This window comes from Hyperolius riggenbachi, chromosome 1 (genome assembly GCF_040937935.1).
Source record: "Hyperolius riggenbachi isolate aHypRig1 chromosome 1, aHypRig1.pri, whole genome shotgun sequence".
Classification (NCBI taxonomy): Eukaryota; Metazoa; Chordata; class Amphibia; order Anura; family Hyperoliidae; genus Hyperolius; species Hyperolius riggenbachi.
The window spans coordinates 130,946,617-131,090,795 of record NC_090646.1 but is presented as its reverse complement, the minus strand read 5'-3'; the positions used below and the strand labels follow the sequence as shown (position 1 = coordinate 131,090,795).

Here is a 144,179-nt window from a genome sequence, read left to right as displayed (position 1 = left end):
CTATCCTACAGTCAGCTTCAAGCATACATTTTCATTTAAACCCTTCCAAATAAAAATTCCAGAGTCAACCTATAATTCAGATCCTGACAACATTTCAGCTGATGACGACTCTAATGACCCAGAGCATGAAGTTTTGAATAAAGAGGTGATGAATACTTCATCTGATGAAAGTTTAAATGACTCAGATTCAGAATATGAAGATACTATAAAGAGATCTAATTTACCTGAGCCAATAGCAACAAGATTGGAAACTCATGAGGACCTTTGTCCTTCCCTGGACCTCAGACATATCATATCTTCATGGAAGCCAATTAAGATCAACATCCCAGATACAACCCATCATTTATATCTACCTGTTGGTCACAATACAAATGTAGAGGCTATGCAGAAGCTGGAGGACAGTAGTTCTTCTGATGAAGATACAAGTGACTCAGATCATTTAGAACGTGACGTTTTGCAGGAAGAAGTGATAAGGAACTCCAGTTTACCTCAACCAGTGTCAACAGAATTGGAAACGAGGGAGAGTATGTATGCCATTGTGAACCTCAAACATGTTATATCTTCAATAAAACCCATTCACATTAACATTCCAGAATATCATACCTCAGATACTGGTGTGTGCCAAAAGAAGACCAGCGAGGATACAGAGAAGCTGTATGATAGCACTTCATCTGATGAAAGTTCAAATGATCCTCCATATTTAAGGCATGAAAGACCAAATGAAAAACTAGTAAAAACTTCTGCTTTGCCCGATCCAGGAGCTGAAGATTCACCTACTTATTCAGATTCTATCACAAACTCAAAGACCACAGTGGTTACTGATAATCTCTATAATGGGAGTTCATCTAATATAAATCCAAATGATTTTTCTGAATCAGGACTGGAAATCCCATACAAAGATATGTTAATAAGTTGTACTTTCCCTCTCCAAATTCAACAAGATGGAGTCAGCAATGAGAATGTCTGCCCTACTATAAACCTCAGACAGCTCATATCCTCATTAAAGCCCATTCAAATACAAATTCCAGAATCCACGCATAATTTAAATGTGCCTGCAAGTCCAAAAATGCATTTAGAGGTTACAACCCAGCAGCCATATAACCAGAAGTCCTCTGATGAAAGTTCAGATGCTGATTCAGAGCGTGAGGATTTGATAAGTTTTGATTTACCTGAATCAATACCAACAAAATGGGAAAGTAATGAGCATCTTAGTCCTACAGTGAACTTCAAGTATGCGCTGATGACTTTAAAACCCATTCAAGTTACATTTTCAGATCCACTTCCTTACTCAGACACCACCGTGACTCCAAATGAGAATTCAGATGTTGCACAGAACATACATGACAACACTTTATCTGATCAAAGGTCAAATGGTTCTATGGATTTGCAGCAGGAATGTCCAGAAGATGTAATCATTTCTAGTGTACCTAAAGAAATACTAACAGATTGGAGAATCAATGGAAATATCCATCCTACTGTAAATCTAAGACATGCAATATCTTTATTAAAGCCTATTCATGTTAGCGTTCCAGATTCAATATATTATGCAGATCCTCTATTGGGTTTCATGGGGAATACAGAGGTCAAACAAAAGCTTTATCACAATAGTTCATCTGATGAAACTTCAGATGATTCCGCTGATTCAGGACATGAAGGGTCGTATGAAGTTGTAAACACAAAGTTGCATAAGAATGGGTCAGCTGACGAAGATTCAGTTTACTCTGCAGAACTAAAGCATAGAGGGCCAAATGAAGATGTAGAAAGGAGTCCCCTTTCACCTATGCCAGCACCAACTGAATGGACAAATAATGTAAATACCTATCCAACAGTTAACCTCAAATATGCAATGTCTTTACTAAAACCAATTAAAGTCAAATCTCCAGACTCAAACCATACCTCAAGTGCTCTTGTGAGTCCAAAGAACATTGGGGTTACTACCCAGAAACTTTCTTATAGTCCATCTGATGAAAGACCAGGTGCATTTGTGGATTCAGAGTACAATGGTGCAGACGAATGTGTAGTAATAGGATCCAGTTTGGCCATACAAGAGCCTATAAAGGCAATCAGCAGCAATGATTCTACTATAGTAAACCTCAGGAAATTAATTTACTTATTAAAACCTATTAATGTGATTGCTCCAGACTCTCCATTGCCCGGAGATGTGAATTATTCAAAGCAGGAGCCATTTTTTACTAACATCTCATCAGAAAACAGAACAGATACTTCTGATGATCACAATCAACACATCAGACATTCTGGTTATCAGCCAAAAAGTCATAAACATGGTAGAAAATATAAACTCCTTCCTTCACACATATTTAAAAAGCATGGCAAAAATGAAGATGTCACACTAATGTCATATAAAAAAATTCCTTCCAGTAATACATCTAATAATTTGGATGATTGGGATCATCGAGGAGTAGACAAGGATGAGACAGTAAATGATGATCCTCTTAAAACACAGGTAGATAATCCAGATATTAATTCTGAAGGTAATCTTAAACAAGCGATGTCATTAATAAAACCAATTAGCATCATCGTTCCAGAATACACTTGGAGAGAAATAGCTGAACACCCCACCAAAAAGCAGTTTCAACCAGGTAGCCCAAGTCAGAATAATAATAATAAAGATAATTTATTTCGAAATCCGGAAGAAAATCAGTTGCATGAACTTGCCTATTCAAATCCTTATACCAATACTAAGAGATTAAAAACTACTAGCACAGACAAGAGGCGGTCAAGTTCTAGTAGTGATGAAACTCTCCTTGGGGCCTTTTCAAGGAAAACCGTTACTCCGATACACACCATCCGAACCAGAAGCTACAACAAACGAGGTGTCAGCGAGCAGCACAATAAAGAAAGCATGCTTTCTATATCCACACCACATGCAGCAAAATACAACAACATCCCTGTAAAAGAACCGCAGAAGCATTCAAGCATCAGTTTTGGTGAAAACACACTTCCTCTACCACAATCCGCAGTTTCCCGAGAAGAATCGCACAGTGACCTGACCAAATTCGACAAAGAGGACAAAAAAACTCTTTTTGATAACAAACCTTATTGTTCACCTGTAACACATACAAATGTCACAGAGCAAAAATGTATTGAAAGTACTGTTGATATACTTAATACTAATGCAAATAGCAGAATAGAGACCTCTATTCCCAGTACTGATAACTCTGTTCATATCCTTACAATGCTGCCAGAAAGTACGTCTAGTCAGTTTGTTCTTCAGTGGCTAAACTCACCGTCAGCTGGAATTGATAATGAAGAACCATCACCCACTACATCCTATGACCATTATTCCCTTCATGATGGGGAAACCAGCGGTGAGACTACTTTGCTAGATCTCTATACGCAAAAAAACATGGCACAGCCAATCATAGACGTTGAATCTTTGACCATTCTACATCATTCGACACCAAACACTGAGTTGGCTGAGAATGGGACGTATGGAACGGAGAGTCTTGGTGGAAAAAACATTGGAGGGACTTTTATGGATTTAAATATAAACAGCAGTGAGTCTCCACATACACTGCAGGATGGAGCAGACAGGGAAACATTTAATACAAGGAACAGGATTACTTCCGATAACTCTAGAGGTGATATTGCAAAAAGAAAAACGGTTTTTGAAGCTTTTACTGAAACCTTGAAATTGGACCATAATTGATACAAAACACTGTATTCAGTTTCTGTGAACCATTGCCCTATATTTATATGTAAAGATAGATGTAATAGTGTTGTAGTATTTGTATATTATGTTTCAGTTGAAAAAGTACCTGTCCTCACCATATATTGCTTTTATATTGGCACTATCCATTACGATTAGCCCAATTAAAATGTATTATTTTAATCTTTGTGCAATGATCTGAAACAAAATCAAATCAAAATCATGGACAATATCAAGCTAGAGCCTTCCTGAACCTCTCTCTATGTCCCGTTGTTCAATCGTTGTCCTCTGGTGTAGTTATTCAACCTGTTTGAGACTCCTCAGGCAGGCTTTGGAAGTACTCACATTCTCAAGCCAATCCGTACTGGGCTTGGGCATGTGCAATACAGATGCACATCAGATGCTTCACTCCGGGACGCAAATACTTCCAAAGCCTGCTGAGGAGTACCGAAAACACAACCGAGTGTGTAAAATCAACAGAGGACTGCAGTGGAGTGATGGGACGAAGAAAGAGCCGGGAAGGCTTTATGGTATCCAGACCCTTCCCACTCCATAGGAAAGTATCTAACCTATAGGGACTTTCCTCACTTCAGGCTCACTTTAAAGGACAACTCTAGCAAGAGGTCTGTGGCAGCTGCCATATTGATTTCCTTTTAAACAATACCAGTTGCCTGGCAGCCCTGTTAATCTATTTGGCTGCAGTAGTGTCTGAATAACACCACAAACAAGTATACAGCTCGTCAGATCTAACAATAATATCAGAAACATCTGATCTGCTGCATGCTTGCTCTGGGTCAATGGTTACAAGTGTTATGCTACATACACACTTGAAAGATAAATTAAAGATCACAGACCAATTTTACCCCATTCCATGTAGTATGAGAGCCATACCTACACAGTCTATTCTATTGAGCTGAACTCCCCATCAGATAACAATCTTTGCAAGATGTTGCACACAAAGATGCTGTACAGACACAAAAGATCAGTATCTGCAAAAGATCAGTTCCTGAAAAAGATCCGTTCCTGCAAAATGCATTCATAGTCTGATATCTGCAGATCCTCATACACACCTTGTTTAACAGAAATTCATCTGCAGATCAGATCCACCAGGATGGATCTTCAGATCTGCAGATGATTGTCAGATATGCAGATGAAGTCTGTTAAACAAGGTGTGTATGAGGATTTGCAGATATCATAGACTATGGGCTCGATTCACAAAGCGGTGATAACTCAGTTATCACGCCTAAAAGACTTTAGGCATGATAACCTTTGCACCGCTGAGTTATCACCGATTTTTGCTGCTCTTCGCGCGAAGCTCCCGCGCGCAAAGTTTTGCGCAAAGTCCCATAGGGTTCAATGAGCGCTGCACGCGCAATCGCGCGGGCGCGCACGCAAAACTTTGCGCGCGGAAAAAAGTTTCTTCTTATCATGCCTAAAGTGAGTTTAAGCGTGATAAAGGGCTTTTCACTCGCGTGCAAACACTTTGCACCGCTTTGTGAATCAGGCCCTATGAATTCATTTTGCAGGAATGGATCTTTTGCAGGAACAGATCTTTTGCAGATAATGATCTTTTGAACGTGTACAGCATCTTGCAATGATTGTTATCTGATGGGGAGTTCAGCTCAACAGAAGAGACTGTGTAGGTGTGGCTCTCATACTACATGGAAGGGGTAAAATTGGTCTGATATCTTTCATTTATCTTTCAAGTGTGTACACACTATTAAGGTAGCCATACACTGGTCGACTTGCCATCAAATTCGACCAACAGATAGATCCCTCTCTGATCGAATCTAAACAGAGAGGGATCGTATGGCTACCTTTACTGCAAACAGATTGTGAACCGATTTCAGCCTGAAACCGTTCACAATCTGTTGTGGTGGAGGTGGTGCTGCCGCCGCTCCCCCCGCCCGCATACATCACCTGCTCCGCTGGTGCGACTGCCCCCGGTCACCGCTGCTCCGTCTCTGCTCTGGTCTCCAGGTCCGGCGTGCTTTACTTCTTCCTGCCCGGCAGGAAGTTTAAACAGTAGAGCGCCCTCTACTGTTTAAACGTCCTGCCGGGCAGGAGGAACTGAAGCATGCCGGAGACCAGCGCGGACACGGAGCAGCGGTGACCGGGGGTAGTCGAGCCGGCGGAGCAGGTAATGTATTGCCGCTCTATTGCGTCGGTCGTCGGGCACTCGAACGCCGCTAGCGACGAGCTCCCTACCCGCGGGCGATCGACGGTAATTTTACGCACGGAGCGATCGACGGGATCGGACGAAATGGATCGAAATTCGGCGTGTAGCGCGAACGATTGGCAGCAGATTCGATCCCAGTGATCGAATCTGCTGTCGAAACGGCAGCAAATCGGGCCAGTGTATGGCCAGCTTTAGAGGCAAAGAATCAGCAGGATTACCAGGCAACTAGTATTGTTTAAAAGGAAAAAATATGGCAGCCTTAATAGCCCTTTTTCTACAGTTGTCCTTTAAGCTCATGTAGCCTCATTTGATGTAAAAAGTTAGCAATTGTAAGTCAGATGGTAAATTTAGATCTTTTATGGAACTGGGTTTTAAAGTTTAGTTATAGCAATCATTATATCATTTCCTTTGGCTGTTTCCTCAGGAACATGTAGTAATTTAAAGCTGGGTATAAACGGGTCAACAATGGCCCAATATTGTAAGCCAATCGATTCCTTTCAGATTGTGATTGTTTACCGCACAAAATCTTGATTCAATTTTAGTAGAAATGTATTTAGTAGTAATTAAACCACAAGTGTTTTGCTGCTCCACATAGTGCCACACTTTGGGAGCACTGCATGCATAAAGTCTTACCGTACAAGGGGCTCAAGTCACAAAAGTGTGATAACTGCTGTGATAGCAGTTATCACACTTTCATGAATCGAGCCCAATGAGCACATACAGTAGAATGCAATACAGTGGTGCTTTGCATAACACATGCATTATGAGTGTGACCTGCAATGGAGACTGGTCATAAGACACAAGGGGCCATATGCAATTCATTTTCTCACCTGAGTTTTCTCCTAGGTGATATTTTTAAACTTGTCAATAAAATGCCTTTTAAGCCACCAGAAAGCAAGAAATACTCAAAATAATTTTGATAGTACTTTTTAATTTACGTTTTGTTACTTTTCTAGTTGAAAAGTGCTGGAAAGTTATTTTAAATAGAAGATGAAAAATTATCTCTTAGGAGAAAACTCAGGTGAAAAAGTGAATTGCATATGGCCCAAAGGCTCATATCCAATTCACTTTTTCTCCTGAGTTTTCTCCTAGGAGATATTTTTTCATCTTACAGTATACTGTATTTAAAAATTTTCAGCACTTTGCATTTGAAAAAGTACCAAAAAGTACATGAAAAGAGTATTTTCTTGCGTGATATTGGTTTAAAAGGTATTTTATGGACATGTGAAAATATCACCTAGGAGAAAAATACAATTTCTTATGGGCCAAAGCCTGCATGCAGCGAGTTAGAATAACAAGATCTGTTAGAATGCCGTACAGTGAACAGGACCATAGAATTGTATGGGCAGCGAGTTGACATGCAGAATTATTTGCAGCTGAGCACTGTGAACCCTAAATATGCTCTACTTATCGTGCATAAGACAACACGTGATTCTGCTTAACGCAGTTTAGTGCTTACACCTCTATGACTGGTCCCCATCAAGCCCCTAGTCTGTTAAATTACATTGATGTCATAAGTAAAAAATTGGAATTCTGACTTTCACACTGAAAAAAGGATGTGTTTTTAACTGATCAGTTTTCCATAGCAGTGCATTGTGGAAAGCTTTCAGTTAAACCGCATAACTGACCCACAGGGAAACATAGGCACTGGAATGCACGTTAGTTGTTCATTCAGTTATAACTGGCAGCAATGGATTCGTATGAATGGACCTTCTACTATCTTTCACAAAGCCTTAATATTTTGCATTGCACCCAAACATGCTATCATTCCAAAAGTTGTCATTGTACTCCACACTTTATTCTACAATAGATTTTTTTATTTTCTGAATGAATTTTTGAAACGTTTCAAAATTAAATTCAAAGGATATATTTATATAACAAGCGTCCAGGAGCTCCAAATTAGGCTCAAAGTGAAGGATTGGTGTGCCAAGGTCCTCACCCCGGTACCTAGGGGTCACAGTAATCAGTGTTTGTACAAAGGACCGGCACCACACGAAGTACTTATAGCTCTTTAAGGTTTAATCAATGCAGACATGATTACAACAACAGACTGCTGTTTCGGCCTCCTCCGGCCTTTGTCAAGTTGCTAAGTGGTCATATAAAAACACACAATGTCAGGCACATACATTTATAATACAAAACCCACCCCTCAGGTGAAACCCTTGACCAGTCACAAGCAGTATATGAAGGAGGACCTGATGGGAGACTGAAACATCCAAAGCGGACCAATCGATACTGCATAATTCAAAAACACACTCACCAATCAGGTAAGTAAGAGGGGTCCCCGCTGTAGGCAGTCATAGTGGAGAGGGACGGGCGCATCATAGCTCCGTAGCCGCTGCCTCCATCCACGGAGGCGTGCGGCATGGCGTCAGAGTCATGTGACAAAGTCACATGACTCAGTCAGCTGGTCAGCCTAAGCCAATCCTGTGCGTCCCGAACGTCACACTCGTAAACACAGCCCACGCGTCATCGCAGTAGGCGGTGCTATTGCGGCCAGCAGAGTTGCCATAGCAACATAAACACATTGCGTATATTCAAAGACCGCAGCACTCACCATACCGCTGCGTGGTTAAAGGGGAACACCTCTTCCTCCAAATATGCTTTGTGAAGGTCTGAAATTAAAAACAAAAATAAAGATATTAAAACCACAAAGTGCTAGCAGTACAAAATATATAACACAAAATATATACAGAGATGCACAAATGAGTCACCTATAATTTAAATGCAGAATCCCAAATCAAGCTCACGATTGAGCCCTGCCCTCCCCATAGCATCCATCCGCCTGATCCAGCCTGCCTCCTTACGTAAAAGTTCCTTAGTTCTATCTCCTCCCCTCCAGTTAGATGAAACCCCATCTATAGCCATCACTCTAAGCTGAGAAACACTATGCCCACAAGACTTGAAATGCTCAGCCACTGCCTGCCCTGCCGTGCCATTCCTAATAGCCGATTTATGTGCAGAAATCCTCACCTTCAGGCACTGTGTAGTCATACCTATGTAGATAAAGCTACATGGACATTTTAATAGATATACAACATGGTTAGAATCACATGTGTAATGTCCCCTGATATGGTACACAGTGCCCAGGGTAGGATGTAAAAAAGTATTCCCACGTATAACACTGTTACACATATGGCAGGACAGGCAGGGGAACATCCCAGTTCTAGCATGAGGCTGAATCGGAGGTGCTGATTTAATCCGCAACTTGTCGCGTATCGTAGGTGCGCGGCGAAACGACATCATAGGGGGAAACCTAAATTCAGGCACTGTAGGGAAACCATCCCTTAACAAATGCCAATGTCGACGTACCGTCCTTGTCACCACATCGCTGCAAACATTAAAGGTTGAAACAAAGGGTATTCGCGGTACACCCTTAAAACGACGACCGTGATCTAGTTTCTTATTACTCAAAACCTCCTTAGGATATCCCCTGGAGCAAAACTTCTCTCCAAGTTCGTTCTTACTGCTGATGTACTGTATCAATAAACTTATCCAAAGACTCCCGTGGCCCCCTCCATATGCAAAATACATCATGATGTATTTTGCATATGGAGGGGGCCACGGGAGTCTTTGGATAAGTTTATTGATACAGTACATCAGCAGTGTCCAGTTATCAAATTGACGGCAAATTGGGACACGGGACGATTGCCTTTTCTTGATGTTTTAGTGTGCCATGACAATGGGACTATATCCACCGATTTATACACTAAGCCGACTGACAGGAATTCCGTCCTCCACTATGGGAGCTTTCACCCTAGTGGTTTGAAGGATGGGATTCCTGGAGGTCAGTTTTCTAGGGTGGACAGGATAGTTAGTGAGCCTGAAAGACGTGCTGACCGTAAGAACGAACTTGGAGAGAAGTTTTGCTCCAGGGGATATCCTAAGGAGGTTTTGAGTAATAAGAAACGAGATCGCGGTCGTCGTTTTAAGGGTGTACCGCGAATACCCTTTGTTTCAACCTTTAATGTTTGCAGCGATGTGGTGACAAGGACGGTACGTCGACATTGGCATTTGTTAAGGGATGGTTTCCCTACAGTGCCTGAATTTAGGTTTCCCCCTATGATGTAGTTTCGCCGCGCACCTACGATACGCGACAAGTTGCGGATTAAATCAGCACCTCCGATTCAGCCTCATGCTAGAACTGGGATGTTCCCCTGCCTGTCCTGCCATATGTGTAACAGTGTTATACGTGGGAATACTTTTTTACATCCTACCCTGGGCACTGTGTACCATATCAGGGGACATTACACATGTGATTCTAACCATGTTGTATATCTATTAAAATGTCCATGTAGCTTTATCTACATAGGTATGACTACACAGTGCCTGAAGGTGAGGATTTCTGCACATAAATCGGCTATTAGGAATGGCACGGCAGGGCAGGCAGTGGCTGAGCATTTCAAGTCTTGTGGGCATAGTGTTTCTCAGCTTAGAGTGATGGCTATAGATGGGGTTTCATCTAACTGGAGGGGAGGAGATAGAACTAAGGAACTTTTACGTAAGGAGGCAGGCTGGATCAGGCGGATGGATGCTATGGGGAGGGCAGGGCTCAATCGTGAGCTTGATTTGGGATTCTGCATTTAAATTATAGGTGACTCATTTGTGCATCTCTGTATATATTTTGTGTTATATATTTTGTACTGCTAGCACTTTGTGGTTTTAATATCTTTATTTTTGTTTTTAATTTCAGACCTTCACAAAGCATATTTGGAGGAAGAGGTGTTCCCCTTTAACCACGCAGCGGTATGGTGAGTGCTGCGGTCTTTGAATATACGCAATGTGTTTATGTTGCTATGGCAACTCTGCTGGCCGCAATAGCACCGCCTACTGCGATGATGCGTGGGCTGTGTTTACTAGTGTGACGTTCGGGACGCACAGGATTGGCTTAGGCTGACCAGCTGACTGAGTCATGTGACTTTGTCACATGACTCTGACGCCATGCCGCACGCCTCCGTGGATGGAGGCAGCGGCTACGGAGCTATGATGCGCCCGTCCCTCTCCACTATGACTGCCTACAGCGGGGACCCCTCTTACTTACCTGATTGGTGAGTGTGTTTTTGAATTATGCAGTATCGATTGGTCCGCTTTGGATGTTTCAGTCTCCCATCAGGTCCTCCTTCATATACTGCTTGTGACTGGTCAAGGGTTTCACCTGAGGGGTGGGTTTTGTATTATAAATGTATGTGCCTGACATTGTGTGTTTTTATATGACCACTTAGCAACTTGACAAAGGCCGGAGGAGGCCGAAACAGCAGTCTGTTGTTGTAATCATGTCTGCATTGATTAAAGGATATATTTAAAAACATTAAAGTGTACCTGAGGTGTTAATTAGTGGTTTATTTATCTCCAACCCCATGAGGTGTAAGGGCTCTCTCACCATTCTGATGATGCTAAATTACATTTCAGGTACACTTTTAAAGTACACCTGAAGAGAGAGATATGGAGGCTGCCATATTTATATGGCAGTCTGTTTATGGAGAGAGAGAGAGCTGCCCAATGGTAGCTTTGGAAGGCCTGCAGGAATGCCCCTCCTGAGAGTTTAAGCAGGCAATACCTATCTCCTCTCTTACCCTCCGGAATAGCGACAATCATTTTCGCCAATTTCGGGGGGGCTATAGCATGGTGGTGGTGGGGGGACACAGAGACATGTCCTACAGCAGGGAACAATGCCTCTGTGTCCCATCTGCCCCCCTTGGGTACTCTTTAAAGGAGTCATCAGGGGGATATGAGGACAGGAAGTGCTACTTACCCGGGGCTTCGTCCAGCCCCAAGCTCCCAGCATGTCTCTCGCTGCAGCTCCGCGGTGAGCCATTCACCTGTGAAGCTTCCCGGTTCCCGGCGATGACGTCAGGCCGACCTGGCTACTATTTAGAGTTTTAGACGCTCCTCCACGTCCATTACATAGGATGCCATTGCTACTCTATTCAACTTTGCAAGCAGTTTGCAATGGAATCTGCATGGAATCTAAAGAAAGGAATCTGCAAGAAGGAATCAGTAAGGAAAATTCAATGCATTGGTCACTTCCTGGTAGCGCTGATCGCGCACTTCCGGTTTGGGGCAGGGGGGTACCACCTGTGTGGGCATGTACTCTTACATGCCCATTATACAAGGGGAGAGAGATCGGACTTTGCCCCCCGCAGATGTGCCTGCAAACCGCCGCTGAAATTATGTCCCGCACAGCTGGACATATGAGTGCAACGGGAAATTCGCTTTGAGTGGAAAGGGTTAAGGCAGTGGATTGGCAGGACAGCCAGGCAGTGTGCATTGTTTAAAAAGAAATAAAAGCCTTCATATCTCTCACCTTGGGTCTTATTTAAATTCCTATCCCAACCAAAAACCTTTGATCTTTTACCACATGGAAAGCGTAATAGTTTAAAGAAAACAAGGAAACATAGTCATCACAAATATAGTTTATTTGTGGGTACAGTTGGTCATTTATGGAAACAGAACTCAAGATGCTAAAATCATTTCAGATTGTAGAACAGTCTTTTGAGTTGAATGATTCACATACACCCCATGGTCACAATGAATGGGTGAACACCATCTGCTTTGTACAATGATGTAGCAGCTTCGGAAGAAATTTATGGTACAGAATTTAAAAAGAAAGCAAAAAATAATAATCAACCCAGAGTGTGGGTTAACTTTGCCAGCTTTGCTGGTGGACAACAAAAATATTTACATAAAAACCAAACTATTATAAGGCTAAAGTACTTCTAAGGCTTGTGGAGGTATTGTAGCAGCTACTGGGGTAACAGTGAACGTAGCTCTAAAAGGTACCTTTTCTGGAAAGAAATCTCTATCTGGTTATTTGCAAGGTATTTTTCTTATTTAGTGACCAAAAACAAATCAGTCTTTTGTGCTGCAGGAACATTGGCAGTTTTAAAGCACATATCAACATGACAGAACTTTGGTCCTTTGTAAGCTGGTGGTAATGGAAATGATACATATTTAAAACTTTGTTTACATATAGAAGTCATATACATACACAAATAAATACACTATGTTTATTATCTACAATACACAAGAACAAGTTTAGAAACCACATTACACATTATGCAATGATGTGCAGTATCCATGGCAACCAATAAACCTTTTGTCAACTAACCAAATTGATAAAACTTTACCTACCATTAAGGCTACATTAACAGTGGTGTGGTTTACCACCTATAAGACGTTCACAGTGTGGTGGGTGCATTGCGGTAGAATAGGGTGCATCTTGGTAATGCACTGACAATGCGCAGATAATGTGCAGCACCACTTTCCCTGATTCGTTGAGTTGCATTCCTGCTGCTACAGGGATTGCAACCACCACTGTAAACCTAGCCTAGTGGGTTAACAATTGGGGCCTGAGCCCACTGACGAAGTTGAGTCCGCTTTTCAGTTACACATCAATGTTACAAAACCTGAAAAGCGGACAGAAGTGGACACAACTGTGTTAGCAGGCTTAGGCCCTTAACTAATCCAGTGCAAAGGAAATTTGAGCAAAATGTAATGCAGCAGACATAGTGAGTGGGGAGAACAATGCTCTTAGCCGAAGTGATCCGCCAGGCTGATCACTGGCCGAGGCATCGGGGGCTGGTGTAAACGCTAGATTTTCAGCAGAGGCAGTCGTTATTGCCCGCCCCTAATGCATTTCATTTAGTGTGTGTATGAGGCTCTATGCTCATCCTCAGTCTACAACGGTTAGATTTTTTCAGAGGATTAGACTGACAAAATTTACCTTGAGTGTTTGGCCCATATGCAATTAACTTTTTCTCCTAAGTGATATTTTCAAACTTGTCAATAAAATGCCTTTTAAATCACCAGCAAGAAAATACTCAAAATAGTTTTGACAGTACCTTTTCCACCTACTTTTTGGTACTTTTTCAATTGCAAAGTGTTGAAAAGTGATTCTAAATAGATGATGAAAATGGTCTCCTAGGAGAAAACTTAGTAGAAAATCTGAATTGCATATGAACCTGTATGGTGTCCATTTGGAATCTGGAGGAGAAGTTTCATACAAAGGCTTCTATGAAACATGCATCAAAGTGCTTGGAGTTACCTTGCAGTTGGGAAATTTGCTCTACACAGATGCCAACGGCTCTAACAAAACTGTAGCAAAACGACATGCAAAATGATCCTATTAACATAAAATCAACATGTGCATTTTGCCATCTGTTGAGCCAAAAAAAAAAAAAAAAAAAAAAAAAAAAAAAAAGGATACTTTTCAGTGTGAACTGAGCCTTGAAAGATGGCTTCCACAAAATAGTGTAATTTAAAAAAAAAATGATACATTATTAATACAGTGAATTTGCTATATTTGGTTGCATTCTTCACTTGATTGGAGTTCTGCCTTGAACAGATAATTATATGAGGATATTAATTATGAAAACTGTAGCAAGAGTAGTAGTAGCCAGGGCAATCTACAGAAAAATAAAACAAGGAATCTGAATGCTCATTATTAGTAACAGCCCTTCTTTCTTTGATACAGTTTAGAAAAAGTAGTCACAATTTCTGTGAAATATCACATTGAAGTAAAAGGCTCATTGACATTGACCCTCTCAGTGGTACTGCATTCCAGAGCACTCCTCATATCCACAGATATAACACAGCAAGGCTTTCATCCAGGCAAGGTAATATTCATCCCACTCAGAGCAATACTACTAAAAGCGTGCCGAGTAACAAATCCGGCAAGAGCTAGAAGGCCAGCTCACAGCAAACTGTAATCAGAATTAGGCCTGGGACGCACTAGAGCAATTTTAGGCGTGTTTTTGAAGCTCTGACAATCGCCGGCGCTTTCAAAAACACTTTGCTAGTGTAAGTCAATAGTGTTGAGCCCACTAGAGCTTTTGAGATTTTGGAATTTACAAATGCAGGACATGCAGCATTTTGCGTGTGTTTGGGCTCCAATACATAGTATATAATTCCAATACTTGTAGAGTGTTTTTTTGTCCTATCGGACTCAAAGCGCTTGTGAGACAGCCACTAGAGCGCAATTCAGTAGGCAGTAGCAGTGTTACGGAGTCTTGCCCAAGAACGCCTACTGAAGAGGTGCAGACTGAACAGGGAGAGCCTAGATTTGAACCCAGGTCTCCTATGTCAGAGGCAGAGCCCTTAACCATTACACTATCCAGCCACTATTTATCACTATATGAGTTACCTTGAAGAGTATCTACAAAATTAGATACTTACCTAAAGAGAGTGAAGGCTCAGGATGCTATTGAGGCTTCCCTCTCTGATCTGATGTCCCGCATCACTGAGCGCAGACCCCCAGAAGATTAGCAATAATGCATTGTTGCTAATCATATTGAGGCTGCGCAGCTCCTCTTCCTCCAGCATGGCCACGCAATGGTTGACCCAGCCAACCCATGCGCAGTAAGCCCACCGCGCATGGGCAGGCTCGTGCGACTATTGCAAGGCCACGATTCTGGAGAAAGAGCTGCGGGGCCTCGATGTGCAGGGGGCCACGCTCAGTAAATGGTGGCTTGAGATCAGAGAGGGAAGCCTCAATAGGATCCTGAGGCTTGCCTCTCAAGGTAACTGATTTTGATCCCAAGTTTCGGCTCAGGACACAGAACAAATCACCCATAAAAAACTGACACAAGGCACTAGCGATAGCGTTTTACAATCTCTAGTGTGTCTCAGCCCTAAACATGCATCAATAACATAAGGCCAGAGAAGAAAAAAAAACACAGACAATGGTAATCCTGTCCTTGTGCTGCTCTACAGTTGTTCTGTAGGATTCAGATTAAAAGAAAACCTGAATTGAAAATAAAACAGATGAGAAACAATTGTGTCTATTCTACTACTCCTAAATAGGTCTAATTTTCAGTTGAGAAGCTAAAAAAGTAGGTTTAATGTTTGAATGACATTGTCTTAGGCTGTGTCCATTCGTGTTTGCTAATGGCTCAAGTAACAGATACCTGCACATTTCAGCTGATGTCTCCTGGTCTTTGATAGAGTACAACCATGCCTACAGATTTGCTTTAAATTGAAATGCCCCCTTTTGTTAATAACTTTGAAATCTGATATTTGTGAACTCTATTGTGATGTATAGGTCTGAATTGAGGGGACTGCTTCCACAAATGGAATATCCGTGCAAGTTCTGTGCAAACAGCACAATATGGTAATTTTGGTAACCAGGTCGAATGACTGGATTAGGCAATGACTCTATGGCTGTACAGGAGTGACCTGATTTTCAGGAGTGTAGCCACAGCAGACAGATAACAGTGTCAGGTTTGCAGTAAGGCCCGTTTGCTGTACACCTGGGTACCTTGTGTGTCAAAATTCCTAGTACAATACCTGGAAGACAAGAGGAGCTATCAGTTCTGTGCACTGTGCCAAGAAACATGAAGAATACGCCAGCTTTGTAAAAAGTAAAGAAACATAATAAAAGTTTGTCTGCAAACACAGTGCCAAAATAATAATAATAATAAGAGGTTTTCAGTTAGTAATTTAAAAAGTAGTTCAGTCCCCTCTGCATGATGCTGAAGTACTCTGTATATTTGGCAGTGCAGAGCTTGTTACTCAGTACAGCACAGATTTCAAACCAGGCCTGTGGGCAGAATTAGGCCCATCTCACCATTTCATGTAGCCTACGTCCCCTTTACATGTGCGCAACTGTAGGCAGTAAATGAATGGAGGAAACAGAAAGAACCAACCTGTACTTAATAAATGCACACAGCAAACTGGAAGTTACAATATAGTAGGACACCCTGGCGCTTTGTACTGATGGCATCTGCTATTTCCATGGTGACAGTGGACCGTAGCCAGTGTATGTACATGTATACAATGTTTTGCCTTGTGCACATTTACCCTCCTATCGCCAATTATGACTGGTCATATATGGGTAAGAGATGGGTCTACAGTCGGCACGCATGTGTGCCACATATTTAGAAGAATGGCATCTTTGCCTTTCCAGTCCATGCTCCCTAAACCTGCCAGCAAGCAGAAACAGCCATTAGTGGTTTGGAGCCGCAACCACTATTCCCAACCTGCCGGTCCATCCTCCAGTACAATTGTAACTTCCAGTTTGCTATGAACACACTCGTGTAATACAGTACACAGCACAGGTTAGTGGTCTTCATTTCCTTTCTTTTATTGCAGAGAACAGCCTGCTGCCTTCCCATCCTAAGGAGCACACCAGTGACAGAGAAACACTGTCAGTTTGAGACTGTTCAGTAAATGATAAACCTTAATAAACAATTTGGCCCCTTCTGCACTATAGCAAACCACATGTAGCTTCTTTCACTGTTGACTAGTTTGCCTGCCAGAGGTATGGAGGTGCTGATTTCCACTGGAGTTTATATGTGAAGATCATTTCTAAATCAGTAAGGGCCCATCCACACTTGTGCGTTGGCTAGCAACGCAGGCCGCCGCACATTTCACAGAAACACACAGCACCTGCATATTGCTGGCTGCTGCGGTGCTGAGCCTGTTCAATTACATAAAATGGATTGCACTGCTCTGTACACCAAAATGCATGCAGCTGTGCATTGCCAGAACGTACTACTGTGCAGCATAGAGTGAAGACATCAGATAGGGCTGCCTATGCACTGTCTGATGACCTTGTAGATCACACTAGCATTGTGTTGCTGAAATGACCAACATGTAAGGGCCTGTTCACAGTGTGGACAGGCCCTAAGTAAGGAAATGGGATACCGGAGAGCTCAGAGGCCCTAATAAAAATGTGAACAAGCATACTGGGGAGTATAGTCACATCCCATGTCATTAGAATATTAGTGTCCAGACATTAAACTTTCAAAATGGTATATAAAATAGTAGATGCCTTTAACTATTTGCGGACCGACGCAGTTGAAATCTACGTCCTGCATGTGGCAGTGCAGATCTGACCGGACATACATTTCAATCGTCCCGTTGTGCAGTCACACCGCTCCCGCCGATCGCGCCATTTCTCCCCGTCGCAATACGCTCGCCCTGCCGTCTCTATGATGGCAGAGCTCTGTGAGCCGATCAGGAGCCGTTTTCATTGGCTCTTAGCCCTGTCATCACTGTAAGCCAATCCCATTGGCTTACATTGATTGACAGGGTCAGGAGCCACTGAAAGCGGCTCCTGACCAGTGCACTGTGCTCTGATGTCATAGGAACGGCAGAGAAAGGGACCTGCGGCTGGGACAGGACGGCGTGACCGTCGGATTATTGCGGCGATTCGTCAGGAGGCGGCGTTTTACTATACCAGCAGTCTCTGGTCCTTAAGGGGGCAGAGACTGCTGGTACGGAAATCCTACCTAATAATAGGCAAGTGTCCCTGCGTCTGTCAGTGCTTTTTAGCACTGTGCATGTGCAGGGACAAGACGCAGAGACACTGCCGAGAGCTGGAGGAGGATGGGGCCAGAAGGGACGGTCGTGTGTGTGGGCACGCGGCGCACGACGGGGCGTGCAGCGTGCGTGCGCACGGCCGATTACTGACAGACCTAGCTCGTTTGTAAACGGGCTAAAGGTCACTAGTGGTTAATAAAACCCTATTTATTCCAGATTCTAGATCACAGTAAAGACAAAAAATTCCACATCCAGCATCAGTGACATTCCAATTTCCAATGTTGCAATCAATTTTTTTTTAATGTAATGTGGTTGAATTGAGTTTTCCTGCTTCAATTTGCAACCAGGTCTGTTTTTCCAAAACTCGAGTATGATGCTTGGACCTGGGCCACTTAAATGCAGCAGCGATTATTTTCATTGGTTCATTTCCAAGATACCTACATTTGCTTAACATTAACAAAATGAGCATAAACTGGAAGTTATTGCCATCTCTACAGCCATGCTCTGCTAAGAACCCTTTACATGGATATAATGATAAAAATAAAGTAATGAGGCTCAATGTCTGCCAAAATCCTGAAATGAAGGGACTTTTTTTTCCCTCCATAAAAGGTGGAATTTAACCTGGAGAACACTAGGCAGGTGGGGACACTGAGATTGCATTGTGTCATTAGCAGGTCATTCCAGGGACAGAGTGCAGGGCCCTTGCAATAAGCTTGTGAAGAATAAAGGTAGCTGGGTCTCCACCTGGATTTGAAATTGTAGCTTAATTTATTGCATGGTACATTGGCCACAAAACAGCATAACGTTTAGGCAGGCTGGCCTTTGTCGAATGCTTACATTTGACAAAGGCCTGCAAGCCGAAACGTTATGCTGTTTTGTGGCTATGTTACTATGCAACAAATTAAGCTAAAATTGCAAATACAGGTGGAGACCCAGCTAACTTTATTCTTCGCAAGTAAGTTTGCACCCTTTTGGGGATCGGAGTGCTGCTGGTGGACTCCCTGGTTTCTGGAATTGTTTTCTATGGTTTGAGTAGTGAACCTCTCTTTCTACCCTTGAAATACTCTGTCACCGTTTTTTTTTAAAAGAAACAGGAACCCGAAAGTCAGTATTTTTTTTAATCCACTGTGAGTACTGGGCAGACAAGGTACGAAAATATGGCAAGTGCTATAAAACAACCCCCACGCTTATTTCTACAAGTGGACCTGAACTCTTGCGCAGGACAGAAGGAAAACATAGAGAAATCCACCCTTTATGTATTTAGAGAGTTTAGCCTGTCTAATTCCCCCTCATCTGTGACTAATCACAAGTTCTAATTTGATCCCTCAGCTGTGTCAGCTGACTGCCATGGCAGAGACCTAATTGGTAAACACGGGATGTTAATTTGTCTGCTTCCATGAACCAGGAAGTAGAAACACTTCAGATTTATTGCAGGGTTTGTATCAGCTGTAATAAAAAAAAGTTTTTCTTTAAAGGTTATTATGCTGTTGCGTATCTTATAGAGCAGAGAGGAAGTTCTGAGTTCAAGTCCCCTTTAAGCAAAAGGTCATGCACCACTGTTCAGCACAGCAAAGCTGCATAGCTGTGTCTGACCACAATAGGTGCTTAATATGTATGCTGCAATAGCACATTCTACCAACAGATGGTGTCGGTGTACATTTGCAGTTTTCATTTCTGAAGCACACATTTTTTATCTGAAAAGCAATTCAATTCAATGTTAATCTATGTACACAAACGCTTGTGACATTAATGAAACCAGCCTGTATCCTTTACAAAAATAAAAGCAGTTACCAACATTTTGCTTATTCAATTTTCAGCTCATTAGTATCACTTCATGAAGTTTAGGTTGAAATATAAATACACCAAACAAGAGGGTTACTGGTTAGTTATCATATACTCTAAAGCAGGGGTAGGGAACCTTGGCTCTCCAGCTGTTAAGGAACTAAAAGTCCCACAATACAATGCAGGAGTCTGACAGCCACAGTCATGATTAATTAAGGCAAATGCATGCTGGGATTTGTAGTTTTCTCACGACTGGAGAGCCAAGACTACCCCTGCTCTAAAAGGATCCCCAACTTGAAAGAAAAACAAAACAAAAAACACATAAAAAGCTAACATGTCTGATCCCAGGTCCCTTTGAGAACATTAGTTAAAGCTGACCTAGTACTTACAATCCATGTCCACATATATAAATTATCTTTTGTGACAGAACAAAAAGTAATGATATTCTTTTTCTAGGAAACATTTCATAAGTACTGTTAAAGGCTATCCTAGACTTTCCTTGGAGGACTCGGGCAAGATAATTTTCAAGGTCAGCCTCACAGGAGCATTGTGGGATAGTGATAACATCTGTAACAGGTACACCATGCATGCATAGTCAGGAAAATAGCCCCACACACCGGTCGGATAACAAAATGGGTAATTGTTACTTTGTTTACCGAATCCACTTAGCCCAACTAAAGCAAAAAAAAAAAAAAATGAAACAAGGCGAATTCTTAGCAACCAGATTGATGAGTAATTATAAACAATATATAGATGCAAATTGTTAAAGAGACTCTGTAACAAAAATGTCATCCTTCTTTCTACTATCCCACAATTTCCTAAACCTATTCTAATGTGCTCTGGCTTACTGGAGCACTTTCTACGATCACCGTCTTTGTAATAAATCAACTTATCTTTCCCATCAGATTTGTCGCCCTGTGTCTGGAAGGCTGCCAACTCTTCAGTGTTGTTGATCTGTTATGCACCCCCCCCTCCAGGCCCCTCTATGCACACGTCTGTGTGTTATTTAGATTAGGCAGCCTCTCTGCTCTCTGATATCAGTGAGAGCTGCGTACTGAGACTGACCAGGGAGAGAGCTGCGTACAGAGTGACAGGCTGGTTGTTTCTTCTGAGCCTGCAGACTCGAGCAGGCTTTTTACAGGTGGTAAAAACAAGCTGTGACCAGGATAAATCGTCCTCTGTGAGGCTGTGAAATGTGCTGCCTGGACTGTCACATGCTGAGCAATCCCAGTAACAGGCAGAGTGCTCTAGTCTGCAGGCTCAGAAGAAACAAACAGCCTGTCACACTTCAGTGGATTAGAGCTGCAGGGGAAAAGAAGCTCTGCTGACGTACTTCCGGTTTTGGCGGATATTTTTTTGTTTATAAACAAAGTTTATAAAACTGTTTTGAATTATGCTTGATGCGGCGGGGAGCGGCAAAATTATGACAGAGGGTAATAGGAGATGTCCCCGAACACATAGGTATTTTTTTATGCTACATTTTTAAATACAGATTCTCTTTAAACAGAATTCCGGTTTCATGGGCCAAATTTTCTTCTCAAAGTCCTTCACAGCCATTTTAGTCTGCTCTCTCAATGTAGTTGCCAGGCAGTCAGCCAGGAGTGACCATGTGACACTCAAAGTTGAAAAAACAATAGATGCCAAACTACGTTTCTCAGCATTCCTGCATTATACTAGAAAACTCTTCAAGGTTTTCTACTTCAAGATGCAGACTTCTAGCCTCATACACACGTTTAACAAAAGTCTTTTAAATGCACGATTATCAAACAACTTGAAGAAGTTGGACAACTTTTGTCAAGTAAAAGACGTGCAAACAACAAGGCGTTATCACTGATAAGAGTCGACCAACGACTGATAAGATGCAGCTCAAGTCAATCCAACAGTTGGATTGACTTGAGCTGCATCTTATCAGTCGTTGGTCGCCTCTTATCGGTGATAACGCCTTGTATTTCGCACGTCTTTTACTTGACAAAAGTTGTCCATTAAAAACTTTTGTTGAGCGTGTGAATGAGCCTTAAGTGTTCCAAATAAACAAGGACTGACATTTTTTTTTTAAATGTCTGAATTAAGTGATTAAGATTTTAACCCTCACCGAGTCATATCAGATGATAATCATGGTAGTGAGAGGTGAGTGAATAGGTAACTGAGCAATTGGACAGCCTGGGATGGTTTTTGTACAGTTCTCACTGGGGATGCCTGCATGAGAATGCAATCACACATCTGCTCATTTGCTAATCGTTTACCACGCAATCACCTTTCTACTGGCTGAAAGAAATAAGTGAATAGAGGCTGCAAAAATTGTGTCCCAATAATTCAGTGGTACAGGTTGTGCTTTTTTAATGCAAGTTCTCTACTAGAAGAACTCCGCTGCATGCAATCGAATGGCGTTCTCTGAATCTTAATCATTTTTATAAAAGGATGACACAGCAGAAGGGTCTCTATTGCAGCATTAATTAATGCAAGAAAACACAAATTTGCCACAGCGATTCTGTAAAGCCCAAGTTCAGACACAATGTTTATAATGGATCATTAGTTTGCATTAAAAATTACAATGCTGTACTGCAAAGATTCCAATGGCATAAAACAGAACACGACACTGAAAGCTGTAAACACTCATTCCCCACTGTGTCTCCTGCACGATGGAGATCGATCATGACAGGCAACAATTATTAAGGGAGTCAACACACCAGCCTAAAGCCCTGTACACACATCCCATTTTGATTGGCCAATTTTACCACGTAGTATAAGAGCAATCTGTTCATAGTATTCAAAATCTGTAGTCTGTCCTACTACATGGAGGTGGTAAAAATTGGCCAATAAGTGTATGCAACCTAAGACCTGAGACCTTTAGTCACCTGGGTATGAAGGTGGAAAGGGAACAGGAGCTGGAAATTGTTGGAGGAACTGGGAACCTGTAAATGAATGCATCTGATTAATTCCCATTTTAGTTTTCAATGAATATAGAAAACCTGCGTCTGAACTTGGTCTTCAGGGAATAGTCAAAGGCTGTTTCCAAGGGGGCTGTGAAAGGGCACCTCCTCAGTGTTCACACGCAGAATCACAAGTACACAAGGAATATTTTATTGCAGTGTTCCAGTCCTCCATCCCCGGGGGGAGGCAGAGCTAATATCCGATACACAGTGCCGTACAAGGGAGAGAGCTCAAGGAGGCAGGGGTGTTATAATGTACCACTGTTATAGAGCATCTTAGACAAACTCCCATTTCAAAAAAACACTTGGATTTACAAGATGAGAAGAATAACAGAGGATGGTAATGAATGTAACTCTAAGATGTTAAAAATGTCCTGGTAACCAACTCAGGGAATGTAAAATCTGTTAACCAGAAAAAAGGGAGGGAGGTAGAAAGAGAAAAAGAGAAGAGAGAGAGAGGAGAAGAGAGAGAGAGAGGAGAAGAGAGGAAGGGAGAGAGAGAGGGAGAGAGGGAGGGAGGGGGGGAGAGAGAGAGAGAGAGAGAGAGAGAGAGAGAGAGAGAGAGAGAGAGAGAGAGAGAGAGAGAGAGAAAAGCCTTCTGTTCACATTATCTCCAAAGTTTTAATTTTTTTTGTCTAAATTTAACTCGGGATCAAGGAAAAGCTGTCATCTGCACAATTTGTGGGGGTTATAAGATTTGAATTTGATTTGAAATGCACCATGGACATTTTCAGTGTAAACTGTGAAGTTGGGATGCTTCTTTAAAGAGGAACTCCAGTGAACATTTTTACTGTTAGCAGGTGATGTAGCTGCTGCATGTTTTTTTTTTGGCAGTTAAACAGCTATTTATCACAATGCAGCAAGGTTCACAGACAGGAAACTGTCAAGAGTATGTACTTTCCTTGTTTCTTGTGGGAGGGGTTTCACCACAATATCGGTCATACAGCACCCCCTGATGCTCTGTTTGTGAAAAGGAATAGATTTCTCATGTAAAAGGGGGTATCAGCTACTGGTTGGGATAAAGTTAAATTCTTGGTCGGAGTTTCTCTTTAAACTATGACGGTCCTTTTGCACTTAGTCAGTTGCTCTCAGTTATAACTGAAAGAAAATTTTCAAATTAATACATGTTTTAACTGAAATCTTTTTCACAATGCACTGCTATGGAAAAAATGCGTACTAACGCATACCAAGGCATTAAGTGTAATAGGGCCCTTACTGGCACTTTCCAGTATGTGGAAGGCTTTAATTCCAGACAGTGACAGACAGACAGCAAGATGGAGCTGCAAATGGAGGACATTAATGGGAAGTATTTGGAGCGGCTAAGGAGGGACAGAAAAAGACATGGGGACAAAGAGGGACACCGGAGGGACAGAAGAGGCACAAGGGGACGGGGGAGGGGGGGCACCACAGGGTCAGAGAGTACAAAGGAGAAGCACGGGAGGGACAGAAGACAAAGGGGCAGAGGAAAACACAGGGGGACAGAGGAGGGCACAAAAAGGACAAGGGGGACACAAGAGGGACATAATAATTCAGGGGGAAACAGCCACAAGATGCCCCAGCATCATGGATGCACCAGGTTTATTATATAAAATCAAATACTGAATGCTCTTATTTAATTCAAGGTATATAGTTACTCTATAATTACTATGCCGGATTTTGGATAGCAACGCTTTAAAGGCAGGTTCCTTTACTGAGTTAGCGGTCGTGCAAAAAGGCAAGAACCGAACAAGTTTTTGACAAACACTCTGCAACTGGAAAAGTACAAAAAAGTAGGTGAAATAGTACTGTCAGATTTATTTTGAGAATTTTCTTGCTTGCTGATGGCTTAAAAAGCATTTTATTGATAAGGTGTAAAAATAACACCTAGGAGAATACTTTGGAGAAAAAGTAAATTGAATAAGGGTCAGAGAGAAAGAGAAATAGAGAGAGACTAGAAATGGCAGGTTATTATTTTTTTTTTTTTACAATACAATTAAACAAAAATTCTCTAAGGGTAGCATTTATGTACAAGCATTTACAAAAAATAATAATAAAATAAACAGCAATATACACAGAATCACAGTGAGGACATTGGCAAATTCACCAATCTGTAGTGTGAATAGAAAATGCAGAGCAGCTTGGAAAGAGAACAATGCTAGACGTAAAGCACGGCCAGCAGAACAGTGACCGCACCCAGAGGCCCGGTGGGAGGGATATACTGTGCAAAAAAGCAACATGCGGTTCCATACAGACAGCAATTTATGGCTAATGGTTCACGCAAGTGTGTTAACAATGACTCTTCAGCTGCTGTGCATAGTTACAGTGTTATGCCATCTGCTTTTCTTTATACCATTCAACAAATTCATCCAACAACACTGGCCCTGTGGGGAAAAAAAACAGAGCAGATTCATTGGTGGGTCAGGAAGTGCGGCGTAGGGCTAATGGAAACTGCGTAGGGTACTCACAGGCCCCGTCTTCGTCATAATTGCTGAGGTCAAGGTTTATTGTGCGGCTGAATTCTAGAACATTGCACCATTGGTCCTTATTTATAACTTTGTATTTTGATTGCTGCAAACAAACATTAGTTATTGATTATTATTGCAGTAGCAAAGGAAACCTTAGCAAAGTTCAGTAGCAATGTTGATCCCCAGACCACTGAGAGTGTTTTAAGCACAGAAAGCTTCCAAGCCCACCCAAATATGTTGTTACTATAATGTGAAGTATATAGAGCACCGCACAGTGCCCAGGATGCAGGAAATGACAGACACTGCATAGGGACATGGGGATGAAGTGCTGTATGTAATGCCTGGTACACACCATGCAGTTTCCCATAAGATAAATCGGGTCGAATTGATTATTTCCGACAGGTCTGATCTGATTTCCGATCGTTTTTTGTATAGATGATCAGAAAATCAATAAGAAAAATGATCAAAAATCAGATTGGACCTGTTGGAAATAATTGCTTTGACCTGTTTATCTGATGGTAAATTGCATGGTGTGTACTAGGCATAAGTATGCATGTATTTCTGTGCACTGCCCAGTTCAGTGTAATTAATGGTATTTAAAGGATACTTGAGCTGAAGAAATCAGTTAACCACTTGAGGACCACAGTCTTTTCACCCCTTAAGGACCAGAGCCTTTTTCTCCATTCAGACCACTGCAGCTTTCACGGTTTATTGCTCGGTCATACAACCTACCACCTAAATGAATTTTACCTCCTTTTCTTGTCACTAATACAGCTTTCTTTTGGTGCTATTTGATTGCTGCTGCGAGTTTTAGTTTTTATTACATTCATTAAAAAATACATGAATTTTGTCAAAAAAATGATTTTTTTTTTACTTTCTGTGCTGACATTTTTCAAATAAAGTAAAATTTCTGCATACATTTTTGTCCAAATTTATTCTGCTACATGTCTTTGATAAAAAAAAATCCATTCAGTGTATATTTATTGGTTTGGGTAAAAGTTATAGCGTTTACAAACTATGGTGCCAAAAGTGAATTTTACCATTTTGAAGCATCTCTGACTTTTCCGACCACCTGTCATGTTTCATGAGGTGCTAAAATTCCAGGATAGTATAAATACCCCCAAAATGACCCCATTTTGGAAAGAAGACATCCCAAAGTATTCACTGAGAGGCATGGTGAGTTCATAGAAGATGTTATTTTTTGTCACAAGTTAGCGGAAAATGACACTTTGTGAAAAAAAAAAAGTTTCCATTTCTTCTAACTTGCGACAAAAAAAAAAAAAAAATGAAATCTGCCACGGACTCACTATGCTCCTCTCTGAATACCTTGAAGTGTCTACTTTCCAAAATGGGGTCATTTGTGGGGTGTATCTACTGTCCTGGCATTTTGGGGGGTGCCTAATTGTAAGCACCCCTGTAAAGCCTAAAGATGCTCATTGGACTTTGGGCCCCTTAGCGCAGTTAGGCTGCAAAAAAGTGCCACACATGTGGTATTGCCGTACTCAGGAGAAGTAGTATAATGTGTTTTGTGGTGTATTTTTACACATACCCATGCTGGGTGGGAGAAATATCTCTGTAAATGACAATTTTTTTTTTTTTTTTTTTTTTACACACAATTGTCCATTTACAGAGAGATTTCTCCCACCCAGCATGGGTATGTGTAAAAATACACCCCAAAACACATTATACTACTTCTGAGTACGGCGATACCACATGTGACACTTTTTTGCAGCCTAGGTGCACTAAGGGGCCCAACGTCCTATTCACAGGTCATTTTAAGGCATTCGTTTTCTAGACTACTCCTCACGGTTTAGGGCCCCTAAAATGCCAGGGCAGTGTAGGAACCACACAAGTGACCCCATTTTAGAAAGAAGATACCCCAAGGTATTCCGTTAGGGGTATGGTGAGTTCATAGAAGATTTTATTTTTGTCACAAGTTAGTGAAAAATGACACTTTGTGAAAAAAACAATAAAAATCAATTTCCGCTAACTTTTGACAAAAAAATAAAATCTTTTATGAACTCGTCATACACCTAACAGAATACCTTGGTGTGTCTTTTTCTAAAATGGGGTCACTTGTGGGGTTCCTATACCGCCCTGGCATTTTACGGGCCCAAAACCGTGAGTAGTCTGGAAACCAAATGTCTCAAAATGACTGTTCAGGGGTATAAGCATCAGCAAATTTTGATAACAGGTGGTCTATGAGGGGGCGAATTTTGTGGAACCGGTCATAAGCAGGGTGGCCTTTTAGATGACAGGTTATATTGGGCCTGATCTGATGGATAGGAGTGCTGGGGAGGGGGAGGGGGGGGGGTGTTTAGAGGAGAGAACAGATGTAAACAATGCACTTGGGAGGTGATCTGACGTCGGGTCTGCATTCGATCTGATGGTGTGGGTGGATGATCAGATTGCCCGCAAGGGGCAGGTTAGGAGCTGATTGATGGGTGGCAGTGACAGGGGGTGATTGATTGGTGGTTGACAGGTGATCAGTGGGTTATTACAGGGGTTATTACAGGGGGATAGATGCATACAGTACACAGGGGGGGGGGGGGGGTCTAGGGAGAATCTGAAGGGTGGGGGGGTGATCAGGAGTCCCCAGGGGGCAGTTTAGGGAATAAAAAAAAAATAGTGTTGACAGATAATGACAGGGAGTGATTGATGGGTGATTAGGGGGGCGATTGGGTGCAAACAGGGGTCTGGGGGTTGGGCAGGGGGGGTCTGAGGGGTGCTGTGGGCGATCAGAGGGAAGGGGGGGGGGAGATCAGTGTGCTTGGGTGCAGACTAGGGTGGCTGCAGCCCGCCCTGGTGGTCCCTCGGACACTGGGACCACCAGGGCAGGAGGCAGCCTGTATAATAGGCTTTGTACACATTACAAAGCCTATTATACTTTTTGTCAGCAGCGATCTGCACGCTAGTAACCCACCGGCGCTTCTGAACGGCCGGCGGGTTACAGCGCGAGGGGGCCGATGGGCGTATTGTGGTCGTTTGGGCCCAGCCCTTGCCGCCGCCCATCGGCTATCGGCGGTCGGCAAGTGGTTAAAACTGAGGCTACTGCAATATCTGGAATGAGTTTTGATGCTTATCGCTCCTCTAAATAACTCCATTGCCGCTCCGTTCTGCCACAAAAGGCCCTGTTAGCCCTTTAACCTGAACATACTAGGCTGTGCAAGCGCAGTATGTTCAATCCTCCCCCCTTGTACTGCAGTCTGGGCAGGAGTGCACATACCAGAAACACAGGAGATAGTGGGCGCGGTCACAAGGGGGGCAGATCAGGCACACTGCACATGTGCAGACTAGTATGTCAGTGGCTTGGCCAAGTCACAGCTGCTAACAAGCCCTTTTTCAGGAGAACGGAGAGGTGTAGGAGTGGATTGGGAGGAGCAATTAGGGCCCATTGATACAATAAATCATGGGTGATTTTACCACAATTAGCACGGTAAAATCACTGCTCACACTTTAGCAATTCAGAGCGATCGCGAAAAGTGCTTTATTAAGCACTGTACCATGATCGATCCAGAATTGTGGCAAAATGTTGCATGTCACACACTTTGTGATTGGCGCTAATCGCAAATCGCCTGCGATCAGCGCCAATCGCGGCAGTGAGATCACTGCCATATCCTTTATATTGCGCTAGGACTTCAGCGATAAGTGGGAATCATGCGCTAATCACTCAAGTGCGAACGGGCCCTAAGCCTCAGAACTCATGCCCACATATTGCAGTAGCCTGCAATTTTACAGACTTCTTCAGCTCAGACATCCTTTAGGGCCCATTTCCACTATCGCGAATTCGCATAGCAATACAAGTGAATGGGACTGTTTCCACTTGTCTGAATTCCTTCGCGTTTTTCTGTGCAGAAAAAAATTGCACGGCAGAGCCATCAGAATTCGCATACCGCTATGCGAATCACATGCAATGTATTTAATAGGAAATTCGCATGCGGTTTGGGTATGCGAATTTTCATGCGAATTCGCATGGAAACAATGGAAAATCACACCAGCACTGCCATGGTTAAATTCGCATACATCGTCATCCATGCGAATTTGCATGCAAAGTCGCTTGAAAATACGCATAGACAAGCATGCGAAATTCGCATCTGCATGCGATTTTTTCTCACAACGATTCCCACCTCACAAGTGGAAATGCAGCCACAATGTTATGGTACAATTCAGAGCCACATAAATACCCTAGTTTAAAAAAGTCTGTCGATGATCTCTGTGCAGGTTTGTAAATGTAAAAAATGTAGAGTCAGCAGCAGTCCTCTCTGTTCAAAAAGGATCTTGATTGAGACCGGACCTGTCTATATCAAGTAGATATTTATTATGGACCCCCAAATCTGCTTGTCCAGCGAACAAGCCACTCAGCGATCCAATGAAGAGGTCCAGTCTAGATGTTTCCTCAGCCTAACGCTTCATACATACTTCTCTCAGCCAAAACTGCTCATCATTTCAAATGGAAATATGTGCAGGTAAAAGATCCTTTGGTGTACAGTATAATCACATCAAATATTTCTAACTGTTCTCCCTGGTAGAAACATGAGGCTCCACTTACGTATATTGTTTAAAGGAAAATTACCCTATACATTCAACTATTCATTTTTATTTGTTTTAAAGGCACTGCAGTGAAAATAGCATAATGAGTAAAATTGCTAATTTTTTTTTTTACAATATTCACTAAGGCTCGGTGCACACCAAAACCCGCTAGCAGATCCGCAAAATGCTAGCAGATTTTTAAACGCTTTTTTTATTTTTATGAGGCGTTTTGCTAGCATTTTGCGGATTGCTGCTGCGGATTTCAGTGTAGTACATTATATTGTTACAGTAAAGCTTCTGTAACAAAACCAGCTTTTTGCTACCTTCAATTCCCTCCTCAACCCCACTCCTCCCCCTCCCAGCTCCTCCCTCTCAGCCAACGACTTTGCCAACCATTTCACCACTAAAATTGCAACAATACGCAATGAAATTTCCCTCCTCCATCCCTCCCTTCCCAATGCCTCTCAGGTTGTCCCCTTGCCTTCCCTCCCAGCTGCTCCCCTGTCTCATCCACCCCTCGCCTCTTTTGCTCCTGCCACCATCGATGAAGTCAGCCTGCTGCTAGTGGCTCCCCCCCCCCCCCCCCGCGTCCTCTCCCTGTGATCTGGTACCTGCGAATACTCTTCGCCCCCACTTCCCTGACCTGGCCCCAGTCCTCACCTCCTTGTTCAATCTCTCCCTTTCCACAGGAATCTTCCCCAAAGCATTCAAACAGGCCACTGTACTTCCCCTGCTGAAAAAACCCTCACTCGACCCATCCCTACCCTCAAACTACCGCCCAATCTCCCTCCTTCCCTATGCTTCTAAACTCCTCGAACGCCTAGTCCACCAGCGCATTACCCAATACATGAACACCAATACCCTACTTGACCCCCTACAGTCTGGATTCCGACCTGCACACTCAACTGAAACAGCCCTCGCCAAGGTGGTCAACGACCTTACCCTTGCCAGGGCCAAAGGCAGTTATTCCATCCTGCTCCTCCTTGACCTCTCTGCAGCATTTGACACTGTTGACCACTCCCTCCTCCCCTCCTCCAATCACTACAGTCCATGGGCATCCATGGTCTTGCCTTGGCCTGGATCTCCTCCTACCTATCCAATCGCTCATTCATCACTTCCTTCATCTCAGTTGGGGTCCCCCAGGGCTCTGTTCTAGGCCCCCTTCTTTTCTCCATATACACTTCCTCAATTGGCAAGCGTATCTCCTCCCTGGGCTTCAATTACCACCTTTATGCAGATGACACTCAGATTTACCTCCATACCCCCGATCTCTCATCCACCACCATAAACAAGGTCTCCTCGTGTCTCTCAGCAATTTCCTCCTGGATGTCAGCTAGGTTCCTAAAGCTTAACCTAGACAAAACTGAGCTCCTGATCTTTCCACCCCATGCTGCTGCACCCATCCCAGATTTCCACCTCACAATCGACAACACAACCATTGTCCCTACCTCCCAGGCCCGCTGTCTGGGTGTCACCTTGGACTCTGACCTCTCCTTCATCCCACACATCCAAAACATCACCAGAGCCTGCAATTTCCACCTCCGTAATATCTCCAAGATCCGCCCCTTCTTAACCCCGGACACGACCAAACTGCTCATCCATGCCCTCATCATCTCCTGCCTTGATTACTGTAATTCCCTCCTTTCTGGCCTCCCCCTGAAACGCACTGCCCCCCCTTCAATCAGTGATGAACGCGGCTGCAAGACTCATCCATTCTTCGCACCGCTCTGCATCCACATCTCCCCTTTGTGAATCCCTGCACTGGCTTCCTATCCGTTTCAGGATAAGTTTCAAGATTCTATGCCTGGCGTATAAATCTGTGCACAAAACCTGCCCTACCTACATCTCGGAGCTTGTTCACAAGTATACACCAGGTCGCCCCCTCCGTTCCTCCAACGACCTTCCCCTCACCACCCCACGTATTTCACACTCCCATGCCCGCCTGCAGGATTTCTCAAGAGCTGCCCCCACCCTCTGGAATGCCCTTCCACCACCCATCAGACTTGCTCCCTCTTTCAACACATTCAAGCAAGCCCTCAAAACCCACCTCTTTATGATGGCCTACCCACCTCCTACCACACAGTAACTCTCTAAGGAATATTTAACAACCCCCCCCCCCCCCTAGTGTTTCCACCCCTCTCTTTAGATTGTAAGCCTCTGGCAGGGTCCTCCACTCCCTAGTGTAATCTACAGGATCATGTGCTCCTGTCCTATGACAGCCTGTACTTGTATTACTGGGCCTACCTAACCAGCCCATATTGCATGATCATGTATTTTGTACAATTTGTATGTATAACTTTGTTCTATGTGTATAACCCTATGTATGTCATCTTTGTATCATTGTATATATTTATTGTCCAGCGCTGCGTAATATGTTGGCGCTTTATAAATACAATAAATAATAATAATAATAATAATAATAATAATAATAACCGCCTGGCAAACCGCTCTGATCTGCCGTTTTTCAGAGCAGTTTGCGTTTTTCCTATACTTAACATTGAGGCAGAAACGCCTCCGCAATCCAAAAAATGCCTCACCCCGGGAGTATGCGTTTCAGCAAAACGCCTCCCGCTCTGGTGTGAACCACCCCAAATGACCAAGATGGCGCCGTAAGAGGTGCCTCGGTCACATGGCTCCCAAGCTTTTCCTAGTTTTTCATTATCTTTCATTAGTTTTCTTTCCTTTTAGCCGAGGTCAGTGCACACTGCCTAATGTTTAGATTAGTGTTAGTTTAGTTTTTTAGTTTTTAGTGTAGCCGAGCTCAGTTTAGTAGATAGATAGCTGGACTAGTAGAGCTGGGAGCAGAAGGAAGGAACCCTCCACCACAGCGGCGGCACCGGGAGCCACTAGAATCATTTAACACCACTGACCTTGCACTCTCTGGCTCCCAGACCGCAGCGACAGCCACCGGCTCCTCTCACCAGCAGGCTACCGCTTCTTGGGCTCCACGCTCCCCAGAGTAGCAGCGCCGTCCCCAGGCCTGCACGTCCCTCCCTCCTCCAGCCGCGGACTGCAGCGCACCGGCTCCAGGAACGCACAGCCGGCCTCCTCATCAGGGACGAGACCTCCAGCAAGGAAGCTCCAGATCACAGCCCGCTGAAGCCCCGAGTCCCCGCAGACGGATCCATCACCGCTGACACCCAGCTGAGCCACCACGTGGCAGCCTCAGCCCCTCAGCATCCACGTGGCTACGAGCACCGCTGACTGGATCAGTCTACACCTGCACGAGCGGCCGGCTGCCCCCACACAGCAGCACTACACAGACGCTCTCTGACACCGGGTCTGCTGCGGGTCCCCCCACCACCTTCTCCGCTGCGGGGCGACTGCCACGTGTTCCTGACGCTGCACGCTGGCATCCTGCCCTCTGCTGCCGATCCTCCCGGCCTCCGCCACGCTCCTCCGGGCCCCATAGCTGGCTGCACCACCGCTCCACCACGTGTTCCTTCAGACGCTGCACACTGGGATCCTGTCTTCTGCTGCCTCCTTCTCTGCTGCCGATCCTCCCGGCCTCCACCACGCTCCCCCGGGCCCCACAGCTGGCTCCATCCACAGGGCCCCGGGGCCTGCCGTTCGATCCGCGGCCTTCAACACCACAGGCCTCACCTCTGCATAGGATCCAGCCTCACCACCTACTGCTGACCCCTGACCGAAGGACGCTGCGACACAGGGTGAGAACCAACTACTGCTGATCTGCCCCATAGCATACATGTGCTGTACCGATCTGCTCACCATCTGTCCCTGTGCTGTACTGCAATACTGCTTTGCTCTCCTGTGCTGCTGGTCTGCTGTTCTGTTCTGGGCTCCTCTGTGCTAAACTGCCACCCCGTACTGTCTGGTCTGCTGTTCCCGTTCTGGGCTTCACTGTGCCAACTGCCACTCTGCACTGTGTCCCTGCATCACTGTGCCAAACTGCCACTCTGTACTGTGTTCCTGCATCACTGTGCCAACTGCCACTCTGCACTGTGTTCCTGCATCTCTGTGCCAAACTGCCACTCTGTACTGTGTTCCTGCATCACCGTGCCAAACTGCCACTCTGTACTGTGTTCCGCATCACTGTGCCAAACTGCCACTCTGTACTGTGTTCCTGCATCACTGTGCCAAACTGCCACTCTGCACTGTGTTCCTGCATCACTGTGCCAAACTGCCACTCTGTACTGTGTTCCTGCATCACTGTGTCACTGTTACTGCATCCCTGTGCAATCAGGGCTCCCCCGCCACAGGGCTGAACTTCCGTATTCCATGCAGTCTCACACAGAACTGCGTCTGACCGACCTGCACTGAACTGTCGTATACCGTGCAGTACTGCTGTGGATGTACCGATCTGTGCACTGATCTGTCCTCCCTGACCTGAGCATCCCCGGGCTACACTAACACAAGCCCCCCGCGTTCTGTACTGGTGCTGTACTACTGCATTGCTGTACTGCATCCCTGCGCTGTACTGCTGGGGACATGTTCTACCTGCCATCGCTCTCAAGCTAGGCTGGCACCTCCCTGGAAATGCTGCACACAGCCACCCTGTCTAGAGAGGTGCTCATACAATGGGACCCCCTCGCCAAGGATCCCCACCTCGCCAGGGACCCCCCTACAGACTCCTCCCTGTGGAAGGCAGTCTGCGCTCACATCACTCACCTAGTCAGCAACACTGAATACTGCCTAAGGAAACGCCGCCACAGAGGGAGAAGGGCAGGAGTCCGGGTGAGACTGAAGAGGAAAGGCCTGCGCTCTCCCATCCCTGCCATCCTGCTAGGGAACGTCTGCTCACTACCAAATAAAGTCGATGAACTGCTCCTACTACTTAGCAGTAAGCCCTCGATCGGCAGCAGCACCCCGGTTCTCTGCTTTACCGAGACCTGGCTGAATGACGGCATTCCTGACAACTCCATTGCGGTGCCAGGCTACGACCTACTCCGCGCAGACCGCAACCAAGCACTGTCTGGGAAGAAAAGAGGGGGCGGCATATGCTTCTACGTTAACACCACCTGGTGCTCCAGCACCACCACCCTCAGTAAAATCTGTTCCCCTGATGTCGAGCTCATAGCTATAAACTGTAGGCCACAGTACTCCCCCAGGGAGTTCACCTCCATCGTTCTCTATGGGGTCTACATCCCCCCTGACGCAAATACTAAGAATGCCCTGAGTGCACTCAGCGACAGCATCTCCAAGTGGGAATCTGCCTACCCGGAGGCCCTCTTCATTATCCTGGGCGACTTCAATAGCGCCAACCTGCGCCAGGAGATGCCCCGCTACAAACAACACATCTCCTGCCCCACTAGGAACCTCAACACCCTAGACCACTGTTACACGACTCTCAGGAATGCGTACAAGGCCACTCAAGGTGCTGCACTGGGAAACTCTGACCACAACCTAATCCACCTGATCCCCACCTACAGAAGGCACCTTGAAACTACAAAGCCCGCCATAAAGACGGCAAAAAGGTGGACAGCCGAGGCTAAGATGGAGCTACAGGCTTGCTTTGATTGCACCGACTGGTCGGCCCTAGAGGCACCCTCCCTGGAGGAATGGGCAGAGAACATCACCGCCTACATCAGCTTTTGCGAGGAGATGTGTGTCCCTTCAAAGACCTACAAGATCTTCCCGAATAACAAGCCATGGTTCAACAGCAAGCTGCGCCACCTCCGGAAAGCCAAGGAGGTGGCGCACAAGCACGGCACCCCAGTCGAGTTCAGGGATGCAAAGAACGCCCTGAATCGTGAACTGCGCGTTGCAAAGAGGGCCTACTCCGACAAGCTGGGACACTTCCTCCAGTCAAATAACCCACGCGAGGTGTGGAAAGGCCTCAGAGCAGTTACGAACTTCAAACCACCCCCCCAGCATGCAACCCCCAGCACCTCACTGGCTGAGGATCTAAATAAGTTCTACTGTCGTTTCGAACACCATCCCAAGCAGCTTGCTAACCCTACACCCTCGGAAAAGCTCCCACTGAGGGCCCAAGTTGACCTAGGGCCGGTAGCGGTCCGGGAAGCAGACGTCCTACAGCACCTCCACAGACTCAACGCCAGGAAAGCAGCTGGCCCAGATGGCGTGTCACCAACTTGCCTGAGAACCTGCGCAGACCAGCTGGCCCCCACGCTCACCTCCCTTTTTAATAGGTCCTTGGCGGAAGGCAGTGTCCCCTCCTGTCTCAAAAGGTCTACAATCATACCGGTCCCAAAAAAGCCAGGTAATACAGAACACAACAACTTCAGGCCTGTGGCCCTCACCCCCATAGTCATGAAGATCCTTGAACGTCTGGTCCTTGCCCACCTGAAGTGCCTTGCCAGCCCCCTCCTCGATCCACATCAGTTTGCGTACAGGGCAAACAGGTCCGTGGATGACGCCATCAACATCAGTCTGGCGTTCATCACGGAACACCTGGAAAGACCAAACTCCTACGTTAGGATTCTGTTTTTGGACTTTAGCTCTGCATTTAATACAATCTGTCCAAATATATTGATCGACAACCTGGCACATCTCGGAGCCGACCCCACACTCTGCGCGTGGGTAAAGGACTTCCTCTCGAACAGGACGCAACAGGTGAAGCTTGGCAACTGCTTCTCCAGTGTGAGCACTACCAACATAGGTGCTCCACAGGGGTGTGTTCTGTCCCCTCTCCTGTTCTCATTGTACACCAACAACTGCACCTCCTCCGCCGACTCAAAAAGGTCATTAAATTTGCGGACGATACCACTATCATTGGGCTCATTGGCGAGGCGGGTGAACATGATTATCGCAGCGAGATAGAGAGAATCCGCAGATGGTGCGAGGTCAACAAACTTGTCCTTAATGCAGCCAAAACAGTGGAACTGATCTTGGACTTCAGGAGACACCCCCACACACAACAACCAATCTTCATCAATGAGATTGAAGTGACCAGGGTCTCTAGTGTTAGGTTCCTGGGAACAACCCTAACGAGCGACCTAAGGTGGGCGGAGAATACCACCAAAATCCAGAAGAAGGCTCAGCAGAGGCTATTCTTCCTGCGCCAATTGAAAAAATTTGGTATGCCTCAGGAGCTGCTGTCCAGCTTCTACTCTGCCACTATTGAAGCTACCCTCTGCTCCGCCATCATTGTGTGGTACGCAAGAGCATCCGCCAGTGATAAGTATAAGCTTCAAAGAGTTATCAGCTCAGCAGAAAGAACCATTGGCTCTCCTCTGCCACCTCTAGACCTCCTCTACACCACCAGAATGAAAACAAGGGCTAACAGGATCTCCCGGGACCCTTCCCACCCAGGCTGCCGCTTCTTTGAGCTCCTCCCATCGGGCCGACGCTACAGGACCATCCGCCCAAAGACTAACAGGCGTAGAGACACCTTTTTTCCCCAAGCAGCCCTCCTGTTGAACTCCTGCCTCTCGTCGGTACGCTAGCCGCACTCAGGTCAAATTAGCCTGTCTAGTCACTCCCGGGCCAGTAAATAACCCAGCTGTCACTTCTGGTAGAATCTACTCAAAGGGTTGAAGGAGGTGACTTTATCCCTTGAGCAGCACAATATCCAACCCGGAGGACTCTTGCAAGAGCCAACCGCACTTTGTACTGCACCGACCCTAAAACTGACGTTACCTGCCTGACCTTGCTTGTATTATTGCTTGTATTATTGTTATTGTCTTATGCCTGTCTTGCTTGTATTATGTTACTGTCTATGCCAATCTCTGTCTTTGCTCTATTGCTGCTGCCATGTGAACCACAACCAATTCCGGGTACGACCTCGGTCGCACTTGGCGAAATAAAGATTCTGATTCTGATTCTGATTGAGATACACTGACCAAGCGTATCCGCAAAAACGCCAAAAAACCCGCTCGGTGTGCACCAGCCCTCTGTTGTGAAATCCTTCCTCTCCCTAATTTGCATTCTGAAATGTATCACTGATGGTGACATCTTTAGTTCTGCCAGGTGATCTGTAAGGAATGTTTGTTACTGAGAGTTCTACGCACAGAGGGAGATATTGCTTGCTAGGCAGTTAGAAAAAGCCGTTCTTTCCCACAAGGCAACAAGGTTCACAGATAGTAAACTGTCAATCTATGGTCATGACATCACACAGTGGGAGGGGTTTCACCACAATATCAGCCATACAGACCTCCCTGATGATCTATTCAAGAAAAGGTAAAGTTTTCTTGTGGGAAAGGGGGTATCAGCTACTGATTGGAATGAAGTTCATTCCTTGGTTAAGGGGCCCATACACTGGTCGATTTCAGCCATCGGTCGATTCTATAGACTGGATCAGAAATTGATTCTTTCAAATCAGCCGATCGATTTGTGATCGATTTTGATCGATTTGATCTGACAGGATGGGAAATCTACGATGGCCCATAGAGTTGCATTGGATCTAATGGTGCAATAATGCATTTATATTGATTTTCAATAGATTTCCAAGAGATTTCATTCTGAAATCTATTGGAAATCTGTTCCTAGTGTGTGGCACACATCAGATCGATTCCTGTCAGATTTGACTTGACAGGCATCTGACAGAAATCAATCTGATGGTCGAATCTGCTGCAAATCTATCAGTGTATGGCCACCTTTAAAGTTCCTCTTTAGGTATAATAATCACTCCCAATGTATGTAAAACAAATATATTCCTTCCTGATAAAACTCCTAAAACATTTCCAAACAAACCAGTGAATGTCATGAAAGCTGTGTGGGGTTAATCAAGTTTCTTTTATTTACCACACTTGGAAAACGCTCGTGTTTTCTGCATGCGATTTTTCGTACACTATACGTGTGTTTATATAAGCAATGACTGTCAATGAGCAAACGCAAAGTGTGTGAAAAAATGCTGCAAGTTGTCCTTTTATTTTTCCTTTAAACACAGATGAGAATGCGATTGGGAAACAAAACTCACAAATGCTCACCAGAACTGCGATTTTCCATTGAATTACACTGTATATGTAACGCAAATCACGTGCAATTTTCAACAAGTATGAACCCGGCCAAAGTTAATAAATATAGTGAGCAATCATACCTCTAGAAATTGATGAAATACTGGAAAAAGTGGCCATGTTTTTCCTAATAAGAGTCCTAGCATACATTTTGCTGTATTCATATCTAAGCTTCGCTGATCCTTTTCCTATTTAAAATACAAAGAATAAAACAAGTAAATTATTAGTAGATACACACACTGCTGAAACCAGGTCTGTGGAGTCGGAGTTGGAGCAGTTTTGGGCACCTGGAGTCGGTGGTTTCATAAACTGAGGAGTCAGATGATTTTTGTACCGACTCCACAGCCCTGGCTGAAACAATGTTGTTTTCCATCACATCTCACTTGTACTATTTACTGGTATTAAAAAAAAAAAAAAAAAAAAAAGTCCCTGCTTCTGTACTTCCTGCAGGACCTGGAAGTGCAGCATCCACCATTCTGGACTAGGGCATTTGTATACAAAATGAGCCCATAACTTGCTCTCATTAAAGAGACACTGAAGCGAAAAAAAATATGATATAATGAATTGGTTGTGTACTTATAATTACTAGAAGATTAGCAGCAAAGAAAATATTCTCATATTTTTATTTTCAGGTATATAGTGTTTTTTCTAACATTGCATCATTCTCTAATCTGTGCAGATTACACAACACTCTTCATTCTAAATGATTCTTTCAGAGCTGTCTATGAACTAATGACCTCTCCTCTGCCAGAGGAAAAGTAAATAGTTAACTAACAGTTGAGATAATAAAAGTCAGAAAATAGCCCTCTCCACGACTTTTGAAAGTCGTAGAGATAATGGCTTTTTTGTATAGAGATAACAACTGGAGTTTCTTAACTCCTCCTCTACTGGAAACAATTAAGGCAGCCATACACTGGTCGATGTGCCATCAGATCGACCAGCTGACAGATCCCTATCTGATCGAATCTGATCAGATAGGGATCGTATGGCTGCCTTTACTGCAAACAGATTGTGAATCGATTTCAGCCTGAAACCGATCACAATCTGTTCAGCTGCTCCTGCCGCCTGTCCTCCCCCGCGCATACATTACCTGACGCTGGCTCCCGGGCATCTTCTCCACGCTGCACCGCTCTGTTCTTGCTCCATCTCGGCGCTTCCTGTGTCACTCCGTGACCAGGAAGTTCAAATAGAGCGCCCTCTATTTGAACTTCCTGGGTCACTGCAGTGACACAGGAAGCGCCGGGATGGAGCGAGTGCAGCGCTGAGAAGATGCGGAGAAGACGCCCGGGAGCCCGCATCAGGTAATGTATTTTTCATCGGATCGGCCGCCGCTAGCGACGCGCACTTTACCTGCGGGCAATCGAGGGTAATTTCCCGCACGGCGCGATCGACGGACCGATCCGATTTCGGGAGGAAATCGGATCGTCGGCGGCGTTTACCGCGAACGATTGGCAGCAGATTCGATCCCAGGATCGAATCTGCTGTCGAAACGGCCGGGAATCGGGCCAGTGTATGGCCACCTTTAGACTGATGTATCTGATCTTAATGTTTTATTTCTTAGCTGTACTACACATACAAATCATAATATCATAGTTTTTTTTTCGCTTCAGTGTCTCTTTAAGTTACGTACAGTAAAGTTTATTACTTTTTTAAGTTTTATATCTTTTTTAACTTTTTTTTTTTCAATGTTTTTAATCCATTTGTGTGTTTATAAACTGTGCAGGCAGAGAATGTTCCCGGCCATGAGAACGTGACCAAGGGCTGACAGCAGGAGAACGGACAGGACCGGACGGACACTGGGGGGTCCCCCAGACTCTAGGGAGCTGTAGGAAGCCCCAAGTAAATATACAGTATATCCCTTTGCTCTTTACATCTCAGGTTTACTTTAAAGCAGGGATGTCAAACCAGTCCTTCGAAGGCAGAGGTCCTTACAAATTTTTGGCACAGCTCAAATTAACTGATGGGTCTGAATCAGAAAAAGTGTGGTCCACCAGGTAGAACACATTTCTCCATTTCTCAGTCCATCCTAAACACTGGCATGGATCTGGTCCTCCACGCCTGGAGTTCGACACTTGTGCTTTAAAGAGAACCAGAGAGGAAGCACCCTCATGTATTTTCTTACATTTATCAGTGGGAACATGACAGTAAACACCTACCCTGCTTTTAGTTTCATTGTTATCTGCTTAATTAGTCTATTAGCAACTGTGATAAGAGTCCACTGACTATTCAGTCGAGGTTTGACCTGGAATCAGTATAGCTGAGTCACTCTTCTGTGGAGTCTTTTCAAGCCCAAGCCTTCCCCCTCCTGGCTTAGATTTCCTGCTTTGCATACTGAGAGCTGTGATGACATAGGAGGGACTGCTCCTGCTGAGAGATAAGCTCTGTGGCTGCAATGTGATCCCTGTGTGCTCTGTGTGCACTCTGTCTGCATACTGTAGATACTGATGATGACTGCAGTTTCATTCCTATGAGAGAAACTTCCTACAGGCAGATATCATACCAAAACGAAAGCACATAGATGAAAGGCTGCATTTAGCCTAGATAGCAGCATAGTCTCATATAGCCTAGACAGCACATCAAGAACAACTCATAACCCGGAAGGAGAAGGGATATGAGCCGGCGGCCATATTTGATTTTTCCTGGAGCAATAATGGATAAAAAACACTAAAAAAGGCCCACCAGAGCGGCAAAATTATCAGGTAGAGCATTTATTCTTTACAAGCTATCGACTGATATGTTTATTTTGTGTGAAACGTTCATCTCTGGTTCCCTTTAAAGGACAATTTGTATAGCAGAAGGATCAGCACACTCAGTAATATGTTGCAAAACTTTAAGCTCTTTTAATACAAAATAAGTTTCCATAAATGCACGTCGTGTACAACAAGGACCAGCAGGCCCGGACTTACATCACAGGAGCCTATAGGCACTGATGAGCTAGACTTCACCCTCATTGAACCTACAAATCCCAGACAAACCGCACCTCAAGTGTACAGGCTGACCCTTCTTTCTTAGTTCCCATGCCCAGTGTAGGTAGCTACAGGTGTCCCTTAGCATTAGATAGCCAGAGGCACCCTCAGTATTAAATAGCTAGTGGTGCCCCTGACTGAAGGAAGATCTCATCAGTGGAATGCCAAGAACTGGGTGTGTAACCTCTCATTTATGCTCTGCCCTGGACTTTGCATAGGAAAGGAGGGAGAAAAGCACTAGAGGAGGGGTGTGAGCCGCCCTTCCATCACCAGGCACCTGTAGGCACGTGCCTACAGTGCCTTATGGCAAATCCGGCCCTGAGGACCAGCAACTTGCAGTAGATAGGCGCCAAAGACCATCAAATGCCTGCTGGTCGACTTGTATACAAAGTCAGTGAGGGAATAGAGTCCAAGATCCACACTTCCCAGAAAAAATGTGTCTCAAAACATAGCGACAGAAACTGGTCTAATGCTGTTTCGGGCAGCAGCTAGTCTTCAAGCCGATAAATGTGCACTCCTTACATACACCTTACATACGACTAGGGGAGTACGGCCAGATACTACTACTTTACAGGGAGGTTAAAGGAAACCTGTAATGTGCCCGTCCCACCCCAAAAAAGTTTTACTGAACTGGGGCTTCTGCCAGCCCCCTTCAGCCTCCCTGTGGCCGCGCCATCTCTGAACGATTTTCTGGTTCCCCGCCGCAGCTCAGTTTTGTTGCCACAAGTCGCCGTCCCCTGCATCCTTGTTTGCGTTCCCCTCGCTGGGTGCATCCTGCGCAGGCGCAGTACAAGGTTTTCTCATACTGCGTCTGCACAGGACGCTCCCGGCGAAAGGAGCGTGAACGAGGACACGCGCTATCCCCAATAACCTATTGTGGCCATTAATAACATAACACAGAAATTTAGGCATAGAATGGCTGAAACACTGGTGATAAAATGAAGTTTACTATGCTAATAACCTTACTCTGCTTATGTTTTACATGACACACCAGCACACTATGATCAAACAATTCAAATATTAAACATTTTCACAATTTAGTAGTTCATTTTACTTACCCGTGCAAAGTCAAAAGCGTATCTATAAATAAGTTTAAAATTTGTTGGCTCATTTAATAAAGATCTCAAGTAATCCAGAGTATTTCTAAGTTTCTCAGTGGTGTCACATCTAAAAGAAATAAAAAAAATACATATAAATACACTTAGGCCCCATTTACACTTAGAAACGCAAAACGCCGGCGATTTTTGCAGGAGTGATTTTTCTGTGATTTCACGCGGAAAAAAAAAAATCACTGAACACTGCGGCGATTTTGCCGCGATTGCGTTTGGCACTTCTATAGCACTGAAACGCGATCACCGGGAAATCACCTGAAAATGGCGCAGGCTACGTGTTTGCGATTTTAGCTGTTTTTGGACGATTTGCGGCGATTAGCGCACATCGGGCAAGTAAAAACGGGCCCATAGGGTTTCATTACACTATTGCTTTTAAAAAGCGCTAGCGTTTGAGCGTTAGGCCGAAATCGCGGCAAAACGCTCTAGTGCAGGGGTCTCAAACTCGCGGCCCGCGGGCCATTTGCGGCCCTCGATACAATATTTTGTGGCCCTCGCCAGCAAAAGCTTCCTTATAGTTCGCTTCAGTGCTCCCAAGTAATCCGCTGCATCCCTGCCGCTAAACAAGGGCTGCAGAGCCCCCAAATCGCCCAGGGGCAATCTGCCGGCATTTCCTGGAAGGGGCAGAGCTTTCAGCTTCAGCTCTGCCCCTCCTGACGTCAATCGCGCATGGATCGCCGCCTCTCCCCGCCCCTCTCACTCTTCCTTCACAGAGAGGGGCGGGGAGAGGCGGCGATGCGCTGAAGCTGAAAGCTCTGCCCCTTCCAGGAAATGCCGGTGGATTGCCCCCCCGGGCGATTTGGGGGCTCTGCAACCCTCGTTTTGCGGCGGGACACGGCTGATTACTTGTAATGGGAGCACTGAAGCGAACTATAAGGTAAAATAGGCAAAATAGTTCGCTTCAGTGTGAATTTGATTTTGAAATCCCTTATGCGGCCCAGCCTCATCCTGACTTTGCCTCCTGCGGCCCCCAGGTAAATTGAGTTTGAGACCCCTGCTCTAGTGTGAATGGGCCCTTAGGCTACTTTTTAATGTGAGATTTTAATTATTCAAGAACTAATAAGATGAAAATCTAGCATAAGCGCAAGCCTTCACCAATATCATTGGCGTTCCCTTTAGGAGATTGAACGCCAGCAGTTATAGTTGCCGCAACAAAGTCCCTCCCCATGCTTACGCCACAGAACAGAACTGGCTACTTTCCAGATAAACAAACGTTATGTTTGTACAATGATGATTTCTAAACGGTCACAATCACAATTTAGGGCAAGTCATCGAGACAGCATTTGAGGATTTAGGCCTGAGCTAAGCCAGATCATTTATCACAAAATACCAATAGTATTAAGTATGTGTCTTTTTTTGGGTTCTGTGCATCGATTACAATATTCCTTACTGCTGGTTTCCCCACAATGCATCCCAGAGTAAGATAATAAATACATGCCATGTTTAGCTACTTGTACACAAGATCTAAACTTCCCAATCTCATGTGTTTTTTTTCCTACAACCCACTAATTAAATATGCACATGGTAAATTACACATGTAAGCAACAAGAGCAAATGTATTTAGTGTGACAAGGGAAAAAAAACAAATAATGTAATTTTTGGACCATAAGACGTACCTAACAAGACGCAATGTTTACAGGACAAGAACCAGGGAAAAAAATATTTTACACCTGGTGTGTCTGTGGCACAGGAGTGTCTAGTGGAGCTCCTCCCCCCAAGCTGTCTCCCCATTCTAAGCTACACTGCCCACACAGGGCCTGACAGGTTCAGGGGGTGGGGCCAGTATCAAACGAGCAACACACATTTGCCGGCATACAACCAATCATGAACAAGTTCCTCATTCATTTCATTCAACCACAAAAACAATCTGAATTGGAGACCGTTGTCCCAGCTGCCCAGTACTGGCGCTACACTAACTAGTGATGGCCACACATTTGGACCATGAGACACACTCACTCCACTCCCCCCTCCCCTACACACATACTCACACTCTTGGGGGAGAAAAAGGGTTTCTTATGGTCAGTAATATACGGTATGGCATGGCAGTTTCATTAGTTCAGTACTTCTTTACAGGAAACTTTCAAGTACAGATCCACCATAATCTGAACCAGAACAGCAACACTAACAGGAAGTGATCAAAAATCTCCCCAACAGGTAACAGAGACAGCCGTAGAAACCATATAGCATGAACTGCATGAAAAAAACAAACAAAAACAAAACCCAAAACTGAACACAGGTTTTAAAGTACCCCTGAACTGAGAGAGATATGGAGGCTGACATATTTATTTCCTTTTAAAACAATTCCAGTTGCCTGGCAGTACTGCTTATCTCTTTGGCTGCAGTAGTGTCTGAATCGCACCTGACTCAAGCATGCAGCTAACCTGTTCAGACTTCAGTCAGAAACACCTGATCTGTATGCATGTTCAGGGTTTATGGCTAAACGTATTAAAGGCAGAGGATCAGCAGCACACTAGGTAATATGCATTGTTTAAAGGAGTCATCAGGGGAAATCCGCTAAAATAAGTGGTACTTACTGGGGGCTTCCTCCAGCTCCAAGGACGTCCCTCACCGTAGCTCTGCCCGCAGCCGTTCGCCGCAGGTCCTTCCCGGTCATCGGCGATGATGTCAGAGCGACCTCCAGTTCGCTCTGTACTGTGCCTGCGCGAGTGGCGCTGTCCATCACCGCCACGTGGGCCGAAGCGGACTGCGCAGGCGCAGTAATACTGCACCTGCACAGTCTGCTCCGGCTCACCGCCACGTGGGCTGCAGTACAACTGCGCCTGCGCAGTCCGCTCTGGCTCACGTGACGGTGATTGACAGCGCCGCTCGCGCAGGTGCAGTACAGAGCGACCTGGAGGTCGCTCTGATGTCATCGACGGGGACCGGGACGGACCTGCGGCGAACGGCTGCGGGCAGAGCTACGGTGAGGGACGTCCTTTGAGCTTGGAGCTGGAGGAAGCCCCCGGTAAGTACCACTTATTTTAGCAGATTTCCCCTGATGACTCATTTAAAAGAAAAGTCAGCCTCCATATCCCACTCAGTTCAGGTGTGCTTTAAGCTTCTGTGTCATCAGAATGGATTATACTCTGCACTTTAAAGAGTCATATTCCCATATCAGAAGCATTTACCAAAAAAAAAAAAAAAAAATTACTGACATTTTTTTATTAGTGCATTCCCTTTATATGTACAAGAAGTCTAAATTGTAATCATGTATTAAATATAAGGAATATTCACAACATGCTGTAAAGTGTGTGAGATAACTTGGGTGCACCGGTTAGTTGGTAATGTGAAAGCTAAACCTGTGTGTAGAAAGAGTCAGCCGACTTCAGCTGTCATTAATAGGTCAGCCTTGTGTGATCAATTAGCAGTAACTTACTGTAGGGAGGTCATTCCTTTTAACCATTCTTGTAACGTGAAGTAACCCATGTTCTGTGCATCCAGTTTCCAGGCTAGAACAAGCATAACAACCTGTGGGGAAAAGCGAAACATAAGCTAATGACTGCCTCCGCATGAAACCGACGCTGCACTATCACACCAATTACCAGCATACATCTGAAGGCTCCACAGTCCCTTCAGGCAGCTGGGACACATTGTGTTCAGCATGAAAACAAGATATATTCAAGTATGAAAACAAATAATTATTTCTAATTGGATGTCTGGACACAGCAATGCATCATAATATCTAAAATGTTGAGTGCTGAGGAAACACTGAAGTCCTCCAAGTAGAAAAACAGGAAGTTTAAATTAATCTCCTTCAAACCCTCTAGGAATAAGCGGAAATAATTTTGTGCCTTAAAGAGACTCTGTAACAAAATTGTGAGCCGTATTTCTTCTATCCTAGAAGTTCCTATGCCTGTTCTAATGTGGTCTGTCTTACTGCAGCCTTTCCTAGTTGCACTGTCTCTGTAATAAATCTTATCTTCTTTCCTCTGTCGTCTCTGGTCGGGCTTAGGCTGGAATGTGTGGAATGTGCAGCACTGCTTGTCATTGGCAGAAGCTATACATACCCTCTCCAAGCTCTGCATGAGTCACACAGAAGCTCTCCTCTGAGCCTATCTCACTCTGGTTGGAAGCCATGTTTTTTGTTTGTAAACACTGCATAAAAATGGCAATTACAAGTCAGGATTGCAGCAGGGAGTGGCAGAAACAGCACAGAAGGGCCCAGGAGAACATAAGGAATAGAATGGTATGCTTTTTATTGTAAGAATTTTAGAGTACAGATTCTCTTTAAGGATCCATCTACTGTTTATACACACCTATCCTCCATATAGTCCATGGACTGTGATCGATTTATTAAATGAATTAAAGACAGCCAGGCATTGAGAAGAAAGAAAACACTTTGTCTTTTAAAGCCCTTGTTCTCAACATATTGTACTTGAGTTGGACTTACGGTAGGACTGGAAAAACTACGGCCTGTGCAGAGGGCCGGATTCCTCTCCCCTGTTCTGCAGCTATGCGAGTGCTGTGTAATGATTGGGTGAATTAAAGAGAGGGAGGGAGGAGAGGAATGGGTCTGCAAGAGGAATGAGAACCCGCAGCAGAAAAAGGTTTCCGACCCAGAGCTAGTGTGCTTAAACTGTCACAATCTGTTGCTATGACAGTCAATCTGTTGTAATGAGTTTTTGGATCTTCTCACACTGTGTCTGTGTTCTTTCGCAACAGATCATATCAAATGCAATGCTGTGCAATTATATTTCTATGGTACGTTCACACTGGCACATCAGTGGTACAATGGATTCCATCGGAATTACGCACAACATGCTGTTGGTTTATGAGACTATGGGCATCATTACAGTGGCAGTGAAGCATGCTTTCAATGCACTGTATGCTATGTGACTTTTCACCACCATTGCGATCGCGACACTAGCTTAAAAGAAGCCCAATGCAACGACTTATCAAATAAATAAGCCAGTTAATTACAAGCATAACGGAATTATACACATATCCTGAGCAGCATTAATGTTATTTGTAACGGGGTATTCGGCTAACATCAGCTTTCAGAGGGGTGCATGCTGGAATAATATTAGGAAACCCTGTTCTGCAGAATAAAAAGGTGTCCTTTACTTTGTAGGCTTGTAAGGTAATGGATCTTTCCCTTTTGTCACTTGTAAAATAGTGAATGTTTTGTTAATCACTGTACATTGCTCACTATTCGTATCATACTGTACTTTTACATATATTATTTGTCTGTACCCATATCTCTTTCTTACTCTGTGCAGTGCCATAGAAGATGAAGGGATATACAGTATGTATCAATAATAATAATCTCTCATTTTTCGATGACCCTATTCTGGTATTTACATCAAATGCTCCTATGACCTGGTAATCTGCAGCAACAGTCTCTTCACAATACACATGTATCAACCTCCCTGGGAGTCTGATTATTTCAGTTTTTTTATATGTCAAAGCAGTACAAAGTTAACCAATAGAAGTATAAGTACCCAGAGCGTGCCCCCCCCCCCCCCCAGTATAGGCAGCCACAGGGTATGCCAGAGTCTAATATATAATCTCTTTCCTTTACATTTTGCCATTATGCAGTATACAAAATTATTATAACCCTATACACGAGGATAAGCTGACCCCCCAACTTTTACCTTAAAAAAAATGGAAAAAAATGTTTGACCCGAGAATAAGCCAGGGGTGGCAAAAGCCGCAACCACAATTCCACTCAGAGCCATGATTGGCCACAACCATATATTAGAAAAGCAGCATAAATTCAGCAGATTGCAATAATAAGCCAGAACATAGGCCTACAATGGAGATGCACATGCAAAAAACTTCTGTTGCAAAGTTGAAGCTGGCATAAAGAAAAGCAAGGAATGCAGAGCCACATAGTCATGTATCTAAAACTTGATATAGGAATGCAAGGATTCGCACCACTCAGACACTGGTCCCTGTATGCCTTCCAAGGCCACAATTCGAGATGGTTAGCTGGGACCTCCCATGGAAATGTCAAATGTGTGGTCTCCCTCACATGATGCACCACTGTGCACATAGTGGGGGCACTGTGGGAGTTACTCAAAGAGTATTGACTCGAGTATAAGCCGAGACCCCCACTTTTGGCCTATTTTTGGCCCCAAAATTAGGCTTATACTCGAGTATGCGCACACCCAGTTGAAGCTCGCAGAGGGCGTGTGCAATGCATTGGTGGGCAGGAGTACACCCCGTGGAGTCTGGTGGAGCGCTCGCCTGCTGTGCACAGCCTACACATCACCACCGCAAAGTTTATGTTGGAACATCTAGATTGTTCAACACAAGCCGCAGACCCGGTACTTTACCCAGATGGGATAATCTTGTGTGAAGTGAAGTCCAGGTTGATTCAGGTGAAGACTTGCTGTAGCAAGTACCCTGGAAACTGTTGAGACGGGTCCATATGTTTAATAGGCTACATGTCACAGCCACCCCACAGCTGATGTGCCTCTCTCTCCCTGCTGCCACGAAGATACTGGATTGTGTCTGTCTGCCGGTGTCGACGTGGGGGGTGAGTGTATGGTATGTGCTGTGTGTGTGCATAGAGTGGAGTACTCTGCTTTTCATTTTAAGTGGTTTTAAATGTGTGTTTTGGATGTCTTTTTTTTCCTGATATCTCAATAAAGATTGCTTGTATTATGCATAACCTTTCAGTGATGGCACTGCTGTATTTTCCCAGTTATACTCAAGTATATATAGCACTGACCTCTTCTGCAGCACTTTTAAGTATATAGTCATGTCACTAACTGTCATCAGGGGAGCTCACAATCTAATCCCAACCCTAGTCATAGACCAGCGTCCTTATTGTCTCAAGTCATTTTTTTGGGGGGGGGTTGGGGCACCAATTAACTTGTCTGTATGCTTTTGGGATGTGGGGGGAAACCAGAGTGTCAGCTCACACAAACCCCAGGAGAAAATACAAACTTCATGCAGATAATGTGTTGATTTAGATAGGATTGAAAGCCAAAAAGAGCAGCAGCACAGTCAGAGAACTGGCATTGTTTAAAAGGAAATAAATAAGGCAGCTTACATATCACTCTCACTACAGGGTCTATTTAGGGCCCTGAAATGTATAAAGGACTGTACTAATACAGCAAGAAAGCAAACAAACACAAATTGTAACCATTGCTCAGGTTCAAAATGTAATCTTTAAAAGGTCAGTTTCAGTCAAATGCATTGCAATTATCTAAAAACAAAAGATTAGTATTTGGATCTTACATTTTCTGGTTCTACACAAATATCTTCACAGAATTTCTCCATGCCTTCGGGACCAACTACATCATCTGCTCCTGTATAAATAATCAGAGAATAAATAAATCTGTGACGTGAAAGGAAACATATCTAAGAATAAATGCATTGGTTTAATTGGCAGCATCTATAGAACACTTCTGCTTTGTTTGTCCACTATGATCAATGGATTTCTCTGTCCTCCATTTTGAAAATGGCCATTACCCTGTAACAGCTTCCTGGTCAGCACACTGTTAAACTGTAATACCACCCACTTGAACCATAGGGAAACATGGACATTATCTTGCACATTCAGTTGTAACTGACAGCAACTGGTATATTTCAGTTCTGACAAAATGTTGTGAGAACTGGAAGGGATCACTGTAAGAAGAAAATGGTGAGCTTCTTGAGAGGAACGGACGGTGAGGTAAGTATGTAATATGTATTTGCAGCTACATCATGTGTTTATTTTAAATAATTTTACTGAGTTCAGGTTCCCTTTAAAGCAAATCTGTAGTGAGGAAAAAGAAAAATAGATATTTGCCCATGGAGAGGTAAGGGATCCTACTGAGCCTTTCCAGGCCCTTTGTTCCAGCACTGTCCCCAGGTTACGTTACGCCACCTCCGGCACGCTGCCGTATGGAGCTGCCCTATCTTTGGGATCCCTCAGAGACACAGTGCTCCCAAAGCCTTCCGAGGGCTCCCAGAGATGGCATAACTTCACTGGTGGACAGCTGTAGAACGAGGGGACCGAGAGGGGACAGGAAAGGCTCAATAGGATCTCATAGCCTTCCCTCTCCATAGACTTTTTCCCCCTCACTTCAGTTTTACTTTAACCACTTAAAGAGACACTGAAGGGAGAATAATTCTCGCTTCAGAGCTCATAGTTAGCAGGGGCACGTGTGCCCCTGCTAAAACGCCGCTATCCCGCAGCTAAACGGGGGTCCCTTCACCCCAACCCCCCTAGCAAAATCAACGACCAAATTGGTCGTAGATTTTGCTGCTGCTGAAGGCAGGGCTAATGGCTGCAGCCCTGCCTTACAGCGCGTCTATCGGCGGCGCATCGCCGCCTCTCCCCCGCCCCTCTCAGTGAAGGAAGACTGAGAGGGGTGGGGGAGAGGCGGAGATACGCGCTGAAAGGCGCGCGTGGGGCAGGGCTGCGGTGGTTAGCCCTGCCCCAATGCGGAAGCGCTCCACTGCTGCACCGAGGGGGATTTGGGGGTGAAGGGACCCCCGTTAAGCCGCGGGATAGCGGCGTTTTAGCAGGGGCACACATGCCCCTGCTATCTATGAGGTCTGAAGCGAGATTTATTCTCGCTTCAGACTCTCTTTAAGCCTATCTGGACGAGTATTCTCGTTTAGATAGGCGCCGCTAAAGTCAACAGTGGTTGAGCATTCTCGTCCACTGTGTAAGCAGCAGTGAGCGCACATGCGGTTTTCCGTTTTGGCAATAGAGGAAGGGAAGCAAGGCTTCTCGGAACCAATCACAGTGCCTGTAATGAATGGACATGACCTCAATCATGGGCCATGTCCATTCATAAGAATGAGAAACTTCCTGGTAAACCAGGGAGTGTTTCTAGCACCATCTAGTGCCAAAAAGTTGAATTGAACACCACAGATTTTTTTTTTATAAAATTAATTCATTAAATCACTTCCAAACCCCCCACCCCAGTCACCAAGCAAACAAATTGAAAAAAAAAAACAATTAGTAAAAAAAAATATATCCATAAACAGCTGCCTTAGGGACTTAGCTTTTTTTTCTTTCTTTTTTTTTAAACATGTATGCCGCGAGGGTATATTACTGTTATTCTAGTACATAAGGCCTTATAAATTGATGGAACACACACAAAAAAAAATACCTGAAAAAAAATACACCTTTATTTCCACATAACTTATTGACGCCATATATTGCACTAGGAAAATGTTGGGATAGCCGGGACTAATGGGCAAATAAAATGGGTGGGTTTTATTTATAGTAGCATTTATTTTAAAACTATAGGGGATTGAATTGGAGAAATAATGTATTTTTTCTTTTTTGTGTGTGTATTTGCCTATAAAATGCAGAGTATTGCTCACAAAAAGCTTAATTTGTGGCGAAAAAACAAAACAAGATATAGATCATATACGTGTGGTGAGTAGTGATAAAGTTATTGGCGAATGAATGGGAGGAGCACTGACAGGGGAAAATTGCTTCCGTCCTGAAGGTGAAAACACCTGCGGGCTGAAGTGGTTAATTATAAATCACTACATAGTTAAACATTTGTTTTAAAGTAACTTTGCTACATTCCTTATGACACTTAGAGGTAAGCAGAGTGGTTAAAGAAGAACTAGGCGCAGCACTGTATGATGGCTTCAGTGAAGGTGATATGGGGTATCTATTCAATACTTCCTGTTTGCATGGTAAGTAATAGTAGTTATGCATATGTTTTGAATCCGATTTGAATGTGAAGCGTGGAGATAGCTTATTAGAGGTGCTGCACATGTGAGCTGTTGGTCATTTCAGATGCAGCCTTTGTGGTATGCGCTGGCCCTCTCCTCGCTGTCCATTAAAATGTAAGTTACACATTTTTGCTTAGCTGCTCCCAGGGTTATACATATGTTGTTTATAACTTAGGTTAGGCCACTTGCCCGGAGGTTTACCTCACCGTGGTGCAAGTGTCCAGTACATTATACTTTGCATGCAAACTATAGTGGAAGCCAAAGTTCCTCCATAGAATAATAAATGTAGCATCTGTTTTGGACGCTGGGCATGCATTTTCAGCCTAACAGAGGTGGTGCATGCCTGAGCGATTAACCAGTCAATTGCAGCATGTTTTTAGCTCCTGTTTGCATGGTAAGTAATAGTAGTTATGCATAGGTTTTGCATCTGATTTGAATGTGAAGTGTGGAGATCGCTTATTAGAGGTGCTGCACATGTGAGCTGTTGGTCATTTCAGATGCAGCTTTCTGTGGTATGCGCTGGCCCTCTCTTCGCTGTCCATTAAAATGTAAGTTACACATTTTTGCTTAGCTGCTCCTCGGGGGTTTAGCGGCAGCAGGGAGAGCCGGCATTCAGCTCCTCCCTGAGCATAACCGCCCGGAGCTAGGTTAATATGTGCTCAGTTTACTAAACCCGAATGTTTACTTTACCTGAGTTTATTATAAGAAAATTATGCTGTATTCATCATCATACTGCCTCTATGCCTCTACTCCAGGCAGCTCACAATTTATTGAAAAACAATGTTCTACAGCCATGCGGTTTAATGCTAGGTAAAAAGTTGCACTCCCTGGCTCCTCCCCCTTCATACCACTTAGTGAGTACGGTTGAAAAGTAGTAACATGGCTGGAGGGGAAGATACATTTATTTGAGCTTTAAATTATCTTTTCTAGCCATCTCACTTGACAAAACATATTTCAATGCTGCATTGCCAACTACTTTAGGGGTTGGGCTTTACCCTCCAGTAGCAAGACAAGGATTGCTTTGTGGTCTTTTTTCAATGCTTCACTATTCTGAAAGACAGAAATTCCTGCAGCATATTCAGCAGTCACTCTCTGCTGGATGGATTACTGCAGCTGGGAGTGACAGCACTAGTGCAGAACTACTGAGAAGGAATAACAGCAGCATCGCCACCACCATCAGCACTGACAGCTGTCTATTTCTCACACCATGACATACCTGCATATTCATAAAACCATTCTAAACATCTCTTGCTGGAGAAGACTTCATCTTCTGCCCGTATTCTGGAGGATTCATATTTCTTATACATTCTTAAAGAAATAAATGTACATACATGTTAAGCCCAATAACAGTTCTACACACATTCTAGTTTTGACTTTCCAAACCTACAGTACATTATTGATATCCAAATTAACCCTTTGGTGAAAGGTGCTATTCATGCCTTAGTGACTACAGCAAATATGGTTCTTTTACTGTGTGTTTAGAGTAGGATTATACTCCCAAAACTAAACATTTGAAAGCATTTCCAAGTAATCAATGGGTGTAAAATTAATTATTTTCACTGAAAAGTGCCGTAGAAGCTTGCTTATCTCTTCTTATCGGCAAAGGCAGGAATCTCCCTGTCACCCTCCTTTTCTGCTGATGTGACTGAGCTGTTGCCAGTGCAAGGAGTATATTTAGCAGAGAAAGGGGGGCAGAGTGAAGACACAGGCAGAGAGACTCTTGCTGGCAATTTTTACATTTTCCAATTAGCTAGAGATAAGCAAACTTGTGCTGCTCTCCGCAGTGAAAAACTATTTTACACATAGAGAATGCCTTCAAACGTTCTTTAAAGGGACCCTGAGCAGTAAAAATAAACAAATTCGGTACTTACCTGGGGCTTTCTCCAGCCCACCGTAGGTCAGGAGGTCCCCCGGCGTCCTCCTGGCTCCTCTCCCGGTCCCACGGCAGAATACACCACCGGCGACACCCGGGCCGAGTGTCAGGCTGTCATCACAGCGGACGGCGTGACCGCACTGTGCATGCGCAGTTTAAAGTTAGAAAAACGCGCATGCGCAGTACGGTCATGCCGGCTGGCGTGATGACGCGTAGCGGCCGGCGTGATGACGCATAGCGTCACCAATAAGGAAGTGTCAGCCCGACACTGCCTAGGTGTTGCCGGTGATGTATTCTGCAGCGGGAATGGGAGAAAAGTCAGGAGGACGCCGGGGGACCTTCCGACCTACGGTGGGCTGGAGAAAGCCCCAGGTAAGTACAGATTTTGTTTATTTTTACTGCTCAGGGTCCCTTTAATGCAACTAAAAGGTGCATACACACCTGTGATTGATGTCACCCGTTGGGGATCAGGACCAGATCCCCTTGGGTGACATCGCTGGGCCAGGGTGCACAGGCGTATGTCAGCTGTGTCGCTAACGCGCTGTGTTGCTATGCAGTGGGGGGGGGGGGGGTGAAAGAGAGACAACAGATCAACAGGTGCGTGACATCACACGTTGGGCGTGGGAATGGCGTGAACAATAGTGGCAGCCTAATAATTATAGAGAGTAAAAATACATGAACTATTGACCTGTTACCATCTCCTTCTGCTCTCTGGAGTTGTATTCTGCCAGGAAAACCTTTATGGCTGTAATTTGCCCATCAGTGATGTTTACTATGTTCTCGATAAGCTACTGACAAGACAGAAGAATTCTCACTCATATGTAAAAATTAACCCTTCCAGGCAGGAAAACATAACAAGTAATACAGCCTGGTTTTAAATAGGTTTGGCACTGTACATACACGTTTATCTCATGTCAAATATCGCCTCGGGTACACTTTAAGGGTTGTTTCCATGCTTTCTAGTAGCAACATAGACAGGAGTCTGATCCTCATCACATACTACTCTATTTTAAGGATATGAGGGACGTTTACTCCTCGGTTTATATTCAATCTGCAATTTGAATAGTCCATCTCCTTTTGCTTCCTAGAATAGGCCTACCAATAAAAGCTGGGCTGTAATTAACCTACCCATCATGCCTACTTTTCTTAGCCAATAGGTCATCTCCTGCTGTAGGTCTCCTCTTTTTCCTTGGAGGCATGTTCTTATTATAGCAGTCTGAAGTACTGCAAGATCGCAGACTCCCTGAAAAGAGAAATCAGTATAAATTAAAGAATGGTTCAGAGATAGAAAATATTGCATAGCAAGTCTACAGTATATCTATCTACAATGCAGGATGTATACTCTGCCTTCTGAGAAAAGCTGCACTTACTATAGTATAGGGCACGTAAAAATGAAAGACAGCAACTATTGGTTGAGGCACCTCCTCGATCACACCCCTATGGCTGGGAGCGTTCTGCACTTGCGCAGTATGTAAAGACTTAAACTGTGCATGTGCAAAATGTGCATGTGCAGAATGCCACGTGAGCACGATCAAGGGGGTGTGCAGTCACTCATCTTTCAGAAGCAGTCAAAGAAACGCTAGAAAGAATCGGGAGAACTCCAAGGGACCTAATAGATTGTGGGGGATGGAAGAGGACCCAGGTAAGTAACTCCATTTTTATCCCCCTGCCTCAGGTTTTCTTTTAATCAGACTGTGAGAAACAAAAAAAAATAGATACTTACCCTAGTAGTGGGAAGCCTGTGGATGGTCCAGAGGCTTCCCAGATACTCCACGAGCCACCACTGCTGCCCGGGAACTTCTTTGAGGCTGTGCTTCTGCTCAAGAGCTTCTTAGTGCTGGGCATGCGTGAGTAGGATCTACATATGCCCAACAAAGCCAACTTGTGCATGGAAGAAAAAGCCATGCACGAGACGCTTTGTTTTACTGGGCATGTGCAGACCGTAGTCACACATGCCCAATATGAAAAAGGTTGTACTTGGATAGAAGCACATGCATAAAAGAATATATGTCAAACTTATGGAATATGCTTAAAAGCACCCTGTGCTGGAACGGTGTGCACCAGGAGGATGCAGGAAGCCTATGTACTATCCAGAGGTTTCCCTCTACCAATTTTTTTTTTCAATTCAGGTTTACTTTAACACTCTAAGGAAAACCACCAGAGAAGTAAAAATTCAGAACGGAAAGGTTTGAACAACATTCCTAAAATCCTTCTGAATATGAATCCACAGGAGACACTAGGCTAGCAAATACAATACATTTTATGATAAATAATAATCAATAAAAATAACATTTAAAAAAAACAAGGTACTCTAGACAAGTTAACAGATAAATACACGTACTGAGAAAGTGAAATGTAAGTTACCTGTCTGGCGATCGTCTTGGCCCACGTCTTCTGTCAAATTCTGTTTAAAAAAAAATAAAAGCAAATAAGCTCAGGCAGGGTAAATCTGATCTGCTAAGCCTACGCCTTGAAGACTGAGGGTAAAAAAAAATAAAAAAATATCTAAGGGTGAAAAAATATACCGGCATAAAGTGCAAGAAATGATTTGAAGAGATCTGTATAAACGGTTGGAGGAGATTTTAAACTAGGATCTCGGGGGAGGCGGGAAGGTAACGTCTCAATATGTAGACAAGATAAGGTAAAAAGACAGTGGGAGCCTAACATTATGGGGGGTGGAGAGGGGGGTGGGGGCAGTGCAAAGATTAAGGAGGTTGGTAAAACTTCAAGTAGCCCATTTCATGTAACCAAAATTGGAAAATGTGGTGGTAAAAATATAAAGTGCATGGTAACCAATGCTAGGAGCCTTGCAAATAAAATGGATCAACTAGAGTTCATTCTGATTGACAAAGGCTATGATATTGTGGGAATAACATAGACATGGATGGATGAAAGCCGTGACTGGATAACGAATTTAGAGTGATACAAATGTGTTTAGGAAGGATAGAGCAGGGAGAAAAGGTGGAGGGGTTTGTCTCTTTGTTAAGAACTCTTTTACAGCTGTCCTGAATGATGAGATGGAGGAAGATTGTGAATATGTGGAGTCCGTTTGGGTAAACATTCATGGTGGAAATAACTGTTGCCAATTGATTATTGGAGTATGCTACAGGCCACCACATATTCCTGAAGCTGCAGAACTGCAATTACTACAGCAGATTGAAAAAACTGCAAATAAAAATGAGGTCATAGTTATGGGTGACTTCAACTTTCCAGATTTTGACTGGAGTATTGAGGCTACCCATTCTGGTAAAAGCAGCAGATTTCTGGCAACAATACAGGACAGTTACCGGACTCAAATGGTAATGGAAAAAACTAGGGGGAATGCGTTACTGGATTTGATCATTTCAAATAGACCAGATAATGTATCAAATGTGCAGGTTCAAGAACATTTGGGAAATAGTCACCATATCAAACGTTACCATGTTAGGATCGCTGATAGGCCGCGGGGCAGCGGAACTAAAAGTTATGAATTTTAGAAAAGCAAAGTTCAATCAACTAAGGCAGGCACTAAGTTTGGTGAACTGGGATAATGTACTACAAGGGGAGGACACTGAAGGGAAATGGCAAGCATTCAAGTCCTAAAACAGGAGGGGACCGAGGCTGCATTAAGCAATTATAAGGAGTGAAATAAAAGTTGTAAAAAATAAATTAGGCTGGCAAAGATTGAAGCTGAAAATCTAATCGCTAGGGAATCAAATCTAACCCAAAGAAGTTTTACAAGTTCATCAACTCTAAAAAAAGAAAGGTTGACTTTATTGGACTCCTAAAGAATGAGGGTGGGAACTCAATGGTGGATGACCAAGGTAAGGCGGAGTTATTAAATGCTTTCTTTGCTTCTGTCTTTGCAAGGGAAACATCACTGTTGCAAATTACAGATGCAGAAGAGTCTCAATCTTCCAATTGTAATATTAAATACTTAATACCTCGTCTACACGAGGCGATCGCCTCTTCTGCATCCCCGCGCGTACCTGCCGTGTCCCCGCTCGCCCACGCGTGCGTCGGATTCGATCCCCCACTCGTCCCCGCCGGCGCCGCTTATCTTCCGCTCGATTCCCTGCCATTGTCCCCTCGTGGGGAACGAGCAGGGAATCGGCGGTGGCGAAATCCGACCTGACGGATCTTATCAATCGAGCTGCATCAGCGGCTCGATTGATGAGTCACATCGCCTCATGTAGATGAGGCTTAACACAGGAAGACGTGAAGGCAAGACTAAATAAATAAAAAATAGACAAGGCTCCTAGCCCGGATGGCATGCATCCTCAGGTCCGAAGAGAATTAAGTTCAGTTATTGATAAACCCCTTTATCTTATCTTTTGTGACTCTCTTTCAACTGGCAGAGTTCCAGTAGATCGGCATACAGCCTACGTTTTCCCATTATTTAAGAAGGGCAAAAAAATCAGATCCAGGAAATTATAGACCTGTAAGCTTAATATCAGTTGCGTGCAAACTATTTGAGGGGTTACTAAGAGATACTATGCAAGACTTCATAGCAGAAAATAATCTTATTTCTCAGCATCAGCATGGTTTACTAAAGACAGGTCCTGTTTGACTAACATGCTCAGCTTTTATGAGGTTGTGAACGCTAATGTGGATATGGGGAAAGTCCTTCGACACTGTTCTCCACAAAAGTCTGGTGCAAAAGTTGAGGATGCAAGGACTGGGGAAGAGTCTGTGTGCATGGATAGGGAACTGGCTAATGGACAGAAAACAAAGAGTTGTGGTCAATGGATCATATTCAAAATGGGTGACTGTATCAGTGGGGTCCCACAGGGGTCAGTACTGGGTCCAGTGCTCTTCAATTTATTTATTAATGATCTAGTAGATGCAGTAGAAAGCAATGTTGCTATTTTTGCAGATAATATAAAATTGTGCAGAATCATCAACTCTCAGGAGGATAGTGACATATTGCAACAGGATCTGGATAGGATGGCTATATGGGCACATAAATGGCAGATGAAATTCAATGTTGAAAAATGTAAAGTCATGCATTTTGGTTGTACCAATGGTCTAGCACCATACAAAATAAACGGGATACAGATGGGGACATCAAACTTGGAGAAGGACTTAGGAGTACTCATCAACAACAAGTTAAATAATCGTATTCAATGCCAAGCCGCTGCAGCTAAAGCTAATACAATTTTGGGATGCATTAAAAGGGAAATAAAAACTTGAGATGCTAGCATAATATTGCCCCTATTTAAATCTCTAGTAAGGCCACATTTGGAATATGGAATTCAGTTCTGGGCACCACATTACAGGAAATATATTGCAGTTTTAGAGCAGGTGCAGAGACGAGCAACAAAACTGATACGAGGGATGGAAGGTCTCACTTACCAAGAAAGGTTAGATAAACTGGGTTTATTTAGTTTAGAGAAAAGACGCCTTAGGGGGGGATCTAATTAACATGTATAAATACAGTGGCTTGCAAAAGTATTCGGCCCCCTTGAGGTTTTCCACATTTGGTCACATTACTGCCACAAATATGAATCAATTTTATTGGAATTCCACATGAAAGACCAATACAAAGTGATGTACACGTGAGAAGTGGAACAAAAATCATACATGATTTCAAACATTTTTTTAAACATAAATAACTGCAAAGTGGGGTGGGCATAATTATTCAGCCCCCTTTGGTCTGAGTGCAGTTAGTTGCCCATAGACATTGCCTGATGAGTGCTAATGACTAAATAGAGTGCACCTGTGTGTAATCTAATGTCAGTACAAATACAGCTGCTCTGTGACAGCCTCAGAGGTTGCCTAAGAGAATATTGGGAGCAACAACACCATGAAGTCCAAAGAACACACCAGACAGGTCAGGGATAAAGTTATTGAGAAATTTAAAGCAGGCTTAGGCTACAAAAAGATTTCCAAAGCCTTGAACATCCCACGGAGCACTGTTCAAGCGATCATTCAGAAATGGAAGGAGTATGGCACAACTGTAAACCTACCAAGACAAGGCCGTCCACCTAAACTCACAGGCCGAACAAGGAGAGCGCTGATCAAAAATGCAGTCAAGAGGCCCATAGTGACTCTGGACGAGCTGCAGAGATTTACAGCTCAGGTGGAGGAGTCTGTCCATAGGACAACTATTAGTCGTGCACTGCACAAAGTTGGCCTTTATGGAAGAGTGGCAAGAAGAAAGCCATTGTTAACAGAAAAGCATAAGAAGTCCCGTTTGCAGTTTGCCACAAGCCATGTGGGGGACACAGCAAATATGTGGAAGAAGGTGCTCTGGTCAGATGAGACCAAAATGGAACTTTTTGGCCAAAATGCAAAACGCTATGTGTGGCGGAAAACTAACACTGCACATCACTCTGAACACACCATCCCCACTGTCAAATATGGTGGTGGCAGCATCATGCTCTGGGGGTGTTTCTCTTCAGCAGGGACAGGGAAGCTGGTCAGAGTTGATGGGAAGATGGATGGAGCCAAATACATGGCAATCTTGGAAAAATAACCGCTTGGAGTCTGCAAAAGACTTGAGACTGGGGCGGAGGTTCACCTTCCAGCAGGACAACGACCCTAAACATAAAGCCAAGGCAACAATGAAATGGTTTAAATCAAAACATATTCATGTGTTAGAATGGCCTAGTCAAAGTCCAGATCTAAATCCAATCGAGAATCTGTGGCAAGATCTGAAAACTGCTGTTCACAAACGCTGTCCATCTTATTTGACTGAGCTGGAGCGGTTTTGCAAAGAAGAATAGGCAAGGATTTCAGTCTCTAGATGTGCAAAGGTGGTAAAGACATACCCTAAAAGACTGGCAGCTGTAATTGCAGCAAAAGGTGGTTCTACAAAGTATTGACTCAGGGGGCTGAATAATTATGCACACCTCACTTTACAGTTATTTATTTTAAAAAAATGTTTGGAATCATGTATGATTTTCGTTCCACTTCTCACGTGTGCACCACTTTGTATTGGTCTTTCACGTGGAATTCCAATAAAATTAATTCATGTTTGTGGCAGTAATATGACAAAATGTGGAAAACTTCAAGGGGGCTGAATACTTTTGCAAGCCACTGTACATCAGAGTGCAATATAAAAGCTTGGCAGATGAGCCTTTTGTCCCTAGGCCTTCACAAAGGACTAGAGGACATGATCTGCGCATGGAGGAAATAGTTTTAGCCATTTATTTAGGAAAGGGTTTTTTACAGTAAGAGTGATTAAGATGTGGAATGCATTGCCACAGAAGGTAGTTATAGCAAATTATATATCTGCATTTAAAGGCGGCTTCGATGCTTTCCTTGCGATGGAAGTCATCCATGGCTGTAATTACCGTATATTCCGGCGTATAAGACGACTGGGCATATAAGACGACCCCCCAACTTTTCTAGTTAAAATATAGAGAGTTTGGGATATACTCACCCTATAAGACTACCCCTATTCCAGCGCACACCAAACAGAAGTTAAAAAAACATTGTATACTGGTATGTATGAACAGATGCTAGTGCTGTACTGTATGTGGTACCCAGTATATAATAGTATATAGGCAATTGACTAGTTGGATTGGTCAACTCTCCCTCTGCCTAAGTGGATTGGGCTCTCCTTGAGTGCCTGTTTATCAGAGCAGTATGGAAGAATAGATTGCGCTGTGCCCATAAAAAAAAAAAACACACCTCTTTCACCCTTCTGGCCACCCTTGTATCCTATTTACCTCCTTCTAGCCCCGTCTACACGGGGAGATGTTGGGGAGATGTTGTGGCGATCGACGGCCTCTTGCGCGTCCCCGCCGCGTCTCCGCTCGCGCCGCATTCAATTCCCCGCTCGTGCCCGCTCGTCCCCGCTTATCTCCCGCACGATTCCCTGCCGTTGTCCCCTCGCGGGGATCGAGCAGGGAATCGGCGGTGCGGAGATCCGTCCTGTCGGATCTTATCAATCGAGCCGCATCGGCGGCTCGATTGATAAGGAGCATCGCGGGCGCATCTACGAGTCGGTAACAGGGTAGGGCATATCAATAACACCCGGCACAAAGGACGACCCCTGACTTTTCAGACGATTTTCAAGGGTTAAAAAGTAGTCTTATACGCCAGAATATACAGTACTAGGTAATGCCCAGTGGTGCTGATCCAGGGATTTTATCTGATTGCCATCTGGAGTCGGGAAGGAATTTTTTCCCTTTTGGGGCTAATTGGACCATGCCTTGTAAGGATTTTTTTTTTTGCCTTCCTCTGGATCAACAGGGATATGTGAGGGAGCAGGCTGGTGTTATACTTTGTTTTCTGGTTGAACTCTATGGACGTATATCTTTTTTCAACCCAAATAACTATGTAACTATGTATAATTCCAAGTCTATGTATCACAATGTTTACTATTACATACAAACACTCAATGATGGGTGACCTGGACTGATCATTTTTCCTTTAGCTCTAATCTAGACTTGACATCCAAGGGTCTAAACCCCAAATTATTTCACTTTCATCCTTTCATTTTGTTTTGTTCAGAGGGTGTTAGAATCCTGCTCTGTAAAGCAAACCTGTGAGGTTTGCAAACGAACATTTTCCCACCCTCCTCTGCCAGGTCATTCCAGCGCTGAGAACCCTGAAGCCAAGCCAGATCAGCTCTGTACTGATGCGCATCCACAAGCCATCGACAAGGGCTTGTCAATGGCCTTTCAGGGACGCTGCACTGGAACAGCCCAATGGAGGAGGGCAGAGGAAGCCTCTGGATTCTGGCTCTATTCAGGTCAGTACCAATTTGGGGCATTTTTTTTATTTATTTTTTACCTACAGGCACCCTTTAAAGTGGAATTACAGTTTGGCATAACATACAACCAAATATTTGTCACCCAGGTTCTTATTGACAGGATCAACTAACGTGTATCGGGCTCAAGATAAGCTCTTAATCATAGTTGCAATGAACCTGCAAGAAGGTGGAGTCTTTATAGGTCGGGAGGAAAAACGGCCCACCTCAAAGATAAAATGACACCTTCTCATTTAACCTCCTTGCCGGTTATCCCGAGGGTAACCTGCGTAGGAGGATTTCTCAGGTCCCGCTGGGCCGATTTTCAAAAAAAAAATAAAATTTTCCTACACATTCAGCTAGCACTTTGCTAGCTGCGTGGTACGCGATCGCCGTCGCTACCCGCCGATTCGCCGTGCCGCCCCCCCCCCATCCCCCTGCGCAGCCTGGCCAATCAGTGCCAGGCAGCGCTGAGGGGTGGATCGGGATTCCCTGTGACATCGGTGACGTCATCCCGCCCCGTCGCCATGGCGATCGGGGAAGGCCAGCAGGAAATTCCATTCTGAACGGCATTTCCTGCTTACTTTGATCGCCGGAGGCGATTGGAGTGGGTGGGGGATGCCGCTGCTTAGCGGCTATCATGTATGCTACATGATTTAAAAATTTTTTTTTTTTTTTAAAGTGCTGCGCTGCCCCCTTGCCGCGGGAATTGGACCGGCAAGGGGGTTAAAGAGATGGACACATACTTATGCATTAAAACCATAAAACCAAAGCACAACATGAAATGTAAATGTCTATGCACAGTCTGGGCTCCCTCCTGTCCCCCAGCCTTTTCAGATCCCCCAGTTCCTCGTGTACTCCAACGTGGCTCTCCACAATTGGTTCCTACCCCTGTGGTTTCCCCACTTGTCACTATTGTGTCCACCACTGCAGGGGACCCTCCATTTTCTCTTACGCTGCCCAAAAATATATTCCCATTAAACAATATGTGAACTGTGACTACAAGCGCGTGATCTATGTGATCTCTTGTTTGACTTATTGCAAGCATTATGTTGGCTGCACTGGTCGAAACTTGCATGTGCGCATTGGTGAACATTATGGGGTGAACTGAAAAACCTTTAAGAAGTCAGCAGTTTCAAAACACTTTAAACTGAAGTTTATTTTGACTTTGCCGGTTTGCTTGCCACACCCCTTCCAGCACCTCCCTATTACATCTGCAAGTTTTAAAATGTCCTAGTTTGAGGTGAAGAGCCTGGATTTAGTGTTTTTCATTGTATTTGATCCTTGTGGCTAGGATTTTATCTAGTGCTCTCCCTCTTCCCCTATTAGTGATCTTAGCACGCACAGCTCGCTGGTGTGTGTGAACGGTACATATGCAGGTATTAGCAGCTCCCTTGCAGGATTAGTTAGATGCACTATCTGTCCCAGGGAGGACGGTAGGGATATGTGCTCCTATTCCTTAGATATGTTTTGATGCGCTGAATGCATGCATGTTTGTGTTATGCATGTTACAGGGCCAGAGGTAGGACACATACGACACTGGCATACATGTGCAGTGTATGTGACCACACAGGAGACTTTATTCTTGTAACGAAGATCCCGGCTATTAAAGAGTACCTAAATTAAAAATTACAGTTTGCTTTAAACCTAATAAGTTGCCAAGATATATAAACTCACACATGATAAAGTGCGATTTTCTCACCCCCAGGGTCCACATTCCACATTTGGTCTTGAAATCCAAACCCCCCCCCCCCCCCCCTCCTGTGGGAAATCGGGCCCTGGCATTTTTTTTCTTTCCAAACCATAGGTGCAAAGGATGCTGGGGGATTGATGTCATAACTCCATCCCTCATGTCCATGTGATCTAATCTAGGCAGACAGACAGATATCTGAAATAAGAATTATAGCAAACATATGACAAGACAGGCTGCTGCAGCTTTTCTGTCTTTTCTCTGTACTACAGTTTGTGAAAAGAGAAGTAATTGGATCCAGGCAGGCAGACAGCAGGGGAGGGAGGGCAGGGGAGTGGACCAGGCTGAAGAGGTGGGCACAATGCTTTCAGCTTCAGGAGGAATAATGAAGTGCTACTTACAGATATAAAAGTGAGTCTGTTCTATCCACTATGATGTACCAGATGTAAACTTTACATGTTCATCTAACTGTACACAGTGCCTGGACTACATATATGTATTGCCATTTAGACCTTTTTTTTGGCTGGAGGTGGACTTTAACCCTCCTGGCGGTCTATTAAAAACCGCCAGGGGGCAGCGCAGCATTTATTTTTTAAATTTTTTTTTTTTTTTTTTTTTTTAAATCATGTTCTGAACGGGATTTCCATTAGGGCACTAATTGGCTAGGCAGCGAACAGGGTCTGGGGGGGGGAGGGTGTGTCTGGGGGGGGGGGGGGCGTCGCGGGGGCGATCGTTGTGCACACGCAGATAGCAAAGTGCTAGCTGCATGTAGCAAAAAAAAAAAAATTTGTGCAAATCGGCCCAGCAGGCAGTTACCGCCAGGAGGGTTAAGGGACAACATTGATTGCAGCATGGTTTTTGTGAATGGATTTACATGAGGATTTGCATGAGTTTGTGGAAGTTTATTTTGACTTTGCTGGATGACCTCACCAGTCTCAAATAAAGAACTAGGCCCTGATACACTAACTTAGGCCTAGTGCAAACCAGAGCGGTTCGGCAGAGTTTTTCGATCCGCTTGCGGATGTGGAAACGCTTGGGTAATGTATTTCAATGGGCTGGTGCACACCAGAGCGGGAGGCGTTTTGCAGAAAACGCATACTCCCGGGCTGCTGCAGATTTTGGATTGCGGAGGCGTTTCTGCCTCCAATGTTAAGTATAGGAAAACCGCAAACCGCTCTTAAAAAAAGGCAGTTCAGTGCGGTTTTGCAGGCGTTTTTGTTACAGAAGCTGTTCAGTAACAGCTTTACTGTAACAATATATGAAATTTACTACACCAAAAATGCTTCACAAAACCGCAAAATGCTAGGTGAAAAGCTACAGAAAAAGAAGAAAAAAAGAGTTTCAAAATCTGCTAGCATTTTGCGGCTCTGCTAGCGGGTTTTGGTGTGCACCGGGCCTTAAGGTAAGATTGCTGTGCGTACAATATACATCACCCTGGCAATACTTAGGTAATGTGTGCTGCACTAATAAGGCAACGCGTGCTACGCTATCAACAGAAGTAAGGGTAAAATTATTGTGCAATGGCTGCTCATGGCAATCTTACCATAGTTTAGTGCAGCCTTTCTCAACCTTTTTAACCTGGAGGAACCCTGCAAATAACATTTGGATCTCAAGGAACCCCTGCAAACAAATTTTTAATATCGAGGAACCCATGCATTTATTTTTCTGGAGGCATGGTCTTTAAAAGTAGGTTAGGCTGTTCATTTCACTAACTACTATTACACTGCTACTCATATTGTGCTCATTATTATTCTGACCCCCAATTTAAGGCTTCTTTTTACAGTACACCCTATTACAATGTGCTCTATAATACTTCCTCCACGATAGAGGAAAATGCCAAGGAACCCTTGCAGAGTCCTCAAGGAACCCTGGTTGAGAAAGACTGGTTTAGTGAATCAGGGCCCAAGGATCAAGGTAGGCAGCAACAACATTGTTAGAAATCTAGTATTGGGCTTTGCTGTAAAAAAAAAAAAAAAAAAAAAAAGGAACACTAATGCCTTAAGGATATAGCTCGTATGTCCAAAATGTAGGCCACGCATGCCTCCTGGACGTAAGAGCTACATCCCAGAGAAAATGTGAAAATAAAATATGTTTTAGTTTTATCTACAGTAGCAATGTTTATTTTAAAACTATAGAGGACAGAGAAATGGTGTATTTTTTCCTTCTCTTTTTCCCTTTCAAGTTGGTTGCACCTATTACTAGCGGTGTGATATGGTGCAAGCACTGCAGAAATCAGCCTTCATATGACCCTGCCCCACAGTGTGGCGACAGGGTCATATGCATAGCACCACCCCTTGGCTAGTGATGTACTTCCTGCTGGGCAGAAAGTATGTCACAGGGATTCTTGTTGGTCTGCGCATGCGCACCGCGCTCCCGTCATGCACACTTGCTGCGTTGCCCATTGATTTGCATTGCTGCATAATCCATGTGGTATGCATAGGGTAAAAAAATGCTGAGGTGGTTAGATAGTAACAGTAACCTATATAACAGTTTACAACTAAGGATGGTCAATGAGACACTAATAATTTCGTCTTGCATGCAAACTGTATGCAGCTTTAAATTGGACTTATCAAAATCTGCAGGAAGCGTTTTTCATTGGCCCAATGCAAGCTGCAAACAATTGGCATAGGGAATTCATGCATGCTGGAATTACTCACATCTCATTGCCTATTTACAGTCACAAGTAAATAAGTGCCTGTTCAAGTCAAATGGCCAGAAGACCACAGTTGTGTGCACAGTGTACAGACAGCATGGTGCAATATGGTACATGTGGGAGTCAAGCAATAATTGTTCTGGGTGTCTGAACTGTGTTTTTTACACTTGTGAAGACCAAGGCAATATAAAAATTGTCTCTATTTCCTATCAGAAGTGATGGGGACCAAATATTGGGCAACTCTGGGTCATGCTTGCCATTTATTCATTACCAAACAGACTAACACAGACTGCTCTGTCTTACTGCAGGCCTCCATTATTTCAGGCCTGTCAATTGATGTGAATATCCACAGAGACTGCTCACAGTTGTATGCAGTTTTGAAGTCTATGATATTTTACAGTTGTAGAATACATTCCACACATATTCTAAGAATTATGTCCCAAAAACTAAAGCCCAACTACAGCTTAAAGAGGAACTCCAGTGAAAATAATGTTATAAAAAAGTGCTTCATTTTTACAATAATTATGTATAAATGATTTAGTCAGTGTTTGTCCATTGTAAAATCTTTGAAATCCCTGATTCACATTCTGCCATTTATCACATGGTGACATTTTTACTGTTGGCAGGTGATGTAGCTGCTGCATGGTTTTTTGGCAGTTGGAAACAGCTGTAAACATCTATTTTCCACAATGCAACAAGGTTCACTGACAGGAAACTGCCAGAAGTACCACGGTACTCAGAGCTTCTTGTGGGAGGAGTTTCACCACATTATCAGTCATACAGTGCCCCCTGATGGTCTGTTTGTGAAAAGGAATAGATTTCTCATGTAAAAGGGGGCATCAGCTACTGATTGGGATAAAGTTCAATTCTTGGTCGGAGTTTCTCTTTAAACATACATTTAGGCTAGGTTCACAATGGGAGTTGCCTTCCCTGTAACAGCAAGAATGCAACTGGCACTGCACGTTGTGTGTTGCATCACATACAGTGAAATATAGTCAATGAAAAGCATGCTTCACAATTCTTGCTAATGTGCGTGCTTAACAGTAAAGAATTGCATGCAATGTGTTAAGGCAGTTATACCACACCCACCGCACTGTGGGCATCGCATTGGTTGTGCTTTGCACTGCGGCACTCAAGAGTTACCATTCGGCCATTGCGCCGCACCACTACACACCAATGTGAGCCCAGCCTCAATAAAGTGGGAAAAATAATGGTTTTAGAATTTTTATTGGCATGTGCTCTTCCCACCAAACAGAACATTCCGTCCTTGCTGAACAGAGCCGCTTGGCTGTGTTCCAGACCTACTATTGTTTTTCTCCATAAATTGTCTGACGAGGCAGGTCTATGCCTGTGAAACGGGTTGCATATTGGAGCATCTAATAAATGTTATTTTTTTAATACAAAAATCACAGGTTTGTGTCTGTCCGTCCATAAGGGAAGTAAGTCCACCACTTCTTCCCGCTTTTAAAGTTTTTAGACGTTTTTTATTCTTTTTTGGCGCCTCTGTTTAAGTATTTGTACATTGCTTAGTCCACCCTTGGTGGAGGGGCGGTACCCCCTTTTCCTATCTACAGAGAGTGATTTCTTAACCTGAGTGGGGTCAGGTCATAATCTCCCCACCTACCTAAACATTGGTTGCCTGAGTGGTAACCCACATTTCTGAGTATATCTACTTGACTTGTTCACACACACACACACACACACACACACACACACTTTGAAGTACTAATGTACTACACTATATTGGGCTCTCGGTTTCCCCTTCTGTTTTACAAGTGAATAGACACGAAGTGCTGTAAGATTCTCCTATAAAACAGACAATGAAATATAAACTTTCTTTCCAAGAGGGGAAGGGATTGTCACATTGTCCTTACTCAAATTACCAATGACGCCAGGTACTCCCATTACACTTCCCAGTGTCAGTGAGAACAGAAATGAGAGGAATTCACATTCAGGACAAACAGGAACAACCACCCTACAAATGTTCTAAACTTTCCTCACTCTAGCTTTACCAAAAAAATACAAAACAAACAAAAAAACATGGGAGTTCTACTTTATGCAGCTATTTTATTAAAAATGTTCAAAGCAGTTCCATTTCATACCAGCCTGTTGAGTGTATGATATATCTTGTGAATGTTTGCCAGCGTTGATAGATGAGAGTTCAGCTGAAAATCTGCAAAAGGAAAATATATAAGATATAAAGGAAGCAGTACTTAAATGTAACATCACACCACTCTTCATTAACATGCATACATTCTGTACGTGTAAACGGCTTTTTATTCAAATGCGTGCCAAGAATATTGAGCTGAGAAACAAAAACTTACACTAGTAAAGAGTAGCCCTACCATCGCGGCAAAAAACACAAAAAGTCTACCATGCAGGAGGATTGTGGAAACACTGTTGTATATCAATATATTTCATAAAATTAACGCATTGCTAAATGAGCTATTGAAACTGTAAGGATATTTTCCATGATTTTCAGCCAAACAGAAATTCACTGATACATGGTCAGGACTTGTGCAGAGTCTGTGCCAATGAGAAGTGATTATCAAGGATCTTAAAATAAATATAAAAATGAAAAGGACCCTGAAGCATACTTACCTCGGGAAAGAGAAGCCTCTGGATGAGGCTTTCCTCATCCCTTTCCTCCTTGCCATTCAGGCACTTGACAAGGACTAGTTGACGGAACTCGACCTCACTGCACAAGAAGCTAGGAGCTAGAGGTGTTTTGCTTTTTCTCCTGAGCCTAAGGGGCAGCTCCATGCTACTGCTCAGGCACGAACTTCCTGTGTAATGCTGTGTAATGCGGGTGAGCTCCGAGGAACTTGGGGGTCCCAGCACTGGAACAGGGTAAGACTCTAGAGAATCCAAAAACTTTCCTCTCCCGAGGCAAGTATCCACATTTCTCCCCTAAGGATATCCCAGATTCACTTTAAGGCCCCTTTTCCATTCACGCTTTTTACCAGAACGTATACTATACAAACGGAACGGATGTGAATGGATCCAATGTTAACCTATGGATCCATTCACATGCGTCCGTTGGTACAGATACGTTCCATATGTTCCGGTCCCCGGACCTTAAAATTGCTGCAGGCCCTAATTTTCTGGACCGTTCTGCAACAGATTCGGACAAAAGTGCAGCAGCATTGGGGGCAATAGGAAACGGCACGTTTCTTCACACTAGTGGGATGGGGGCATGGGCTGACGCGAATCTAGCGACGGGAGGGTGAGGGGACGGTGCAGCAGCCGGGCGGGTGGGCTAGGTAGGGTTTATACATACCTTATCTTCTGCAGCAGCCGGCGGTAGAGGCTTCCATCTTCTTCCGCATCATGTGACTAGTCACATGACGCACTGTGTAGTCACAGCGGAAGAAGAGGAACCCTCTACCACCGGCTGCTGCAGAAGAAAAGGTATGTATTTGCTGAATGAAAACTGATCCGTTCAATCAATGATCAGATCCATTTTCATATGTGAACCGAGCCACGGACTGAGCCATTTGGACCTGGTGAAGCGGAGACCGGATCCGCTCACAGGATCCTTTTGGCTCTTTTTGCAGATGTGAAACGGGCCTAAGCCTGGTTCATGCATCCAATTTTGATTGGCCAATCACTGATCAACTTTACCACTAAGAGTAGAATAAGAGTTCACCTACACCATAGTTAATAGTATTCAAAATCTGTTGGCCCTCATACCACATGGAGGTGGCAAAATTGGCCATTCATTAACCAATCAAAACTGGATGTGTGTCTCATAACATTTTTACCATGTAGAACCAATGTTAAGAAATCAGGATCATCAATCAACTATTTCTTGGCATTTCAGATTTGGCACAATTTTTTTGCCACTGCACAAAAAGAACCATATGTAAAAATAACTCCCCACCTAACAAAACGGTTGAAAATATAATCAAGAGTGTGGCAGGGCTGTATGACCTGTACATTGCAGCCCTATTAGCATTCTAGTTTATTTATATAGTGCTGGCATCCTTCACATGCAGCACGTTACAGAGTCTATTTATGGGTGTCACTGGCAGGGCAGTAAAGTAGCTAAGTGGGAGTATGTAAACCCACAAAGACTCAAGCACACTGTTGTGATGCAGTAGAGGCACGAGGCAGTACCCCTCAGTATTAGGTAGCCCCTATTATTAGGTAGCCAGATGCACCCTAGAGCAGTTAGTAGCCAGAGGAGTTAGAGCAGGGGTGTCAAACTCAAATACATAGTGAGACCTAGTCCCAGGCCGAAATTGTACACTGGGACCTAGTCGTGGGCCAACCAATGTCTACTGGCCACCTTCCTCCCTTATAAAATTATCTGGTGTATAGTGGCGCTCCCTACCCTATACAGTTCCCTAGTGTTTAGTGCTTTCCCCCTACCTCCCCATATGGCTTCCCTGGTGTTCTAGGGCTTCACCTCCAATATAGCTTCCCTGGTGGTCTAGAGTGGGCCAAACATAAGGTAAAGTGGGGAAACCACTTGAGGACCAAATATAGTTTGACATGTATGAGTTAGAGCAATACTAAAGCGACCGGGGGGGGGGGGGGGGGGGGGAAGGCAGATACTCACCTATGGAGAGGAAAGGCTCTGGATCCTTTAGAGCCTTCCCGGTCTTCTCTCGGTGTCCTCATTTTGGTGCTGTCCCCCATTCGAATTCACCACCTCCAGGAGCCCTCAGAAGGCACCAGAAGCACTAGTGTCCCCGAGCGCTCTACAGAGGTGGCTCCGAAAAGCGCATATGCGAGCGCACTCACGCAAAAGCTGTCCCTCTTTTGAGGAATCCTGAAGACATACTCAACCACTTGCTTGAATACCTGCAAAGGGGGTGACAGCGCTGGAATCGGGACACTGACAGGGGATCAGGAAAGTCCTATACGAGCTTTCCCTCTCCATAAGTGAGCACCTGCCTTTTTTTCCCCCAGGTTGCTTCAGTATTCCTTTAAAAAGCCAGATGTAATCCACAGTCTAGGTAGCACAGGATTCAGAAAACTGAAAGACAAGAGTGACCCCTGCCTTAGTGACAACAAAACATTTGTAAAGTGTGTGACGCTCACATGTTTCCCAAGAAAACCGTGTGTGCGTCATTCAAGTCGCAAACGCAAATTCCATTGCAAAATAGTAGAAATGTCATTTTCTTTTTAAATCCACCTTTTTTTCCTCTATCTTCTCCCTGGCTCTTTGATAGCTTCTAATTACAGAACCTTTCACCTAAGTGTTAAAAGCCGTGTCCTGGAAGGACATAGTCCCCTGCTGTGTGAGGATGCCATCAATCTAGTTTTTGCCTGACAGAATCTAATAAAACTGAGCAAAGAGAGACAAGCGGACTCCAGCTTTCACACCTCCACACAGAGCTAGCAAATGCACAGATCTTATCAGGGTCTCTCTGGAAGCAGCTGACCTACTGTGACCCAGGAATCCCCAATATCCATATTTCCTTCACTTTTTCTTCATAATTCATGTCATAGAAAGTTCCTAGGCCACGGAAAAGTGCACAAGTTCTGAGGTTCAACTTGGTGCCGGTGCTGAGAGAGTTTGGACAAGCTAGATGCTTCCAAACCCAGGCTAGAAAGTGGAGAAGTAAAAAAAAAAACTGTTGAGTCATATCCGGTCCTCATGTTTAGTACCACATGATTCCTAAAATTACGCAGATTATGAATATTGATTTGGGTTGTTGATGTGACCTACGGGCACGGAGAGAGCGGGCAAAACATGAATTGGGCCAAAATCTCTCCCTGTCCAAGGGGGCACTGCCTTATTCAAATTGCACAAGGCTGGGCTTTGACGTGTCATGATCCCTCCCATCTACAGTGAGGTTAAAACTCCAATGACACAAAGGTCCAGCGTCCTTCACCTTTAATCTGACGTTGAATTAACATCAATCGACCAGCCCGCCAGGACACGGGCCAAAACCTCCATCTTGGATTATTTCTCACAAAGGACTAAGGCCGCATGGCAATGGCCATTCTGGACTTCGATTGCTGCATGGACTACCAATAACGGTATTTGAACTGTATATGAAGACTAACGATCTGCTAGTGTATGAGGGCACTAGCAGACAGACAAACAATAGAATTGTTACAAACAGTGACAGTAGAAGGCGATACTGTCACTGGTACAGATATAAAGAATGGTCAACAGGCAGGGTTGTAAACAGATCTGACCGATGAGGTACAAAATCGTAAGGCAAATCAGAGTAAGTATTCAGGCAGAGGTCGGCAACAGATCAGATAGGCAAAAGTACAGAATCGTTAGGCAGAAGAGTAGTAAGAGGCAAGACAGAGGTCAATAACACAATCACAATAATATGTTTATTCCTGAGCTAAGTGCGAATCCCCGGGGTCCTGCCGGTTCAAGCACACACGGATCTGACTAAGGTTTGAAGCCTTCACTGTGAAGTGTTCGCTACAACAGACAACTGGCAATGCAGGGCTTAAGAAGCCCGAGACAGCAGAGAAGTCACGCCCCCAAACGCCCAGCAATCAGTACCTGGAGATGGAGCTGTGCTTGTCAGCTCACCGGCTGTCAGCTGACACGCTTCCTAAGAGCATAAGGGGTGCGACGCAAACAGCATGTGCGTCCACCCTCTTTCTCTGCCTGCGCGAGAAGCTCAGCTGATGAGCCGCTGACGTCACTTCTGACAGCGCCGCCAGGCAACCCGGAAGTCGCAGATGCGCTGCTGATCGCCGCGGCGGAGGTAAGCTCCGCATGCCTGACAAAGACATTCTGTTTCTTTTCATCTCTACTCTCTACTCTCTATCAAACCAATCTGTTCTGCCGGACAGGTACAGTGGAGGAAATAATTATTTGACCCCTCACTGATTTTGTAAGTTTGTCCAATGACAAAGAAATGAAAAGTTTAAGAACAGTATCATTTCAATAGTAGGTTTATTTTAACAGTGGCAGATAGCACATCAAAAGGAAAATCGAAAAAATAACCTTAAATAAAAGATAGCAACTGATTTGCATTTCATTGGGTGAAATAAGTTTTTGAACCACTACCAACCATTAAGAGTTCTGGCTCCCACAGAGTGGTTAGACACTTCTACTCAATTAGTCACCCTCATTAAGGACACCTGTCTTAACTAGTCACCTGTATAAAAGACACCTGTCCACAGAATCAATCAATCAAGCAGACTCCAAACTCTCCAACATGGGAAAGACCAAAGAGCTGTCCAAGGATGTCAGAGACAAAAAATTGTAGACCTGCACAAGGCTGGAATGGGCTACAAAACCATTAGCAAGAAGCTGGGAGAGAAGGTGACAACTGTTGGTGCGATTGTTCGAAAATGGAAGGAGCACAAAATGACCATCAATCGACCTCACTCTGGGGCTCCACGCAAGATCTCACCTCGTGGGGTGTCAATGGTTCTGAGAAAGGTGAAAAAGCATCCTAGAACTACACGGGAGGAGTTAGTGAATGACCTCAAATTAGCAGGGACCACAGTCACCAAGAAAACCATTGGAAACACATTACACCGCAATGGATTAAAATCCTGCAGGGCTCGCAAGGTCTCCCTGCTCAAGAAGGCACATGTGCAGGCCCGTCTGAAGTTTGCCAATGAACACCTGAATGATTCTGTGAGTGACTGGGAGAAGGTGCTGTGGTCTGATGAGACCAAAATAGAGCTCTTTGGCATTAACTCAACTCGCTGTGTTTGGAGGAAGAAAAATGCTGCCTATGACCCCCAAAACACCGTCCCCACCGTCAAGCATGGGGGGGGGGGGAAACATTTTGCTTTGGGGGTGTTTTTCTGCTAAGGGCACAGGACAACTTAATCGCATTAACAGGAAAATGGACGGAGCCATGTATCGTGAAATCCTGAACGACAACCTCTTTCCCTCTGCCAGGAAACTGAAAATGGGTCGTGGATGGGTGTTCCAGCACGACAATGACCCAAAACATACAGCAAAGGCAACAAAGGAGTGGCTCAAGAAGAAGCACATTAAGGTCATGGAGTGGCCTAGTCAGTCTCCGGACCTTAATCCAATAGAAAACCTATGGAGGGAGCTCAAGCTCAGAGTTGCACAGAGACAGCCTCGAAACTTTAGGGATTTAGAGATGATCTGCAAAGAGGAGTGGACCAACATTCCTCCTAAAATGTGTGCAAACTTGGTCATCAATTACAAGAAACGTTTGACCTCTGTGCTTGCAAACAAGGGTTTTTCCACTAAGTATTAAGTCTTTTATTGTTAGAGGGTTCAAAAACTTATTTCACTCAATGAAATGCAAATCAGTTACTATCTTTTATTTAAGGTTATTTTTTCGATTTTCCTTTTGATGTGCTATCTGCCACTGTTAAAATAAACCTACCATTGAAAGGATACTGTTCTGAGACTTCATTTCTTTGTCATTGGACAAACTTACAAAATCAGTGAGGGGTCAAATAATTATTTCCTCCACTGTATATCTATCTGTGGGCTAAATTAGGCTATGTGTATGTAGTTTTAGAATAAAACGAACGATTTTATCTTTCAGTCTTGTGCCTGTTCTGGTCATCTGATTGCTGCTATAACTAATCTGCCCTCTGAAGAGTCATACTACCGCATTGTTTTATTATTTGCTTATAAATTGTTGATTTGCTAGCTAGGTTGTAAATATCTGTTTCTTCCTTTTAGGAGTAGCTAGTTGGGAGACTTTCTGCTCCATTCAACCAGACAGTGGTGGCAGTGAATTTACCCGATTTCCAGCGCAAAATCGATATTTTTAGTTTACCGATTGTACATACACTCGTGATTGTACATGTATGGGCACCTCCAACCAACCAATCTTAACCGTTTACTATGCACACAGTGAATTTGCCTCCAGAAGTCTCTAGTGCATGAGACCTACATGGCAACAGTGGCCTAGTAATACGGGATTGGTGAGTGATTATCACATTACATATTGTCGGCAGCTGTGCGATCAATCTCTATTGTCAGTCTGTTCACCGTACGTCCTGCGTATGCTAACGGGAGCAGATTAGACGGGATTGGCACGCTCTGTCACATCAACCTTCTTCCCCTGACGATCCAGCAACCGGTCTTTGTTGTCCGTCTGCTCACCGTACTTCCTGCGTACGCTAACGGGAGCAGATTAGACGGGATCGCAGGGCTGGATTGTCACAAAGTGCTTTTCTCCTGTAGGACCCAAAGCACATAAGCTTGTCTAACATCAGTAGATAGAGATGTGTACAGAGGAAAAAGTGTACCAGAGCTGAAAATTTAACAGATTTTATCCATACCTGGGGCTTCCTCCAGCCCCATCCGCTCCCACGCCGCCGTCCTCCGATATCTGCAGCTCCGGTACCGGGTCCCCGCACTTCCGTCAGTCTGAGCCAGTCTAACGTAACAAAAGTGTGCCGTTTGCGTATCTCTCCAGTAGCCGCTGGGGAGATACGTAGAGGGCGCACTTCTCCTGCGTAGCTGGCCGCAACTGACGTCAGTTGACGGGACCGCGGTGCCGCGGGAGTGATCGGAGCGGATGGGGCTTGAGTAAGCCCCAGGAATGTATAACATTTTTAATTTCTCAGCTCCGAGTCCCTTTAACCGCTTGCGTACCAGCAAGACTGCTGGTACCAAAAAAAATGGGGTTTCCCGACAAATCGCCATATGGACCTGCCGCTCTCGCAGATCATCCATTGCCGCAGGCCCTTTACTCTGCTGCCATGACCGATCTTATTGGCTCCTGACCCTGCCATTAATGTCTGCCAATGGGATTGGCTCACAGTGATCACAGGGTCAGGAACCAATGAAATTGGCTCCTGACTGGCTTACAGAGCTCAGCCATCAAAGCAATGGCAGAGCGAGGGAGAAATCGGCGAGATTGGTGGTCTGTGCGAGCGCGGTAATTTAAATCTTTGCTTTGGCAGGAATAAGCAGCCACAATCAGAACCTAAATTTCAATTACCATTGCCAGAAGCGGATAAGTAATCATTAATGCCAGGCTAAACAGGTGGCTTTTCGGTTTTGATTTAACCACTTAAAGCGGATCCGAGATGAAAAACTAACTATAACAAGTAACTTGTCTGTATATCTTATCTAAAGTTTAGATAGTTTACACAGCAAATCTAGCTGCAAACAGCTTTAATAGAAAATTATTATTTCTTACTGTGATACAATGACAGCAGCCATGTTGTTTGTAAACATTACACAGAGGCAGGCTTATCTGTATCTTGAGCACTCAGCCTGTAAAAAAAAAAAAAAAAAAAAAAAAAAAAAAGATAATCCCCCCTCCCCCCTCTAAAATCAATGGCTAGTAACACCTCCTCCTGCCCAGACTGAGCTCCCATGAGTCCTTGCTACTGCCAAGGATCTCTGAAAACCTGTAGGCGTGGTTTAGTTTATAGGGAATTAGAGTATTAAAACAAAGAAGTATTTGGCTTGAGGAATGCCCTATAAACAATAGAAAAGGAACACAATTATGCAATGAATAAAAGTTCATCTCGGATCCACTTTAAAATAGGCTTTACCCCAATAGTGACCAGGCTATTTTTTTTTTACAAATTAGGCCACTGCAGCTTTAAGGGCTCACTGTAGGGCTGTAAACTCCCCCCCTTTTCTGCCCACCAACAGAGCTCTGTTGGATGACTGGTGTGTGTGTGTGTGTGTGTGTGTGTTTATTTATTTGTGTTTTTAGGCTTTTTTTTTTATAAATTTCACTAATGATTTTATAAAAAGGCCGCTAGCCAATCACCGCAATCGGCTGTCATTGGCCAATGCCTATGACAGCCGATCGTTCCTGTAACTTAGGTCAGTTTAGTGTTAGGACATCTGCCTTGGAGATTTACCTCAACGTTGGTGCAGATGTCCAGTATATCTATATTTTTGCATGCAAAACTATGATGGAAGCTAAAATTTCTCCATAGACCAGTATTGCATTGTTTGGATGCGGGTGTACATTTTAGTCCAGGGGGGGCGGTGTGCGCCACAGCGATTAACCATTCAATTGTACAGTATTGGGTCAGGGATGCGCAGCCTTTTACCTATATTTTGTTTCCACAGTCCTGTAACTACCAGGCTAGCAGCACCCATTGTGCTATCCTGTTTTGCATGGTAAGTATTTAGTTTGCATATGTTTTGCATCTGTCTGATTGCTGAGTGTGTATTTGAGCTATTTAAGCGGTGCATATGAGGTGATGAGTCATTCAGATGCGGCCCATATTGGTGAGCGCTTGCTTTGTTTTCTGCTGTCTGTATTGAATGTAAGTTACACATTTTAGCGTAGCTGCTGCCAGGGCAAAGACATTTGCTTTTAACTTAGGTCAGTTTAGTGTTAGGACATCTGCCTTGGAGATTTACCTCAACGTTGGTGCAGATGTCCAGTATATCTATATTTTTGCATGCAAAACTATGATGGAAGCTAAAATTTCTCCATAGACCAGTATTGCATTGTTTGGATTCGGGCGTACATTTTAGTCCAGGGGGGGGGGCGGTGTGCGCCACAGCGATTAACCATTCAATTGTACAGTATTGGGTCAGGACTGCGCAGCCCATAGGCCAATGCCTATGACAGCCGATCGTTCCTGTGGGTCCCAGCTTTGTCACACAGCTGCCGTAGATCGCAGTGCTGTACAGTGTAAATAGATGGCGGTTTCGCCAGCTAACAGTCTCCTAGCGGCGATATGGGAGACAGATGATGGAGAGAAGATGCGCGTTCTCCTGCAAATCCCTGTCCCGAGTTCATGGCAATTGGTGTTGAATAGTCCTGTGACTGCCGCCGTGTCCACTTCAATCGGCGTGGAGTGGTTGGTGAGTAGTTAAACGTCTCCAGGATAGGAGCCGTCTAAAGTTTGGCAAGGCATTCTAGAGTATAGGGGCAGCATGACAGAAAGCTCTGGCTCCAAAAGGATTTTAGTTAGACTCTGGGGCTGGTCAAGTTATTTGATCTTTTTGATGTGAGATTGTGGAAGGTGTAACGCAGTTACAAAAATCCTTTAGGTACCTGGGGCCTAGGTCATGTAGGGATTTGAATGTTAGCATGCACATTTTCAAAATGATTCTCCATTTTATGGGTAGCCAGTGTAGTGAGCAAAGGATTGGCGTTATGTGGCAATGCCGTGGTTGGCTTGCGGCAGCATCCTGTACTAGCTGCAGGCAGTGTTGATCTTTATTTGAAAGGCCTGCATAGAGGACATTGCAATAGTCCAGCTGTGATGTGATGAAGGCGTGAACCAGGTCTGGAAGATCCTCTGAAGGAATGAGGTGCTTAATTTTTGCAATATATTTTGAAAAAATAGAATGTTTCACAACAGCTGAAATTTGATTCCTGAAGTTTAATATCCCCATCAGTCAGTAAGATCTGATGGATTAAAATTGGATGAAATCCGAATGGGTTTCATTTGAATTTCATCCTCCTAATTACTGCAGCTGAGCGGGTGTGTAAGGGGGGGGTTAAACTTACCCAGCATGCGTCTTCTTTCATCCATCCCACGACGCCTCCCACGCTACATTCCAAGCCGCGGTCACATGACTACAAACACTTCCACCTTCCGAGTTGAAGGAGGAAGGGTTTGTAGTGCTTGGAACGCAGCGTGGGAGGCGCCATGGGACTGATGAAAGAAGACACATGCTGGGTGTGTTTAAATCCCCCCCCCCCCCCCCCCCTCCAAAAAGGCCCACCACAGACACATTACTATACTTCTTTAAGGCTACTTACACACTAAGACGTTGCGTTAGGTTCTACGTTAAGGTCGCATAACGTGCACCTAACGCAACACATGGTGGTAGAGGACGTTAGCAAAGAGCCGCGTTAAGCAGCTCTTTGATGCATCCGTGATGCGTACTATAGTACGCATGCGCTGGTGGAGACCACGTGAGCGGAACACTCCGCATCACGTGGTCCCGCCAGTGACGTCAGCACAGTGCAGTGAATATTAATTAGCCATGTGGCTAATCACTGTGCCTGTGCAAGCAGGCTAACACGGCAAAGCCGCTCTAACGCTATAGCATGCTGCACTCTAAGATTGACGTGCAGCGTTACAATGTAACGCAACGTGGGCACTGTGAACAGCCCATTGCAGTTACATTGCTGTGCGTTGGGGAGAGTTACAGGCTGCACGTACGTGCGCCTGTAACATCTTACTGTGAAAGCAGCCTTAAGGGAACCTTGAGGGCCCGTTTCCACAAGCACAGAAACCAGGCCAAAACCGCAGTTTCCCCACAGACAAATTGCGCGGGAAAACTCTGCCATAGGAAGTAATAAGGCCGCTGGCCAAATCTCCTACACTATCGATTCGGCCGGCATTTCCATCCGAAGTTGTGCGGGAGGCTGCGAATCCCATAGCTGTGCATGGCACGGCTGATGGGATTAGTCAGCGTACACACAGACCCGGAAGTGCCGCAGCGCGCCTTGCAGACGCGTGCAGCACAAGTGGAAACGGCCCTAACTGAGAAGAATATGGATGTTCCCTTTTAAACAATACCAGTTGCTTGGCAGTCCTGCTAATCTCTTTGGGTGAGAAGTGGCTGAATCACACACTTGAAACAAGTATGTAGCTAATCCAGTCTGACTTCAGTCAGAGCACCTGATCTGCATGCTTGTTCAGGGGGTGTGGCTGAAAGTATTAGAGACACGGGATCAGCAGGAGAGTAGGCAACTGGTATTATTTTAAAAAGGAAGAATCCATATCCCTCTCAGTTTAGATTCCCTTTAAATTTGCAGGTGTCTTTTCACCTGGTTGCTAATGGCTTTAAAGTAAACCTGTATGTATGCCTTAAATAAAATGTGACATTATCTACATGCTTACCATAGTAAGTTTCTACCGGTACCTCTTCCTTACAGCTATTTTCTGTTGCTCATTTTGTGCCCCCCCCTTTTATAGGATTAAGATGCTGACTGTCCACAAAACAGGGAAACTGTTTGTATATTTTTCCTGCTGTGTAGTCACCTTCAGTCTGTCACACAAAGGTGATTTTATTTTACCAATTCTAAATTTATACTAGACAGGGATCAGCCCAACCTGCCCAGATTTAGTGCAAACGGAGTGCTTTAATATCCTAGGCAGCTATTCACTTTCTTTTGCACAGGACTCTGACTAATTTTAACCTAAACTTCTGTGTATTCAGCCTGCTGTATTTTGGAGCAAATCTGATTTTATAAAACGTAGCTGCATGTAAATGTCCTTTACAAAGTATATTACATAACTGCTCCTAACCCTCAATTGCCAATGTCTAGAGCTCCAGCAGTCCAGGCCATTTTCCAGGAGTGGCTAAAGAAAGGGAGTGCCACACTTTGGACACTAAGCCTCCAATGCAATGCAGCTACCTTTACAACATAAACCTGTATTGAAATTATATAAATTAGGACTTGGAAATTTTCACGTAGAAAAGGAAAGCATACTGGGTAGTGTTTATTGAATGTCCAAGTTTTCAAAGGTGGGTGTGCGCACTTGAATGGCAAATCTGAACCAGCATTACATTGGGTGGAAAGAACCTGCTTTTCATGCCCAGAGTTCCACTTTAACTTTGATTCTCCAGGGACATGTGCCTTAAAAATGTGTTGCTTTTTTCAGTACATAGAATGTGAACTGAATGTTTTATGCCTTTCATCCAGTCAGTGAATTCATCCAATATTCACTTTTAAGGGGAATCTGAAGTGAAAATAAACCTATGAGCTAATTAATTGCATGTGTAGTACAGCTAAGAAATAAAACATTAGTAGCACAGATGAGTCTCATAGTAAGGGTACATACACACATCAGACTAAAATGAAAGATCACAGACCAATCTTACCACCCTTCCATGTAGTATGAGAGCCATACTCTACACAGTCTTTTCTATGGAGCTGAACTCCACATCAGAAAAAAATCTTTGCAAGATGCTTCACACACAGATGCTGTACAGACACAAAAGATCAGTATCTGCAAAAGATCTGTTCCTGCCAAAAATCCATTCCTGCAAATTGCAATGATAGTCTATGAGATCTGCAGATCATCATACACACATGATTTAACTGACATTCATCTGCAGATCAAGCAATCTGAAAATCCATCCTGGTGGATCTGATCTGCAGATGAATGTCAGTTAAATCATGTGTGTATGATGATCTGCAGATCTCATAGACTATCATTGCAATTTGCAGGAATGGATTTTTGGCAGGAACAGATCTTTTGCAGATACTGATCTTTTGTGTCTGTACAGCATCTGTGTGTGCAGCATCTTGCAAAGATTTTTTTCTGATGGGGAGTTCAGCTCCATAGAAAAGACTGTGTAGAGTATGGCTCTCATACTACATGAAGGGTGGTAAGATTGGTCTGTGATCTTTCATTTTAGTCTGATGTGTGTATGTACCCTAAGAGTTAAACTTGAGTTATCTATGGAAAAGAGCTTCTCTAAACTCTGTTTTCCGGAGCACTTATACATCAAAGAAACAGAGACAAATGTAGATAAGATTTTTACAGCAGGGAAGTTGAATGGGTCATTAGCTCTGCTTGTTTTATAATTTAAAATACAGAGTGGGGCTTGCAATTGTAAATTTGACAGAATTATGCAAGTTTAAAAGAAAAAAAAAAAACCTATATCTAAAAATATGAGACTATTTTCTTTGCTACTAATGTTTATCAATCATCTGTACTACACGTACAATTCATTACATAAGTAAGTAAAGATAAGCCAGTTTAACTTACTCGGGGCTTCTATTGCCCAGCCCCCCCCCCCCCCCCTCCCAGCGACGGGAGAGCAAAGATGAGTACAGCCAGGGACACGTAGACGCATTGGCCATTGACTCGCTGGAACCAAAAATGGGGCTCTGCGGTGGACTGGAGGAATGCTCAGTGATGGCACAGGTACAGAACAGCTGCAGGGGGCTGGTAGAAGCCCCAGGTAAGTAAAACTGGCCTTTTTTTTTTTTTTTTTTTTTTTAACTTTAGGTTCCCTTTAATTGCTGATTTTCCTATATTTTTTAGTGCGTGATGCAATTTGCGCTTTTTTTCATTGCATTGAAAAGTGTGAATGGTCGGTCCCTACTGCCTACATCTTGACAGGTATTTATTTGGCCCGTTTTTATTTCTCCACATTAGTGATCGTCATGTCTAGGAGAACTCATGGAGAAGCACGTGATTTGTTTGATCAGCTGATAGATTTGCAAAGCTCTGATTTGCTGTGATCACATCCTGCTTTACCACATGATCAGGCCTAGACACAGACCATTTATATTGCACTTTTCTCCAGGCGGACTCAAAACGACTAGAGACTTCCATATCTATCACATTTCTCTATGACTTCTCCTAGACATGACCATCACTACTCCCAAAAACATAGATAAGTTAATTGGTTTCCCCCTAAAATAGGCCCTAGACTAGGCTACATACACTATATGACTATGGTAGGGATTAGATTGTGAGCTCTTCCAAGGGACAGTTAGTTTCCTTTGTAAAGTGCTGCAGAAGAGGACAGGGCTATCAATACTAAATAATAATAAGTTCCAGCCCAGGGCTTTACTTTAACAAAATCACTACACCTCCCTTGCAGAGTACCACAGGGAACAGAACAGTGTGATAGTTACCTGTTCAGTAATGCATTGGGTTTCCTTCTTCTTTCTGGCAGTAAGATGCCTTATGCTGCCATTCTCCGTCTCCCGATATAGGTCATGTGATTAGGAGCTGGAGGACTCCCTGCACTACTCTGCAAGGGGGGGGGGGGGGGGGGGGGGGGGAGGGGAAGCAAAGGGAATACTCGCTTATATGAGAATAACAAAGTGCTTTAACCCTCCTGGCGGTTTGCAAAAAAAAAAATCGCCAGGGGGTAGCAAATTTTTTTTTTCATGTAGCGAGACAAAGTCTCGCTACATGATAGCCGCTGCTCAGCGGCATCCCCCCAGCCCCTCCGATCGCCGCCGGCGATCGGAGATCCCGTTCAAAGAACGGGATCTCCCGGAGGGCTTCCCCAGTCGCCATGGCGACGGGGCGGGATGACGTCACCGACGTCATGACGTCAAAGGGGATTCCGATCCACCCCATAGAGCTGCCTGGCACTGATTGGCCAGGCAGCGCACGGGGTCTGGGGGGGGGGCGGCTGCGGCGCGACGGGTAGCGGCGGCGATCGGGCACTGCACGCAGCTAGCAAAGTGCTAGCTGCGTGCAGCAAAAAAAAAATTATGCAAATCGGCCCAGCGGGGCCTGAGCGGTGCCTTCCGGCGGCTTACCCCGAGCTCAGCTCGGGCTTACCGCCAGGAAGGTTAAAGAGGAACTCCAGTGAAAAGAATGTCATAAATTAGTGCTTAATTTTTACAATAATTGTGTATAAGTGATTTAGTCAGTGTTAGCTCATTGTAAAATCTTTCCTCTCCCTGATTTACATTCTGACATTTATCACATGGTGACATTTTTACTGCTGGCAGGTGAGGTCACTGGAAGAAGATGCTGCTTGCATTTTTGGGAGTTGGAAACAGCCGTTTCCCACAATGTAACAAGGCTCCCACAGTTTGATGTCAGTAGCTCAGTGCTGTGAGGCACTGACATCACACTGTGGGAGGGGTTTCACCACAATATTAGCCATACAGAGCCCCCTGATGATCCATTTGAGAAAAGGAAAAGATTTCTCATGGGAAAGCGGGTATCAGCTAGTGATTGGGATGAAGATCAATTCTTGGTCATGGTTTCTCTTTAAGGCTACTTACACACCAAGACGTTGCGTTTTAGGGGACGTTATGGTCGCATAACGTGCCCCTAACGCAACGCATGGTGGTGTTGAAGTTAAACGGCAGATTGAGCTGCGTTATGCATCTCTCAAAGCAGCCGCTCCAGGTTAGTGATAGGAAGTCCGGATCTTTTGAAGGATTCGGATCACTGAAAAGATCCGGATCGTTGAACCGAATCATTTTACTAGGGAAGCAGACTGGGTGAAATGACTAGCAGGACAGGACTTTCCCTGCACTGTACATTCTGTATGTTGCTGTTTCTTCCAGACAGACATCCACTGTGAACCAAATCTTTCATTGTGATGATCCGTTCATGATCCGGACAACACTACAGTCCCACAACGAGTCTCCACAGTGCAGTGAATATTAATTAGCCATGTGGCTGGCAAGGAGGAGGAGGGGAGACCTCCTCCTTAAGCATTACTGAGCATGTGCAAACAGTCTAACGTGGCTTAGCCCAGAATAGCGTACAGCATGCAGCACTTTGTTTAAACGTGCTGCGTTACATCAACCACATCCTAGCGGAGTTCCCTGACTAACATCAATGGGGACAAGAGACTCACTACTGCATAGAAATCAGAAGTAGAAGGGAGGGACAGCAGTACTTATCAGGTTATTACAGGTATTATGGCAAGCAGGATACAAATAAGATCGGAATTAGAGGCTATGAACTATTACGATACACTAAATGGCATTAAAAACAAAATAAAGATTGTTTAATGAAAATTTGCTTTAATTCACTTTTGGATGTCATTTGTCATAAATGATGTCATTACATTTTGAAAATATAACTTTGGAATGAATATAATTACAGCATTGTTACCTCAACCACCCCCCCCCCCCCCGCCCCCCCATTAACATTAGTAATATACACATGGTACTTCCAAGACCTGGTAAACATAAGCACTGCGCTTGTGATTTCATTTACTCATGTCTGCTAATTGGGAGGATTCATCTTTTCTTCAGAGTTCATGTTTTTTTTCTTTCTTTCTTTGGACCTCTCTTCCATCCTCACCTAAGCCCAGAAACCCACTAGGCGCGATTTTGAGCGTTTTGCGATTTGAAAAAACTCTTGCTAATGTAATGCTATTGGTGTGATCCCAGTGTTCTCCCCAGGGCTCTTTAAGTGGCCGGGCCGCCCGGCTGCTTTGAGGTCCCGCCCGCCTACCTTGCTAAGGCTGATTATGTCACGCAGGCAGAGCGTTCTATTGCCTGCTATAAATAAGTGCTCAGCTCTCGCTATACACTGCAGGAGCGTGCCTGTGTGACCTGCTTGAGCAGTGATTGGCTGGGTGGATTGTAAGGGGCTGGGCTGGTTAACTGTCTGTCACCGCTATACGGAAAGCCTCTTCTATGCCTCGCTTTGCTGGCTGCTTGTGTCTGTTAGCTTGCAAGCAGCTCAGCTAGCAGAGGCAGCCGCCAGTTAAATACAAACAGCGCAGGGAAACTAGTCCTGTCACTTGAGGCTGGGAGAGCATGAAGCTGCAGACACTCTTTCCCCCCTCCCCCCAGCGATCGTATCCACACAGCATCTCTCTCTCCTGTGTGCCCTGGCTGCATGAATCTTCAGCTCCAGATCCAGTGCACGGCAATGAGTTCTGACGCCCCGTCCCCTCTGTTTCCCCGGCTGCTTCTCTATCTCTACAATACGAGCTCTGAAGCATGCAGTGCTGGTGAAGTTCAGAACTCTGCACTATATCAGATAAGAAGTGCATTAGCAGAGGTCTGCTCACACCAGAGGAAGGGTGATTATCAATCAGTTCATGTGCAGAGTCTGCGGAGAGTACATGGAGCTTTCAAGGGTCTGGTAAACAAATAAACAATAAGCAATGTAGATTAGCTGACTTGCTGGGGATGGAGGCTGCTGCTGAATGCTGTCTCTCATCTGCCTGCGTGCTTGGTTGCCCATAAGATGTAAGTGCCCATACATTACTTGATTGAAGCAACTGGCAGATTTAATATAAGTGATTTTATCTGCCAGAGGTCAGTTGTGAAAAGTTTGCCTAGGGCAGTAAAAATTACAAATCCAGCTCTGGCTGTACTAGTTGGGCAAAGTCTGTGAAAAGTTGCTGCTGCAAAAATAGAAAAAATGGAACATAGATCCAGTGTTGAGGGTATGTGCAGTGCAGGTGGCTTGAAAGGACAGTGTGTGGGGGTGATTCTTGCAGAGTTCACATGTATGTAATTTCATATGGATGTTATTTGCTGTTGGGGTCCAGCAGTATTGCAGATAATTTACTATACTGACCCCTGTTTACTATCTGCAATACCGCTGGACCCCAGCAGCAAATAACCATATGAAAAACAAAAATCACCCCCTTTATGAAATGCAGCAAACACCCCTGTATGAAACGTGAAATTACTCCCCCTTCCCCCCCCCCCCATATATTAAATGCAATAATCACCCCGTACGAAATGCAACTATTAACACCCATGTTCAGTGTTCTCTCCAGGCTCTTTTAGACAGGTGCATCACCTAACTAAGTTTGGTGAGCAACCGGCTGTCATCAGCTCGCCTCCTCATCCTCTTCTTATGCTGTAGGTAGAGTTGCACCTGCCCCGCATTCCCCCTCGCACCCCACCCGGCTATTTTTTCATGCCACCCGGCTGGAAAAAATCCTGGGGAGAACACTGGATCCCACTGGAACGATGTGATTTTATAAAAATCCCCCATAGCATTGCATTAGCAAGAGCTTTTTTCAAATCACTCGCGCTTAGAAATCGCTCCTTGTGGGTTTCTGGCCTAACGCAATGAAAGGTCCCCACTCACCCTAAACATTCCCCAAGTCAACCTGAACCTACAGCTAACAGGTCATACCAGGGCTTATACTGATAGCATATAACTTTCTTACTAAGCAGCCTACTGGGAAGAGGGGAACGTTTTCATTGACAGAAACCATGCCAACAATGTGGTAATGTGTGGGTTGTGCCTGGCCTTCTACTCAACATTCCATTTGGTAGCATTTGTGACATTCAGAAAGAGGCCAACTTCACTTACTTGCTGCTGGGGGTGGGAATGGGTGTAAACAGAAGGTGAATGTCAGCTGAAGTGTAAGGCTAGTAACACACCAGGACGTTGCGTTTAGGGGACGTTATAGGGCACATAACGTGCCCCTAACGCAACGCCTGGTGCTCTCTGGTGTGGACGTCGTAGTGAGCCGTGTTGTGCAGCTCACTCTGGCGTCCGTGATGCGTACACTTAGACGCATGCGGCATCACGTAGTCCCGCCCGGCCAATCGCCACACAGAGCGGCCGCTCCAGGAAGTAAACACTGCACGTCACTGAGTGCAGTGAATATTAATTAGCCATGTGCCCGGCCGCTCTCCCCTCCTCCCCAACATGACTGCGCATGTGCAAACAGTCTAACGCGGCTTAGCCGCGGAGAACGCACAGCATGCAGCACTTCGCTGCGTTACAATGTAACGCAACGTGGGCAGTGTGAACAGCCCACTTGTGCTACATTGCTGTGCGTTGGAGGAGCGTTACAGGCTGCACTAACGTGCGCCTGTAACGTCCCTGTGTGCAAGAAGCCTAAGGGTAGGAACACACTAAGCAGAATTGCACATGCGTTTTCCACTATGTGCTATGGAAAGCGCCATTCTGCCTAGTGTGTTCCCACCCTGAAGGCCCCTGTAGGGGGGAGTATGTAGAGGGCATTAGGGGTGGGTGTAATTGAAGAAAATTACTAGGTCAATACCAGTGCTACATGCAATTTGAGGTTACTAAAAAAAAAAACAAAAAAACTTCAGTTTCTACTATAAAATGTGTAAACGTGCCAAAGCTTAAGTAGCAAATTATAGCAATTATGAAATGATTAGGTCTTAAAAATTATGCACTGCGCAGTAGGAAACATAACAGTCCTCTTTCTGCATAGGTAAACAGTTGCATAACTCCTCCTAGACTTATCAGCAAACTGACACACCCTTGTAGCGCTGTCAAAAACACTGTAGAATGGATCCATTTGCCTCTCCACATAACAACCAGGTTGACAAGAGGAGGACACAGGAGGAGAACACAAGAGGGGACAGGAGGTGGACAGCATCTACAAGACCCCCCTGGAACATAGACTCACCCGATTTAGTATTTTTTTTCTCCCCCTGGTTTTTTCCCTGACAACCTAGGTGCGTCATATAGTCCGGAATATACAGACAGGATTGTTTTTGCATTCCTCCCCTCAACATAAACTGCTTACATTTATGTCTGCCCCCGAAGTGAGTGCTGCTTCCCCCTTTGCACATCCCACATTTGTCTGTTGCACTGCGATGCAATGGACATAGGGGTTGGTGCACGAAGCTGCGGTAATATTGGTGTGCAGACAGCGCACATAATTATTATCAGCAACAGCCTACTGTGAATTACAACATTTGTGCAACCCATAATATGCTATTAAAGCGATAATTGCTATGGTAACAAAGACACATGCTGCAGACTTACACAGAACGCATTTGAACTCCTATAGCTGTGCATGGTACAGCTATAGCAATCCAGACGCAAACTGACATCCGCACAGGTGCTGCATCTGTTTTGGTAACTGACTCACCACCCTTATGCTTCTTCTGTATCAGGCAGGCAAGCTAGCAACAACCTGTTTTTTTTACGCTCTCTGGTGTGGTCTCAGTCTACATAAGGATTCTGAACCCCCCCCCCCCCAAATTTGTTTGCATGTGGTTTTTTATGCGAATTCGCATGCGTAAGCTTTCTTTTTCTTTCAATTCTCCTGTCGCAATTCTTTACTATTGACTTCCACACGAGAACGTATGCATTAACACAAACCCACAAAGAAAATTGTTACAGAGGCAGCCTTTTTCCCAACTGCGGATGATCACAGTGCAGATTTGGGCGTACACTGAGCAACTTCGGCGCTGTCAGAAGACGGAGCAGAAGTTACATTTTAAAACCGTATAATTGCCTTCAGCAATAGCTGGAAGCCAAAATTATATCATTCCCCACTATCCACGTGTACCTAGAGGGGGAATAGTAATTAACGTCTCTGGGAAGTTGTGCAGTAGCAGGATAAGCCATATACTGGCTGCATCCTGCGCCCAAGGGGGGGGGGGGGGGAATATAGTGAATTTCACATTGAAATACATTGCGGATAGTGCATGCAAATTCACTATAGTGGAAACAGGCCCTTACAGAGGCCAAGACGAGTCACTGCCCTTGACAGTTACATGCAACAGTTTACTGCATTCTGCAGTGGATCAACCTACTGATCTGTATGATGTCAGTTACAACTGCCTGTCAGCAGGTGCCAGATCAATGAAAGTACTGCTAAGCAACTCAAGGTCTGTTTGACTGAGCCCAAACCTTACGAAAACTGAGCATTAAAAAGATCAATAATATCAAAGTGACCATAAAATAAAATGCACATACATATATACATAAAAAAACAAAAAAATACATAAAAAAAAACAAAAAAAAAAAACACCTTTCTTTCTATAAAAATAAGAAGTTTTGAATCAGGATGATACCATTTATTGGCTAACTTAGAGATGGATAAACAGTGAGCTTTCGACTTATAAAAAGCCTTCGTCGGACTGGTTCCTGACCAGAACTGAAAAACACAGCTTATATACACTGACATACAGAGGAGAAACATTCTTTAGCAAACATAAATGTAATTAGATGCCTTGACTGTTACTGAGGAGACTTTCCCAGGCATCCTATCTAAATTGATAAGATCAATAGAATCCTCAACATGACATAAAGCAGACTCTGGTGATGAAGAGACATCCTAAATTCCGAATTCAAATGGTAACTGGCCTGGTTACATGCACCATTAATTCTAAGCTTAAGAGAATTGTGGCATTTAAAGCCAGCACCTGAAAGCAAATAAAATGAATAGTGACAGTGAATTCCATCTTACACAGCATATGGCACAAAAATGAATGAAAAGATAGAAAAATTAAAATTAAAAGAACTGTGGCATTTAAAACCCATCGTACCAGCACAAGAAGTTGGAGTCCTTGTTTAAACCATCTTGTACAGTTTTGAACCAATGTATAAACTTAGTTTCTTGTGTAAAGGTGCGTACACACATGCGACTATAGTCGTTTGTAACGATCGTTCCCCGATCTTTACCAACGACGATCGTTACAAAAAACGAACCACCGACTATTAAGTCTAACGACGAACGAGCCAAATCGCTACAAAAGAAAGTTCTGTCTCGGCGGATTTTAACCAACGACGATCGTTTGCAAAAGTAGTACATCGTTGGAAACGATCGTTTGTACCAGGCTGGACATGCGCATTTCACTTTTTCTCCAGGGAACTTTACAATTTTATGCGCAGGCGCATTGAGTGCTTTTACGTGGTGTAACGTTCGTTCTAACGATATGATCGTTACACACTTTTTAGAACTAACTTTACTCCGGTCGTTCTTTCGTCAATTAAAAGATCGTTCGTCGTTAACAACGAACGATCGTAGTCGCATGTGTGTACGTAGCATTAGTCTCATGTTTCCCGATTTGAAGCCACCCATTAATACAGTGACGCGAAAATCGCTTAAACTGTGTCCAGGTAAACAAAAGTGTGTTGGTATTGGGAGATCAGTATAATTTGTAATATCCTTTTTCCTGCTGTTAATAGTGGATCTGTGGTGTGTCATGCGATCCCGCAGTGGTTGACTTGTTTCTCCCACATACATTCCTTTGGGGCATTTTGCACACATGATCAGGTATACCACATTAGATGAGTCGCAGGAAAAGGTGCCTTGTACTTTGTATTCCTGTTGTGTACCCGGTATTAGTATCCTGTCAGTGGAATGGATGTATTCACAGGTCCCACATGTTTTCCCTCGGCAGGGGAATGTTCCATTCTGTTCTTGCCTATTTAAGGCACTCCTCACTATCATCTGCTTAAGATTGGGTGGCTGTCGGAACGCACTCACTGTTTATCCATCTCTAAGTTAGCCAATAAATGGTATCATCCTGATTCAAAACTTCTTGCTTTTACTCATGGCTAACACGGTACAACACTTTACTGCTTTTTCTATAAAAATGACTTTGGAAAACTGATTGGAACAAAATGGAAAATTAAGACTCCTAATATAATAGAATGACCTTTAACTTCTGGTCACGTTCTCAAAAATGAAGGTGCCCACTAATGATACAATCTTTTTTTGTCTGATCTTACCACTTCTATGTAATATGAGGGACCACTGAAAGTATCCAAACAAGCAGTAGAGATAGTCTATAATTCTGAGTTGCACACAAACCATATGTAAAAATATCCAATCCAATTACCTTCCATGGCACATGTGAACATCCTGCACAGATTGTTCGTCTGCATGTATCTTGATACAGCAAAATGTATATATTTGTCATGCTGTGTAAAATGTAGGTAATTGGCCGCAATTCACTAAGGACAGTTTAGTAAAATTTAGGTCTGTAAAATACTGCATTTTCTATTTTACACTTTTCCAAATTCACTAAAATGACTGCCATGTGGTGAAAGTTCAGTAACATACTGAAAAAGCTTCAATCAACTAAGCCCTGTTCGGTAATGGCTCAGACACTATAGGCGTTTGAGCACTTGCGATTGATTAGCGCTTTTTGATCGCTCATTAAAAAAAAAATCACTCCCATTCACTTTCATTAAAATTTTGGTCAAAATCGCAATCGCGCATGCGTAAAAGCATATGCAATTGCTGCAATTTTTATGAAAGTGAATGGGAACGATTTTTAAAAAGCGCTAATCAATTGCAAGCGCTCAGAAAAGCCCTGAGGGCTCGTTCACACTACAAGACCTTTTCTGAGCACTTTGTGATGTGATAAGCTTCTCAACTTTATCCTATGTGTGTTCACACTGGAGCGATGCGATTTCGTAAGAATTCCCCATAGCATTGCATTAGCAAGAGCTTTTCAAAATCTCTAGCGCTTAAAAAGCTCTTGTAGGCCCGGTGCACACCAAAACCCGCTAGCAGATTTTTAAACGCTTTTTTTTTATTTTTACGAGGAGTTTTGCGGATTGCTGCTGCGGATTTCAGTATAGCACATTTCATATATTGTTACAGTAAAGCTGTTATTGAACAGCTTCTGTAACAAAACCGCCTGGCAAACCGCTCTGATCTGCCGTTTTTCAGAGCGGTTTGCGCTTTTCCTATACTTAACATGGAGGCAGAAACGCCTCCGCAATCCAAAAAATGCCTCACCCCGGGAGGATTAGTTTCTGCAAAATGCCTCCCGCTGTGGTGTGCACACCCCCATTGAAATACATTACCCTAGCGTATCCGCAGCCGCAAGCGGCTGCAAAAATGCTCAAAAAGCTGTTCGTTGTGCCCCAGCCCGTAATGTGAATCAGCCCTGAGTCTCACCACTTGTGGAGCAGGTCAGGCAGGAAGCTGCGAGTCTTCCCACAAAAGGTGTGCAGGGATCTGTTTTTTTTCTGTCCAGTACATCCTTGATATCCTTTAGATATGCTGCAGCCACTAGAGGGAGCTCTTTTGTATACCAGTATATAGATATGCACATCTAAATGGATACAGAAAGCCTTTTTAAATGTCTCCTTCTTCACCATTCTGAAGTCCCACCCTCTAGAGTATCAGATTAAATGGGGTGAAAAGCAGGGCTGTGTGGCTTTCCCTATTGGTTGTCTGGCTCTCCTTATTGGCTGTCTGCAACACCTGTCAATGTTACCACAAGGAGATTGTGAGTTATCAGCTGGTCAGAGTTGGAGGTAAATACCAACCACTTTTACTCGATTTACCAAATGCTTTAATCTTTGCGAATTAAATTTTGACATTTCAGCCTGGAACCCACTACAAAACGCTATTGCAATCGCTAGCATTTTGTGTGAGCGTTTTGTAAGATTTCACGAGCGTTTTTGGCAGCAATTTTAAAAAGTGCAAGGTTTTTGCCAGTGATTGTGTAGCGATTAGTGTTTTTAATTCTGATTGGTCCTTTCAATTAAATTTTACAGTGTGCAGTAACTTCAAAACGCTAGCAAAATCGATCTGTGTAGGTTTTGATGAGCGATTATGCCAGCGTTTATATACTTTACATTGCAGAAACACTAAAAGCTAAAAATGCTGCATGTCCTGCGTTTTGGTAATCGCAATCACTCCAGTGGAATTTGGCCCATCCATTAACCTTAGCTGAGCGTTAAGGGAAATCACTAGCGGTTAGAATCGCTCACTAAACGCTCACAAAATCGCTCTAGTGGGTTCCAGGCCTTCTTGAGGTATTACCACACAAGTCTTTAAAGGGACACTGTAGGGGGTCGGGGGAAAAATGAGTTGAAGTTATCCAGGGCTTCTAATGGTCTCCCGCAGGCATCCTGTGCCCGTGCAGCCACTCCCCAAAGCTCCGGCCCCACCTCCGGTTCACTTCTGGAATTTCAGACTTTAAAGTCTGAAAACCACTGAACCTGCGTTGCCGTGTCCTCACTCCCGCTGATGGCACCAGGAGCATACTGTGCAGGCCCAGTATGGTCTGTGCCTGCGCCGTACACTCCTGGTGACAACAGGGGAAGTGAGGACACACCAACACAGGTTCAGTGGTTTTCAGACTTTAAAGTCACAAATTCCGGAAGTGAACCGGAGGCGGGGCATCGGTGAGTGGTTGCACGGGCACAGGATTCTTGCGGGGGACCATTAGAAGCCTCAGGTAACTTCAACTCATTTTCCCCCGACCCCCCTACAGTATCCCTTTAATTTACCTCACTAGTCAGTAATTTTACTTTTCGGTGCGGTAATAGGTTTAGGGAATGGGCATTTGGCAAGGTGATCAGTAAAATCAGCTGTTTTCTGCATGGTAATGCTTAGTGAATTGAGGCCATTATGCAAAGATTTGCTCATTACTTAACTCATGCATTTAAAATAAAAACAGTACAAAGCAAATTATTTTCATTTATTTTTTTTCCATATTTAAAGAGTCTGAAGCAAGAATAAATCTCGCTTCAGACCTCATAGATAGCAGGAGCATGTGTGCCCCTGCTAAAACGCCGCTATCCCGCGGCTTAACGGGGGTCCCTTCACCTCCAAATCCCCTCCGTACATCGCGGAATCTCTTCCGCATTGGGGCAGGGCTAACCGCCACAGCCCTGCCTCCCGCGCGTCTATCAGACGCGTACCTCCGCCTCTCCCCCGCCCCTCTCAGTCTTCCATCACTGAGAGGGGCGGGGGAGAGGCGGCGATGCGCGTCTGGCAGGGCTGCAGCCGTTAGCCCTCCCTCCAGGAAGGGCAAAATTTACGACCAATTGGTCGTTGATTTTGCAGGGGGGGGGGGGTTTGGGGGTGAAGGGACCCCCGTTTAGCCGCGGGATAGCGGCGTTTTAGCGCTAACTATGAGCTCTGAAGCGAGAATTTTTCTCGCTTCAGACTCTTTAAATATGGAGGCGGGGAGAGGCGGAGATACGCGCTGACAGACGCGAGTGGGGCAGGGCTGTGGCGGTTAGCCCTGCCTCCATCCGGAAGAGATCCTCGGCTGCTCGGAGGGGATTTGTGAGGTAAGGGACCCCCGTTTAGCCGTGGGATAGCGGCGTTTTAGTAGGGGCACACGTGCCCCTGCTAACTATGAGCTCTGAAGCGAGAATTATTCTCATTTCAGTGTCTCTTTAAGTACCATATATACTTGCATATAAGCTGAGGTACCCACTTTTCCCTCAGAAGCCAGGAAAAAGGTGATTGACTCATGTACAAGCCCCCTTCACAGTAGCCAGATGTGCCCCAAGGATGATACAGCGGTGTCTCAAGATGCCACTAGATGGCGTCAGATATGAGACAGTGATTGACACACAGGAAGAATCACCGATCACTGCACCACTGACAAGTTGCTTGCACAGTGCTCCACAAGCCAGGGGGCACAGGTAGTCTTGAGCAGTGCACTTTGCACACCATATTGCAGGGGATAGGGGGACACTGACACAGCAGGGTGCCATCTGGCAAGAGCAGGATCACTAGTGCACAATCCCTTCGCCAGTAACAAAACCTGCTACACCATCCATTCTGCTCCACTCACTCGCATATAAGCCAAGGGGGTAAATTTTCAACACTTTTGGAGGGGGGGGGGGCTGAAAAATTAGGCTTATAAGCGAGTATTTAAGATATTTTCTTCAAAAACAACAACAACAAAAAAACACTCCTTTTGAGGCCAGCAACATATTTCAGAATCAATTTATTCAAAACACTAAGGACAGTTTATTTATTCAAAAAGTACAGAGGCATAGTTACAAATATGTTTATGTTCGGGAACTGAGGAGATCTTGGCTTATGGGAAGATTGCTGTGCACAGGTAGTGCACAGGAATTTTACAGTTACTACCGATGACTGCACAGCACTAGCGCTGCTAGGGTAATGTACTTTGCGTTACTTGTCGCACTGATTAGGAAACAAAAGCTACACTGTCATCAGTAATAATGATAAAATTGCCATGTGCTACATGCGCATAGCAAGCTTACCATACGTTCGTGAATCAGCCCTAATTTCTGCAGCACTGAACAGGGCTGTGGAGTCAAGGAGCAATTTTGGGTACCTGGCGTCGGTGGTCTCATGAAATGAGTCGACGGGTGATTCTTGCACCAACTCCACAGCCCTGGTTCTGAAAGTGAAAGGTTTTCCCAGTCTTCCCTGAAATAGGATTTCAGGTGTTTAGTTTGGGGCTTACCATATTTTTCTTAATTGCACCTAATATTTTCAATGAGTGACAGCTCTGGAGTGCAAGCAGGCCAGTTCAGCATCCAGACTTACTATGGAGCCAGTGATGCAGAACGTAGTTTGGCATCATCTTGAGGAAATAAGCTAGGTGTTCCCAGCAAAAAGACATCTTGATGGCAACATATGTTGCTCCAAAATGTATCTACTACTTAGCATTAGTAGCGATTTCCCAGGTGTACAAGCTACCCGTTATTGAGTCCTCTCATATCTTGCTGGCTTATATACTTTGCGCTGATATCCATTTTATTATAAAGAGGACACAACATCCATAACTTTCATGGGATCATGGTTTTTATATGGTTTCCTCCTCCCTTAGGGCCCGTTCAGATCATAAATGCGGATGGCCCAGCGTGCGGACCGCAACGCGTACGAATGCATGGCCATCCGCATTTGTGTGCGTTGCGTGGCTGATCCCATCACTGAAAAGTGAATGGGACAGCCACGCGTTTTAGCAAAATCTGCGTGCAGCATGCGTTCCCAGACCGCACAGGTCTGGAACGCATGCAGTGTGAACATCAGATATTGCACTCTATGCAATGTCTGATGTCGTGCGTATCGGCCACCTGCACGCGTTTCCAAAACGCGGCTGGAAACGCGTGCAGTGTGAACGGGCCCTTAGAATATATATATATATATATATATATATATATATATATATATATATATATATATATATATATATATATATATATATATATATATATATATATATATATATATATATATATATATATATATATATATATATATATATATATATATATATATATATATATTTTCAGGAATTAAAAAAACCAAACAGATTTAATTACCTGGGGCTTCCACCAGCCCCTGGAAGACTATGAATCCCTTGCCACAGCTTGGCTCCAAGTCAGTCTCCCGGGGTCACCTCCTTAGCAGCCACTAACCCAGCCAGGTAGGCAGCCTCTGTGCATATGCGAGCATGCAGCCGCGCTCCTGTAGATGGGAGTGTTCTGCACAGGTGCAAAAGTACTGCGACTGTGCAGAAAGCTCCTGGCCACAGGAGAACGATTGTGCAGGGCCCACCAAACTAGCCTTAGGGCCTGTTCAGACTGTCAGCGTTTGTAGAACGCATATAAATTCAAAGAAACGCAAGTTGAAAACGCATGCGTTTTTCTTGCGTTCGAATGAGTTTTCTATTGCGTTTTGCACACACACACACGTGACCCAGGAAAAAAAAAATTATGGGAACCGCAGAGGGAAATTTACGCTAAAAACGCAATAGTACACGTTTTTGATACGCGTCCATAGAGTTTCATTGCGTCCGTTTCTATGCGTGACGCACAGAACTGCGTGCAGCAATGCGGATGAGAAACGAATGCGTCTCATACGCATACATGTGAACGAGGCAATTAGAAAACATTAGTAGCCGTTTCTATGCGGAAAGTCTGCCTGTACGCGTTCTGGAAAAACAGCTAGGAACGCACATAGTCTGAACAGGCCCTTAAAGTGAACCTTAAGTGGAAAAAAAAAAAAATATGAGTTCTACTCACCTGGGGCTTTCCTCAGCCCCCTGCAGCTGATCGGTGCCCTCGACATGTCCCTCCGATCCCCCTGGACCCACCAGCGACCACTTCCGGTTTCGCCATCAGGACCCGACAGGCTGGGAACGCCTATAGCAACATAGAGGGAACTATTGTGGCTGGGAACACGAAGAATCACTCGCGTTCCCAGCCTGTCGGGTCCTGACGGCGAAACCAGAAGTGGCCGCCGGCGGGAACAGGAAGATCGGAGCGAGGCTGCGAGGGCACCGGACAGCTGCAGGGGGCTGAGGAAAGCCCTAGATGAGTAAAAAATTCTCACTTAAGTGTCACTTTAAGCTTTACTTACCTGGGGCTTCTCCCAGCCCCTAGAAGTCTATCTGGTGTAGCACTGAAATTCCACTGTGCCCTTCGTGTGATCTATACCCCCCGGCTGGGTCACGGGCTTCTGTTGACAAAGACATGAACTGTATAAGCGCAGAACGTGATCACAAGAGACGTGCGGCACGCCTGGCATGTGCAGAAGCCCGCAACACAGCCAGGGGTAGGTAATCATATGGAGGTGTCAGCAGCCATCTGTCATTGCATAGTGCGCATGCGCGGTGTGCTCCCGTCGCCAGAAAGGTTCTGCACCTGCGCATCAAGCTCTCAGTGCCAGGAGCGTGCAAGTGACCAGGCTTTGCATGCGCAGTATACAGCGACTGACAGATATACCTAGACAGCCAGAGAAAGATAAAGGCAGCCCGGGATAATGGCAAGGAAGCTAACTGTCTGAAGGGGGTTGGAAGAAGCCCCAGGTATGTATGGATATTTTTTTCTCTTTAATTGTTCACTATTTGCCCAAGCAGCATTCCACAGAGTGGTGAGCTCTGCCATCAGCTTCCCTGGCATAATCTTTATATATCCAATCAAGTCACATTTCTGAGATTTAGAATTCCTCCATGTGTTTTTAGCATTACACTACTTTTCCAAAGTTTTACATTTCAACCTTCTTCAAATGTGTTGCTGGCATCAAATTCAAAATAACTATGCATGTAGGGCTGGTGCACACCAAGAGCGGTTCTGAGCGTTTTTAAAAATGCTTGCGCTTTGAAAAGCGTTTGGCTAATGTATTTCAATGGGATGGTGCACACCAGAGGAATTTGTTTTTCACCCAAACGCAAACTCAGGTCCTGTAGCATTTTTGCTGATTCCTGAGGCAATTCAGCCTCATTGTTAAGTATAGGAAAGTGGAAAAAAAACAAAACAAAAAAAAACCATCGCTAGATCAGAGCGATTTTTCCAAGCATTTTTGTTACAGAAGCTGTTCAGTTACAGCTCTACTGTAATAAAAAAGCTACACCTGGCTGGATGGTGTAATGGTTAAGGGCTCTGCCTCTGACACAGGAGACCAGGGTTCGAATCTCGGCTCTGCTTGTTCAGTAATCCAGCACCTATTCAGCAGGAGACCTTGGGCCAGTCTCCCTAACACTGCTACAGCCTATAGAGCGCGTCCTAGCGCCTGCAGCTCTGGCACTTTGAGTCCGCCTGAAGAAAAGCTCGATATAAAATAGTTAGGCATGCTTAGAAAATCGCTAGGCACATGCCTAGAGAAATCAATTCAAAAAGCGCTGAGTGTTTGCAATTACCCTAGCGCTTTTTGGTGTGCACTGGCCCTTTTTTTTATAAAATATCATTTTAGTTTCAACGTTTGAAGTTTTGTCTTTGTACAATTTTAATTTACAGTGTTTTAAATACTTTTCCAGACCTTCAAATTTTGCTCACATTTTACACAACATTTTTTTTCACCCTTAAAGGACCTAAACTAAGGACTTCCCATCTGCTCTAAAAGATATGCACCTGCATAATAACCTTGAAAGAAAAACATTACCTTGTTACAGCTGATACAAATCCTAAAATAAATCTATAGCGTTTCTACTTCCTGCTTTTATTGAAGCAGACATTAACAGCCTGTGCTTTCAAATTGGCTTATCTGCCATGGCAGTCCGGTGACAAAAGGGGAGAGATCAAATTACAACTTGTAATTAGACACAAATGAGAGGGAATTAAAGGGCATCTGAAGTGAGAAGAATATGGAGGCTGCCATATTTATTTCCTTTTAAACAATACCAGTTGCCTGGCAGTCCTGCTGATTTATTTGGCTGTAGTAGTGTCTGAATCACACCACAAACAAGCATGCAGCTAATCTTCTCAGATCTGACAATGTCAAAAACACCTGATCTGCTGCATGCTTGTTCAGGATTTATGGCTGGAAGTATTAGAGGCATAGGATGCCAGGAAACTGGTATTGCTTAAAAGGAAATAAAGATGGCAGCTTCCACATCCCTCTCGCTTCAGTTCCCCTTTAAACAGACTAACCTCTCTAAATACATACAGGGTGCATTTCTCTAGGTTTTCCTCCTGTCCTGTTCAAGAGCTAAAGTCCACTTTAAAGGGGTTGTATGTGGAAAGTATACTCAATGCAGGACAACCCTTTCTATGGTTATAGATGGTCAGTTAAATGCTAATAATGCAGAATTCATGCAAATTTTACCCCTATATATGCATCTTGAAAATGGACCAAATGATATGCAGCAGGGTCTTTATTTTATGTGCATTTCCAAGCTACTTACATTTGATAAATATAAAAATCAATTTAGAATATGGATTGTATAATCTTACCACTTCTGTGTAAAATGAGGTGCTACCTAAATTATCCATTTAAACTATTCACTCAGTTTACCCTTCTGCAACATAAGCCTCATCTACACGAGGCAATGTGACTTATCAATCGAGCTGCTCGTTCCCCATGAGGGGACAATGGCAAGGAATAGAGCGGAAGATAAGCGGCGCCGGCGGGGACAAGCGGGGGATCGAATCGGGCGAGCAGGTACGCGCGGGGATGCGGAAAAGGCGATAGACTAGGCTTTACATTTGGGAACCCTGTACAATCAAGATTGAATCAGTGATTGGTACCTTTTATCTGACAATCATTGAACAACCCTCACATATTCAAGAAAGGTTAAAATTAAAAAAAAGGGGGGGGGGGGGGGGGGGAGAATCCCTTTAGGCTGGTTTCAGTGTGGGATGTTAAAGTCCCATGTTACAGCAGCTAGTAACGCAGCCCAACTCACAGCACTGTAAAATCAATTGTGCTGTTCACAGTGCCCACGTTGCGTTATAGTAACGCAGCACATTTAAACAAAGTTAATGCATGCTGTACGTTATACTGGTCTAAGCAGCGTTAGACCGCTTGCACATGCTCAGTAATGTTGGAGGAGGTCTCCCCTCCTCCTCTGCGGCCAGCCACATGGCTAATATTCTCTGCACTGCAGAGACTCGTGGTAGGACTGTAGTGTTGTCCGGATCATGAACGAAACGTTCATTTGATCCGGATCTTTTTTGTGAGTCGAATCATTCGGATGACCACAATGAAAGATTCGGTTCACAGTGGATGTTTGTCTGGAAGAAACAGGAACATACAGAATGTACAGTGCAGGGAAAGTCCTATCCTGCTAGTCATTTCATCCAGTCTGCTTCCCTAGTAAAATGATTCAAATGATTTGGTTCAAAGATCCGGATCTTTTCAATGATCAGATTCAACGGACTTCCTGTCACTAACCTAGAGCGGCTGCTTTGAGAGCTGCATAATGCAGCTCAATCTGACGTCCAACTTCAACAACACCATACGTTGCGTTAGGGGCACGTTAGGAGACCATAACGTCCCCTAAAACGCAACGTCTTGGTGTGTAAGTAGCCTTAATGAAGAGAACAAATGAATAAAATTACTACTACAGGGAGTGCAGAATTATTAGGCAAATGAGTATTTTGACCACATCATCCTTTTTATGCATGTGGTCTTACTCTAAGGCCACATACAGACATCAGACCATAGTCTTTGGAAAATGAAAGATCACAGACCAATCTTACCACCCTTCCTGTAGTATAAGAGCCATACTCTACACAGTCTTTTCTATGGAGCTGAACTCCACATCTCCACTGACATTCATCTGCAGATCAGATCCACCAGGATGGATTTTCAGATCTGCGGATGATTGCTTGATCTGCAGATTAAATCATGTGTGTATGATGATCTGCAGATCTCATAGACCAGGGGTCTGCAACCTTTAAGACATAAAGAGCCACTTGGACCCGTTTTCGAAAAGAGAAAAAAAACTGGGAGCCGCAAAACCGCAAAACCATTATAAAACAAATCTAACACTGCATATATCAGCAGATATGACCCCCATATGCACAATCCTTCAGCAGATATGACCCCCATATGCACAGATAGTTAGCAGATATGACCCCCATATGCACTGATCGTTAGCAGATATGACCCCCATATGCACTGATCGTTAGCAGATATGACCCCCATATGCACAGATCGTTAGCAGATATGACCCCCATATGCACAGATAGTTAGCAGATATGACCCCCATATGCACAGATAGTTAGCAGATATGACCCCCATATGCACAGATAGTTAGCAGATATGACCCCCATATGCACAGATAGTTAGCAGATATGACCCCCATATGCACAGATAGTTAGCAGATATGACCCCCATATGCACAGATAGTTAGCAGATATGACCCCCATATGCACAGATAGTTAGCAGATATGACCCCCATATGCACAGATAGTTAGCAGATATGACCCCCATATGCACAGATAGTTAGCAGATATGACCCCCATATGCACAGATAGTTAGCAGATATGACCCCCATATGCACAGATAGTTAGCAGATATGACCCCCATATGCACAGATAGTTAGCAGATATGACCCCCATATGCACAGATAGTTAGCAGATATGACCCCCATATGCACAGATAGTTAGCAGATATGACCCCCATATGCACAGATAGTTAGCAGATATGACCCCCATATGCACTGATCGTTAGCAGATATGACCCCCATATGCACAGTCCTTCAGCAGATATGACCCCCATATGCACAATCCTTCAGCAGATATGACCCCCATATGCACTGATCGTTAGCAGATATGACCCCCATATGCACAGTCCTTCAGCAGATATGACCCCCATATGCACAATCCTTCAGCAGATATGACCCCCATATGCACAGATAGTTAGCAGATATGACCCCCATATGCACTGATCGTTAGCAGATATGACCCCCATATGCACAGTCCTTCAGCAGATATGACCCCCATATGCACTGATCGTTAGCAGATATGACCCCCATATGCACAGATAGTTCGCAGATATGACCCCCATATGCACAGATAGTTCGCAGATATGACCCCCATATGCACAGATAGTTCGCAGATATGACCCCCACAGTGTTCTCCCCAGAAATTTTTTCCAGCCGGGTGGCATGAATTAGTAGCCGGGTGGCATGAAAAAGTAGCCGGGTGGGCGACATGAGAGAATGCAGGGCCAGTGCTTCTGTGTGCAACTCTGCTTACAGCATAGAAGGAGATGAGCCGATGACAGCCGGGTGGTCACCAAAACTAGCCGGGTGGAGCACCCAGCTAAAAGAGCCTGGGGATAACACTGCCCCATATGCACAGATAGTTAGCAGATATGACCCCCATATGCACAGATAGTTAGCAGATATGACCCCCATATGCACAGATAGTTAGCAGATATGACCCCCATATGCACAGATAGTTCGCAGATATGACCCCCATATGCACAGATAGTTCGCAGATATGACCCCCATATGCACAATCCGAGCAGATCTGAAAAAAAAAACCCATTTACTCACCTCGTCAGAAGACCGCCTGTCACGATGTCCTCCTGTCCCGACCTCCGGTCCCGACCTAGTGGCGCGCAACTCCCACGATGCTCTACCTACGTCACGTCCTGCCTGCAGGGCTACGGGAAAATGGCCGCCCGAAGCCCTGCATGGCACTGGTCCGGCGGCCCCTCTGATAGGCTGCCGGCCAGCAACAACGTCACACGCGTCACACGCGCCCCGCAGCCTGTCAGCCACTGACACCGGAGCCGCCTGGGAGCCGCGGCGAAGGAGAAAAAGAGCCGCATGCGGCTCCGGAGCCGCGGGTTGCCGACCCCTGCCATAGACTATCATTGCAATTTGCAGGAATGGATTTTTGGCAGGAACAGATCTTTTGCAGCTACAGATCTTTTGTGTCTGTACAGCATCTGTGTGTGCAGCATCTTGCAAAGATTTTTTTTCTGATGTGGAGTTCAGCTCCATAGAAAAGACTGTGTAGAGTATGGCTCTCATACTACATGAAGGGTGGTGTGATCTTTCATTTTCCAAAGACTATAGTCTGATGTGTGTATGTGGCCTAAGCTGTATAGGCTCGAAAGCCTACTACCAATTAAGCATATTAGGTGATGTGCATCTCTGTAATGAGAAGGGGGTGTGGTCTAATGACATCAACACCCTATATCAGGTGTACATAATTATTAGGCAACTTCCTTTGGCAAAAATGGGTCAAAAGAAGGTCTTGACAGGCTCAGAAACTTGTGCAGTGCGAATCGCCCCAGTAAAAATTTGCATGCGGGTCCATGCGAATTTTCATGATGACGATGTATGCGAATTTAACCATGGCAGTGCTGGTGTGCTTTTCCATTGTTTCTTTGCGAATTCGCATACCCAAACCTCATGCGAATTTCCTATCAAATACATTGTATGCGATTCGCATAGCGGTATGCGAATTCTGGTGGCTCTGCCATGCGAATTTTTTCTGCACAGAAAAACGCAAAGGAATCCTGACAAGTGGAAACAGCCCCATTCACTTGTATTGCTATGCGAATTTGCATGCGAAAAACGCATGCAAATTCGCGATAGTGGAAATGAGCCCTTAAAATTGCAAAGCTTCTGAAGCGTGATCATCGAACAATCAAGCGTTTCATTCAAAATAGTCAACAGGGTCACAAGAAGCGTATGGAAAAACCAAGGCGCAAAATAACTGCCCATGAACTGAGAAAAGTCAAGCGTGCAGCTGCCAAGATGCCACCAGTTTGGCCATATTTCAGAGCTGCAACATCAATGGAGTGCCCAAAAGCACAAGGTGTGCAATACTCAGAGACATGGCTAAGGTAAGAAAGGCTGAAAGACGACCACCACTGAACAAGACACACAAGGTGAAACGTCAGGACTGGGCCAAGAAATATCTCATACTGATTTTTCTAAGGTTTTATGAACTGATGAAATGAGAGTGAGTCTTGATGGGCCAGATGGATGGGCCCGTGGATGGATTGGTAAAGGGCAGAGAGCTCCAGTCCGACTTAGATGCCAGCAAGGTGGAGGTGGAGTACTGGTTTGGGCTGGTACCATCAAAGATGAGCTTGTGGGGCATTTTTGGGTTGAGGATGGAGTCAAGCTCAACTCCCAGTCCTACTGCCAGTTTCTGAAAGACACCTTCTTCAAGCAGTGGTACAGGAAGAAGTCTGCATCCTTCAAGAAAAACATGATTTTCATGCAGGACAATGCTCAATCACACGCGTCCAAGTACTCCACAGCGTGGCTGGCAAGAAAGGGTATAAAAGAAGAAAAACTAATGACATGGCCTCCATGTTCACCAGATCTGAACCCAATTGAGAACATGTGGTCCATCATAAAATGTGAGATTTACAAGGAGGGAAAACAGTACACCTCTCTGAACAGTGTCTGGGAGGCTGTGGTTGCTGCTGCACACAATGTTGATGGTGAACAGATCAAAACACTGACAGAATCCATGGATGGCAGGCTTTTGAGTGTCCTTGCAAAGAAAGGTGGCTATATTGGTCACTGATTTTGTTTTGTTTTTGAATGTCAGAAATGTTTATTTGTGAATGTTGAGATGTTATATTGGTTTCACTGGTAAAAATAAATAATTGAAATGGGTACCGTACATTTGTTTTTTGTTAAGTTGCCTAATAATTATGCACAGTAATAGTCACCTGCACACACCGTTATCCCCCTAAAATATCTAAAACTAAAAACTACTTTCAAAAATATTCAGCTTTGATATTAATGAGTTTTTTGGGTTCATTGAGAACATGGTTGTTCAATAGTAAAATTATTCCTCAAATACAACTTGCCTAATAATTCTGTACTTCCTGTAGTGTTGTGCACTATGAGTACATTGCTACTCAATCAAAATTTAAACTAGACACCTCTGCCCAGACTGCCCACGACTGGGGAGGGGGGTGAAGGGCGGTATCTGGTGGTGGGGGGGTATTTGAGTTGCCTTACCCATGCTGCCGCCTTAGCTGAAGCTCTCCATGTCAGTCCAAGGCTTCCCCCTTTAATCCAGAACAAGGAAACATGGGAGTGACGTGGTATGCGAGTGGAGCGCATCGGCTAAGGTGGCAGCATGGGTAAATTAATCTCCCTCTGTATTGTCTACTTTAGGGCCCTTTAACACTAGCAATCGCTAGCATTTGCACTAAAAGCTAGTGATTCAGCAAAGTGATCACATTTTCCCAGCGTTTGCAATCGCAATTTTGCAATGCATAGCAAAATCGCGGGACCCAAAAAAAAAAAAAAAAAAATTGCTCCGCAGCGTGACTGCGTTTGAGTAAAAAACGAATCATGTAGTGGAAATTACCTACAGCGATTCCTATGTTAAAAAAGCAAACCGTAGCGATTTAAGAATCACTAGCGGTTATCGATTTACCATCGCAATCGCTGCTAGTGGAAAAGGGCCCTAAAGATAATGTGAACCTGCAGAAAAAAAAAAAAGTTACCTGAGGAGAGGGAAGTCTCAGGATCCTATAGAGCTTTCTCACTCCTCTCACGGTCCATTCGTTCCAGCGCTGACTCCCCATTTGAATCTTCCGCCACGTGAGGCTTTGGAAGCCCGAGTGCTCCCGAAGACAGGCGGCTCTGTACTGCGCATGCATGCATGCAGGCGCAGTACGAAGCCGCCCATCTTCGAAAGCACTCGGGCTCCCAAAGACTTCTGAAGCCTCCTTTGGCAGCAGAGAACAGTATTTGACCAATTGGTCAAAATACTGCTACCGGGGGAGCCAGTGCTGGAAACGTGAGAAGAGCAGGAAGGCTTTATCGGACCCAGAGCCTTCACGCTCCTTAAAGAAAACCATGTAACGAAGAAAACCTCCCCTAGGGGGGGGGGGGGGGGGGGGAACTCACCTCGGGTGGGGGAAGCCTCCGGATCCAATTGAAGCTTCCCCCGTCCTCTTCGGTCCCTCGGCGGCGGAGAAAAAGCTCCCCAAACAGCGGGGATGTAAATATTTACCTTCCCGACACCAGTGCAAGCGCAGTATCGGCTCTCCGCCTTGGAGATGGGCGGAAATAGCTGATTGCTGTCAGGCCGCCCTACTGCGCAGGCGCAAGTCTCCTGCACAGTAGAGCGGACCCGACGGAGATCGGCTACTTTTGCCCATCTCCGTGCACAGAGCCGCAACAGCGCCCCTGCTGGAGCCAGGAAAGGTATATAAATCAGCGCTTATCAGGCTTGTCGAGGGAGGATTCCAGGACACTTTGGGGGAGCCAGCGCTGGACTGCCTGCAGCTACAGGGGTGAGGGGAAGCCTCATTGGGACCCCCCAGGAGAACCTTTTTTTTTTGTTACAGGTTCTCTAAGTTTCTCGTTGATTTTTATTTCCCACCTGTAGATTCACATTAGCTTTAAATTTAGTTTACGAGTTGCTATGTACTTGTAAATACTCGTAGTGCACAACAATAATCACAACTTGTAGAGATGGTCAATAAGATGCACATAATTTTGAGTTTATGTAAGTTTTGTATGCAACTGTATGCAGCTTAAAACTAGACCAAACAAATTCCACCCTAGAAGGATTTGACTGGTCCATTTTTCAAGTTATATAAATTTGCATAATTCTGCATCTACTCAAAATTGTTTGCAATTTATTTACCATCTCTAGCTATAATGTTTGAAACTAGGCATAGTCAATGAGATGGAATTAATTCCAAATTGACTGATCGAATTACACCTTGGTGTGATCTGACTGATCCATTTTAAGCTGCATACATTACTTCAGCGCTAGTCTACTTTAGGGGACCCAGTAGGAAAACAAAGAAAATCAGCTAACGTGATTGGGTGGACAGCACACTCTCAAACTAATAGGTTTCCAATAGGTTGTAGTAAAAACTACACCCACACTATTTGGCCTTGTGCTGTAGTGGGTGCTGAGATTAGAGAACTGAGGTTTACTGCTAGGTCGCCAAAAGTAGACTAGTACCTATAATTCTATACAGAATTAGGATAATTCTGCATCAACTCAGAATTATTTCCATTCTCCATCCTTATTGGAAACCTTTCCCTAAGAAATACAAGCCACACCGCCAAAGGCTCCACCTCTTTCTTTCTATGTTCTTTGTGTAGACAAAAGACGACATCTTGTCTACACTAGGGATGATCAAAGATTTGCAAATTCTTCCAAGTTAATGCAAATGCAGGTTTGTGGAGTCGGAGTTGGAGCAATTCTGGGTACCTGGAGTCGGAGGATTCATAAATTGAGGAGTCGGATGAGTTTTGTTTCAAAGCCACAGCCCTGGTAAGTATTAGACTTAAGCTGGCCACTAACGGTCCAATTTCTTGCGAAAAATCGTTCGAGCGATCAGAAATTCTGAACGGATTGGTTGTAAATAATCTCAGTTGATGGCCACAGTCGATTACAAATGATTATAAAAATAGTCGTCCGATTGTTTTTTTGTCAAAACAAAATTTGGATTTTCTTGTTGGTTGTGATAGATAGGAAGCAAAGATTGGTTCATTGATGGTGTAGTGAACAATTTTTCGTCAGATCAGAATTTCTGATCGCTCGAACGATTTTTCCCTAGAAATTGGGCCGTTAGTGGCCACCTTAAGGAGTCAAAGTCAAGGAGTCTGAGCCATTTTGGGTACCTGGAATCTGGTTTCGCAAAATGAGGAGTCAGAGTTGGATGATTTTTGTACCGACTCTACAGCCCTGTGCAAATGTATGCAGTTTGAAAATGGACCAATCAATTTAAACCCAGGTTTAAATTGATGGTGCTTTTTCAAGCTGCATATATTTGTATAATTTCAGAAGTATTTGCATCTCATTGATCACCCCTAGTCTACACCTGCCAGTATGGGTCACAGGGGCACTAAGCTTAGTTGGGCAAATGCCTCTAGCTCAGGCATGGGCAAACTTGGCCCTCCAGCTGTTAAGGAACTATAAATCCCACAATGCATTTGCCTTTATGAGTTATGACTGTGGCTGTCAGACTCCTGCAATGCATTGTGGGACTTGTAGTTCCTCAACAGCTGGAGGGTCAAGTTTGCCCATGCCTGCTCTAGCTGAACATCCTAGGTAAGAGGTGCAATATTGTATTTTGACGCACTTCAGGGGGTAAATTGGATAACTGTACTTTTGTGCCTAGGCATTAAAGAGACTCTGTAACTTTAAAAAGATCCCCTGGGGGGTACTCACCTCGGGTGGGGGAAGCCTCCGGATCCTAATGAGGCTTCCCACGCCGTCCTGCGTCCCACGGGGGTCTCGCTGCAGCCCTCTGAACAGCCGGCGACAGGCCCGACTGTAATTTCAATATTTACCTTTGCTGGCTCCAGCGGGGGCGCTGTGGCTGCTTTCGGCTCCGAAGTAGACGGAAATACCCGATCTCAGTCGGGTCCGCTCTACTGCACAGGCGCCGGAGACTTGCGCCTGCGCAGTAGAGCGGACCCGACGGCGATCGGGTATTTCCACCTACTTCGGAGCCGACAGCCGTCAGAGCGCCTGCGCAGGAGCCGGGAAGGTAAATATTACGTCACCGCTGTACGGAGGGCTGCAGCGAGACCCCCGTGGGACAGAGGACGGCGTGGGAAGCCTCATTAGGATCCTGAGGCTTCTCCCGCCCGAGGGGAGTACCCCCCAGGGGACGGTTTGCCGTTACAGTTCCTCTTTAAGTCAGTAATTGGCAAAATTATTTATACTAAATTGATAAGTTTCTAAAATTTATCACAGATTTACTGAATGAGAACCTTCTCTCTTCTTAGTAAAATCATCCCAATGTTTCTGAGCTGCACTGAGGCAGACGTACCTCCATCACTCCCAAGCACAAGAATATCACCAGTTGCCTTTGCAGTAGAGGTTCCCAGCACCATGCCTATTCAGCCCACCCTAACACATAAACACCTCAAACAAAAGCAATGCAAAGCTAAGAGCACTAGCAATCATCGGCTGCTTCCCCCTGCCCTGCCAGCAGAGGGCGCCCTAGCGCCTGCCACTCTCCTGCTGCAGAAGCCGCTATGGAGCTATGCCAGGGCCCAGAGGTTGGCAGGCTGGCTGTCAGGAGCCAGGCAGGGGGGAGGTCTGTCTGGGAGAGGAGGAGGGAGCGGTGATGGCGGCCGCTATTATTACGCAGCAGCTGTAGCCGCCGCATTTGCACTGAGGGGCCCCTGCATGAGCCGAGCCCTGCTGCACACACACATGCTGCGTGATACCCCGGCATGGCGGACATAGGCGGCCTCTACTTACTGACAGCATCCGAGTGCATTTTCGTGTGACGCAGCCAGACACGCAGCAGGCACTAAGCAGCCCGGTCCCCCCACTTCAGCTCCTCGACCCGCACTCACTTCGCAGGACACACGCACACCGCTCAGCCCTGCCCTCCGCCTCACACATTGGCTACGCGTTCACCAGCGACCTCCCCCGGTTTCCTGCGATTGGCTGCTTTTATTCGGGGCCGGACTTGGGAGGTTGCGGGGAACCAGGGCGGATCTTATTGTTTCTGAAGGGGTAGCTGGTGTGCAGATGACGTCATGTACGAGGGTAGTATTGCCCAGCCCGCGAACATAGTCTTCAGCCGCTCGCTGGTTGGTTGGTGGGTTCGTGAGGCGCTCTGGTGTCATCAAAGTCTCTGCACTAACTTGTGGTGACGTCATGAGCAGCTGTTGTGGGAGCGATTTGAGTGGTCGGTGGAAGGGCACGTGGGTCCCGCCCGCTTGTTTTTGTCAGGGATGGGGCGAGTCTGAATGAGAGTAGCAGTAGCTGTGAAGTGGCAGGTTGCTCACTCAAGTGCTTCTAGTCAAATGTTGCAGAGAGCCAAAATTGTTAACTTTTTTTTTTATATAATGTACTGTATTGATAGTAACTCTTTGGATTTCACAGAGGCAGCCATGAAAATAGAGTTTTTGGAATTAGTTCTCCTTCACAGTGCTATCCAGCCAAACAGCGCCCTATAACTTTATCTCCGGTTTGTAGAGAATGGTAAAGAAAAATAGCACTGAGTATTGCTTGGGCAATGTTACTTAAAGAGGATCTGTAACGTCAAAACGTCCCCTGGGAGGGTACTCACCTCGGGTGGGGGAAACCTCCGGATCCTAATGAGGCTTCCCACGCCGTCCTTCAGGGGTCTTGCTGCAGCCCTCCGTGCAAGATGACGTCAATATTTACCTTCCCGGCTCCTGCGCAGGCGCTCTGACGGCTGTCAGCTTCGAAGTAGGCGGAAATACCCGATCGCCGTCGGGTCTGCTCTACTGCGCAGGCGCAAGTTTCCGGCGCCTGCGCAGTAGAGCGGACCCGACTGAGATTGGGTATTTTCGTCTACTTCGGAGCCGAAAGCAGCCACAGCACCCCCGCTGGAGCCAGCAAAGGTAAATATTGAATTTACAGTCGGGTCTGTCACCGGCTGTTCGGAGGGTTGCAGCGAGACCCCCGTGGGACAGAGGACGGCGTGGGAAGCCTCATTAGGATCCGGAGGCTTCCCCCACATGAGGTGAGTACCCCCCAGGGGATGTTTCTGATGTTACAGAGTCTCTTTAAGTATTATCCCGTCTGGAAAGTTTGGCAGCTTTTTGTTAAAGTTCTGTTTGATCCCCTAGGCAGATCTAACCATTTTTGGAAAGCTGAAAGTCCCAGCTTTCCTTTGCACTGGGTCCTGAGTCAATGCGATGCCCCATTCCCAAGTTAGAGGGGGCTTGGGGGACAGATGTCACTTGCACTTTGCTGCAGAGAGCACAGTGGAATTGAGTCTTCTGCCTATGCAAGTAAGACAGAGAGGAGACGAGGGTGCATAGCTGTGCTGCTCCTTCATCTGTAATGAGAGACCCAGGGCACTTGATATAAGTTTTGAAAACAGATTTATGCTGCGAAGAAAGAAGAAAACCTACCGGGTTTGCTGCTTATCATCGAGTTCTCTATTAAAGGGAAGGTTCAGGGACGCCTTGAAAAAAATAAAAAATCCATATCCACTTACCTGGGGCTTCCTCCAGCCCGTGGCAGGCAGGAGGTGCCCTCACCGCCGCTCCAGAGGCTCCCGGTCGTCTTCGGTGGCCGACCCGACCTGGCCAGGCCGGCTGCCAGGTCGGGCTCTTTTGCGCTCCACGGACGGGCTCTTCTGCGTCCCACGTGGGCGCGCTGACGTCATTGGACGTCCGCCGGGCTGTACTGCGCAGGCGCAGAACTACTGCGCCTGCGCAGTACAGCTCGGAGGACGTCCGATAACGTCAGCGCGCCCGCGTGGGACGCAGAAGAGCCCGTCCTTGGAGTGCAGAAGAGCCCGACCTGGCAGCCGGCCTGGCCAGGTCGGGTCGGTCACCGAAGACGACCGGGAGCCTCTGGAGCGGCGGCGAGGGCACCTCCTGCCTGCCACGGGCTGGAGAAAGCCCCAGGTAAGTGGATATGGATTTTTATTTTTTTCAAGGCGTTCCTGAACCTTCCCTTTAAGTATCTGCTTATCATCATGTCGGGTTTTTCCCATACTTCTGTAATTGCACTTTCTGCAGCCAAGTTCAGGGGACACCCCTCCTTAAAAACCCAATAACTTGGGAACTGAGCATCATACCGACTCAGGACCCAGTGCAACAGAAAGCCGGGACTTTCAGCTTTTCAAAAATGGTCAGATCTTCCTTAACAAAAAGCTGCCAAACTTTCCAGACGGGATGATGCGTAACTACCGTTGCGATTAGTAAAATATTGGCTTATCTGACACCTATCCTAACCTTAATCCTTTGGTCATGGTGCCTAATTTTAACTCCTTCATCGAATGCCTAACACCCCCTCCCCCATTGGAGGTGCCCAAACTACCGATAGTAGTGTAGTAGCCCAAATGACCGGTGGGATTTAAGGGTTAAGTAGGTAGATTGTGCAGAGGGGGGGGGGGGTTAAGGGTTAGGCATTAAGTAGCTAGTTTGTGCGGTGGGTGGTTTAACCACTTGAGGACCTAGGGCTTTCTACCCCTTAAGGACCGGCCACTTTTTTTCCATTCAGACCACTGCAGCTTTCACGGTTTATTGCTCGCTCATACAACCTACCACCTAAATGAATTTTGGCTCCTTTTCTTGTCACTAATACAGCTTTCTTTTGGGGCTATTTGATTGCTCCTGCGATTTTTACTTTTTATTATATTCATCAAAAAAGACATGAATTTTGGCAAAAAAATGATTTTTTTAACTTTCTGTGCTGACATTTTTCAAATAAAGTAAAATTTCTGTATACATGCAGCGCGAAAAATGTGGACAAACATGTTTTTGATAAAAAAAAACCCATTCAGTGTATATTTATTGGTTTGGGTAAAAGTTATAGCGTTTACAAACTATGGTGCAAAAAGTGAATTTTCCCATTTTCAAGCATCTCTGACTTTTCTGACCCCCTGTCATGTTTCATGAGGGGCTAGAATTCCAGGATAGTATAAATACCCCCCAAATGACCCCATTTTGGAAAGAAGACATCCCAAAGTATTTACTGAGAGGCATAGTGAGTTCATAGAAGATATTATTTTTTGTCACAAGTAAGCGGAAAATGACACTTTGTGAGAAAAAAAAAAAAAAAAAAAGTTTCCATTTCTTCTAACTTGCGACAAAAAAAAATGAAATCTGCCACGGACTCACCATGCCCCTCTCTGAATACCTTGAAGGGTCTACTTTCCAAAATGGGATCATTTGTGGGGTGTGTTTACTGTCCTGACATTTTGGGGGGTGCTAAATTGTAAGCACCCCTGTAAAGCCTAAAGGTGCTCATTGGACTTTGGACCCCTTAGCGCAGTTAGGCTGCAAAAAAGTGCCACATATGTGGTATTGCCATACTCAGGAGAAGTAGTATAATGTGTTTTGGGGTGTATTTTTACACATACCCATGCTGGGTGGGAGAAATATCTCTGTAAATGACAATTTGTTAATTTTTTTTACACACAATTGTCCATTTACAGAGATATTTCTCCCACTCAGCATGGGTATGTGTAAAAATACACCACAAAACACATTATACTACTTCTCCTGAGTACGGCGATACCACATGTGTGGCACTTTTTTGCACCCTAACTGCGCTAAAGGGCCCAAAGTCCAATGAGTACCTTTAAGATTTCACAGGTCATTTTGAGAAATTTCGTTTCAAGACTACTCCTCACGGTTTAGGGCCCCTAAAATGCCAGGGCAGTATAGGAACCCCACAAATGACCCCATTTTAGAAAGAAGACACCCCAAGGTATTCCGTTAGTAGTATGGCGAGTTCATAGAAGATTTTATTTTTTGTCACAAGTTAGCGGAAAATGACACTTTGTGAAAAAACACAATTAAAATCAATTTCCGCTAACTTTTGACAAAAAATAAAAACTTCTATGAACTCACCATACTCCTAACGGAATACCTTGGGGTGTCTTCTTTCTAAAATGGGGTCATTTGTGGGGTTCCTATACTGCCCTGGCATTTTAGGGGCCCTAAACCGTGAGGAGTAGTCTTGAAACGAAATTTCTCAAAATGACCTGTGAAATCCTAAAGGTACTCATTGGACTTTGGGCCCTTTAGCGCAGTTAGGGTGCAAAAAAGTGCCACACATGTGGTATCGCCATACTCGGGAGAAGCAGTACAATGTGTTTTTAAGGTGTATTTTTACACATACCCATGCTGGGTGGGAGAAATACCTCTGTAAATGGACAATTGTGTGTAAAAAAATCAAAAGATTGTCATTTACAGAGGTATTTCTCCCACCCAGCATGGGTATGTGTAAAAATACACCTCAAAACACATTGTACTACTTCTCCCGAGTACGGCGATACCACATGTGTGGCACTTTTTTGCACCCTAACTGCACTAAGGGGCATAAAGTCCAATGAGTACCTTTAGGATTTCACAGGTCATTTTTGTTTCAAGACTACTCCTCACGGTTTAGGGCCCCTAAAATGCCAGGGCAGTATAGGAACCCCACTAATGACCCCATTTTAGAAAGAAGACACCCCAAGGTATTCCGTTAGGAGTATGGTGAGTTCATAGAAGTTTTTATTTTTTTGTCACAAGTTAGCGGAAATTGATTTTAATAGTTTTTTTTCACAAAGTGTCATTTTCCGCTAACTTGTGACAAAAAATAAAATCTTCTATGAACTCACCATACTCCGTACGGAATACCTTTGGGTGTCTTCTTTCTAGAATGGGGTCATTTGTGGGGTTCCTATACTGCCCTGGCATTTTAGGGGCCCTAAACCGTGAGGAGTAGTCTTGAAACCAAATGTCGCAAAATGACCTGTGAAATCCTAAAGGTACTCATTGGACTTTGGGCCCCTTAGCGTACTTAGGGTGTAAAAAAGTGCCACACATGTGGTACCGCTGTACTCAGGAGAAGTAGTATAATGCGTTTTGGGGTGTATTTTTACACATACCCATGCTAAGTGGGAGAAATATCTCTGTAATTGACAATTGTTTGATTTTTTTACACACAATTGTCCATTTACATAGAAATTTCTCCCACCCAGCATGGGTATGTGTAAAAATACACCCCAAAACACATTATACTACTTTTCCTGAGTACGGCGGTACCACATGTGTGACACTTTTTTGCAGCCTAGGTGCGCTAAGGGGCCCAACGTCCTATTCACAGGTCATTTTGAAGCATTTGTTTTCTAGACTACTCCTCGCGGTTTAGGGCCCCTAAAATGCCAGGGCAGTATAGGAACCCCACAAGTGACCCCATTTTAGAAAGAAGACACCCCAAGGTATTCCGTTAGGTGTATGGCAAGTTCATAGAAGATTTTATTTTTTGTCACAAGTTAGTGAAAAATGACACTTTGTGAAAAAAAACCAATAAAAATTATTTTCCGCTAACTTTTGACAATAAATAAAATCTTCTATGAACTCGTCATACACCTAACATAATACCTTGGGGTGTCTTTTTTTTCTAAAATGGGGTCACTTGTGGGGTTCCTATACCGCCCTGGCATTTTACAGGCCCAAAACCGTGAGTAGTCTGGAAACCAAATGTCTCAAAATGACTGTTCAGGGGTATAAGCATCTGCAAATTTTGATGACAGGTGGTCTATGAGGGGGTGAATTTTGTGGAACCGGTCATAAGCAGGGTGGCCTTTTAGATGACAGGTTGTATTGGGCCTGATCTGATGGATAGGAGTGCTAGGGGGGTGACAGGAGGTGATTGATGGGTGTCTCAGGGGGTGGTTAGAGGGGAAAATAGATGCAATCAATGCACTGGGGAGGTGATCGGAAGGGGGTCTGAGGGTTTGGCCGAGTGATCAGGAGCCCACACGGGGCAAATTGGGGCCTGATCTGATGGGTAGGTGTGCTAGGGGGTGACAGGAGGTGATTGATGGGTGTCTCAAGGTGTGATTAGAGGGGAGAATAGATGCAAGCAATGCACTGGCGAGGTGATCAGGGCTGGGGTCTGAGGGCATTCTGAGGGTGTGGGCGGGTGATTGAGTGCCCTAGGGGCAGATAGGGGTCTAATCTGATAGGTAGCAGTGACAGGGGGTGATTGATGGGTAATTAGTGGGTGTTTAGGGTAGAGAATAGATGGAAACACTGCGCTTGGGTGGTGATCTGTTGTCGGATCTGCGGGCGATCTATTGGTGTGGGTGGGTGATCAGTTTGCCCACAAGGGGCAGGTTAGGGGCTGATTGATGGGTGTCAGTGACAGCGGGTGATTGATGGGTGTCAGTGACAGGGGGTGATTGATGGGTGATTGATAGGTGATTGACAGGTAATCAGTGGGTTATTACAGGGGAGAACAGATGTACATATTGCACTGGCGAATTGATAAGGGGGGGTCTGAGGGCAATCTGAGATTGTAGGCGGGCGATTGGGTGCCCGCAAGGGGCAGATTAGGGTCTGATCTGATGGGTAACAGTGACAGGTGGTGATAGGGGGTGATTGATGGGTGATTGATGGGTAATTAGTGGGTGTTTAGAGGAGAGAATAGATGGAAACACTGCGCTTGGGTGGTGATCTGATGTCGGATCTGCGGGCGATCTATTGGTGTGGGTGGGTGATCAGTTTGCCCGCAAGGGGCAGGTTAGGGGCTGATTGTTGGGTGGCAGTGACAGGGGGTGATTGATGGGTGATAGGTGATTGGCAGGTGATTGACAGGTGATCAGTGGGTTATTACAGGGAAGGACAGATGTAATTAATGCACTGGCGAATTGATAAGGGGGGGGGGGTCAGAGGGCAATCTGAGCGTGTGGGCGGGTGATTGGGTGCCCGCAAGGGGCAGATTAGGGTCTGATCTGATAGGTAAAAGTGACAGGTGGTGATAGGGGGTGATTGATGGGTAATTAGTGGGTGTTTAGAGAAGATAACAGATGTAAACGATACATTTAGGAGGTAATCTGACGGCGGGTTTGCGGGCGATCTAATGGTGTGGGTGGGTGATCAGATTGCCCGCAAGGGGCAGGTTAGGGGCTGATTGATGGGTGGCAGTGACAGGGGGTGATTGATGGGTGATAGGTGATTGGCAGGTGATTGACAGGTGATCAGTGGGTTATTACAGGGAAGAACAGATGTAATTAATGCACTGGCGAATTGATAAGGGGGGGTCTGAGGGCAATCTGAGCGTGTAGGCAGGTGATTGGGTGCCCGCAAGGGGCAGATTAGGGTCTGATCTGATAGGTAACAGTGACAGGTGGTGATAGGGGGTGATTGATGGGTGATTGATGGGTAATTAGTGGGTGTTTAGAGGAGAGAATAGATGTAAACAATGGATTTGGGAGGTGATCTGATGTCGGATCTGTGGGCGATCTATTGGTGTGGGGGGGTGATCAGATTGCCCGCAAGGGGCAGGTTAGGGGCTGATTGATGGGTGGCAGTGACAGGGGGTGATTGACGGGTGATTGACGGGTGATTGACGGGTGATTGACAGGTGATTGACAGGTGATCAGGGGGATAGATGCATACAGTAAACAGGGGGGGTGGTCTGGGGGGGGGGGGTCTGGGGAGAATCTGAGGGGTGGGGGGTGATCAGGAGGGGGCAGGGAGCAGGGGGGGGGATAAAAAAAAAATAGCGTTGACAGATAGTGACAGGGAGTGATTGATGGGTGATTAGGGGGGTGATTGGGTGCAAACAGGGGTCTGGGGGGTGGGCAGGGGGGGGGGTCTGATGGGTGCTGTGGGCGATCTGGGGCAGGGGAGGGAGAAATCAGTGTGCTTGGGTGCAGACTAGGGTGGCTGCAGCCTGCCCTGGTGGTCCCTCGGACACTGGGACCACCAGGGCAGGAGGCAGCCTGTATAATACACTTTGTAAACATTACAAAGTGTATTATACACTTTGTATGCGGCGATCGCGGGGTTAACATCCCGCCGGCGCTTCCGTATAGCCGGCGGGATGTTGCGGCGAGCGAGCGGTGACAGGCGCCGGCGGAGGATCGCGTCACGGATGACGCGATCGCTCCGCCCATACCCTTAAATGGACCGCCGCCTCTGTGGGTGAGGCCGTCCTGCAGGGCTTCACTTCCCCGCCGCCTCTGTGTAGTGGGCGGTCGGGAAGTGGTTAAAGGACATCCAAGGTAAAAATAAACTGATGAGAAGAACAATTGTACCTATCCTCCCAACTAGTGTCTCATTGCAATCGCCTAAAATGTCTGTGGAGACCTCTACGGTCACTGAGGTTGATTCATCCTCCAATGGTACTATATATAATGATATTGCAATTGATTCATCTGTTGCTTTTTCTAAACCTGTTGATAATTTGAATGTACCTAATTATCATTTTGATCCTTGTGATAATCTAGACTCTTTCGGTAGTCTATTACAGGACTCTGATCGTAGAAACAAATTTATGTCTGTGTTCTCTAATGATAGCAACACTAGAGGTCTTCAACCTGAACTTACCCTGCATTCTTTACATACTACTTTAGAATGTTTGATGGATAAGGAGGTACGCCTCTGGTGGGATGTCACTAGCTTAAAACATTATATTAGCAAGGGTATCATACCCAGGGGTTTACGCATCAAGAAAGTGCCTACCACACTTTATTCTGACAAATTTGTTTTGGAATGGAACCAGATCCTGTCTGATTGCTCTCTGCAGCTCATGAGACTTATTGTATCCTATGAGGAACAGAAACTTGTAGATCTCAGGCTGCAGATTGATAAAACCAATCAGGATCTTAAAAGTTTCGATTCCCTGTCTGTCTTTGACGATTTACACTCCAAGCTCTTAAACAACATTAACAAGTTAGAGAAAATTATAATGGAAACCAAACGTGTCAAATTTTTGAGAGACACTAATGATTACAATCGTAATGTTGTTTACGAGTGGGGGAGATGGGAATCTTTTTATAGATCACCTAAGTCCATCTTAAAGAAGTTTACCCCTCGAAAAAATGTGAGCTTTAGCTCCCCAGAAAACTCAGGATCTCAGTCAGATAATTCTGAACCATCGGAGACCAACCGCCGTAATTTACAATCAATTTTTCCTAATACTACCCACTCTTCGGCGGTCCCTCCGATTCTTCAGACATCTGGAGTTCCCATTCCTCCTTCTTATTACAAAACTCCGAAGAAAATAATCGGGAACAAAAAACGAAAACCAAAAAGAAACGCACCAGGAGAGCTGGGCGTAAGCATAGAAAATCGCAGAGTAAATTAATCAAAGATTCAGACCCTGCCTCCTTTAACAATGTTGTTAATCTTTCTAAACATCCGTTGTCCGTGGAGGAAATAAAAATCCTCTCCAGAGGCCTATCCTTTGCCCCCTCTCATCATTTTGATGTATTTCGAACTATTTTAGATCTAAACAAATTTGTCAGAAATTTAGTAGTCAAAAAACATTTTCTCACAGAGGATTCTGAAGTGTTGGGTTTTACCAGGCCACAGTCCCTGTCTCTGAGTGAAATTGAGGATGTTCCCTCCTTTCAGGACATTAGGACTTTACTAGCGCTGCAAGACCTTGACACTAGTGGTGTTTCGGGGGTGGGCATAGAACGGGTAGCTCCACTCAAAGTTTCTAACCCTTCATTCTATCCAGTCAATGCCAGATCCCCAGAGTTAGATACTTTCCAGGACCTCATAGAGAAAGAATTAACTAATCTTTCCAGGCATTCCAGGGCCCCGTCCGACCTCACTTCCTCCGAGCGCCGGGCTCTTTTATCCCTTCAAAGTAACAATGATATAGTCATACGCTCGGCGGATAAGGGGGGTGCGGTCGTGGTCCTCGATGCCTCTGACTACCAACAGGAGGCTCTTAGGCAGCTGGATGATGCGGATGTGTATCGGCCCTTACTCCGGGACCCCACCCAGGCTTTCCTTGCTGATCTTTGGGGGCTGTTGGACCGCGGGCGGGACATAGGTGTTCTCACCAAGCGGGTGGCTGAGTACCTCTGTCCTCTCCATCCGGTCGTGCCCGTGTTTCACCATCTCCCGAAGATTCACAAACCGGGTGCTCCCCCGCGGGGCCGTCCCATTGTAGCGGGTATCGGCTCTGTGGGCGAGCGCCTGGGTGAGTGGGTCGATGCACATCTGCAGCCCCTTGTTCTCAGGTTACCCGGGTATTTACAGGACACCCGCCATGTTCTCTCTAGTTTTAAAGATTTTGTGTGGGACGATGGATATACATGGGCGACCTTGGATGTCGCCGCGTTGTATTCATCGATTCCACACGAACGAGCTCTTCAAGCTCTCGAATTTCATCTTATTAAATATTCTACGTTTGACGTGTCTTTGCGGGCTTTTCTCCTGGAGGCCGTCGAGTACCTCCTCACACACAACTATTTTATGTTTGATTCTAGGTTTTTTCTCCAGAGATGCGGAGCTTCTATGGGGGCTAAATTTTCCCCCTCTCTCGCCAACCTCTATATGGGGTGGTGGGAGGAGCTCCGCATCTTTGGGGACTCTAACCCTTATGCCTCCCATATCATATGGTATGGGAGATTTATTGACGATTTGTTGTTGGTGTGGGGGGGTCCTCCGGGCCTCCTGGAGGAATTCCTGGTTTATGTTAATCAAAACCAATTGAATCTTGTGTTTACAATGAATTCAAACATTGATAAGATTGATTATCTTGATTTAACCTTGCTTAGCGATTCTACATCTCGTTCAGTTTCTACACGCACTTTTCGTAAGGCCACAGCAGGCAATTCAATTTTACTTGCAAATTCATGTCATCCCAAACATACCATAAATGCTATTCCGACAGGAGAGTTCATTAGAGCAGCCCGCAACTGTTCCAATCCATGTGATCTACAATCTGAATTTGATCAGGTAGAATACAGACTTAGACAGAGGGGATACACAGACCAACAATTGGAGTTAGGACGCATAAAAGGAACCAAGAAAACACGATCAGATCTACTGGGGACTGCGAGACGGGAGGGAGGTAGCACTGACAAAGTCACTTTCGTCACAGAATATAGTTTGGAATTTACAAAAATTACCAACATTGTGAGAAAATACCTCCCAGTTTTACATTTAGATCCCAAACTCAAAAAAGTTCTTGATGGCGGATGTCGTTTTTCTGCCAGAAAGGCCAGAACTCTGGGCTCTATCCTTTCTCCTAGCCTCTTTAGGTCCCCTTCCTCATCACATACCCCTACATGGCTAGCCACAGTGGGTTCATATCCCTGCGGCTACCAGACCTGCAAATATTGTCATTGCCACAAACGGGGAATTACAGTGCCCTCTTATTCTTTCAATACTAGTTTTCCCATAAAGCAATATGTGAATTGTGACACGAAACATACGATCTATGTCATATCTTGCCTAGAGTGCAAGATTCAATATGTGGGTTGCACTACTCGCAACCTAAGAGCACGAATAGCTGAGCACTACTGTGGCACACATTGGAACACATTTCAAAAATCAGCAGTTTCTAAACATTTTGAAACTGTACATAAAGGAAACCTAAAATCGTTTAGCTTCCAGGGAGTGGAACGAGTCACCTGTCCCACCAGAGGAGGTGACATCCAGAGACTCCTGTTAAAACGAGAGGCTTACTGGATTCATAGGTTAGGTACTCGTACACCCCTAGGCCTAAATAAAAGGTGGGATTTGAACTTAGTGTATGATTACTGACTGACATAGTATCCTTTTGTTTCTGTATCTGCTTTCCCTTTTTGATATTTCCCATAATAACATTATAGTTCCAGTGGTCATCTCTTTTTACATTACTTTTACCTTTTTATGCATTTTTGTAATATTTTACAAACTGTAAGCTTGTTTTTATTAATTGTATGTAATGTTTCCCTTCAAGGACCTGGCTGTTGGCTTGAGAGGGGTGGAGTCATCCCTCACAGCCATTTATAAGTCGCTTCCTTGACAGGTTCACTTTGACTATGATTAAGGGCAGATTGTAAGCCCGACACGCGTCAGTCGATCCTGTGATTTTATTCCACATTTTTCTGTCATGTGGACATTTCTAATAAAGAACGGACATTTTTTCACTGAGCCAAGTCTGGTTTGCGGATCCTTTCTCTACGATTTGTACCTATCCTCCTTTTACTGTAGTGTAGAAGACTTTTTCAAATATCCCATTTTTAATTTATATTTAAATCTAGTTTTGACTGTTTCATTGTCTCTGCTCGATGACACTTGCATTTAAAGAGAACCAGAGACGAAGAAGAAATAGATTTATACATACCTGGGGCTTCCTCCAGCTCCATAAGCCTGGATCGCTCCCACGCCGCCTTTCTCTGCCGGTACCGGGATGTCCTGCGGTGGCGGGTAGTTACCAATAACTCACCTTCCAGGCTCCAGGCGATGCTCACGTGCTGCTGGGCTGCTCTCTCTGTGTACACACTCGCAGAAAGTAGGAAGTTACACTACTTCCTGTGAGTGACGATGTAAACAGAGAGAGCAGTCCGGCAGCATGTGACTATCGCCTGGAGCCTGGAAGGTGAGTTATTTCTAATGCGCTGCTGTGGGACATCTCTTTCAATGGAGGGGGGACCCAAGGAGAGGGAGGAAGGAGTCAGGTCCCTCTCCCCACGGCTGAGTCCCATGTGCTGCCTCCGCTCCCCCCTCACTCCACAGCCTGCGGGGGGTGGAGGAGGGCACCTATGGCTGGCACCGATGACTGGCTAGCTAACCTATACTGTGGCACTTATGGCTGGCTAACCTATGCTGGGGGTACCTATGGCTGCCTAACCTATACTGGGGGTACCTATTGTTGCCTAACCTATACTGGGGGCAGCTATGGCTGCCTAACCTATACTGGGGGCACCTATGGCTGCCTAACTTGTACTGAGGCACCTATGGCTGGCTAACCTCTACTGGGGGCACCTATGGCTGCCTAACCTATGCTGGGGGCACCTATGGCTGGTTTACCTCTACTGAGGGCACCTAAGGATGGCTAACCTATGCTTGGACACCTATGGCTGGCTGGCTAACCTACACAGGGGCACCTATGGCTGGCTAACCTACAGTGGGGCACCTATAGCTGGCTACCTATATTGGGGGGCTAAATATTGCATCGTAAATAACATTTTCAAGCCCAGGGGGAGGGTGCAATTTTACCACTCCTGGCAACTGGCATTGTTTAAATAGTAATAAACATGGCAGCCCCCATATCCCTCTTCAATTGCCCTTTAAAGTGGACCTGAACTCTTGAACAGGACAGAAGGAAAACGTAGAGAAATGCACCCTGTATGTATTTAGAGAGTTACTCACAATTGCAGAGAGACTAACAGTGCAGTCAGGTTGCAGCACTCTGGCTTAACTAAAGCCTGGAACATGCCAAGGCGGATATTGTCCAACAGTCCTCTGATAGTCAAACCAGGGTAAATTCCTGCAAGGTGGTAAGAGAACTTACACGCAGACTAGCTGACCGGGTCACAGTTTTCCCTCTGTGCCTTCAGCATAAAACTGATGGTAAAGACTATGTACGGTATTTCTCAGGGATGAAAGTGCCTGCAGTGAGGGACTGCATCTTCAGCAGAAAGGTGTGCTCTTACTGCTGGTTCTCACCATTTTCATCCTACTAAGACAATTTTCTTGCTGTCAATGGTATCCAATAAATCCGGAAATCCTCTGTTCTTTTTTAATCATACAAGTATCCAATAACTCTGCAGTGTCTAATTTGCCTATACTTTCAGGCAAAAATGCTGCTGGTAGTGTACAGTTTGCAATCCAGGATCACTGGTAAATGTAAGATCTAGATTGATGTTATTCTCACTGTCAACTAAATCTGAGATTCGGCTCCTCCAAGGGAGAATCCACTGAGTTATAACTATTAATGTGTTTTACATTAAAATATACTGCACTAGTAAGATACTAGTAAGATCGGTACATATGTGTTTCAAGAGGAAAAGACTGTGCAGCACTCTTCTTCAGTAGTATAAAGTGAGAAAGCAGTGAAAAGCAAATGATACTCTCACCACATAATGGATGCCGGCTTCCTGTAGGTCGACTGGGTAACGGCATATCCATATGTCAGAAGCAAGCACGTTTACCATTTGTCCTCAAAATAACATTTTATTGTGCAATCGGCAACAATGTACTTCACCATCAGGAATCTTGCCTCAAACATTAAGACTGTGTGCTGGTCCATTGGTCCATGTGGCATCCATGGGGAAATGTGGTGGGTGGCAGCCAATAGCATGGGGAAAAGTGACAACCGGTTGGCGTCCAAATGATGCTTGGTCACACTGCATTCCAGCAGAAAGGATTGAGCAGTAGTGTCCGGTATATGATGGGAGTAAATCCCGCCCCATCTGAGTTCTCTGGCTCTACTCTGATAGGAGCTACCATCCTGGGTGTGTTTAGTGGCTCAAATATGTGGCCGTCATCAGGGTGTACTGGTATACGCCCATAAACGTAGAGTGGTGACGAGTAGAGCGTGGAGCTGTGCGTAGAGAACTTGGCCTCTGTACTTTACTACTTCTGAAATCCATGAATGAAACTGTTGCAAAAGGAGCAGAGATGCTTGCTTGTAGCCCAGCCATGAATGCATGAACACATAATGTAATGGTAAAGCAACATTAATACAGTGCCTATGCCATGTAACCTAGGGTCACATATTTTTATGTTATGGCCATTATTTGGCACTGCCCAAGATCAATTGTGGCCACTCCTCATTGGGGTCATTGTTCATTTTGCACAGGGGCCCACTGCTTTGTCTGCCATTTAATTCAACTGCAGAATATTGTTGATTTCTAATGCAGTGCTACCTGAGAGCTCGGAGATCACAGTCATCCAGTATTGGCTTTCAGTCAGCTATTAACACAGCCCAACTGAACAAAGGGCGAGAGGATATCGATCGTTACTGATGGACAGGATCTGTACATGTGCTGTAAAATATCCCTTCCAGCCAACCTTTTAACCTCCTTAGCGGTATGCCCAACACTGTGTCAGGCATACCGCTTTCTGTCCTCAGGAGTCCCCCAGAATTAATTAATTTGCTCTTATGGCAGTAAAACCTTTAGCTAGCACTAGGCTAGCTAGTAAAGGTGTCCGGCACCCCCCGATCACCTGGGATTCCCCCCGTTTATACATTACCCAGCCTGGATCCAGCAATCACACAACCTCCCTGCACAGCTCCGGTCTCTCTATGGGGAGAATCGGGTTTGCGCATGACATCATGACGTCATGTACGAAATTTGCAGGATATAGAAATAGCCGACACAGCGAATGTCAGATACAACCAACATAACAAGTAAAGCAGTACTTGAAAACAGAAATATTCCTGCAATATTACAAACCGAATACACCTCATTTTTTTTAAAGGATCCTAACCCAACCCCTCCCTAATCCTTCCCCCCTAAATAACCCTGTTTCCTCTTTCGATGGACTCAGACTCTCAAACAGCACCAATATTTCAAAACAGAAAAAAGAGCCCAAGCAAAGGGAAAGATAAAAACAACACCATCTAAACCAGCTAAGTATATGGCCACAAAGAACCCTCCCATTTTAAGACAAAGAGAAGGATCAGTGCATAATTATCCAGTCATAAACCCTATATTTCAAAGGGTCCCTAATGCTGGGAATACTGTACACATCTCGATTCTGAGCCATTTAGATGGCTTGATAGATAATTTCCGACATGTCCGATCTCCGGCCCGATCGTTTCGCCGCTCGATTCTGCATGGAGGACAATGGGAAAAGATAAGAAAAACGAGCAGAAGATAAGAGAATCGCCTGCAGAATCGAGCGAGCAAAACGATCAGGCGTGGAATCAAGCATCAAGATTGAGCCGTGTATTCCCAGCATAACATCAGTTTCCCATTCTCAGACTCAACATAAATGTTCCACATAAGCCAGGAATTGGAATGAGACAATGGTCGGTTATGAGTCTCCTGAATCACCATCTCCATATATTTAAATAGTCCATTTCCAATTTCCAATCTTTAAAGAGAACCAGAGACGAAGCAGCCTCATGTATTTTATTACATTTATCAGTGGGAACATGATAGTAAACACCTACCCTGCTTTTAGTTTCATTCTTATCTGCTTAATTAGTCTATTATCACGTGTGATAAGAATCCCCGACTGGCTCAGTCTAGGTTTGACCTGGAATCATTATAGCTGAGTCACTCTTCTGTGGAGTTTTTTCAAGCCCAAGCCTGCCACCTCCTGGCTCAGATTTCCAGCTTTGCATATTGAGAGCTGTGATTACATAGGAGGGGCTGCTGCTGCTGAGAGAGAAGCTCTGAAACAGACAAGTGTGGCTGCAATATGATCTGTGTGTTCTGTGTGCACTCTGCATAGATAATGATGATGACTGCAGTTTCATTCCTATGAGAGACACTTCCTACAGGCAGCTGCACATCATACCAAAATGAAAGCACAGAGATGAAAGGCTGCAGCAGCCTTTCTCATATAGCCTAAATAGCAGCCTAGTCTCATATAGCCTAGACAGCACATCCAGAACAACTCATAACCTGGAAGCAGAAGGGATATGAGCCGGCGGCCATATTGGATATTTCCTGGAGCAATAATGGATAAAAAACACTAAAAAAAAGGCACACCAGAGCGGCGAAATGATCATGTAGAGCATTTATTCTTTACAAGCTATCGACTGATATGTTTATTTTGTGTGAAACGTTCATCTCTAGTTCCTTTTAATGGAAGAGACCTCCATCGATTTCCAAAATCTAGGAATTGTTGAATGTGCTGCAGCCAGAAAATGACGTAATAACGACTTTTTAAATCTTTGAATCGGCATAGGGAGCATCAGCAAGAGAAGAGATTCAGGAGTATCATCCAGCCCATATCCCAGACAATCCAAAGTTATCTGACATATCTTAGACCAAAAAGGTCTAAGAAGCGTGCAGGAGTGGCAAATGTGAACCATAGTACCTTCTTACAGAGCCAGCAAAGAGAGGGAACTACTGTGTTGAGTCTGTGCAATAACTGTGGAGTTCTGTACCATCGGGATAATATTTTAAACGCATTTTCCTTACCTCTTCCTGATATAGAAGATTGATTAACAAAAACAAAAGCCTTATCCCATTGTTTTTCAGAGAAAACCTTATTGAGTTCCTTCAGCCAACTCACCAAGTAGGACAGTTTAGTATCATACACAGTATCTTATGCTAGGTACACACCATACAATTTTGTGTTAGATATATAGTTCGATAGATAATTTCCTACATGTCCAATCTTATTTACGATAATTTTTCAGATAGATTTCTCAAAGAAGTGAATGTAAATAGATAAGAAAAGATAACAAAATCAAATCGGAAATCGATCGGACAGAAAATCGACCGCAAAACATTGTGTGTACCCAACATAAGAGCAATTTATAATAAATGGAAAGAGATTTAGTTGCAGGGGGTTGAGAGAATGTTAGTATTTAAACATCAGTAAGATCCCTTGCCTCAAAACCGTCTTTGAGACTTTGCCTAAGAAAATGTAATAATTGAAGGTATTCGTATTGAGGAAGATGAGTCTTTCTCATAAAGTACTGTATTTGAGTTCTAATAGTAGTATCAACCCTTCTATTCAACAATCTGGCCTTATTTCTTGAAGTAGTTACTGGTTAGATCTTCTAGCACAGCGGTCCCCACCCCCTGGTCCGCGGCCCACTGCTGTTAACTATACTACCTATACTCGGGCAACTATACTTCCTATACTGGCGGCAACTATACCTAGATACCCTATAATTGTACCCGGCTACCTACATACGTATACCCCCCCTGGTCCCCAGAGAAAAGTTTGGTCTGGATAGTGGTTCCCGGGCCGAAAAAGGTTGGGGATCCCTACTCTAGCGGTCCAGGGAACTCTCAGTAGCTTTTTTCACTCCCACAATTTAAAAGCATCAATTTTTCTAGGCATAGCCTTATTTATAGTCCAACTGTCACAGCAATATGTAACTACTGGGCAGACTATAGCTTTAACTATACTTAGTATCTTATCCACATTTGCTGTAGCTTTCTTCCCAAGTAACAAGCGTTTCCTAATCTCATTGGCAGCATTCGCCATCTTTAGAGATCTTCGATCCCAGGAAGATAAAAGCTGTTACAACTTCTACTTTTTCCCCATCTATCTGTAGATAGTTAATAGGAGCAGATGACGTTACTTTAATTTTCTTGATGTTAAGCAGCAGACCAGCTTTAGCGCTTTCTTGTTTGACATTTACCATAAATTTCACTATAGTGCCCCTTCAATAAAGCAAATTTTACATCGGACTGTCATGTTGGCTATTAAGAAGTCAGTCTGATGCTGGGAATACACGGCTCGATCCTGAGCCATTTAGATGGCTCGATAGATCATTTCCAACATGTCAGATCTCCTGCCCGATCGTTTTGCTGCTCGATTCCGCATTGAAGACCATGCAAAAAGATAAGAAAAACGAGCAGAAGATAAGAGAATAACTGTGGAATCGAGTGGGGAATGGATCGAGCGGCAAAATCGAGCCGTGTATGCCCAGCATTAAAGGACAACTGAAGCGAAAGGGATATGGAGGCTGCCATACTAGTTGCCTAGCTATCCTGCTAAAACCTCTGCCTCTAATACTTTTAGATCCTGAAAAAGTATCTGCAGATCAGGTGTTTCTGACATTGTCAGATTTGACAAGATTAGCTGCATGCTTGTTTCTGGTGTTATTAAGACACTACTGCAAACAAATAGATCAGCAGGGCTGCCAGGCGACTGGTATTGTTTAAAAGGAAATAAATATGGCAGCCTCCGTGTTCTACTCACTACAGTTGTCCTTTAAAAATGCTGCCCTTAAAGTGAAATAAAGTTATGAGACTGTTCTATGTTACTAATGGTTTATTTACCACAAGTATTACACATTCAATTACGTTTTCTGCCAGTAGATATGAATCTCAACTTTAAAGAGAGCCTGAGGTGAGCTCATAAAATAAAAAAATAAAAATGATCTAATCTCAGGGGCTGAGCGGATCAGGTAGCTGCCAAAACCTCCACTCTCTGCCGCTCCTGTGGGCCGCATTGGCCTACTTTCACTTTCGTGATCTCTGGGTCACAATGCTGGAAGGAGAGAGATCTCTCTCTCACAGCAGTGTGCAGAGATGAGGGGGAGTGGCAGGGGGCACGGCCTGGGAGAGAGAGCTACCCAGTGGCAGTGTAACCCGCTTTATCCGCTAGCACCAGGCACTCGGCTGAGTGTAATCCACCAGACACTGACTCAGATGAAATTATCAAAGATTTATTAGTGACCTAACAGTGGCACAGGCCACTGTAGAAAAGAGTCTATCAAGTACACTTCAATGTCAAAATACACTTTCCTTGCACATCAAAGGTCAAATAACACAATCTTCTGGTCTTCACTGCCGATGCACCGGTAAAAGCTGCGGAAGGAAACGGTTAGTTACACAGAAATTATAGTGACTAATAGCTACAATAGGTCTTCTTGTACAACAATCAACCACTTTACAGCATATACAATTCACAGTACCGATATTGGGCGTGGGCTGGGGAAATGGGCTGGTCTACTAGGCAATTCAGTCCAATACCTAATCAGTTCTCAGTCCCTTGCCACCAAGTCCAAGCTATATTGCTCAGCATAACCTTGGGGGAAACTCGTGACAGTTCGCAATATGGTATTGAATAGAACTCTGAATTAGTGCATTTATACATTACCTGTCCTGTGTCAGCCTTCGCATGGTGCCCGACCATCTCAGGGTGACTCTTCAATCAGCTGCATACATTTTGTCGCAGTGCATAGCGTGTGACATCACACACTATGTGCCAGTGGCGTGTACAGAGGTTTCAGAGACAGACACCATGTGGAGGCTGACACAGGACAGGTAATGTATGAATGCACTCACGGGGGGGCACATTTATACTGTACAGTGCTGCGGAAGATGTCAGCGCTATATAAATACTAAATGAATATAATATTCAATATTTAACTGTATTTATTTAGAAAGTCTGAAGTCTGTCTCCAGCCTGCCAGGAGCCTACTGCCCACCACTAGGCCAGTCCGAAGTCTGTCTCCAGCCAGCCAGGAGACTATTACCCAACACTAGGCCAGTCTGAAGTCTGTCTCCAGCCTGCCAGGAGACTATTACCCACCACTAGGCCAGTCCGAAGTCTGTCTCCAGCCTGCCAGGAGCCTACTGCCCACCACTAGGCCAGTCTGAAGTCTGCCTTCAGCCTGTTCGAGTCCTTCTCACCTCTAGGCCAGCCCAAGGTCTGCTGCCTGCCTCAAGCCAGTTAAAAGCGTGCCACCCAATACCCACAAATGCACAAAAGTTGGATTACAAAAATTAAAAAATGTTTGGAAGCATCTTATGAATTGTCCTTGATAGCAGCTAAACGAAATAAGCCTCACCCAATTGTTGAAGAAGTCGTGCTTCCCTCTCCCATTGCACTTGCTTCAATTTTGTTTGATAAAAAAATGGCTGATACAATTCGGAATATCCCATGTCCTGATAATACTGTTCAAAGACGAATACAAGATATGGCCACAGACGTTACTGAACAAGTGCTGGAGAGGGTTAAAGCAGCAGAAAAATTTTCATTTCAATTGGATGAAAGCACTGACATTGCTGGTGAACCGCAGTTAATTGTTTTTGTTCGTTTTCCTGATTCAGACAATATACTGGAACATATATTGTTTTGCCACCCACTACTCGGCAGAAAAACTAGGGAAGAAATATTCACAATAATTGACAATTTTTTCAGTGAACATGGAATATTATGGGCATGGTGTGTAGCAATTTGTTCTGATGGTGCAGTAGCTATTACAGGACAAACTTCTGGAGTGATAGCACGAGCCAAGACAAGAAACAGTTCCATTGTTTTAAATCACTGCATCTTGCACAGACATGCACTTGCTTCTAAAAGGATGAGCCCATTGTTATATGACGTTTTGACGGATGCTGCAAAAATAATAAATTTCATCAAAAGCCGGCCATTGAATGGGCGTTTATTCAGACAATTGTGCAACGATTTGGGTTCAGAGCATAGTACTCTCCTCTTTCATACAGAAGTACGCTTGTTGTCAAGAGGTGAAACGTTGTCAAGGTTATTTGAGCTGAGAGAAGAAACTCACCTGTTCCTGACAAATGTTTCATTACCCCTAGCAGAAAATTTTGAAAATGTCTTCTGGGTGTCCTGCCTTGGCTATCTGGCTGACATATCTAAAAAGCTAAATGAGCTTAATCGTTCCCTGCAGGGCCATGGCCATAACGTATTTATCATGTGTAATGAATAGCAGAGATGCCGCCGCGCGGTCTGGCGGCGGGGCGGCTGTCTCCGCGTTCAGACCGGCGGTTTCCGCACAGCAACATGTGTCTGGTTTGCCTGGGCCTTCTAGTGCACACAGATGGAGAGTTACGAGCGTGTGCGCCAGAAGACAGGACCTTTATGCCAGCAGGAGAGGTATCAGCTGATCCCAGCGGACCTCCTGATTGGCTGAGTGGCTGGGGGCGGCGCTGCTGAGCACTGTAGTATATATAGATCTTGCTTGTCAGTTGCTAGTTGTCTGCCGTTGCAAATACTTACGTGTGAGCACTCAGACCTCAGTCAGATCCTACAGTGTGTTTAGAACCAGTTGGAACTGGGAATTCACACTTAGCCAGATTCCGCTCTTGTTGTTTACTTTGTCATCACTGTGTTATACTTTAGACCAGTTCCAGGGTGTTGAGACCAAGGACCTCACACCCAAGCATAGGATTACTGTGTCATTACTGTGTTATACTTTAGACCAGTTCCCGGGTGTCGAGACCAAGGGCCTCACACCTCAGAATAGGATTGTGCTTGATATCTGTTATGACCTCTGGCTCTGTTGACCTCTCTTGCTTTCTGATTCGGTACCTCTGCCTATCTGTCTACCAGTTGCCAACCTAGCCTGTACCCGGTTACCGAATCAGCCTTCTGTCTCTGTACCTTATCTGCTCGTGTGTTGCCGACCTGGCCTGTCTGACCCTTTTGACTGTCACTCATCCCTCGAGTGATCAGTCTGTCTGTACTACCCGTGACACTAATCCACCAGGTGTCAGTTAGCTGCAAGGACCTCCTGCTCCTCAGAGAGTCCTTCCTGCAGTTCAGCCAGTGGCCTCTACCCCATAGGAGTCCACTGGCTGCAGTACAGTCTGATTCCCAATCCATCTGGGAATCCTTGGCTGCAGTACAGTCTGATTTCCAGTCCATCAGGGAATCACTGGCTGCAAGATTATCTCTATCTCCTCCTCTTAAAGAGCTAGTCCCTGCACATCCAGAGGCCACCTGCCCCTCAGGTGGTCACTGGCTGCAGTAGTATCTGTGTCTCCTGCTCCACGGGAGATAGCCTTACAGTTGCACCGAGCACTTACACTTCATTAGGTGTCCAGAGGTTAGTCATACTTGTATTATTGGTGATTCTGCAGATCATCCATAATCAGGTATACATCTGTATTGTTGGTGATACTGCAGATCATCAATAATCAGATACTCTCTGTGTGCTGACACCAATCGTTACATCATGGAAGATAAAATTTGTGCATTTTACAATAAAATCTCCTTGTGGCTAGGCCAAGTGAAGAAAGGTAATATTGCATATTTTCCCAGTTTGTCAGATTTTATAGAACTGAATTCTGTTGGTCACACTGAAGAAATTGAAATAGCAATTCAAAATCACCTTGAAAAATTGCACACCGAATTTGCACTGTATTTCCCATTCGTGTCAAGAGGATGTGAAACTGGAATCCGTTGGGTTGCATCATCGTTCGTTATGGATAATGTTGTGAACTCAGCCCTTTCCTATCAAGAGCAAGAAGCACTTCTGGAAATTACATCAGATGTTGAAGGAACTGTTTAATGAAAAAACACTAACTGAATTCTGGAGCCAAACTGCAAAACTGCACCCAGAAGTGGGGGAAAAAGCTATTGTAGCTTTACTGCCATTTGGTTCCACATACTTGTGTGAGAAGGCGTTTTCTTCATTGACATGTATAAAAACAAAAGAAAGGAACTGTCTTCAGCTGGAATAAGACTTGATTTTATCAGTAAGCACTCTCCAGCCATGACTGCAAAGACTGATGTCAGAGAAACAGGCACAAATTTCCCATTAAGTGTAATATTGGTTAACACTGTATGTATTACTAATTATTGGCCAGCACTGCGTAATATGTTGGCGCTTTAATAAATAATAATAATAGTATTATTATTAAATGTACATACTTTATTAATGTTTTTTTTTTCACTTATTGAGTTGTTGATATCTTGCGAAATCACAGGTGGTACTTGAAAAATTCCATGCGATAAAAGTGGTACAATTTCTGAAAAGGTTGAAAAGCCCTTGTCTATGCGACCTTTTAGTTCCACGGGCTTAAAACCTCAGTGCTGCCATCTTGTGGCCGTTTTACAGAAGGCAAATCTGCAATTATATTTTGTAACCTTGTTTTGGGGGTTACAGAAGCTCTGGAAACCCTGCAGGGAATCCCTCTCCTCCATTTCCCCTCCGAGATAGCGACAAATATTGTTGCTAATTTCAGGGGGCTATAGCGCAGCGGTGGGGGGTAGAGAGCGGCTGTGTGGGGACACAGAGGCATGTCATGAGGCAGAGAACATGGCTCTGTGTCCCATCTGCCCCCCAAGGAACCTATACACAAAACAATACAGCGCTCACCACCTTATTGCAGTATAGTGTCCAGCTTGCTGCTTGCTGTCCAAAAAGTCAGAAAAATCCTCCTCTTTACACAAATACTTTTATCACAGCCGCGCTGCTGGCAAGGTTAGTCTCTCTATATTCAGCAATCCATATGGTGTCCCGGCCAACTCTTGTAAAACTGTGTATCAATATCACAGTGGTCCAGGCTCTGTGAGTGAAAGACAGAACACACCACTTCTCATATCGTAAAAATGCTTATTTAATATGGCTCTCAAGCCCCACTTAAAATTCAGCGTATCAGATAGTAATCTTTAAAACAGCATATCTCACATATCCAATGTCTCCGCGTCTCCTCCGGCAAACCATCTGTCCAGAAACAGGTCAGAGAAAGCGTATGTGTCTCTGGCAACGCCCTACACATTTTGTCACTAGGGGGCATGACTCATCAGGGGCGTAGGGCGCGTACGGAGCCAGAGACACGTATGCTTTCCCTGACCTGTTGCTGGACAGATGGTTTGCCGGAGGAGACGCGGAGAGACCTACCTATCATTGGATATGTGAGATATGCTGTTTTAAAGATTACTATCTGGTACACAGAATTTTAAGTGGGGCTTGAGAGCCAGCCCCAAGGAACCTGCCTCGGGTTCTCTTTAAAGAGGAACTGTAACGACAAAACGGCCCCTGGGGGGTACTCACCTCGGGTGGGGGAAGCCTCAGGATCCTAATGAGGCTTCCCACGCCGTCCTGCGTCCCTCGGGGGTCTCGCTGTAGCCCTCCGTGCAGCGGTGACGCAATATTTACCTTCCTGGCTCCTGCGCAGGCGCTCTGTTGCCTCTCGGCGCCGAAGTAGGCGGAAATACCCGATCGCCGTCGGGTCTGCTCTACTGCGCAGGCGCAAGTTTCCGGCGCCTGCGCAGTAGAGCGGACCCGACGGAGATCGGGTATTTCCGTCTATTTCCGTGCCGAAAGTCGCCACAGCGCCCCCGCTGGAGCCAGCAAAGGTAAATATTGAACTGACAGTCGGCACAGTCGCCGGCTGTTCGGAGGGCTGCGGCGAGACCCCCGTGGGACAGAGGACGGCGTGGGAAGCCTCATTAGGATCCGGAGGCTTCCCCCACCCGAGGTGAGTACCCCCCAGGGGAGGTTTTTGTTGTTACAGAGTCTCTTTAAGTTTAGTTAGCAGCCCATCTAGTGGAAAGGTTTTTTATTATTTTCTTACCTGTTTTCTGTTCATGGCTTGTAAACTGCGTGTACAGCACGAATAAACACTGCTAAATCACAGAGATTGTCTTTGGATTTGATTTGTCGTGTCCCAGTTCCACAAAGCAAAAACTACCTGCTATTTTTGTTACATAGTTTATAGCTAGCTTTGAAATGGGTCATGGTTCTAGAATGCTACCTTCCCCTTATATGTATCATCTCCCTAAACATTGGCCTCTGTGACTTTTGCAGTTGGTGTTTGATTCATATTTCCAGTCCAATAGTCTTCTGAACAGTTTGCCCCGTCCTTTGTATCTCTTTGCATACCATCTACTGTATGTTTTTTTTCTCCCAAATACTTTGAATTCATTGTCTTTCTAAGTTGTCATGTTCTTTATTGATTTCCTGTACAAATTGTGGTATGTAACCCTGCCCTCCCAGTGATGCTTAGCCTAGAGTTTATTATGCAGAATTCTCCTCCCAGAGCATTCTGGTAGACCAGGGCCCAAATGCAATTCACTTTTTCTCCTGAGATTTCTCCAAGGAGATATTTTGTTCATCTTCTATTTAAAATAACTTTTCAACACTTTGCAACTGAAAAAGTACCAAAAAGTAGGTGAGAGAGTACTGTCAAAATGATGTTGAGTATTTTCTTGCTTGCTGGTGGTTTGAAGGGCATTTTATTGAAAATGTTGATAATATCACCTAGGAGAAAACTTAGGAGAAAAAGTGATTTACATATGGGCCCTGGTGTTATTTCTGCTAACTTCAGAAAACACAGCAAACAAACATTCCACAGAGCTGCACCTGCCAGCAGTAAAGATGTTGCCGCCCATGATTAATTTCAGAATGTAAATCAGGGTGAGGAAAGATTTTACAATGAGTACTGACTAAATAATTTATAAAAGGAAATTGGGGGGAAAAATCTAATTTATTCTGTTACATTCAGTAAAGTTCTTTTTTATGTGAAAAGGCAAGATGGCAATCAAGAAACTACTAATGTATTGTGAACTACATCCATTACTGTGCTGTTTTCTTAATGAAATAGCTAGTGACAGGTTACACATTCCGGTCACCTCGCAAGTTTATTCTGCAAAAAAAAAAAATCCTCTTAGAATAGATTAAATGCTTTGTAAAGGCTGTCTGACCAGCTGTCCTCCAGGAGGTGCCAGGTCTGGTGCCCATGTTGTATACAGCGAGATAGAAAACTGTAAGGGCTCGTCTCCACTAGTGCGGCGTGCGCCTCGCGCCGTCATCCCCTATGGCAGAGTTTCCTCGTGCGAATGATGTGCGGGGAAACTGCCGAATCGCCAGCGAAACCGCCCTAGTGGAAACGGGCCCTTAGTGCGGCACTCAAATATAAGTATATAGTAACAAAGCATAGATCTCACCACGTCTCCTGTCTTCTGTATGGATCCTTGTTTCCAGGAAGTGTTCCGCGGGACCGCGTAGCACAGCGAAAGAAAGCCGCTAGACATGTAAAATCAAAGAACCAGGAAGTGGCCACCTTCCATATCAAAGGATGCTTTATTTGTAACATGCGATGTGGTAACATACCATACAGGACATTTGCAAAGGCCATTCTCTGCAAGTAGTTCTGGTGTGGAGAGAACGTTGGAGTTGGAAACAAGGGCATTAGTCGGACACGACAGCCGTTTCACGGCCTTACAAACATTTGGTCATGTGGAAGACCAGGCACTGGGCGGAAGTGCATGGTGGCCTGCTCCACCCAGATGCCATCTTCTGTGCTTACATGTGAGGAGTGAGTCCTGTTAGGCATTACTACTACTAGCCACCAGTAAGCGTAGTGTGGCGCTAAAGTTATCAAGAGAATGCTGGGATCTGCATACAGATAGCGAGCACGTCATATGCATTTAAACAAAGCAGATGCCTATTAACAGCATCATGCAATTGCATCTTTATGTATATATATATATATATATATATATATATATATATATATATAGCACCTCCAGCGCACTGTCCACACATAGGAAGGCTGTGGGTCAAACATGACATCAAGTGGAAAAATGTAGATATCGTACAAAGTGCAATTCTGTGCAAACAGTGTTATTAAAAACTTTAAGATGGTAAACTATGGATGTTATCAAAACTGACGACAGAGACTGTATTGTGGTAGGCTTTTTTAATTAAAATTTTAACCCTATACTTGCCCAATTAGCCCCTTATCCACCCCCTCCTTAGCCAATTAGCCCTTCTACTGTCTTAGCGCCTTTTTCCACTGAGAGCGATTTTCTTCAAATTGAAACACGCTAGCGATTTTTCCACTATCGTGATTCAATTTTCTGCAAATTACAATCACTTTTTGATACAAATTTAACTGTGATTGTGCTTCATGTTAAAAGATAAATGTAAAATCGCAATCGCATAACAAAATTGATGAAAAATCACAATTGCTTGCGATTGTGTTTTCCCTTTACGATTGCTAGTGGAAAAGGGCCTTTACTGTTAGTACTTTTCTGTACTTTTCACCCTCTCGACCTACCCTTATTTCTAAAAAGTCACTTTTTCTGTTTTTTTTTTATTTGTCTATCTATCTATCCCCTTTGTTGGGTATAGCAAGGAGAGGCTTTTCTGCAGAGGAGGCAGCCTCCATCCTCCAGCAGAGCAGCATTGGGGAGCGAGTGGCTCCCTGCGACCGACTCTGAGTCAGTTTTTGACAATTCAGAATCTGCAGGGCCGCCATCTTGCAGCTTAAGGAGGGATGATGAATCCACAGTTCAAATTTTGTTTCATCAGTCCACAGAACACTATCCCAAAACGTTTGTGGTAGTGTTCTGTGGACTGATGAAGCAAAATTAGAACTGTTTGGGCCCATGGATCAACGCTATGTTTGGAGAAGGAAGAACAAGGCCTATGAAGAAAAGAACACCTTGCCTACTGTGAAGCATGGCGGGGGGTCAATCATGCTTTGGGGCTGTTTTGCTTCTGCAGGTACAGGGAAGCTTCAGCGTGTGCAAGGTACCATGAATTCTCTTCAGTACCAGGAGATATTGGAAGAAAATGTGATGCAGTCTGTCAAAAACCTGAGGCTTGGGAGACGTTAGACCAGGGGTAGGGAACCTTGGCTCTCCAGCTGTGATAAAACTACAAATCCCAGCATGCATTGCCTTTATTAATCATGACTGTGGCTGTAAAAATCCTGCAATGCATTGTGGGACTTGGAGTTCCTTAACAGCTGGAGAGCCAAATTTCCCTACCCCTGCGTTAGACCTTTCAACAGGACAATGATCCCAAGCATACCTCAAAGTCCACTAGAGCATGGTTGCAGATTAAAGGCTGGAACATTTTGGAGTGGCCATCGCAGTCACCAGACTTAAAGAGACTCCGTAACAAAAATTGCATCCTGTTTTTTATCATCCTACAAGTTCCAAAAGCTATTCTAATGTGTTCTGGCTTACTGCAGCAATTTCTACTATAACAGTCTCTGTAATAAATCAATGTATCTTTCCCCTGTCAGACTTGTCGGCCTGTGTCTGGAAGGCTGCCAAGTTCTCAGTGTTGTGGTTCTGTGATGAATCTCCCCCCTCCAGGCCCTTCTCTGCACACTGCCTGTGTGTTATTTAGATTATGGCAGATTCTCTCTTATCTTTTACAAGTTGGATAAATCGTCCTCTGAGCTGGCTGGGCTTTCACATACTGAGGATTACAGACAAGGGCAAAGCTGTTTGCAAGAAGAAAAGAGCAGCCTGAAACTTCAGTGCATGAGATTCTGCAGGGGGAAAGAAACACACAATGATCTCTTGAGATACAAAAGGAAGGGTGTATACAGCCTGCTTGTGTATGGATGTATTTCCTATGTGTGGACATGCTGTACATCAACATACTTCCTGTTTTGGTGGCCATTTTGTTTGTTTATAAACAAACTTTTTAAAACTGTTTTTAACCACTTTTAATGCGGCGGGGAGCGGCGAAATTGTGACAGAGGGTAATAGGAGATGTCCCCTAACGCACTGGTATGTTTACTTTTGTGCGATTTTAACAATACAGATTCTCTTTAAATCCGATTGAGAACCTCTGGTGGGACTTAAAGAAAGCAGTTGCAGCGCGCAAGCCTAAGAATGTGACTGAACTGGAGGCTTTTGCCCATGAAGAATGGGCTAAGATACCCGTAGATCGCTGCAAGACACTTATGTCAAGCTATGCTTCACGTTTAAGAGCAGTTATAACTGGAAAAGGGTGTTGTACTAAGTACTAAGAATGAATGTCACTTGGGGGTTGAATAAAACTGATAATGATGTGAGCACAGAAAAGACATTTGTGGTTATTTCATTATAAATGTTATGTTATATTTGTCTTACTTACAAGTGCCTCTTTGATGTAATTGTAATCAAGATGACTGAAATGATCAAAATCAATGTCAAACTGGCCAAAACACTCAATTTCAGTGGGGGTTGAATAATTTTGAACACAACTGTGATATCTATATATATCCTCACACACCACGAAAACAGTGGTAGGGTAACTGTAAGCTCCTTTTGGGGGACAGTAAGTGGCAAATATATATATATACAGTGGGTTGCAAAGTATTCGGCCCCCTTGAAGTTTTCCACATTTTGTCACATTACTGCCACAAACATGCATCAATTTTATTGGAATTCCACGTGAAAGACCAATACAAAGTGGTGTACATGTGAGAAGTGGAACGAAAATCATACATCATTCCAAACATTTTTTACAAATAAATAACTGCAAAGTGGGGGTGTGCGTAATTATTCGGCCCCCTGATTCAATACTTTATAGAACCACCTTTTGCTGCAATTATAGCTGCCAGTCTTTTAGGGTATGTCTCTACCAGCTTTGCACATCTGGAGACTGAAATCCTTGCCCATTCTTCTTTGCAAAACAGCTCCAGCTCAGTCAGATTAGATGGACAGCGTTTGTGAACAGCAGTTTTCAGATCTTGCCACAGATTCTCGATTGGATTTAGATCTGGACTTTGACTGGGCCATTCTAACACATAGATATGTTTTGTTTTAAACCATTCCATTGTTGCCCTGGCTTTATGTGTAGGGTCATTGTCCTGCTGGAAGGTGAACCTCCGCCCCAGTCTCAAGTCTTTTGCAGTCTCCAAGAGGTTTTCTTCCAAGTTTGCCCTGTATTTGGCTCCATCAATCTTCCCATCAACTCTGACCAGCTTCCCTGTCCCTGCTGAAGAGATGCACCCCCCCCCAAGCATGATGCTGCCACCACCATATTTGACAGTGGGGATGGTGTGTTCAGAGTGATGTGCAGTGTTAGTTTTCCGCCACACATAGTGTTTTGCATTTTGGCCAAAAAGTTCCATTTTGGTCTCATCTGACTAGAGCACCTTCTTCCACATGGTTGCTGTGTCCCCCACATGGCTTGTGGAAAACTGCAAACTGGACTTCTTATGCTTTCTGTTAACAATGCCTTTCTTCTTGCCACTCTTCCATAAAGGCCAACTTTGTACAGTGCATGACTAATAGTTGTCCTATGGACAGAGTCTCCCACTTGAGCTGTAGATCTCTGCAGCTCATCCAGAGTCACCATGGGCCTCTTGACTGCATTTCTGATCAGCGCTCTCCTTGTTCGGCCTGTGAGTTTAGGTGGATGGCCTTGTCTTGGTAGGTTTACAGTTGTGCCATACTCCTTCCATTTCTGAATGATCGCTTGAACAGTGCTCCGTGGGATGTTCAAGGCTTTGGAAATCTTTTTGTAGCCTAAGCCTGCTTTAAATTTCTCAATAACTTGATCCCTGACCTGTCTTGTGTGTTCTTTGGACTTCACGGTGTTGTTGCTCCCAATATTCTCTTAGACAACCTCTGAGGCCCTCACAGAGCAGCTGTATTTGTACTGACATTAGATTACACACAGGTGCACTCTATTTAGTCATTTGCACTCATCAGGCAATGTCTATAGGCAACTAACTGCACTCAGATCAAAGGGGGCCGAATAATTTTGCAGTTATTTATTTGTAAAAAAATGTTTGGAATCATGTATGATTTTCGTTCCACTTCTCATGTGTACACCACTTTGTGTTGGTCTTTCATGTGGAATTCCAATAAAATTGATTCATGTTTGTGGCAGAAATATGACAAAATGTGGAAAACTTCAAGGGGGCCGAATACTTTTGCAACCCACTGTATATATATATTTGCCACTTACTGTCCCCCAAAAGGAACTTACAGTTACCCTACCACTGTTTTCGTGGTGTGTGAGGACACCCGACTCTTCAAGCAAATAGCTTTTTTACCAGGAATTTAACCTGCTGCAAGGCAAAGTTGTTAGCCACAAGACTTATGCTAAGACTTCCCATCCCCATCTTCTGACCGTTGGCTTGCCTTGGCTTCTGACCTCTGGCTTTTCTCCATCCTGCTAGACCTCCAATGCTGAATCACAATGTATTTATCATTCGTGTTAAGGATAGTGATATAGGCTGCACTTTAATTATTCTATTTGCAAATTAGCCATATTTTGTATCATTTTAGCTGTGATGAGTTGTACAATACATTTTGGTGTGTTTTAAAGCTTGGACACATCACGTAAAACATAGGTAGGGACAAAATCACTCTAACATTAAAAAATGTTATTTTCAAAGTTATGGTCAAAGCTATGGTCAAATTTCAGCGAAACCGCATAAGTTCATATAGCTGAGTAGGCCTGGAATTCTAGTTTTCAGAATGTTGACATGACATTTATAGTTTTAAGGCTCCAGAATGACTTAATTACTTTCGGTAAAAAAGGTGGCCTTGAAAAAGCCATTGGTGCTACACGTGGTTAACAGTCTGCTGTGTGCTCCAAAAGCTATCTGATTATGTATATGGCATATCATTTTAACCGTGACAAGCAAGAGAATAAAATTTGGGGTGTTTTAGGGCAGAGGCCTATGTCATGCAATTTTTTTTAGTGACAAACTAAAAAAACTGTAAAAAAATGTTTTCAGAATGGTGACATATATCACTTGTATTGAATATTCTGACACTCCAGGGACTTTGGTAAGAAAGAATGACACTATTACATTTGATGAAAAAAATGGCCAGTGTCCTCCCAAGGCTCTTTTAGCAGGGTGCTCCACCCGGCTAGTTTTGATGAGCACCCGGCTGTCATCGGCTCACCTCCTTCTCTGCTGTAAGCAGAGTTGCGCACAGAAGCACCAACCCTGCATTCTCTCATATTGCCCCACTACTACTACTATTACTACTAAATTGTCCCAACAAGATATGTTATTAAGCGCTCAAAAGGTTTGGATAAAGTTCAGTCTTAAATGTCACCACTCAAGTAGTCTTCAATCTGCTGTGAGGTAGACTCTCAAATGTCCAGGAACACAGGACCACTTCCACAATATCCAGCCAACACGTCATAAAGAGAGAAAAAAATAAAGGACATAGCGTAATCCAATACTTCAAAGATTGCCCACCACCTCTAAAGTGCAAACAACCAGCACCTGGTGCAATGACACACTCCCCCTGTGTGTCCGCACTCACCCAGATAACCTCCAATCGATCCGGAGGTATGGATATGTAGGTATTACGGGGATCCGTGAACCAGTCACGTTGCACATCAGAATAGCCTTCAGCCAATCCGGAAGTGGATATATGCCGGTAATACGGGATTCCGTGAACTAGTCACGTTACCAATCTAAACTCAAAAGGAAGCTCCAATAGTGTAAAACCTTTTAATAAAAATTTAAAAGATACAAAGATGCACTCACAAGGATCCACAGGTCATGCGCATATAGCAGTTTGCTCTAAGCGGTCCCGGATAGCCGCTGCTGTGTATGCCGCCTCGTCTCCCTGCGTCTCCTCACCAGTGCCGGTCACGTGATGCGTAGCTCCGCCCTACGCGTTTCGTCATCAATATGACTCATCAGGGGCTCATTACTATTACTACTACTTTTTCATGCCACGCGGATACTATTTCATGCCGCCCGGCTGGGAAAAGTTTCTGTGGAGAACTCTGATGGCCTTGAAAAATCCATTGGTGCTTCTTGCGGTTAACAGTCTGCTGTGTGCCCAAAAAGCTATCTGATTATGTATGTCAGGTATCATTTTAACTGTGACAAGCAAGATAATAACATTTGGGGTGTTTTAGGGCTGAGGCCTATGTCTTGTGAATTCTTTTTAGTTACAAACTGAATCACAAGCAATAAAATTGTTATTTTCCTATACTCGGTACCAAACTAAAACACTTAACCACTTGCCGACCGCCCTCAGCCAATGGGCGGCGGCAAAGACTGGGCCTAAACGACCGCAATACGCCCATCGGCGGAGGAGGCGGCAGGCGTGGTTATGGGGCGATCGCGTCATTCGTGACGTGATCAGCCGCCAGCGACTGGCTCTGCCCCCTCGAGCTGTAACCCGCCGGCCGTTCGGAAGCGCCGGCGGGTTACTAGCACCTGGATCGCCGCATGTACTTAGTATAATAGGCTTTGTAATGTATACAAAGCCTATTATACTGGCTGCCTCCTGCCCTGGTGGTCCCAGTGTCCGAGGGACCACCAGGGCAGGCTGCAGCCACCCTAGTCTGCACCAAGCACACTGATCCTGCCCCCCCTTCCCTCTGATCGCCCACAGCACCCCTCAGACCCCCCCCCCCCCCTGCCCACCCCCCAGACCCCTGCTTGCACCCAATCACCCCCCTAATCACCCATCAATCACTCCCTGTCACTATCTGTCAACACTATTTTTTTTAACCCTAAATTGCCCCCTGCTCCCTCCTGATCACCCCCCCCACCCCTCAGATTCTCCCCAGACCCCCCCCCCCCCCCCTTGTGTACTGTATGCATCTATCCCCCCTGATCACCTGCCAATCACCTGCCAATCACCTGTCAATCACCCATCAATCACCCCCTGTCACTGCCACCCATCAATCAGCCCCTAACCTGCCCCTTGCGGAC

At 44.7% G+C, this 144,179-nt stretch overlaps 1 protein-coding gene across 1 annotated transcript; it reads right to left on the bottom strand.

The window, feature by feature from the left end:
- Positions 1 to 25,042: 25,042 nt before the first annotated feature.
- DCUN1D4 (defective in cullin neddylation 1 domain containing 4) lies at positions 25,043 to 110,771 on the bottom strand. Its single transcript, XM_068278553.1, has 11 exons — positions 110,432 to 110,771; positions 69,382 to 69,452; positions 56,621 to 56,660; positions 55,385 to 55,499; positions 53,600 to 53,691; positions 49,936 to 50,006; positions 46,124 to 46,215; positions 42,697 to 42,805; positions 38,756 to 38,860; positions 25,267 to 25,369; positions 25,043 to 25,182 (listed from the first exon to the last, which is right to left on the bottom strand). The coding sequence occupies exons 1-11, from the start codon at positions 110,448 to 110,450 to the stop codon at positions 25,127 to 25,129; spliced, it is 873 nt and encodes a 290-aa protein (XP_068134654.1). The 5' UTR covers positions 110,451 to 110,771; the 3' UTR covers positions 25,043 to 25,126.
- Between the last annotated feature and the right edge of the window lie 33,408 nt (positions 110,772 to 144,179).

What these genes read in the sequence shown, in the direction of transcription:
- DCUN1D4 (XM_068278553.1), bottom strand. An exon ending in TTTGTGTAGAACCAGAAAAT is followed by an intron (nt 46,216 to 49,935) that starts GTAAGATCCAAA and finishes TTTTCCCCACAG; the next exon opens with GTTGTTATGCTTGTTCTAGC. An exon ending in TTATGACGAAGACGGGGCCT is followed by an intron (nt 25,183 to 25,266) that starts GTGAGTACCCTA and finishes TTTTCCCCACAG; the next exon opens with GGCCAGTGTTGTTGGATGAA.